The sequence below is a fragment of the Delphinapterus leucas genome, chromosome 2, assembly GCF_059928025.1.
Source record: "Delphinapterus leucas isolate spDelLeu-1000000601 "Yukka" chromosome 2, BTC_Dleu_Yukka2, whole genome shotgun sequence".
Taxonomy (NCBI): domain Eukaryota; kingdom Metazoa; phylum Chordata; class Mammalia; order Artiodactyla; family Monodontidae; genus Delphinapterus; species Delphinapterus leucas.
The window spans coordinates 171,938,189-172,082,367 of NC_143130.1; the positions used below are offsets into that span (position 1 = coordinate 171,938,189).

Genomic DNA, 144,179 nt, shown 5'->3' on the forward strand with positions numbered 1-144,179 from the left:
TAGACTGAGCACTGATACCTACACAGGCAAAGTGCGGGCAGGGACGGGGGTCTCCGGCGTGAAGCGAGTGACTGAGCTGGCCTGGAGTAGGAGAATGCACACTGGATAAGGACTCCATGGGGTCCTAGCCCCGGCTCTGCCCCCGATTCACCATGTTACCCTCCATAAGCCCCTTCCCCACCCTGGGCCTCAGTTTCACCATCTTCAAAGTGCCCTGACTTCTGAGGTCTTCTTCAGAGCTAAACATCTACCTGCCTCAGGGTTTCTCAATCTTCGCACTAAGGACATTTTGAGCCAGAACATTCTTTGTTGGGGGATGGGGGGAGAAATAGTGAGCCCTGGAGGATGTTTTAACAGGATCCCTGGCTTCTGCCCACTAGATCCCAAGAAATATGCCCCTCTCCCCTTACAGTGTGATGACCAAAAATGTCTCCAGACATTGTCAAATGTCCCCTGGGGGTAAAATCGTCCCTGATGGAGAACCACTGCCCTAGACTCACGGACACTCAAATCAAGGAGGATTGGAGAGTCCAGACCTGCCTGAGGGCGGAGCCTGTATACCTCCTCCATCGGGCCGTCTTCCTTCCATCTCGGCTCCGACATCCTCTGCTCTGGGCGTTCTGGAGCAAAGTCCTTCCCTCCAGGACAACACTCCCCAGTGAAAAGGGCTCTTTGAATTGAACTGTAGTGTCCATCACTGTTTAGGACCATCCGGAAGTGGCCCGTGCCAATCCCTTGTGTCCCAGGCCACTGTCTATTTGAAGAGAACCATAATTTCCCTTCTCTTGTCCAATGCCACACTTGGGAGAGGGCAGGCACATGCTGGTGGAAGGACTGATGTAGAGGGGAAGAGGTGACCCCCACTGGGCTCCGGGAAGGTGAGCCCGCCCCACTGCTCCAGAGCCTGACCACCAGCAATGGCACCTGCCTAATGTGATGGATCTGCTCCCTCACTGCTGGGTTAACGACCGACCTTGGAGGGTCACTAATAGCCTCCCTAGGTACAGTGTCCTTACCTGCCCTGCCCTCTACATGGGTCGATGTGAAGCCCTAGAAGCGAGTATAAACCAAAAACACTGTAGAAATGGGTGTGATTCTTTCAGGGCTTTCCTCTTTCCCCACAGACATTTTAGTGCATCTAAAATGCCCTGATCTGGGACAAGAAATAGTCACAAACTACCCAGGACGGATGACCCAAGAAATCCTTTATGTCAGCAGGAACAAAGCCTTATTAGAGAGGCTCTCCTTGAACACTCCCAGCCTGAACTCTATCCTCTCGCCCTGCTCCATCTTTCTCCTTGGCACTCACTGTCCCCTGGCAGGGAGTACACATCACATTTCTGTATCTCATTCCCCCCTTCAATGCCAGCTCCATGAGGTGGGGTCTTTGTCTTGTTCACGGCCGTCTCCCCAGTACCTGGAGTAGATGTGCAATACACTCTTTTTTTCGGTATTTATTTTCTTTATTCCCATCATGAGAATTAGTTTGTGTTTCCCTTGGTGAATTTTATTTTATTTTTTTAAAAAAATTTATTGGATTATAGTTGATTTAAAATGTTGTGTTAGTTTCTGCTGTACAGCAAAGTGAATCAGTTATACCCACTCTTTTTTAGATTCTTTTCCCGTATAGGTCATTACAGAGTATTGAGTAGAGTTCCCTGTGCTCTACAGTAGGTCCTTATTAGTTATCTATTTTATATATAATAGTGTGTATATGTCAATCCCAACCTCCCAGTTTATCCCTCCCCCCACTTCCCCCCTGGTAACCATAAGTTTGTTTTCTACGTCTGTGACTGTATTTTTGTTTTGTAAATAAGTTCATTTGTACCAGTTTTTTTAGAGTCCACATATAAGCGGTATCCTATGATATTTGTCTTTCTCTGACTTACTTCACTCAGTATGACAATCTCTAGGTCCATCCATGTTGCTGCAAATGGCATTATTTCATTCTTTTTTATGGCTGAGTAGTATTTCATTGTATATATGTACCACTCTTGTTACATGAATGCAGAGACACTGAGTGAGCTTTCATTGGGGAAATGGCCAGTGGAAGCCAGCCAAGTGAAGATGGAAGACCTAGCCTGAGCTGCCAATGAGCTGGGGTGGTGAGGCTTGGGGTGAATAGGGTGACATTTAGAACGTTGGTGCTGGGGGCTTGAGACACACAGGGACAGAAGAAGAAAACATAGAATGCTAGGCTTGACAGCAAACTTAGAGGCTCCAGCAGCCACCGTTACGCACACGGGATTATATATGTGTCAACTACTATGGCAACATACATTAGTACATGAATCAATATATAAATACAACTTTGAAAAGCATTTAATTTATTTTAACATATGTGAGTGTATGTAAACAAACCAGATGATATTAATTATAGTAGAAATGGCTCAGCAAATCATTCTAACAATTACTCAATGGACGGTTGATTCTTTTTAATGTTTTTATTGAAGTATAGTTGATTTACAATATTAATTTCTGCTGTACAACAAAGTGACTCAGTTGTACATATATATACATTCTTTTTTAAATATTCCTTTCCATTATGGTTTATTAGGAATGGACGGTTGATTTTTAACAATTGTTGAGCGATCCTTTGACCGGGCTGTTACTAACTAAATGACAGCCCTGTCCAAGGCATGGTTTGACATGGGGAACCTCCTGTCAAACTAAGGCCCTGACTAGGCCTGACTAGGGCCTTAGTCAGCCCTGGCTGCAATCATGAAATACCCCTGACTGGGTGGCTTAAATGACAGATATTTATTTCACACAGCTGCATGTCCAAGGTGCTGGTAGATTTGGTTCCTGGTGAGGCCTCTCTTCCTGGCTTGGGTGTCCGTGTACATTGTGTGTTCACAGGAGCTCTCTGTGTGTGAGGAGAGAGTGAGCTCTGGTGACTCTTCTTAAAAGGGCACTAATCCCATCATGCGGGCTCCACCCTCATGAGCACATCTAAACCTAATCACCCCTCAAAAGCCCCACCTCCTAACACCATCACATTGGGAATTAGGGCTTCAATATACCAATTTGGTGGGGGGACACAAACAGTCAGTTTATAGCACCCACAAACTCTCCCAGGGGCCTGCCATCGAGAAACATTAGGACCCTGGTGCCAAGCAGGTGGACAGTAGCACCATCTGTGTGACCGGACCACACACCCACCTGGACACCTGACCCCACGTGACCCCACCATGTCCCTGACCTCATCCCCATCACTGTCCCCTCACCCCACCCCTGCCTGCACCTGTCCCTTGACCTTTGCCTCCGCTGGTTCCCCTGCCAGGGGTCCTCTTCTCCCAAGTACATACATGTACTTTTACGTGGAAAACTAGGTGGGTTTTCACTCCAAGGTTAACTTCCCAGTTAAACCTGCCTTGGCCAACCTTCCTAATGCTTTAGCATCCCCACTGATGACAGCCCCTCTGCCTCGTTTTCTCCCTGCATGGGGTCCCAGCTGGCCTTCCATGCTTTGTGAGTTGGAAAGGAAGGAGCAGAGGGTGAGGCCCTCCTTTGGGGAGCCAAGTGGACGCCATAAAGTGGCCTACGGCCGCCACAAGAAGGCTGCTCTCCAAGGACTACCAGGTCCTCCCTAACGAAAATAGAACAGGATTTTAAAGGAAAGGGGAGGCCAAAGGAAAGGAACTTTCCCAAGGGCCCAGTGCCTTCTGTCTATTATCTCTTTCATTCCTCCCAAGAACCTATGAGACAGGTGTTTTCGCTCCCACATTCCAGAGGTGAAATCCCAGGCTCAGAGGGTTGAAGCTCAAAGTCACAGAATCATTAAGCAGAGTCAGGACCAACCCCAGGTCAGCCCAGCTCTGAAGCCCGGGTCCTCTCTCTGCACAGCCTCTGCATCTGTGAAGCAACCATCACAAAAGACAGAAACCAAGCCCTTTCGGCAAGGAAGCCTTCTTCTATTCATGTCCAGCCCGGGGAACCAAAAGGCCTGGATCTCAGAGTCTTCAGAGGGACGTTGGCGGCAAAGACCTGACACTTTGGAGGCACAAGCTTGCGTCCTCCCACCGAAAGGAACCCAGACCCTGTGCCCTGCTCTGTGTTCCTGCCCATCAAAGCTGTCTGCTCCCATCAGGACAGGGCCCCTGACGTACAAAACCCAGGCCCTGCCTCGGGCTGGTTTCAGGTTTCTACAACACAGTAAATCGGCATGTTTTTATTTCTCCATCTGTAAACATCTCTCCGTCTAATACAGTAACTGCTGTTTATACAGAGCTATAAAAACAGAGGTCAGAGCACAATAAGATTATAGTCTTACTTCAATACATCCAGCCCATAATAAAATAAAATCTTACAAACCGTCCAGAAGACCCGTCGAGGCATTCTTTAAGAATTACTGTCTGTCGTATGTAAGGATTCTAGCTGGGCATAATATTTTCCACAGCTGTCAGGACCTATTTAAAAGGCAAGATCCTTTTGCTGGCATTTGACTTGGACTCTGTTTATACCATGTGGAGGATTGTTAATTCTGCAACATCTGACTCAGGGGTGTTCTATTACACTGAGGCCACCGCCAAGGGGACGACGCATGATGTGGTGTGAGGTCGCGCGGCAGGACCGCGGCCCCGCTCTCGCCAGGCTCCCCCTTGCTGACAAGGTGCACCTGGGGGGATGGGACCCAGCAGCGGGGAAATGAGACGGTCTGCTTTCCAGGCAGCGTGGGCTGGTGGCTAGAGGAGATGTGGGGCGGGATAGGCAAGACGCAGTCCAGTCACATGCCGGTGACAAACCTTGGGTGAGGTCATTTGCCACTTGGAGGGTCAGTTTCCCAGTTCGTAAGTGGGGAACAAGACTGTACCTTACAAAGGGTTATGGGCTGAATTGTGTCCGCCCCAAATTCATATATGGAAGTCCTAACCCCCAGTGCTTCCAAATGTGACTGTGCTCAGAGATAGGGCCTTTAAAGAGGTGGCTGAGTTAAAATGAGGCCATATGGATGGGCCCTAAGCCAGTGTGACAGGTGTCTGAGAAGAAGAGGACGTAGGCACACATAGCAGAAAGGCCAGGTGAGGGCACAGGAAGAAGACAGCCATCTACAAGCCAACAAGAGAGGCCTCAGAGGAAACCAATCTAGGCGTGTGTTTCCTACTGCTGCTGTAATAACAAATGAGCACAAACATAGTGATTTAAAACAATACGCATTTATTCTCTTACAATTCTGGAAGTCAGAAGTCCAAGATGGGTCTTACAGGGTTCAAAGTGAGGTGTAAGCACGGATGGTTCGTGCTGGAGACTGTAGAGAGAATCCATTGTCTTGCCTCTTCCAGCTTCTAGGGGCCACCCACATTCCTTGGCTTGTGTCCCCTTCCCCACCCCCACCCCACCCCCCCACCCCCGTCTTCAAAGCCCAGAGTGGGGCAAGTTCTAACCTCACCCTCCCTCTGACTCTGCTTCCTTACGCCAGCGCGCCTGGCTTTCCACTGACTCTGCTTGCATCTTTGCCCCGCACAGTTTCTCTCCCACTAAGCAGCCCAAGTGACGCTTATGATATGTATTTGGATCCTGACACTGCACTCTCCAGGGCTTCACCTCCTGGGAGCTGAGCCGGCCTGGGGCGGCCCAACAGCCCCTCAGGCTCCAGCTCCCGATGCCTCTGGCCGCCTCTCCTGCCAGCCGCCCCTTGCTAATGCCGCTCCCCTCACGCTGGCCTCCTGCTTCTTTCTGGATCGTGCCAAGCAAGTTCCACCTCAGGGCCCACGCCCTCTGCACATGTCACCCAGAGACTCTCACTGCCTGTGGGCGTTTGCAGAAACGCCCCTTTATCAGAGAGCTCCTCCCTGACCCTACTACCTAAATAACACCCCAATCCCCCCAGCTCCCATCCCCTGGCAAATCTCTCCATCCTCCCCTGGCCGCGTGCTTCTGCAAAGCACTGATCACAGCCTGTCGCACATTCATTTGCTGACTGTCTTCCCCACGAGGGCGTAAGCTCTGTGGGAACAGGACGTATCCTGGCTACATCCCCACAGCTGGCCGGCCCAGGAGGCCAGGTACACACAGTCAGGGTTGAATAGACACCTTTGGGTGATCTGTGGTTGACATTGAAACATGAGGAAAATCATTAAGTGGTTCTTGAACCAGAGAATGTCTGAGCTGGAAGGCCCGTCAGGATCGCCCTGTCCTGCCTTGCCCCACCTCGCCCACCCAGAAATCCCCTCAGCGCTGTGTACGGCAGGTGGCCCACCTGGCCTCAGGTTGAAGAGCTGAATTTCCCCAACTATCCCTGGATTCCCTCAGTGGCAAGGACAACATAGTCATCTTTTGCATGTCAGGATTCCAATAAAGAGCTTGATATAGATTGGGCTCTCGGTGTACGTTTGAAGGACAGATAGGTGGATAGTTGGGTAGATGGAAAGGTAGATGAATGCAAGAAAGATAGTTTGGTGAATGGGTAGATGGATGTGTTAGATGGTTGGATGGATAGATGGGTGTGATGCAGAATATAGATGGGACCCAGGCTGAGAAGCAGAAATTTGTCCCCTGTGGACAGATCCTCCAAGATGAAGGGGAGGAGAAGCTGAGCCCTGCCCAGATAAAAGATAGAGACCATGTATTTCTCATTCTCGAGGTCAAGGAGACCTTCCTGACTATATGTGAACAGAAAGGCTCCTTGGACGTCAAAAACGGAGTGATGTCAACCTACCCGTAGACCTCTTCTCTGGAATCCATCTTGGCTAAGAGATGCGTGCACACACACGGAAGGACCCTGAGATAAACCAAATACAGACTCAGAACCAGACAAAGCAAGATGATTGGCCAAAGGAAATCTGGAAGAAATGTCCCACATAAGTGATTACAACTACCACGAGGGCGCGACTCTCTCCCTGAGCCCACCAGTGTGTCTATCTATACGTACTCTTCTTCCTCCTAATAAACACTTGGTTTCACTACTTCCGTTTCTTTGTGGAAATTCACTTTCTGCAAAGCTGACAGGCCAAGGGTATTGTCACTGGCCACCGGTCTAGTGGCTAGGATTCAGCACCCTCACTGCTGCAGCCTGACTTCAGTCTCTGACTGGAGAACCGAAATCCTGCTTCAAGCCACTGCAGGCCAAGGCCACCTGGGATCAGGTGGATGGATAAATGGTTGGTTAGATGGATGAATGGATAGACGGATGGATGGGTGGATGGAAGGATAGGTGGGTAGATACATGGATGCATGGACGGAAGGATGGATGTTTAGATGGATTGATGCATGGATAGGTAGCTGGGTAGATGGACGGAAGGATGAATGATGGATGGATTGATGCATGGATACATGGAGGGATAGGTGGGTTGATGGATGGATGGATGGATGGATAAAAAGATGGATGCTTGGATAGATGGATGCATGGATGGATAGGTGAGTGGATAGATGGAAGGATGGATGGATGGATGGTTGGATGGATGGATGGATGGGTAGAATGATGGCTGCTTGGGTGGATTGATGAATGCATGGATGGAGAGGTGGGTGGATGGATGGCAGGTTAGAGGTAACAGGCATGGTTGAATAAATGAATGAAAATCAGTGATGTAGAGCTCATCACCTCTGCGGCAACCCTTGTCCACTGGAGAGAAGTGATGGACACAAAGCCCTTCCCTGAGTTGCACTGGAGCCCATTTTCCTGTGTGCCACACTGCTGTTGTTCCAAGAGCTGTGTTCTTTTCATCTTCAATGGATTTTTGGGCAGAAAAAGAGAGTGGCAAAGTTTGTTATCCCTCGTCTGCCCCCAGCTAACACCTCTGGTAGAGCACCACCTACTGGGCTGTGGCCCGTTAGGTGCATTTCCCCCATGCACCATGGGCTCTCAAGGTCCAGCACAAAACTCAGGACATCATGCTGCAGTCACATAGGACAGCAAGATCCCACCCCACACCTGCCCTGCTCGTTCACCCTGTGGTGACTCCATTCTGAAGGAAGTGTCCCCCAAGAGCCATAGGGAGCCATGAGAAGATGCAGCTTGTGAGCCTATAAAAGGAAGGCAAGGGGCTTCCCTGGTGGCGCAGTGGTTGAGAGTCCGCCTGCCGATGCAGGGGACGCGGGTTCGTGCCCCGGTCCGGGAAGATCCCACATGCCGCGGAGCGGCTAGGTCCGTGAGCCATGGCCGCTGAGCCTGGGCGTCCGGAGCCTTTGCTCCGCAACGGGAGAGGCCACAACAGTGAGAGGCCCGCGTGCCGCAAAAAAAAAAAAAAAAAGGAAGGCAAGGTCAAATACTTCACATCTGCCCATTCCAGGAGATAAGCAAGAATCACTGGTGTGATTTTTTTACAAATATATAGTAAATACCAGACCCACATTCTCACCTACTTAACCTTCAGAACAAACCAGTGAGGTAGCATCACTGCTCCATCCTGTAGACTGGGGAAATGGATGCTGAGTTTAAACTGGTCTGCCCAAGGCCACACAGCTAGTGCAAGGTGGAGAAGGACCCGAACCCTACTCTTCTGCCAACTCTGTCTCCACAGCTCCACACTGTTGGGAGGGAGGGGCGGGTCACTGGCAGGCACCTGTAGAAGGAGCTGCAGGCAGGACAAGGCGGGCCTTTGTGGGGTCCCGATTTCTGCTCTGTTCCTCTGGAGACCTTTGAATATTCCAGACACGGAGATTCCCAAAGGCCACCTGTTACACAGGGAGACCAGCACAGATGGGGAAACTGAGGCATATAGCAGGAAAATGCCTTGGCTGTGGTCACAGAGCAAAAACGTGGCAGAGGTGGGCCCAATCTCGGGCGTTTTACCCTCTCCCTGCCCAGACACCACCCATTTTCCTGCTCTGGAACCTATTTCACCCCTCACAGCTCCCTGGCTTGACCCCCTTCCTGGGCCATGCAGTATGCCAAGAAGCCTCCATCTGAGTCCATTTCAGGTTGCCGAGTCCTAGACTGTTACTCCTATGGTGACTTCCACTCCCGAGAAGATGTCTTAGTCAGGGTTTTTCAGATAAACAGAACCGATAAGATATCGATATATAAATATGTATATATATGTGAATTAACTTGCACAGTTATGGAGACTGGAAAGCCCAACATCTGCAGGGTGGGCTGGCAGGCTGGAGAGCCAAAGAGGGTGTCGATGCTGCAGCTCAGGTCCAATGGCGCTCTGCTGCAGAATTCCCTCTTGCTGGGGGAGGTCAGTCTTTTGTTCTAGGCAGGCCTCCACATTAGGGAGGGCAATCTGCTTTACTCAAAGTTCACCAATTTAAACGTTAATCTCATCCCAAAACACCCTCACAGAAACATCTAGAATAACGTTTGGTCATGTATGTGGACACCGTGGCCCAGCCCAGCTGACACATAGAGTAACCGTCACAGAAGGTGGAATCACCCCTGCAGCAAGCAGCTGACCCTCACACAACCCAGCAGCTCGAGCTAAGGGGCCACCCGCAGCGCCACTCCTCACCGGCTGTGGGACCCTGGAGAAGTCATCTCGTGTGTCCACTGAAGATGGGAGTAAGAGTCCTGTACCTTGAGGCCGGGGCGGATTGCATGTGACAGTGTTGGTAAGAGCTCGGCAGGTGGCCAGCACACAGGGATGTCGAGGAGACGCTGTTTCTCTGCAGCAGCTGCATGGCCCCATTGGCTGCTGTGCCAAGGGCCTGCCCGCCACCGTCCACTCCCCTACTACTCTTCCGCTGGCCTCTTTGCGTCTGACACCTGCCCTTTGCTGAGCCTTTAGCTTGACCCCCTGCCCGCCTCCTTGGGGGCGGATCCGTCACTGCTGACCTTCTCCACTAAATTCTGGATGCTTCAGCCACTAGCTTCTGATTCAGCCAAGCCCTTTGGACCCCTCCCTGGCGTCTATGCATGTGGCCACCGACACAGCCCACCCTGGAGCTGATCCCCGTTCCCCCGTCACACACATACACACCCAACACATACACACGTGTGACACATACACAGAGGCACCTAAACACACACATGCGCACACGACCCAGCACACATACACATATGCACACACAGTCCAGAATTGGGCAGCTCTCCTCTCCTGATTTCTAAAAGAAAGCGTTTGGAGTATGAAATCCCCTTTCATCTCCAGGTTGACATGCGAGCCAGTCACATCCAGCCCTCTTAGAGGGCTGTCATTCTGAACTAAATGGTTCTAAATATTATACAGTTTTGTTCAAAAGCTGTTTACAGAGACCTCCTCTGTGCCTGGGCCAGCGCGGCATTCTGGGTGTATAGACCCAACAGTGAGAACGTGGGACGTAATCTTCTCAGTGTCATGATGTTACTTTCAGGGGTGATGTGGTCGAGGAGCAGACGGACGCTCAGCACAGAAAAGGGGCTGACGGCCAAGGCGCTTTCCTTCATCCCACGGTGACTGAGCCCCTACCCATGTCCTGGGGGCTTGACTGACCCCTCTGAAATTTCCCACCTGAGCATGTCATGGTCCCAGCCATGAGCTGCCCCTTGGACGGGTCCCATGGGCTGTCCTGCCCCCAGTGTTGCAGGAGCCCCAGCTCCAGGCATGGTCCGTGACCGCCTCCCTCCTCTGCCCTGGGAATGCTTCTCTGCAGAGCCGGAGGTGGGGCTCGATCGCTCAGAGAGCGGCAGGACCCTAACCCCACGTCATCTATGACCAAGCATCATGAGCGGCAAATCTGTACCAGGCCCAGAGACGCTGAGATGGATCACTGTGGCCCTGTCCCCAGGGAGGAGGATGGTAAACAAATCCCCTTGGATTATAGGAGCTGACCTTCAAGGCCACTCTGGCTCTATTAGTCCTATACACAGGCAATGTTCTACATTCTTTCTAGACTGGCAGCAAGCTGTAGCTTATGAAACTTTTACAGGTAACTTCATCTTAGAAAACTGCTAGAAACCATAGCGACACAAAAAATGTTGATAGAAGAACTCAGGGTTTGTCCCAGACATGAATTAGGGCCTCAGATGGGCACCAACAGTGTGTAAGAACCCAGCCTCTGAAGTCAGACAGACCTGGCTTCTAATCCTGGCTCTGCTCCTAGCAGGCTGTGTGACCTTAGGGAAGTCACTCGACCTCTCTGGGCCCCATTTCCTTCACCTGCAAAATGAAACTGATGGCAATCACACTGATCACAGAAAGAGAGGTGAGGGTGAAAACATCACACAGGTACTTACTGGCAAACTGCCAGACAAATAATAAGTGCTTCTTACATGTTTGTTATTATTATTATTGAAATGTGTTCCTGGACATATTTCACATATGAAACTCCATCCACCGCAGCCAGCCAGCCACAGGGCCGAGCAGCACACGGCAGCATTTCGCCTACAAAAACATTTTGGTGCAATTTTCTGACCCGCAAATATATTTTTACAGTGAAAACGCACGTCTGGCTTGGACTGCTTAGTCTCACCGGCTTGCGTAGCTTCTCAGGAAAATAAACAAAAGTGAATTTGCGGGCACCAGGGGATGGACTCAAGTCAAACAAACGTGGCCCCGGACAGCCCCCAGCGTGGCCCCTGCCTGACCCGGCCGAGCAGAGGAAATCTCAGACCAGGTCGCCCGACGCGGTCTCCTGAGAGGCCACAGGACGCAGAGCCTCACAGTCTGATGGCGGCTGGGACCCCAGACCAGAGCCCACCTCTGGCTTCTCAGAGGAGGTGACAAAGCCCAGAGCAGGAAGGGGACCTGCCCAAGATCACACAACAAGATTGAGTCTGCTCTTTTCTTCATTTGTTTGGAGATTTGATATGACTTATTGAAGACACAGTGATTTTTTAAATTAATTAATCAATTAATTTTTAATTGAAGTACAGCTGATTTATAAGTGTACAGCAAAGTGATTCAGTTATACATATATTTATATTCTTTTTCAGATTTTTTTCCTTTTAAGGTTATTACAAGATATTGACTATAGTTCCCTGTGCTATACAGTAGGTCCTTTTTGTTTATCTATTTTATATATAATCATATGTATCTGTTAATCCCCTACTCCCAATTTATCTCTCCCCACCCTTTTCCCCTTTGGTTAACCACAAGTTTGTTTTCTATGTCTGTGAGTCTGTTTCTGTTTTGTAAATAAGTTCATTGGTACTGTTTTTTTAGATTCCACATATAAGTGATATCACATGGTGTTTGTCTTTCTCTGTCTGACTTACTTCACTTAGTATGATAATCTCTACGTCCATCCACGTTGCTGCAAATGGCACGGTTTCATTCTTTTTTATGGCTCAGTAGTATTCCATTGTATATATATGTACCACATCTTCTTTATCCATTCATCTGTTGATGGGCATTTAGGTTGCTTCCATGCCTTAGCTATTGTGAATAACGCTGCTATGAACACAGAGGTGCATGTATCTTTTCGAATTAGAGTTTTCCGCACACCAGTTTTTTAAGGAGGCCATTCAGATCACTGTAGGGAAGGAAATGCAGTTTGGGGAGACGGCCTGATGTCCCCAAGGTCATCATGTCCAGGGTCCAAGCTTCCTTCCTTCTCTCTGCTCTTGGGAAGCCGCTGCCTTGCCCTGGATGACTGTTTCCCAATCAACCTACTTTGTCCAGAAAGACGGTGGGAAGGTAAGGAATAAGCACAAGTTTGGACAGAAAACAGTTTCCAGCATCACAGTTTATTAAATGTGTGACCACAGACATGCTAGTAAATGCCTCTACATTCCACCTTTGTCCTTTGTAAGATGCCAGGGACAGAGAAACAAGCAGTGACAGCTCTGTACAGTGGAATACTACACAGCAACGAAAAAGAACAAACTGCGCCCCCCACCCCGCAACACACACACACCCCCGACGTGCTGAATCTCCCAGACGTGGGTGGAGTGAAGGAGGCCAGGCAGAGAAGCCTGCTCCATTTTGTGAAACTCAAGAACAGACAAAACTCTGGGGGTGATAGGGGCCAGAACAGTGGTTGCCTCTGGGGTGGGGCAGGGGCTGAGAGGGCGCCCACGGGGGGAGGGCCTGAAATACCCCACATCTGGGTCTGGGTGCTGGTTCCCTGGCTGCTACATGTGTAACAATGCACCCAGCTCTACCCTGAAGTTTCCTGCACTTTAGTATTTGTAAACCAGGCCTCGACACAAACAATTAAAACAAAATGACAACGACAGAAGTGGCTGCTGTGCAGAGGTCGGCGGCACTGCCGACACGCTGTGGGGTATTTCATTCATTGCCTTGATCACTACTACCTCAAAATCGCACGTTTTTCTCCTGCGTAGATTCCTTCGTGACTCAACTGTTCATTCATCCACTCAGTGACCCTTGGGCTCCACGAGGGAATTTGGTGCAAGGCACCGCGCGATCGGGCTGGCACCTCAGCCAAACCACTCTGGCGCCAGTGGAGAGGGATTGCTGGAGGGGCCAGAGGGGAGGCTGCAGTGCTGACGGTGCCGGGCAGGGGATGCAGGAGACAGGCACACCTGGCCTCTGCCCTCCTGGCATACGCCAGTCTCCAGCAGGTGCACACGGCACTGCAATCAGCACCGTGACAAGTGCTGCAGGGGAAAAGCAGGGACGCAGGACGCGAAGGTCAGGAAGGCCTGGCCTTGTCTGGGGTACAGGAAGGCCTCCCGGAGGAGGTGGCATCTCAAGGATGAGATAGCAATTGACCAGAGGAAAAGGGGAGTGGGGGAAGGTACCCAGGTGGAGGCAACTGCATGGACAAATGCCCTGCACGGATAAGGGGTGCGCAGGGAGCTCTGGCGGATGAGAGGGCTGTGGTGCCTGCCAGCGGGGAGTGTGGGCAGAGCAGCACGAGATGAGGCGGGGCCAGCTCAGGCCAGGCCTTCAGGCCGCGGCGAGGATTTGGGTCCTTCTTTGAAGATGGGCCAAGGGGCTGGGGCTCTGAGAATTAAGCAGGAGCCTGACTTGGTGGAAACTAGAGTTTTTAGCATCATTCTGCCCGCCAGGTGGACAGTGGCTTAGAGGAGGTAGGTCTGCACAGGACAGGAGAACTTTAGGGGCTCTACGAGTCATCCAGGCAAGAAGGAGAGACTGACCACGGAGATGGAGAGAGAACAGACCTCCTTTACAATCCCCAGGGGTTGGTGACCAGGCTGGGTGGAGGGTCAAGAGAAGGAAGGATTCCGGGTGATGCCCAGGTTTCTGCTTGGAGCACCTGGGTGGAAGCAGTGGAGGAAGACAAGTTTGGAGCCCATGAAGACCAGAATGTTCTCCTCCCGACATCAGCCCTTGCAGACCCCAGTTTAGATCGGCCACCCCAATTCCTGTGGAAAACCCAACTGAGCTAGAGGCACTGGAGAAGCAAGTCCATCCATCCTGCTACCCTCCCCGTCCCAGGCCCGGAGCTTCTGCAACACCACATGCCTGCAAGTCACCAGACATCTTGGTAAAATGCAGGTTCTTGTTCGGTAGGTCTGGGATGAGCCCGAGGACCTGAGGTCAAAACAGCCACTGCTCTTGGTCGGCGACCACACCCAGTAGCGAGGCGTTTGCAAACTCTACCTGGGCTGAGTGGCAGGCCGGCCGGCCCCCGCCTGGGCCGACCAGGAGCACAGTTGCTGCCAAACAGTTTTCCTCTTGCCTGTCCCCACCCTCAGAGACAGCCGTTCCTCCTCTCTCCCTCCCAACCCCATCCTTGGCTGTCCCCGGGAGTCCCAGTAGGTTGGCAGTGACATGCTCAGGACCACGTCCTCTTGGCCACTAGGTGTGTGCTAATTTCCTGCTCACCTGCTCCAGGAGCCCGGGGCCGCCACAGGAGCGCAACCAGGTCCTGCTGCAGGGAAGCTGAGCTGCGGGGCCCGAGGAGCGTCCAGGTAGACACGGCCGAGTGGTACTAAGGTAGGTGTGCGTGGCGGGTGTGAGCCATGAAGGGACCCTAGCACAGGCCTGGAGGTGGACGTGTGAGTGTGTCCCAGGGCGGCCGTAACAAAGAACCCACACACTGGGAGGCTTAAAGCAGAAGAAGCGTATTCTCTCTCAGTTCTGGAGGCAGGAAGTTCAACATCGAGGTGTCGGCAGTGCCGTGCTTTCTCTGAGGGCTCTTGGGAAGAATCCTTCCTTGCTTTCTGCATCTTCTGGTGGCTCCTGGCAATCCGTGGTGGTCCTCGGCTTGTGACAGCCCAACGCTAATCCTCGTGCCTGTCTTCACATGGTCTCCTCCTCTCTGCGTCTCTGTGTTTTGGCCTGACCTTCTCATCAGAACACCAGGCATGGGACTCCGGGCCCATCCTACTCCGGCATGACCTTGTTCTAACTCAATGACATTTGCATAGATTCTATTTCCAAATAGGGTCACATTATCGCGTATCTGACGTTAGGACTTCAACACATTTTTGAAGGGACACATTCAACCCACATCAGTGGGAGGACCCCAGAGAGTGTGTCAAGCCAGGCAGGAGCCAGGGGCCTCCCTGAGACGCCCAGCCAGGCGGCCCCAAGCAGCAGGCACGTCCCTAAAGTGTGCGGACCGGCTAGAAGTCTGCTCTCTCCGCAGCCCCTCAGGGCCGCCGGGCAGTGAGGTCCTGGCCTGTCAACTCTGCTCCGTTGGCTGTAAACTGTTTGTAAGGTTTTAAATAAACAGCCACAGTCCCGAAGTCTGGTGGCTCGCCACTTCTCAGGGATCTGGCAGCTGTCAGCAAACTCCACAGTCCCAGAGCCTGAAAACTAACCAATGGGCAGAGCCACCCACAGAGGCCAGTGAGGGGTGCCCGCGGGGGCCGCCCAAACCGAGCACCTCCCACGGCCCTGCCGGGGCCAAACCAGCAGTGGGGATGCCACCAAGGAGACCGGGGACAGCGGGTTCCTCTCCAGTTCAGACGCTGCCTGCAGGGTGGCAACTCGGCACCCCCTTGCCCCGCCGGCCTCGGTTTCTCGGGCTGCACAGGGAGGTCCCGTTCAGCCCACATGGGGGTACCAGAAAAAGGCTCCATCCCTCGGGCGGCTGGTCCTTCTCCATGACAGAAGTCGGGGGGCCTCGGAAACATGGATGCCCGTTTACCCTTGTAGCCCCGGGGCTGGTGGCATGTCTCAACCAGGGTCACTCGCTGGTGGGCCCTGGGCAAAATTCAGCCCCCAGATGGGGTTATTTGGGCTACGAAATGGTGGATTTTAAGCATTTTTAGATAGTGGCCAATATTTTAAAGTGAGGAAATTTCATATAGAAATCTGGATTTCACGCTTTTCATAAAATATCCCATCTGGCCGAGTGGAGCCAGCATCACCTCCCAAAAGGCCACAAGCATCCGCCCTTGTGCTGGGGTTTCCTTCCAGCAAGTTGAAAAGACGGTGGTTCTCGTGCCCTGTGCCTGCATCAAATGGGAAAGGAAGACATCAGTTAAAAAGGCAATGTTTCCTCCTGGGTGTATATCCAGAAAAGAGGAAAGCTCTAATTAGAAAAGATACATGCACCCCAATGTTCATAGCAGCACTATTTACAATAGCCAAGACATGGAAGCAGCCTAAGTGTCCATCAACAGAGGAATGGATAAAGGAGATGTGGTACATATATGCAATGGAATATTACTCAGCCATACAAAAATGAATGAAATAATGCCATGTGCAGCAACATGGACGGACCTGGAGATCACCATACGTGAAATAAGTCAGACAAAGAAAGACAAGTATCATATGATATCGCTTATATGTGGAATCGAAAAAAAATGTTACAAATGAACTTATTTACAAAACAGAAACAGACTCACAGACATCGAAAACAAACTTATAGTTACCAAAGGGAAAGGGGGACTAGGGATAAATTGGGAGTATGGGATTAACAGATACACACTACTATATATAAAGTAAACAACAAGGACCTACTGTATAGTACAGGGAACTATATTCAATATCGTGTAATAACATATAACAGAAAAGAATCAAAAAAAGGATACAGGTACATACATATATATGTATAACCGAATCACTTTGCTGTACACCTGAAACTAACACAATATCGTAAATCAACTATACTTCAATTAAAAAAAAAAAGAAAGGCAGTGTTTCAAAAAGAGTAGTGGGATGGGAGGGACGGCCTGCAGAGCTTCTGGGCTCGTAGGACTCCTTTACAACAGCCGCGGGTGCGCCCCGCATCCACGTGGAGACTTCCTGGATTACAGCCCACCAGCGCTTTCCCCGGCAATGCGCTTCCCAGACGGTTCCACCAAGGGCACCAGCCAAAGTGGCTGTTTGCCTAGAGGTTGCAACGTGGGCTCTGACTCTGTAGGAGCTGGACTACCAGCTCCACTCTCACGGGCTGTGAGGCCTCGGGCAAGCGTGTGACCTAAACCTCAGTATCTTCATCTGTAAATAGTACCTCTGCAGGGAAACGAGAGCAAGGGAAGACGACGCACGGAAAATGGGAGCCGGCTAATCGGCGGCTACTTTTATTGCTGTTGCGGTGTTTTTCTTGCTCTTGCTGTTGGTAGGCATCCCAGGTCTTAGTTTCATTCTCCCAGAAGCCGACTCTGAGGTCAGGAGGCAGATGGTTGGTGGGAAGGAAGGATCCCAAGACACACCACGGTGGGGGGTGGCGAGAGGAGACAGGGAGGCCAAGGCAGCCAAGAAGGGGTGCATGATTAAGCCCTGTATCACTGTGGGCAACTGCCCCCCAATCCTGCTGGGGCCTCCGGGACCAATGCCTCAGTGTCCACACTTCCCTCCACCACCCGCGTGAGCCTGGGAGCTGTGGTATTGATACACCCATGCCCGCTGCTCATAGGTTGAGCCTACCCCCAGAGACTGCTCGTCTCCTGGCCTGCACGGGGCTGGGTGGTGTGGGCTTCTGCAGCCAGAGAAATGCCGGTGCCAACATTTGGGAGTTGGGTGGTCAGACCCGAAGGACTAAAGGTGAGGAGATCTGGGCAGGACACCAACCGTATCGACTAGAGCTCTTGTTACTCTTTTACGTGGATGCAAGATTTGTATTCAATTCCATAATAGGTCCGTGTTTATTTTAATATAAAAGTATTTAGAAAAATGTATATATTGGGCCCCAAGAATTGAGCAAATCTGGCATTATTAAAAAGTGCTTCATTTTACCCTGCAACTCTTTGGACTCCCTGGCACACTGATAAACACACACACACACACACACACACACACCCACACCAAGATATCCATGACCCAGTTTGTGAAAATAGGACCAATCTCACCTCGTGTGAACCTCACACCAATCTTGTGCATTAGGCATATTTTATCCCCACAGATGAGGAAATGGAGACCGAGGGCTTGCGGTGACTGACTTGCTTACACCTCAGCTAGAAAGTAGGTGAAAACCTCTGGAAGGTGGCCCTGCAGCTGCAAGACCATCTGTCACACAGGCTACAGAGGGGGGCTGCCGAGACAGGTGCCCCAGCTAGGCTCAGAAAGAGGACCACCAGCAAGAGCTCTAACAGAAGAAGTGGCGGGACCAGGGCTCGCTGGACGGGGGGAGGGGAGGAGGAGGGAGGGAAGGAGTCTGACTCCCAGGCTTCCAATTTGGAGCTCTGGATGGACAGACGTGCCCTCAGTTAAGACAGGAAGCACAGGAGGAGTGGCTTTGGAGGGACTGAGACGACGACGACGGTGCTTCATGAGCTGACGCTGAGGGCCATCCGAGGGGAGATTCCAGCAGATGGACGGATAGATGGGTCTGGAAGTGGGAAGACTGGTGGGACTGGGGATTCAGACCTGGGAAGCCCTTGCCACTGACAGTAATTATGACCATGAGGGTAGAAGACATCACCCAGTGAGGAGGAAAGGGCAGGGGAGAGCAGACCCCGGGGCAGAGGAGCTCCCACATTCAAGGTCAGGCAGAGGATAAGCCAGTATGATGACTAAGGGTGGTCACAGTGGCCAAGGGACAACCTGGATCACAAAGGACAAGGTGGTCGAGGGTAGAATGTTAGGGTCCCCAGAGCCTCCCTGGGGCTGGCACACAGTCTTGCTCTAAGATGACTTTTTTTTTTTTTATTGAATGAAAAATTCTTTAAATCCTGTAGTGCTTTACAATTTTCAAGAGTTTCACACACATGGTTTCATATAATCCCATAATTACCCTTTTCTCCCCCTACCCGTCTTGCCCCTCCCCCTTCCCTCTCCCCACTGACAACCACTAGTTTGTTCTCTGTATCTGTGAGTCTGCTTCTTTTTTGTTTTATTCACTAGTTTGTTGTATTTTTTAGATTCCCCATATAAGTGATATCATACAGTATTTGTCTTTCCCTGTAAGACGACTTTTTTGATTGAAAAAGTGCGCGAATGAATTGCATTTCCTTAGTGCTTTGCAGCTTGCAAAGTTCCGCCATAGCTCTGGGCCCATTTGACCCTTAGAGGGGGGCAAGCAAGACTGACCCCGGGCCTCCAAAAACTTCCTCAGTTGGTGGCGAACTGAACTTACAGGTGCTTCATGGGGTAATTTCTCCTGCCTTCAGCGGGGCAGGACACTTGGGCCCTTCCCTGGCTCCCCAAAGCTCTGTCTGGCCCTGAGGGCACCTGATTGGTGGCCCGGGCTTAAGCGCTTTCCCAGAGCCCCCGTCCACCCCATCTCACGCCCCTAAACCCTGGGCTGGGTACTTGCACTGAGTGGGGCTGTTTGGTGTGTGAGAGCTGATTGGTTTTTGACAAATCCAGCTTGGCCTCTTTTTAGCACCTACTCATCCCCCAGGGGCGGGAAACCTGATATTTTAATGATTTACTCCAGACCCTTGGGGGCCTGGGGCGGTGACGGCGGCGGCGTGAAGCCAAATTCCCTGCGGGGGCAGGCCTGGTAGATGTAATTAGCAGGCAGGACTCTCTGGGTTGGGAAATCAGGTGCTGTCAGCGCACAGTAGGCTGTGCGGTTGTTAACCCACTTCCATTCCAGCCGGAGCAACTCTTCATCTCCCAGAAGCACAGGGAAGGCCTGCCCAGTCCCGGAAGGAGAGAGGCTTTCAGGAGAGGGGGATCTTTTGCGTCACGACTGCACAAACGTTTCCTCTGTTTCTGTTTGTTTGGCCCCCACTTGCCTGTTTTCCCCCAACCCTTTTTCTTTCTTCCCTAAAATATTTTCATACATTTTGCTGATCCTTTCTTTGGATAACAGAATCTCAGAGGAAAAAAGAGGCAGAAGTTCAACCTCTTTGTTTTATACATGGAGAAACTGAAGCCCAGTGAGGATAAAGGACTTACCCAAGGTCCTACAGCGAGTTAATACGATCATTATCATCGCCACTACCACCATCACCATGGTCGCTACCATCGGCCTCACCATCGCCAGCATCACCATCACCGTCACTATCACCATCACCACCATTTATTTGTTTAAACCCAACATTGTTTCAAAAAGGATTTAGGGCACCTTAGCCACCATGATCTTGGGTCTACAGACTCCTTCTTGGGCGTCCTCCTTCCCCCATCTCATCCCCCCCTCTCTTTCTGCAGGTCTTACACTGCCTCTTCCTCCCCCACACCAGGAGATGCCTTCTGTCTGTCATCTAGGAACTTCCCTCCAGTTCTCCTACCCCCTTTCCAGTTATTTCCCATGTATGACCTTCTTTTCAAATCCCCTCTGTCTCTACTTCTTCCTTTTGCTTTGGGGATGCTAAAATAGAAGGATCCTGGAGAAGAAACATGTAAAACACAGAGGATGGGGGCTGGAGTGGAAATGAAGAAAGTAGCATGTGGTATAAAGTGAAAGGGTCCCAGGCAAGCTGCTGCTTCAGCTCCACGGCCAGGTAGGTGGGGACACAGACGAGCCACTTCCCATCTCTGCGCCTCAATCTCCTCATTCAGAAAATGGTCTGAGGAGAAGGAAGGAAGGACTTTGCTGGAAGATCTGAAAGCCCCATGCAGTTTTCACATTGCACGATTCCAAGAGCATGAGAAGGAGGGAGGAGGGAGGGGGGCCCCTAGTCTGGGCGTTCCTTGAAGAGGGCAGAGGAAACTGTCATCACAGCCCCCAGCCTCTAAAATCTGGGCTGCATCTCCACACCCCACTGGGGGATTAGGGTTTCAGCTCCCAGCTCTCCTGACAGGCCCTTCCTTTCTCTGGATGCCTCTCACTGGAGCCTCCTTATGTGGGGCCCAGCGGGCTCACTCATGGAGGCATCAGTGCCCTGATCTCTGCAGGAACAGCCACCCCGGCAGGGTCACCCTCCAGGCTGTGCCCTCCTGGGCCAGCTCCTGAGTGCAGAAATCTCCAGCCTGTATGCTTCCTGCCTCCACCCTCCCCACGTCCTCTTCCCTACACTCCACCCTCCCAGCCTTTGCTCTTTGCAGCCTGACACTTCAAAATGCAGGGTCCAACTTCAGCTGGATTTGGCCAGAAAATATGCATCCATCACAGCTGCGTCTTTGGAAGGAGAATGAAATTCACAAACTGTCCTCCAGGAGCCTCCCAGCCGGGAGGAAGGCGGCTCCACTCTCCTCCCCAGAGTGATGAGCGAAGGGACAGATGACTTCAATCTGCCTGGGGGGCCCCCTTGAGCCCAGGGCAAGGGGCCCAGCCAAGGCCTGAGTTATGCCCGGCAGAGCAAGTCTGACAGGCCGGCCGGGCCGCCTTCCCCGAGGCGGCCTAATGAGGCGCTTCCAGTGAACGGCTGCAAGGAGAGGAGGCCAAAGCGCTGAGGATATCGGGGGACCAGCTCAGTCCTGGAACAACGGACCTGGCCATGCCTCGTTGCAGCAATCCATCCCCAGCTCAGCCTGGCAGCTCTAGTCTTCTCGGATGTTCACGGCTCCCAAGGGCTGCGCCCTTTCGGAAAAAAGAATGCAAGGTGGCCCCAAAATAAATGGAGGTGCAGCCAAGAGCAGCGCCCTTCCCCTCGCTTGGGGATGATGGAAAGGGATGCATTGTCGTCTTCCAGACACAGATGAGACTTCAGTAAGGATAGGCACACTTACTGCACATGCACTGTGCCAGGCCCTGTGCTGGGCACTAGAACTTCTGCTACGGTGTGGTCACGGTCACTCTCGTGTGGTGAGGTCAGACAGCTGCTAAGAAGAACAATCTGGGTTCGAACCCAGCCCTGCCTGAGTCCAAAGCTGTGCTTCTCCCTGTTATGTCATGTCGACTCCATCTCCGACCATTCGCTCCAAACAACCTACTCATCACAGCGACGCAAAAACCGAAGTCGGGGGTTAAGTGGCTTCCACAGATCACCCAGCAAATGTATGGGGCCTAGTCCTGTGTGGCCCACGTGAAGGCGGGTGGATGGCGAGGAGGTGAAGGAGGAAGGCTGCAGCCAGGCAACGGCGGTGATGGGCCAGCTGAGGAGTGAGCCAGGAGGCCAGGGGGCGGGGTAGGTGGTGACGGCGCCGGACGAAGAGAGAGGAGGCGGAAGACGTTTGAGGAGGGCTGGACATGATCTGAGCTGCCAAAAATTCTGCCAGCTGCACGGGACAGGGATGGCAGGAGAGGAAGAATGAAGACGGGGCCGCGGCTTAGGAGCCATGAGGAGGGTCCGGTGGGCCCGAGGGGAGGGCAGAGCCTGGACATAGAGGGATGCTGAGGACAGGAGCAGGGCAAGGTGGCCTGATGTTTCTGGAGATGGAGAAAAGCAGGGCCATCAACCCAGCAAAGAAAAGCAGAGGAAAAATGGGTCATCTGGGCACAGGCTGGGTTTGGGGAAAGCTGGGGAGGTGCTGGGAAAATCAACCTGGGGCTTAAAGTCAGGGCTGGAATGTGGTTTTAGGAGCCACTCTGCACATTCAACATTCATTCCTTCATTCATTAAATATGCATTGAAAAACCTCCTGTTTCAGGCTCGGGACTAGACAATGAGGGAGACAAAGATGACTTTGCAATGGTCCTTGTGCTGCAGGAGCTCAGACTCCCCCATCCCCGCAGCAGGGGTGACAGCTCAGAGTCCTCACCTTCTCCTTCCTCTGAGACAAGACCCAGGATGCCCTCATCTCAACAACCCCCAGCTCGGTCCATCCCCCTCTCCATCACCCCATAGCCATAACCCCCATATCCTTAGCCCATCTCCATCATCGCCTTCTCCATCACTCCCATCTCCACCTATCCCCGTCTCTATTCACCTTCCATCTCCATCACCCCCACCTTCATCTGCCCCCCAACCTCCATCACCCCCTTCTCCATCCATCCCCATCTCCATCACCCCCATCTCTCACCACCCTCATCTCCATCCATCTCCTATCTAGACTCCCCCCTCCTATCTAGACTCCCCCATCTCCATCTACCCCTTTCCCCATCCATCCTCTTTTCCATTCACCTCCATCTCCCTCATCCCCATCTCCATCCATCCTCCATCTCTACCCATTCCCATCTCCATCCACCTCCATCTTCCCCCATCACCCTGTCTCCACCTATCTCCCATCTCCACCACCCCTGTCTCTATTCCTCCCCCATCGCCATCCACTTCCGTCTCCATCACCTGCATCTCCCTGGTCCAGGTACGGGTTTCGTTTCACTGCATCTATCTCTGGTTGCCTCTGTGCATCACCTCCCCAACTGGACTGGCGTCATCTCTGTGGCAGGAGCCACCCCCCCCCCCACACACAGGGCCCATCGCACAGTAGAAGCACAGCAACCAAATAAGATAACCTTGATTACTACGCTTCTTCGTTACCTAATAAAGTTCCCCACTGACAAATAATCATTGAACTGTTCCAAGTTTTGTTTTTTTTAAAAGCAATGTAACTTCCCAAATTTGTGGCTGAAGATAGCTCTTTGGGATCAGCTCCCCCATTTTGTTTTCACATTCATTCAGCCACAGACGTGGCCACCCTGAGTACAGATACAGAAATGAATCTGCCCCCAAGTGGCTCCCAGGGGGATCCAGGAATGCAAAGAGTAAGACTGATAACATGTGATAGGTGTGTGAGGCAGGCATACCCAAGGAATGGTTCTGCCAAGAGGAGGAATCCAGGAAGACTTCCTGGTGGTGGTGGTGGTGGTGGTGGTGTGGGGTGTGTGTGTGTGTGTGTGTGTGTGTGTGTGTGGTGGGGTTCCTTGAGAGCTGGGTAGGGCCAGCCAGGTGGAGAGAGAAAGTTGTTCTGCAGAGCAGAAGCCAGGAAGTTGAGGCCATGACTGTGGCGTGTGTGTGGAGGCTGAAGAGTATGGATTTGCTTGTTTGGGGGTGGGGGTGGGGGGATTGGGGCATCTGCCAATCTGTTCATAACATATGGACCAAGCTAGGCTATTAGCCTTATTGGATTCTGGAGTTTCCTAATCACATTGTCATTCCAAATCAGTTCTTCTGGGCAACATTCCCAGCCCTTAAACCGTCTGGCACGGATGCCCAATTGACTTCCGGAGTCTGAGCTTCCTGGAAAGCCCGCTCCTACCACTGCTCCAGGGTCCTGCCAGCATCCATGTCCCCTCCCAGGTGCCCCCGATTCCGCCTCCACCCACCTTCCCCACAATCCATCACTCCCTTCTAAATCTGGGACCCCTTTGGTACCTCCCTTGGGGTGCAAACTGCGTTCTGGCTGGTTAGTTGGATGTTCAACTACTTCCTTTTACCCCTTTGTAGGAGGCAGCACAGCATAGTGGATGCGAGTGCAGGCTCTGGAGTCAGAACGCTCCAGTGGGAGGGCAAGGGAGGAGCTGGAAAGCTTCCTGGAGGAGGTGACCAAACTATGTCTTGAAGGCTGAATAGGAGTTTGCAAGATGAAGAAGGAGGGAGGAGGGAAGAAAGTTCAGGCAGAGAAAGCTCCAAAAGCAAAGGGTAGAGGTATGAGAATATTTGGCATATTCAGATCCTGGTAAGAAGTTGGGTGAGGCGAAGTATAGGATGTTTGGCTGACTAGGACATGGAGTTCCTGGGGGCTGGATCAGATGAACTGCCCACAGAGTATCTAAGAAGGCAGCCACATCCGAGGCCCCCAGCAGATGCTGGCCGTGCAGCCACCTGGATGACACGATACCTTTAGTTGTCTCGACCCTCCAAAAAACCAAGTCATCTCCTGAAGAGTTTTCTAACTGACCCTACCAGTGAGGAGCATTCTGGCCGTACCCCGCTTAGCCCTCCTTCTCCCCTCCTTTCCCAGCGCTCCAAGTCTGCGATCCTATCAGTCATCTTTTCTTTTTTTTTTCATTCATTCACTCAGTGATCATTATCCTCCACCCTTCCGATGCTTCAGACAGGCCGTCCATTTAATTTTGTAAAACTAAACAGCATGCTGAGTTCTTTCAGGACGCACTCGGAGTGTGATATGTTCTGGGGAATGTTTTCCCGAGCAGTGAAAAATTTAATTTTTTACCCCAGCATCAAGATGTGTCAAACATAATTTATGCCTGGACATAATTCATCCCTAAAGATAAATATTGAAACCCAAGAGAGGAGAGACGGCTGCAGAATTTCCCGGGGCGGGGGGGTAGGAAAGGGGGTCTCCCTTCCCGATCCCACCACTGAAGGGGTGAAAAAAGTGTAAACTAAACGCAAGCAAGTAGCTAACTCCAGGTCTGGTCCCAGTCTCCTTCTACAACTGCTGCAGACTTTTTTTTTTTTTTTTACAAGCCTCTTTTGTGTCTGTTGAACTGTTGCTCTGTCTTGCATAAAATCTCTTGCCATAGAAGTCTTCAATTAAAGTCATCTGCTGGTCTTTGTCAGCTGAGCTTGATGCTGTCAAATCAGGCAGAGCTCCTTAAGCCAATACAAGTCATTAAGGAGGAGGTGAATCAGAGATCCGACATGGCGGACAGGAGCCATCCATAATCAATTGATATCTTCCTCTGCTGGAGGCGGGGTCTCGGTGAGCCCCCTCCCTCCCCATTCGCCTCATCCACCGGGGCCTCTACCCCTGGATCTAATTAGGCTGAGGCTCAGCAGGTCCGAGGCTGTGCTGAAAGGCCATCAGTAGGCGAGCCCATAAATAACTCGCCGGTGCCCTGCCTATTGTAATTGTCAGGCTGCAATTTACAGTAATCCTCGGATGCAAAAGCCGACATCGCCACAGCTGATTGGAAATTCATACACCCATTTGAAAGAGAAAAACACAAGATGCATGGGTTAAAAGGCCAAAGCATGCAAGTGTGTGTGTTGAGTGACAGACATTTTAGTACTAGCCTGGGACCATATTTTAAAAGGTCACTGAAAACTCTTGGCTTGGGCCCTCTGACAAACAATGAACGTTCCATATATTTATTTGCCATCTCTTTGTTTTTACAGCACGCAGAATAAATGAGTTAAATGACGTTGTGCGGGCCTGCATATTGTCAGCACAGGTTATAAGTCATTATTAAACTCCATCAAATCAAACCAACCCCGGTCAAGGCAATGAGACTAAAAGTTATTTGCATTCCTTCTGTCATAAAAAATCATATCCCCTTACTCAAGACTTTCGTTTCTTTATTAAATGCAGCCACAAGAGTATTTCAGGTCTGGCAATATAAGCTCAGGGAAAACCTTTTCAGTATAACTCAGTGTAACTGCTTAGACCCGATTCCACTAAAAAGTCCCAGTTGAGCGTATCTGGGCACTCAATCAAGACATACATATTACTTTTAAATAAGATTAGCCTTTATATTTTGCTGCTTAAGTTAAAACTTTTCATGTCATTCTCTACTTTCATGTAAACTCCAACATAATTCTGTTTTAGCAAAATACTTCAAACAAATTAAAAACCTCAAGTCGAGCGTGTCCTTAACAAAAACTTTCTTAATGGTATCACGGTGTGTTTGCTGACACTAAAACACTTTTAAATAAGATGGATTTTCCCTCCATTTCCCTGCATCTGTAATTACTGCTGTGCAGAGCCAGGCTGCAATGGCAAAAGCAGTTATCTGTACTGCAAGTATTATTTGACCAGTAACTTAACCAGTGACCCGCAGCAACTGTGTAAAAATTCGTCTGTCCCTATCTGTCTCCAATTGGGTTCTACATTAGCTGTGAAATGGAAAGTGATGGACGGGGACTATTTGGCGGAGGGCTACCAGGAAGCCAGAGGGTAGGTAGGTAGGTGGGCAGGAGGGGCAAATGCGTCCCACCGAATGGCCCTCATGTGGCAAATCACAGGGTTGTTGATCATGGTGTCTTTCTGAACCTGGGGAATGGCTGGGAGGAGATTAGGGAGTCAAAGTAAACGACTGGACACTGCAACCACTCCCAATCCAGAAAAGATGTCAGTGGTCGTTATTAAAAGTGTGAGGATTTGGAAAAGCAAGTGTTTTGAAAAATGAACCACAGGCAACTTCAGTGCCCATTCAGGTCACCGATCACATGAAGGGGACTGAAGATGTGTCCATGGTGTCTTCAGTTTTACACCCACTCAGTGTATTCAGTGGTACCTGCAGCCCCCAAGCAGGTAACACTCCCCACATCTTATACGTCCACTCAGGCACCTCTACCTGCCCGTGGCATGCAGCACACTGCCTGGGCACCGCACCAGGGGCTGCCCAGTTTACCCCCTGATTTCCTACACATTATCTCATTGAGGCTGCCAATGTCCCTCCAAGACAGGTAGGAATTACTCCCCATTTGACAGTACATCAGAAGGAAAGCTAAAGGGGTGAAGAGACTTGTGTAGGGTCACATGTGTGGTGTGGCAGGCAGAATTCTAAGGTGCCCCCAGGATTCCCACCCCTCGGCATACACACCTTCTATAACGCCTTTGTCTTGAGCGTGGGCGAGACCTGGGAATACGATGGGACGTCGCTGTCATGGTCAGGTCATGTGACGTGGCAAAGGTGCAAGGATTTTGCAGATGTAATTGAGGTCCTTAATCAGTTGACTGAGTCAGCTGATGTTATCCTAGGTGGGTCCGAGCCTTCCCCGAAAAGGAGGGCTGACGACGTGGGAGCGAAGTTCTCCTGCTGGCCTTGAAGCAGCAAGCTGCCAGGAGCTCTGCATCTGCAAGAAAATGAATTTTGCCAACAGCCATGTGAGCCTGGAAGCACCCCGAGCCCAGATAAGACCTCAGCCCAGCCAACACCTTGATTGCAGCCTCACGAGACCTGAGCGGAGGACCCAGCTAAGCTGGTGCCCAGACTCCTGACCCACAGAACCTGATAACGAATGCATGTTTTTAAAAAACAATTAATTAATTAGGTTGAGCTGGGTCTTGGTTGCTGCGGGCAGGCTCCTTAGTTGTGGCTCACGGGCTCCTCAGTTGAGGCATGTGTGTGGGATCTAGTTCCCTGACCAGGGATCGAACCTGGGCCCCCTGCATGGGGAGCGTGGAGTCTTACCCACTGCGCCACCAGGGAAGTCCCGAATGCATGTTGTTTTGACCCATCAAATGCATGGTTATTTGTAGCAGTAGAAAACAAACATGCATGACTAGTAATGAACTCAGGGCCTCCTGCCCACCAACCTGGTAGACTTGCCCCGACATCTACGCTGTGGCCGTATTTCCACCCCAGATGTGTACTCCTTTCTCATATTTACAGTCTACACATCAAATATAAACTTACTTTTAAGTTGCTCTTATTCAGCCATTTTCTTATCCTAAAATATACTCTGGAGTATACTAGAATCCACTTCTTGATTTGACTATTACTGTGAATATTACCAAAGAGCTTTCTTATAATTCAAAAAAAAACCCAAAAAACTACAATACCTTCTCTTTTTTCATTTCAAAGGCCCGCAAACAGCAGCCTTCTTGACACCAATACGAAATTTGCTTGTTAAAGCCCATAAAAATTAGTACCTTATGAGTAAAATCATACCTTTAAAAACATCTGACTAAATATTTCATAAATGCAACACACACCAAATTCCTACAGTAGATTCACTGGATTTACAACCATCAAACTATATTAAACTTACAATATCAAGATTTATCACCTATTAAATGGAGCCTCATTTTAGTAATATCTCACATTTGATCCCACAGGACCTCAAATACCTTTGACCCTTCACCAGGGCACTGTGCTGTAATTCACAACGAGGTAATCAAAACTCTCATTGTAATGCTGCCGCTGCCACCTTTGGGAATTAGCTCACCTATCAAGGCAAGGGAGCCAGATCTGGGAGAGAAGGCAGCTGCTTTACAAAGTGCAAAAATGGTACCAAGATCCAGCCCTCGGGGGAAAATCCCACAGAGAACCGCAGATGCAGAGTCAGAGGGTCCGAGCAGGCTTCTGGGCCAATGGTTGTCAAACATGAGTTTTGGCAGTAGGGCCCTTTCTTTCCACACAATGTCCTAAGAAAGCTCAATGAATAGAACAGAGCCAACTGGAATGGCTGTGGCCGAGGAAGGAAGCAGGGGCCTCGTCAGCGTTCCACAGCACACCGGGGAGACCCTGCTTCTGCTCCTGTGGCCCCTCACCTTGGTTACACATTAGGATCATCTGGGCAACTTTCTTTTAAATGCAGGTGCCCGGGCCTCACCCCAGACATTCTGATTTCGGTGTGATACTAACTCAGAATCACTGGTTTGGCTGAACTCCCCCCACCCCCAACCACCACCACCACCACCACCTTACCTCTGAGGAACCTGAGACCGTGAGATTTGCTAAAAGAAGTACAGGTTTAAAGCTCCCACCCAGAAAAATATAGCCTGCTCTCAGAATGTCTGCAGGGATGTAATTAGCCACATCGACATTATAAATCTGGGTTAAAATGTGCGAGTTAATTTTGAAGACTTATAGTGATCACTCCCTTTAAATAATTCCTCAAAAACATTCAGGGCTTTATGAAATGGCCATATAACATGACCCACGTCTCAGGAGCCTCCCTGGATCCATCATGCCAAAGAATTACGTGGTCTATTAAAGAGCCTGCAAATATCCACGGTGCCACGGACCAACAGCTCCCACAGGGAGACATTCTGTGAGAACTTCTACTCATCCCTCAAAACCCAGCTCGAGCATTGCCCCTTCCTTCCATAAAGGTTCCATTAATCCTCCAGCTTTGTTCCACTTTGCCCTGGTCAGTGCTTCATCGGAGAGGACACGGGATTGAAGTTATCTGGTTATACACAAGTGCCCCCACCATAAGTTGAGCCCTGAATGCAGCATCTTGTGTTTTACTCATTTTCAAGGACATCAGCAGCATCTCTGCATATCTTCGCTCATCTGCAAACTGGTGGTCGAACCTCCTCGCGTATGAACCACAGGGACAGCGCTCAGAACAGTAAGCACTCGATAAGTGTTATCTATCATTGTAATCCAACCCTGGCCGCACCACTCCACATGCCGCTCGCTTACACTACCTTGTTTCACTGTCTTCCAGGCAATTATTCTCCAAAACTATCAGATTTCTTTCGGATCTGTCTTCCCTCCCACCCCCACCCGACCAGAATGTGAGAGACCTGACTGACTGAATCCCATTGACTTCGGGGGCCCGGACAGGGCTTGACTGTCGTGGATGGTGAAGCGACACTCACGGATGATTGCATAGCTGATGACTCGAGCGAAAGAACAAGAACATGGTCTTGGCTTCCAGGAATTCATGATCTCGACCAGCCATGACTCAGACATCTATTACTTCTGCATTCACAAGTGCAAGTTTTGTGGCTTTATCAGCTGTTGGATCCCTTACTGTAGAGAGAGGAGGCAGAGGCCTTGGGAGGCTAATGACTTGGCCACAGTGCAGGCTCCCGAGCACCAGCTGACGGCTCCTTTCAGCATCCTTGGTACAGGAGGGTTAAAGCTGGATCACCCTGGGGGCGTGTCTGGGACTCAGGAATTCCCGATGCCTAGAAATGCTCAGACCACTAGCTGACAGTACCTCCCCTTTGTCAACAGAATTGGTTTTAGTGAGCTTTAGTTCTGGAAAGCTCTGATTTTCTATTTATAAACACAGCCTCAAGCTGGAATTCTGGCTTGTTAAGGACTGATTCAGCCCTTTATTCCAAAATAGGTAAATATAAGTAAAAATAACTAACCACCAAACAAAACCCAAAGTGGCCTTACGGCTCTTAAGAGAACTTAAAGCTCAAACACACGTTCCCATAAAATCAACTTGTGTCCCACTGTGTCTGCCCACATTTGAGCCTGGGCTTGGGAGCGGGGGGGAGGGGGGGGAACACCGAGAGCATGACACCCCCTGTCGTGGGAGAGCACGGCTGGCCGTCGCCTTGCTTGTCCTCACATAACAGCGCGTGGGCTGCGGCTGTACCCATTTAACAGGCCGGCCCACTGGGACGTCACAGCAAAACCAGAACAAAGTTCAAAGCTGTGACTCTACTGGGCTACCGGCCTTCTCAAGAACTACTAACTCATTTAGGTCAGCTTCCGGCCGAACACACATCGGTATGCTTGTTACAGCCCACCTCATTCCCAAGATCTGGGGCAACGACGGCAGAGATGCTGTAACAGGATAGGATGGAGACTTAGGGGGATGAGGGCAAAGGGAAATGAGAAACTAACACAAACACAGGGTTCTATTCCCAGAAAGCAACCACCCGTTGGTTTGGCCGTGGGATGTGACAGCCTGTGATGAGGACGAGGTCTTCGTGCCCCTCACAGCTCTGTCCTCAGTACCTGGAAGAGTGCCGCACACAGACGGTGCCCACAAATGTTTCAGTGAACAGGTGACCCGTAGGCCTGCTGCAAATCTGGCTCTGAGCTGCCGAGTAGTCAAAGCAAAAAGGGGAAAAAAGATCAGTTACAAGATCAGTGTCCATTCAAACCAGATCTTCAGGAAAAGCACAGGCTCTTCCAGACATTTCTCGACTGGGTTTTCAGCTCTGCATGAACCAACTGTGTCCGATGGACCAGAAGACCCACTCTTCACCCCAGACTATGACACAATAGTCAGGAGGACCCAGGTCCCTCTCCCCTCGGTGAAGACATTGTGCAAAGCAGGGATTCTCCCCACTCTCTTCTCTGCTGCCTCCACCCTCAACCCTCTCTTGACCCTGCCCTTGTCTCTTGAAGGATCATTAGTACCTGCAGACAGAGGGCACACGGCACTGGGCTGAGATCAGCACATACTGAGGTTCTCCTGTGGTCCAGTGGCATCTGGGACCCAGGACACACGGTGGTGGTTAGGACATGGTCCTTTCATTCTGGAGGCTCGCAGACGTGTGGAGAGGCGGGGCAGTGGTGCGAGATGTACTATGAGAAGGGTATGGGCTGGGTATGGGAAGATGTCCCAGGGGGCCAGGGGCCCAGCTCTGTCTGCGAGGAAGGGTCGCACTGGATGAATAAAAAAGGTGGGGAGAGGGCCAGGAGAGCTTTAGGCAGAGTCAGCAGCACACAGAAAGGCCTCCCTGAAAGCTGCAGACTTGGGATGGTACGGGAGACAGCATCCATCATCCTGAGATGACGAAGGGGCAGCCCTCAGCAGGAGGCAAATGTCCTGAAGTGTGTCCTGCTCTAGGGCTGTCAGGGACCAACCCCTGCACAAGCAAAACTCGCTTTAACAGAAAACACACCCAACAGGAGCATGACTTCGTGACTGCCAATTGCAAGTCACGTGTAGCCAGGACAACAGGGCTTGGACTCACCTATGCCTGGGGAGCCAAAGTGACACAGTGAATAACCCCTTAGGGCCCCTTCCAGTTCATCAGCCGCGAGGGCCGCTTGTCACCTTCATGTGCGACCTTGGGCCCACTGGCTGACCGAGCACAGGCTGCTGGGTTCCTGGGCACTGGCAGAGACATGGTTCCCCAAACGCCCGCATGCTTGGCAGGGCATGTCTTCAAGCGTGTTGCTCAGGATGCTGGTACCTAAGATCGACTGTGAAGGGGTCTGTGGTCTAGTAAGTTTGGGAAATGCAGCCCTCTCTCAGGCCCAAGGCACTTCAGCATAATAAAGGACCTGGGAAGCCCCGCAAAGAATCCTGTTCAACTATGTTTAACCCATAAATGCCCAAACTTAGCGAACCATGGAACCTTTTTTTTTTGCCATATCACATCTATGAACATCCCTGGAATCTACCCAAGTCTCCATCTCAAAGGCAGATTCAGGCACTGATCGGAAAGTGGGGGTGGGTAGGGAGTGTTACGAATGAGAGGCAATGTTCAGAACAAAAAACCCAGGCAACACTCAGCACTAGTAAGAGGCGCATCAAAAATTATTCCCTAAAAATGTTAGAAAAACATTTCAAGACACCAATAGCACTCGGGCGCTGCTTCATCACCTGGTAACTTCCTAGTTACAGATTCGAGGTTGTGCACACACCAACCACCACACCCGGTCCCACAACCACAGAAAACTGGGAGGAGGTCACCAAGATCAGGGAACATCCCCTTCACTTTGCACGGCATAAACGCCATCATGGGCCACACTTCTGCTGCAAGGCTGTGTGTGTGTGTGTGTGTGTGTGCGCGCGCGCGCGTGCGCGCATGCACGCGTGTGTGTACGCGTGCGCGCGAAGAACACACACTTTGGACTGCAGCCCAACTTCACTCACTCATTTTGGTCCTGTTATAATGGCACCTTGCAGCGTAACGGGAGTGGCTTTACTGAGGTAAAAGGGCTTTCCTTTCTTTTCAAAATACAGTGAATGCAAAAGCAGGAGGGAAAAAAGCAGAGAGGTTAAAATAAACGCTTATTTCTTGTTGGACCAGGAAGAGTGTTATTTAAAACGGGGAACCAATGGCTTCTCTTACCAAGACTACTGGCCTCATGCACAGCCCTTAAACAGCCGCTGGGCACATCCCTAGTTTTTCAGACTAATGTGAGTTGGGTAACAGTAATGGCAGGTTTTAACGCGGGCTCTCTAACAAAGACCGTGAATCTTCTCCTCAGGAGCTACTAGGGTTACATACAAAACAAAGAAACAAATCCCACAATTGCCGCCCATGTTCGTTATGAGTCACCATCTGGTTTTCTTCCCAACGTGAAAAATCTATGACACACACACACATACATTCACATGTTTTAATTTCACCTTTATCTTAAAGGAGCCCCATAAATTAGGGAATTGTTGAATGATGGTTAAACACTCCTTTTGATTTAGGCAGATGGGTGTTCAAGGGCCAGCCCTGACTTGCTGTGACCTCAGGCAAGTTACTTCCCTTCTCTATGCATTTTTCCCATCTGTAAAATGGGGATTATAGTAACAATGAGCGTTCGTTATGGGCTTAGGATGTGTGGGGCCCTGAGCCCAGCGTTTTACACGAACCCTCACTGAAGCCAAATGACTCTCCCTCATTGTAAAGGCAAGGACGTGGGGCTAAGGGTGGCTTAACAACTTGCCTGAAGTTGCACAGTGCCGGAAGCCAGACACTGTGACCCCAGTTCTCAGTGTGACGCGCTATGCTCTACTTCCCTCCAAAGGCTACCATTTCTGTAATCGTGGTGAGGAGTAAATGGCATAAAATGTGTAAAACATTGAGGACAGATCAGGCACCTCGTACCTGTTCAATAAATCTTAGTTATTATAGGTCCGAGAGCCCTCATTTGAAATCCTTGAGGCCAACGTGTCTTGCAATTCAGAATTCTTCAAGACAGAATTTTCAAGGGAGTAAAAAGGCAACCCAGAGAATGGAAAAATGTATTTGTAAATCACAAACCTGATAAAGGTTTAATATCCAAAATATATAAAGAACTCCTAAAAACTCAACAACAAAAAACAACCCAATTCAAAAATGGGCAAAGGACTTGAAGAGTTATTTCTACAAAGACGTACACATGGCCAATGAGCACAAAACTACAGTAAGATACCAGCTCACACCCACTGGGAGAGCTATTATCAAAAACAAAAATAAAGAGCTGGTGAGGATGTGAAGAGAAACTGGGATCCTTGTGCACTGGTGTGGCGAGAATGTAAAATGGTGCAACGCTGTGAAAACAGTACGGAAGCTTCTCAAAAAATCAAACAGAGAATTTACCGTGTGATCTAGCAATTCCATTCCTGGATACATACGCTAAAGAAATAAAAGCAGGGATTCAAACAGGTAAATGTACACCAACGTTCACGGCAGCACTATTCACAACAGCCAAAAAGTGGAAGCGTGAAAGCAACCCAACGCCCATCGGCAAATGAACGGATAAACAAAATGTGGTCTATATATTATATATACAACGGAATGTTACTCGGCCCTAGAGAGGAAGGAAATTCTGACACCTGTTACAACACGGCTGGACCCTAACAAACAAGCCAGACGCCAAGGGACAAATACTGTCTGATTCCACTCATCTGTAAGTAGCTAAAATAGTCAAATTCAGAGACAGAAAGCAGAATGGTGGATACCAGGACTGGGGGACGGAGCAGATGGGAGTTAGTGTTTAACGGGGACAGGGTTCCAGTTTGGGATGCAGAAAAGTTCTGGAACGAGGTGGTGGTGATGGTTGCAGAACAATGTGAATGTACTTAATGTCATTAAACTCTACAGTTAAAAATGGCTCTGTGGTGAGTTTTACGTATAATTTACCACAAAAAGAAAAAAGAGAAATAAAAAAGATCTACGAGTTGTTCCCACACTGCCTTGCACACAGGTCGGGAACGCTCCTGGCCGCGCGTCTACCGTGACGGCACTCCCTGGCCCCTGGTGTCTCTGCGGGGATCACAACTCAGTCCACGCCTAAGCGGGCTGCACCCAGCACCCACCATTCCATCCAATACCTACATTATACACTTACGGATCCACAAAAAGAAAAAAGCTCACTTCCATCTGGATTCTTTTCATGCACATCACAACCTGCAAGCTGATGTGCCTGGCCTGGCCCGGCTGTGTTCCCTGTTCCAGCCACAGGAAGGGAGGGCGAGGCGGCGGGAAAGGGCTGTGGCTCTCAGGCTTGGCCTGAACCATGCAGTGAATTCTGGGCAGCAACACCAACGAACGCAAGTACGTAGAACTCAACCAAATTCCTCAGGATTAAAATACGTATACTTTTTCCTCCTTCAGTTTCGAGAAGTCAGAGTGAGGGGAAAGGAAGAGATTAATTTAAACTCTTATAAAGGAAAACTGAATTTTTTTTCTCATTCTAAGAAACTTATACTTACCATCTTGTTCCTACGGCAAAGGCATTCCTTTTAGTGCTTGGTTTACTGAGTTACAGAAAGGTTAGGTCAAAAGCTTGAAATAACGGAATTCTTTCTTAACCAATACTATATTGGAAGTGGGTCCTAAAAACCTGGAAGCCGAACATTCTGTCCACTTGACTTCAGAATAACCAAATTCCCTTAAGGAATGTGTCAAATGTGTCACAGATAATCCAGGACCTGGAAAACATCAGTCAATGTGGCAGAATTTCAGGCAAACACACTGGTATTATTTAAATCAGAAAAAGAACAAGGCAGTTGTTAGGAGATAACTCCACCAGTAGACGGGAAGCATAGCTTGGTAAACAACGTTTTACCATATTAAAGTATGCGTTTTCAGATGACCATGGAAGTAAAACACTTTAAAAGACATTTCTGCTACAACTATTTAAACTTGACCTGAATCAAAACAAGAAAAGAAAAAGACAAAAGGACACAAAGTGAACCGACCATAACTTTATTGGAGATCTACTTGGCTACAATTATTACAAAAAAAAAAAAAAAAACGACTAAAGGTAATTGTGACCCGTAAGGTGCAGACGCGGATTTCTGCAGCATGACCGCCGTATGAATGAGTCACGTCGTGTTCCTTAGACACAGCTGCAGCGTGTGACGGTAAATACTTTTTTGTCAATCAAATTATATATGTGTTAGTTTTACTTGATTTTAGTCATTTTCCTTCACTCTATTTACAGCAGAAAAGCCAGAAATTTCACTTCCTGTTCACCTTTGCGTTTTTGCCATCTAACCTGCTGCTGCAGTGAATTCTGAGTGCATCTATAAAATTTAAATTGTGGGTGATGTCCAAATAAAAATGGACTAGAGAAAAAAAGCAATTAACGATTAAAATATATTTACAAGTTAGCTTCAAAAGATCATTTTCACTGCTAGTGGAAAATACAATAGTCTCAATGCAAATTCCCTAGATATTGCTACTGGCGAATCCAACAACTTTTAAAATCATTTCAATATTCTTGGTCTTAAACATATCTTAAAAACTTCTCATGTACAATATAAAATAAAGAAATTTATTTGGAAATAATTAAGTTCCTGAAAAGTAATCAGTGGTTGAAAAAATATACCTATTTAAATGTCATTAAAATAACCATATAGGTAATAAACAAGACACGAGTTTCAATTCCGCAGCTAACACAAACTGGTTCGGGGCACTAAAAGAACTTCAGATGCAGCTGAAATGAAGACATCAAGGTCTCCGTTTGGTGGCTTAAATTTTGTGTAAAAGGATTAGACACCCTAACAGAGGAAGACAGAAAGTTTTAAATCAACTGGGCCTTAAGACTGAACTGTGGTAGGTCTGGGTCTCGATTAGTCTCTGCACTCTGCAGTTACACAGGCTGATGTCAGGTAATGACTAAAAGAGCCGACTGCTGGGTGAATAATTGTATTTGTGAACTGAACCAACAGAACCAAAGCAGCCTCCAGTCTCTTACTATTCGGGCAGGGCAATTTGAATCTTTCTGAGGGCAAGCTATTATTAAGAGAGGAAAAATATTAGTATTTCAAAAGATAATTACAGGAGTGTTAGAGGTCATTCTAAATTTAATCACTTCACATAATGTAAAAGAGAAAAGAAAAAAAAAAGTAACAAACATCTTTAAAACATAATTAAGAGTTCAGTTAACAAATCTTCGTCATACTTTCACAAACAGTAAAAATGCCACAGACAAAAATGACCTATGTAAGTTGTGCAAGTATATGACACATTGCAGGCATTGTAATTATCTTTTTCAAATTCGGTAAATCAGAACAGCAGCGAGGCCAAACCACATTTTTTCCTCTCAGTTAAGCATATTTTCCTTGAAATGAGGTAAAGCATGGTACCAAGTGCAATGCTTATCTGTGCTACATGAACAGAACAGAGGGGAAAAAAGCTATCACAAAACGCAGCATAGTCAGGACTGCTGAAAGTGTATTATAAAAAAAAAAAAAAATCAAAAAACATTTACAATGAAGGTTCATGCCAACTAACCTCCACACAATCACCGTAAGGAATTTCTGCAGTTGCTTTTCAAAACGCGCCTGCCCAGTCCTTCCCGCACGTGCTGGCCGCACAGCCACACCAGGGGGGTTTCCAAATCACACTCGGTCTCACGTGGCAATCACAGGAACAAAAGGATGACAGACAAGGTGGTAAAGTGGAGCAACAAGAGTGATTTTTTTCCCTTAATTAATGGATGGGAAACATTTCAATAAACGAAACTAGGGGAAAGTTTACAGCATTAAAAATCAGCAGCACAAAAGCGTTCATAACCATTTCATACGTCTAACTCATAGTTTTTATTTTTTAACGTAGTAACCAGGGGATCACAGATTGCTTCCAAGCGTGAGTCACAATTAAAATCAGCTATTGTCCTCCAACCAAAAAAATAAAAAAAGCAATAGCTGAAGTTTGCTGTTGATAAAAACATTTTGAATGGCAGCAGGAAATTTGAACCCCTGAGACTGTGTGACCTAATCTCATCCAAGTCTGAACTTTTTAGTATTAACAAAAAATACTCGTCTTAAGGTTACAAAATATATTGAGGCATTTTTCTCCCCACGGGAACTGTAACTGTGAAACAATCTGATTTTGGTGCCAGGAGGCCAGTGAATCCCTTAACACTGGGATTAGTGCATTAGACACAACGCAAGGCCCTAAGCTCCCGGCATCAGGTAGTTTATAAATTATCAAGAGATTTGTGATACAACTTTATCACGAATCACCCTCAAAAGTGAAATTCACATCCAGCCTTACTTGTTAATTGTATACATTTACAGTTACATAATCCAACAATTGCTTGGTTTTAAATTGCCAGGAGATCTTACATGGAGGTTCCTTAAAAAAAAAAAACAAATAGAAATCTAAGGTTCCAAATCAGAATTAAATATTTTAAAAACATGTCCACCCAAACTGATTTGCTCTCAAGCTCATTTAATAATTTAGATCTCAACTGAAGTTTAAGATTGGAGACAACAAATCACACTGGAGAAGCTTAACGTCCCCTTCACTCAGGTCTCCTTAGAAAGCAGAGCTGACAGTTTTCTGTGTGCACACGCACAGAGGTGTTTCTCTGGGGGTAGGTGGTGCAGATAAAGCAAGAAGTACAGTATTCGACTGCAATTTAAAACATAAATGCAGCATTGCATGAGGCATCACGTTCACAATGATGTGCTGGAAATTATTTAGACACCTCTGCTCAGCTTCTTGAATTTCAAGCATAATTAATGGGGCAAATTGCAGCAAAACTCTACTGGTATGCTGGTGGGAGTGCAAGACTGACCCACAGCTTTTAAAAAGGTAAATTAAGAGGTATTATAGTTACAGTGCAAAAAAAAAAAAAAAAAATTAAAATTTCAAGCATAATACATAAACATAGCACCAAACAGGGGAAAAAATGCATGCAAAAGAACTGAGGTATTTAAATGAAGAGTGCCTACAAGTCTAATTAAAGAAACTTAGGCAAATGCCTAAAAATGCCTTTTTTTCTTCCTTTTCCAAAGATGGAAACAATGAGCTAGTTTATCTAAATTAATGGCCTAAATCACAGATGTATCAAAATTACGGCAGTTTATCGCAAACGTTAAACTTTCGTGGCATTGACAGCGCAGCTTTGGTAGGTGAAATACGCATGCAACACTCCGAAAAGTACAGTAAGAAATGTATGTGAGAAGACTAAGGGTAAGGTGCTCTGTTTTGCTTCTTTAAATAAGTAACCAATCCATTATAAAATCTGCAGCATATTTTAGGTGTGATATGTCTAAAGTTTATTTTGTTAGAGCAATAGCCTACAGGGCAAAATTATTTGCCACAAACAATTTCCATCAGCGGAACTACCTAGCAGGAGGTTTTCAGTAAAATTGGGTATTTAGCCAACGATTATTTTTATGATGGTATTTTAAAAACTCCACAGACTACCTATTCTGGTTTTGAAAATGTCTTCAGTACACATATGACAGAAATTCTCATATAATCCCGTCATAAGTTAGGTTACAACTATACTAGTGAGTTGTAAGTATCACGCTGTCTCAAGGTCTAATGCATAATAACACAATGAAGGGAATGTAAAACAGTTTGTTCCAAAAAGATCAGAAATGAAAGAATATCCGTGAGGGTTTTACTCTTAAGGCAAGAACCTCTTCTATGCAAGACAACATGGCATGAGAAAACTAAAATGTGATTTGCCAACATGCCAGCCAATGCTAATTAAAAATCTGTCCCTTACTATTAAGTGCAACAGCGACCAGGAAACATCATCTTACACGCTATAATGTGGAAAGGAAAGACAACACTGGCACACTTCTCTCGCAAACTGCATCGCTCTACTCAGCTTATCAACTATGCAGGACTGGCACTGCCACACACACCGTCGGGTGTCAAGAGCTCTCAACAGAACCCTGGGGGCTATTCCAGGTTTAAGCTCCTTGGCCTCCGAACTCTAAGCAAAGCTGACAGAATTAAACTAAAACGAAACAAAACAAAACAAAAACTCTCAATAATTTCTTTGAACACTTGCTAAATGTCATCAGTAAAGCACTCTTGTGATTTAAACAAAGCAGAAGTGAGGAAAGAAGACAAGATTGTGTTTGCGCAAAAAACTAAAACTACAGTTAGTTCCAAAATTTTTATACATGTGTTAAATGTTTTATTCTGTAACCTATCTTGTTATCAAACAAACTTTAAATTCTGCCTTCAATTCGTTCCACTATCAGTTTTAAATCATCCTTTTCAACTTAAATATTTTCCACCTTAATTCTGCTTTCTTTTGTTTTTTGTTTTTTGTTTTTAATTTTAAAAAGGGGTTTCAGCTGTTGGGAACCTGAGGTTGATTAGCTTTGAGGCTTCGTAGGGCTCTTCTTGCCGCTGCAGATTTGGCAATCCTGTAACTTCGGCCAACACCTTTGAATTTCCCCTTTCCTACTACTTCCACGGTGACTCTGACCTTGCCATCATAAGTTCTCTCAGCCGGGCTGTAACAAAGCCAAACAGCTTGAATTAGAAGTCAGAAGTATTTATTATTATAGTCAGTCAGCACCAAGTATGTACTCTCAGGCTGAGAGCCCCCGATACAAGCTGACACCACACGAAGGAAACATGCGTTATGGCCGCTGCATACTGCCAACAGACAGGGCTGCAGCTCCTTCCCTCACTCAGCGTTACTTTACAAAACAAAAAGAAGTCAATCGGGCTACAAACAGCAACTGCATAAGAGCGTGTCCCAGGGTAAACATTTTTCAAAATCATTCGTGTATGGCATCTTCGAGAACTCTTCCCCCTTGTTTTTCAGTTAACTTAACTGTTTTCCACGCCTATTTCTGCTTACCTAAATTTGGCGGTTTCTGGTTCCATTTCAAGCAATTCTCGCACAGGGGAACGGGGCACATTTGCAGAAAATTTTTCTGTAATCAAAATGAAAGAATAATGTGATCAGTACCCTTGAAGTTGTTTTTAACTGTGACTCCGCCTCTCTCGAAGGGGAGCAACTGTACCTATCAGCGGCCGCATCATGGGGTAGTACACCTGCCAAACCGTCTCCAGCGACATCCCGCTGTCCATGTAAATGGCACCAGCAAGCGACTCGAAAATGTCCCCCATGGCCTTTGGAACTTCAATATCCTCTTCCTTCTCTTCATCCTCCTCAGATCTCCTAAGCTATTACAGGGAGAAAAGTGAGTCGTAAGCAAAAAGGCCGCTTTGAGAGGCAGTCTACAGAGATGTGTTTCTTTTCTTGGATATGACTCTTACTATATCTTTAACAAGGGTAACAACATCAAACATTTATGACATGCCAATTACACCGTTAACAGGTTCTTCACAAACGTTACCTTACCTTAAAAAAAAAAAAAAGAAAAAGAAAAAAAGCCCTTCCCTATTTAGTATTCTATAGTCAACAAAGGAAAGAAGATTACTTCCAAATAAAAACAAAAACAACCCTAACACGAACTGGAAATAGGCAATAAATTGATGGAAAGAAGTTTCATATTTCACTCATAATCACAGAACTGCACACTGAAACAGGGCTAGCCCCTGGCGGCTTGGCAAGGAGCAGGCAGAACACTCGTCGGTGCAGCGCGAGCAAGGGTGTACACTGTCCTGGGGAGTGTAAACTGCCACTTTTTTGACAGGGGAATTCTATTTGGAAGATATTTTCCTCCAAGCTCCCCTTTTATTAAACCACTTAATAAATGTTCACTATGACAGAGAACCTGACACACAGTAGGTACTCAGATTAATAGAATAAAAACTCACATATGTATCAAACGCCTTTCAAAAGTTCATAATTCTTTGATGTGGCAATTCCGTCTCTAGGAATTCATCTTAAGGAGGTAACTGGATATTTAAGTATATTTACCGCATCCACGTTTATTACAAACCCTAACAAAAAATACCTTAACCACCCAGTCGCAAAGGATTGTTTAAACGCATTACATTATAGCCATATACTCACGAGCGTGCAGCTACTGAAAGTTGTAATCCCAATTATTAATGATCGGGGAAAGTCATCCACAATATATTAAGTGAAAAGAATAGGGTATGGTACACTGTGCATGCTATAACTTCATTTTATATCGTACATAACTTTATGTCTATGTACATTAGCAATAAAACATCACAAAATGTTAATTTCGGTTATCTGTATTTTCTAAAATACACACACATTACTTGTGAAAGAGAAATAAAAAGAAGAGGGGATAGTAATTTCTAAATGGATGGTTTAGCCACACAAAGTTCTATATAACAGATGCTGACTACCGGAAAACATAAGATACTTACTGTTGTAGACGGGAATTTTTAAACTTATCAAGTTTAATTCTCTCCTTTTACAAATGAGGAAACTGGGGCCCAGAGAGGTGGAGAGACTTTCTTAAGATCAAACAGTAAGTCAGAGAAGCCAGACCATGACATTCCCAATCAGTTTTTGTAACTTCTATACATATGTTTATATAAATGAAGGGAAGGAAAAGAATGAACAAAAACTAACAAAGCCAGTATGTCCAACTGTCATCAAAAGAGAACTTTGGGTTTAGCTAATTCCTCAACTTCTAAGCTTAAATATTTCTACAGAATGAGACTAGAAATAATATTGACTATATCTGAGATGGTTCTAATTCCTGGTCTCACCGCTAGCTGTGCTCCAACTCAGACCCTTAATCTTGGAAGAGTGTGCAAGGGTGAAAGGGGAGAGGAAGGGCACTGCCTACTGATTCCCCTTCAGCACATCCTCCATCCCGTTCAACATGCTTGACCCTTCTGCCCCGTGGCTACACCTCAAAACCCAGGCTCTTCATTTCTCTCACAGGAGGCCAAGGAAATGCACTACTCCCTAACGACGGTTTGTGCGATTAAAAAACAGGAAGGTACAAATTAAAGAAAGAGTAATTAAAATGGCTACCAGAGTTACGAATGGATTCCATGACTTACAAGAAATCTACAGAAAGAAGAACAAAGGAATCAGAATGAGGAGAAGAAGAAATGCAAGTGCTCTCCTGGGTAGCCAGGTACGTGGATGGATGTTAGTGAAGGATTAGAGGAGATTGGAAAGATCTCAGCAAAATCCTTTCCTACAAAATTTCAAAATAGTTCACAAACACATCAGAATTAGCTCCATCACCAAAGAACCTTTGGCTGAACTTACAGTAGAAACCTCTCAAATTCCAGTCCCTGAAAATTCACAAGTTTGGTTTTTAAATGAGATTTTCCCATTTCAAGTAGAAGCAGAATATACATTTGTGATGCTTACCTGAGATACTAGCAAATACTCCTGTCCTATTTTAAACAGAAAGAAAGACAGAACCAACCACGCCGAGCTCTCACTGAGGTTAAAGCTTCTCTGGGGGCAGGGGGAGGGCTGCACCTCTCTGGCGTGCCTAAACGCCTGGAGCCCGAATCAAGGACTGGGGGTGGTGAAGCAGCTGAAAGCCCCCTGGCTCCCTCTCCTCGCCAGAACGACCACAGTATGAGTGGTCAAGTTGAAAAGGCCTCCCTGAAGACTGAGACCCATTCACTTCTCCCTGGAAAACGCAGAGCGTGCTGGGGACCACAACCCCGGCCTTCGGCTGGCTCTCTAGACAGCTCTGTCGAGAACCCTAGTCGGAAGGCTTATTTTAAACACTGACTTCAACATATCTTAAAATGGCACTAACCTCAGAATCCATCCCTTGCATTTCATTCTTCTCGAGCTGAAACTGCACAAAATCATCGATGACGTGGAAGAGCTCAGGAGAAACTGCTTTAAAGTACTTGTGGTAGTCATACTTCACAGCCAACGATGCAAAGATGGTGTTGTTGACCAGAGCCGAGCGCAGGTCAGTCAGGACCCCTGGGGAGTGCTGCCGTGGGTCTTCATAAAGGTGCTTGGTTATGAGGTAGTCCAAAATTGCATCTCCCAGGAATTCTAAGCGCTGGTAACAATCTGAGGGAAGATCCAAAGTGAAGCCCTGAGCTCCGGCAAAAACGTTTACACAATTTTCAAATAATAACTCAGATAAAGAACTGATCCCCCAGACACACTGAAAAGACTTTTTTATTGGGATTCATTTTCATATATATTCTTCAGTGACAAAATTATTTGACATCATACGGAAGCCTCTGGAAATTAAGTTCTAATGACAAATTAAGCATATCTCTTACACAGAAATTGGGGTCATAAAATTTTTAAGTGGCCAAAAGACTAACGCTCGTTAAGAAAAGAGCATTTCCCAAGCGACATCATCATCACCCAACCCTTTTCCTCCGGCGCTGTGCTGGCCAGGCAGGTGCTGGGGCACCATTCTAAAGGCTCCACCGCACATCGTCACCTAGCAACGAACGCCAGACCCCGCACATAGTCCTGCCCCACACTCTGCTGTCACCCCTGCACACTGTCCGCTCACTCTGGAAAGTGCGGGAGTGATGCCACGCCTCGCCACTCCTGGGTTACATTTGCTACACGAGATGACAGTTAGTACAAGACAGTTTTCTTCTCAACTTGAATGAAAAATGTCGAATTTGACACAAACCAAGAGGCTGAGAAAGGAGAGTCGTGGAGGCGAGCAAAGACCTTAAGCAGAAATGATCGATGGCAAAATGTGAGAGGTTATCGACGCTGATCAACACCTCTAGCATCTCACAGTGATTAAAAAGAAGCTGTTCAGGTGGGATGAACTGGGAGATTGGGACTGACACATATACACTATTGATACTGCTATAAATGTAGATAACTAGTGAGAACACACTGCATAGCACAGGGAACTCTACTTAATGCACTGTGGTGACCTAAACGGGAAGGAAGTCCAAAAGAGAGGGGAGATACACACATTTGTGTGTGTGTGTGTGTGTGTGTGTGTATAGCTGATTCATTTTGCTGTACAGTAGAAAGTAATACAGCATCGTAAAGCAATAAAAATTAAAAAAAAAAAAAAGAAGTCGTTCAACCGTGGACGCTGAGGCGGGAACAGAGATAGTGAGCTGCCCCCGCACAGCCGATGAGCTCAGAAGCAGGGCCGGAGGCAGACTAGAACCCGGGGCTCCTGCCAGTACAGCGCGGTAGAAAAGGAGGCCTCGTTTCTTCTCCACAAAGAAAAACAGGTTTTAGTTTCACCAGCCTTTCTAGTCCAGAGTCAGATAATTTTTCACTTTTGGTTTTACATTTTTCTGATCATCTTAACCTACACTGTTTTTCTTATACAAACTTTATACTCGGCTTTGGTTTTCTGAATTCAAGCGCTTATTACTCTGACACAGAAAAAAAATACAGACTTTAGCTGTTTCGAAACCTGACGCCGATTTTGGTTTTAGGCGCCTATTCTCCCCCTTCTAATCGAATGGATTGGGAGCCTATTAAATAAAGGAGGAAAAAAAACACGGAGCACAGCGCAAAGCAGAAGGTGACAGCAGAGTCAGAGCAATGAAACCTTCCTGTGAAAGAGTTTCTTTTAATCGGTTCATCTTTAGATTTTACAAGACCTTAAAGGGAGGGGGCTTTTTGTTCAGGAAGAACAATAAAAAGATGTGGAAAGACATCCAGAATACACGAATAAATTATTCAAGAACCAAAAGCAGCAGTGACCGGGCATCAGAAGGACAAGGGCGGGGGAGCATAAAATGGCAAAAACACACCGAAATACTAAGGCCCGAACCTGTCTAATTATGCTGCATATCAAATGACAGAGACACGAGGAGCTAAGATAGCTCTGCTCCCAGCTGTCAAAGGTAAGGAACAGTGCATGCTCCCAAAAAGAAAGGCTTCTTTCACTTTCTTGTGCTTCCTCCCCCCACCGTGCACACTAAACTCTAATGTACATGCATAGGTTATTCTTTTTACATTATTCTACAGAACAACTCCATTAACACAAGGTCTCATTTTCAGAGCAGTGAGCTCTGGTCTGGGGGCTCCTTACCAGTGATAGTGTTGTAGTGGTAGGAGGCGTGTGTAAAAGCCTGTAGTAGGTAAGCCTTATTCTTGAATCTGTAGTTGATTTTCTTTTCGAAATTTTCAAACCCCGAGATAAGGTGACTCAGTGTCCTATCTGCATCTGGGTGATCAAACATGCACCTCGGTGGGATCTCCAAACACCCATACTCCACGTCTTTCAACACAGAGGAGCGGGGGCCAGCTCCAGAGGCGGCAGCGCGGCTCCCTGAAAGGTTCTTTTGTTGGCTGGTGAAATTCTCCCTGGTCGGGCACATGGCCTTTTCCCGATCAGTCCTCTTAATTACCGGGAGCACCTTCAGCCCCAGCGAACAGAGGAAAAGCTGAGCAGCCCTCTCGCCACAGCTGGTTAAATAGCAGCCCAGCAGGGCTTCCACACAGTCGGCTATGCTTTTGTCAGCAATGCACTGCTCGGTGTGCAGGTCGTAAGAAATGGACTGTTTCCCTGTGTCAACACCACAGTTTTCTTCTGATGGATTCCAGAACCCCACCACAAAGTCATCCTCTTCAACAGCTTTGCTAGGATCCAGATAGCACATTGCATCCCAAGAGCTATAGTCAAAATCCTCAAAATCTGATGAAAATGGTATACTACCTAAGGAGGATTTTTTGGGCATTTTCCATTCATAGGCGGAATCAGTGGCTGAAAAAGCAGAAAGCGAGATTTTCTTGACAAAAGCTCCGGATCCCATCAGCATGCTATCTATGAACTTGATGTGCTCCTGGTCGTACTCCAGGAAGTCCTCCTCGTCGTCGGCGTCCTCCTTCGGAGCCCCCCACGTCAGGCCCCCCCCCTCCTCCTCCTCTTCGAAGTCATCGTCCAGCTTGCCATTAGCCAACATGCAGTCTTTTGTCTGCAAGAGGGAGAATGGGGAAGGAGGGGAGACATAGCTGCTGTTTTTAAAAGGGCTTGAGACTCAATAAAAGCAAGGGTTATGGATAATTTCAAATGACAACCACAAATACTAAAAGGCAACTTTCAAATCATGGCCATTTGTTTTCAATTAACATAAAATAAGTTATTTAATCATATAAACAAAGTAAAACACGTTCTTTGAATGTTCATTTTCTGAGTTATAAAATGACCTTTATCCAGTATGAAGCTTTAAGTCAAGGATTTTATACATGGATATAAAGTTTAAAATTAAGCTCCACAAGGCAAAACTTCAGCTAAGAATTCTAACTGTAGCAGGAGACACAAGGAAAGCTCTCATATGCTGATCACAGAGAGCTTCAAGTTGGCTGACAAAGTTTTAAAATGTTTTTTAAAAGATTTTCCAATTAATAAAATTAAATTCCAGATGTAGAAAAAGCATTATCTTTGCAATTAAATAAGAGAATAATATGTAAACAGATAAAATTATTTTCTTTATAACATTAAAAATGTACAGTGGGGTTTCATAATAAAGTTTTGGTCCCTATTTCCACTTCAAAGCTCATTCGCTACAATGTAAAACTAAACTACTTTGCTTGGAAACTAAAAGTGATCACTGTGAACTAAGCTATGAATTTGAGAAATTATGCTTTTCCCTTTCGGTGAGCTAGAGTAATCAGGGTAACAGATTATAGCATAACTGACAAAAACAGAAGACAATTTAGACTAACATGAAACACAACAATCCAATTTCTGTCAGAAGATCTTTGCTAATTCCAATTTCTTTGCCAAAAGCTTATTTGTGAATGACAACCTTAATAATGGGCCAGGATTCAGTAATGATGTAACTTTTTTGCAATGCTAGAAAGATACCAAATTTCTGTTGTTCAATAAAAAAAATAAATAAATAAACAAGACTTTACTTGGGGGGGAAAGGCGGGAGGGAGTGCTTCAGTGAGGGTGTGCTTCAATTTCAATAGTGACAACTTTGCAGAGTATTCTGATAAAAAGGTTTTCAAACTTTGTCAACCATTTTTTTAAATGCTGCAAATATTCTCATTTTAAGCCAGACTCAAAAGAGATGCAAACAGTGCATTTGTCTGAAAAGAAATAAGTGCAATGAGCCAAGCCATCCATATACCTACAACTATCTGTCTGCATATTTTAATTAAAAAGTTTACAAATTTTTTTCAAGAATAAGGAAGAAAACCAAAAAAAAAAAAAACCTAAAACGGTGGACACCTCTAGGGACTATTACCTAATAAAAATTACACTTTCCCAAGGTAACGTGAGATGTTTTTGACTAGCTGGTCCTTAGGAAAAAAAAGGCCAAATTGCAACTAAAAAAAAAAAAATAAAGACTAAATAATATTTTTAATTTTAAAAAATCCTTATATATCTTTAGTAAGATGCTATCATAACCAGACACTGGCAAAACTCACAACAAAGGCTGGGTTTTATCAACAAATAAGCTGTGTGATCTTGGGCAAAGTTCATTAATGCCTTTGGGTTTTGGGTTTTTTTTATCTGCAAAATAGTGGGAGTCTACCTCACTAAATGGTTTCCAAGAGCATTTCAAGCTCTCAAAAAATAAAAACGAAAAAAAACAAACACAAACAAACAAAAAGAAGCAAAACCACCAGCATGAAACTCCTTTTACAGTTCAAGTTCACTTTCCACCTGCGTTATTCCCACCTTCGGCGTCTGTGTGCAAAGCTTTCACTTAAACCTATCTGCTGAGGAGCGAGGCAGGTAGAACAGGAATGGATCCAGCATATGCTTTCCAATATCATATAATGGTCCATTTCAAGAAGTAGAAATTAGTAAATGAAAGTATAAACGGTATTTAATGTATTCTAAGAACCAAAGTGCCAGGTCATTTGAAATGTTAAGGAAAATAACTTTATGTTGTATCTTAAAATAAAAAAATTTTTTTAAATTAAAAGGACATGCTAACATCACCTCTATGCTAATTTTTTTTTTTTTATTTAAAGAACCAATGATACTATGAAACAGGATTTATAAGGCAGGATATGTGTTACTGGAATGTTTTGCAAAGAAATGCAATATTTCCTCTAAAGTGCTCAAAATCTTACACATCTTCCTCTAAGGTTCTGTTTCTAAATTAATAACATATATAATTTTTCTAACCCAACTTGCATTAAAATATTCTCTTAATGCTTTTCCAGATAAGTTCAATTTCTGTAGTAAGTCGAATACTGCACGAGTTAAAAATATACTCAATGAATAAGTAAAAATCAAAACAGAGTCACAGAGCATGCTACCTGGAAATGAAGTAACAACGAGCCAGTTTATCATTAGTGCAAAATAAATGCCTGAAAAATGAAACTGCCCGCGAGATGGCCTCCCAGCCAACCACACTGGACAGGCTGCTTCCACAGCTCTCCGGCTCGCAAGGCCCTCCGAGGTGCCCTCTGGTGGCCTTCGAGACAGGACAAAATGAAGCAGCTGCAGCTAACGTTTGGAGACTTAAAGTCACTGGCAAGATTTTAAACTATTTCCAGAAAACTACCTTTATGTATTTTTTTTTAAGGTCACAAGAGGAGAAATAGTCCTGAAAAAGCCCTGAGCTGCAAAAGCAAGATTTTACTGAAATTACTGCACATACAGATTGGAGATCATAGGTCACTGAAAAGTCATTTCACTGAACAGAGCTAAGGATCTACAATAAATCGTAATATGTAATATTAAAGTGAAATGTTACAGAGCTTTGCTTTTTTTTTTTTTGGAGTCACAGCATCAGATACTCTTTTGCCTTTGGAAAAGGAAGATCACAGAAATTGTTCTCCATCAAAATTACAACACTGTTCTAAATTCATGAAAAGACATCTGTTTAAAGGAATTAATTCAATATATTGAATTTCTACTCTACTATAAACACACCAGGGAAAAGAAACAAAAAATTAATAGAACAAGACTCTGCCCCTCACCAGAAAATAAATCCATCCAGTTACCAAAAACTTACTATTTCATCTTTTTCCCATTTCTCTGTGTTACTTTTGTCTTGATTTACTACATAACCAGGAGGAAGCCAATTCACAGGGGGATCAAATATTGACACCACCATGCGGCTGGGCAGCCCCTTCTTTTTTCCAAGCCGATACAGATTACAGTTGCTGACCTTTAGCAGAAAAAATTTATAAGATACTTATCCATAAACAGTCACTGCTGAAATTCATATAAGGCATTAACATAATTTTTTAGCTAAATATTCTTCATATTCCATAACTGGTCATCAATTATTCAGACTGTATAGTTTCTCTACCTCTTCATGATAGGAAATATTAAATTCTCATGTAATCTGATGATATAAAATTCAAACTGTTAATTGGGACTATCAAAATAGAAAAGAATGCAATTCCACGTAAGTCCAAGATGTCACAATAGTCTCAATGAAATAAAAGGAGGAAATACCATAAACTCTAGCTATAAAGTGAAAATTGGCACTGAACTGAGCTAAAATAATTTTATGTTCCTAGAACCTAAGCTATAAATATGATTTCGACTGCAATGCTTTCTCAAGTATTATTCCTTAGTTTTGGATGGCATTTCAAGATATTTTGTTCAACCATTTTAAAATAGAGCAAAAGGCAATAAAGAAAAGCTCCATGTTTACTGTCATCAATAAAACAGCTTTACTGTCTACCCTCTAGTCTGTTTCTCCTAAGGCCTCCATCTCCTCCTTAATTCACTCAAATCCATGTTTCCATCTCATTTTTACTTGGAAACCAAGGTCTAGAACAGTCAATCTCATTTTCATTTTCTAAAAACTGGGTTCCTTTTTATTTAAGTACTTCATGAGCCCTTTTTCCACGTAACTCAATACCCCTGAACAAGCACCCACGTCGGAGAGGCGCTGGCGGGCAGCGAGGCAGAGGAGCGGTCCCTGGAGCCCGCAGGCTGGGCCGGGAGCCCCCCCATGACGCTCACTCTGGGCCGAAGCCCTTTCCCACGCCGCCTGCACGGCTTAAGTACACGCTGGTTTCCCTTTCCACACCATGGGAACACAGCATCACAGATGCCAACAAGAGGGTAAAGTACGACAGGGGCGTGAAAGGGACAGAAATCACATTCAAAGTCAGCAGAAATGGTCCGCCGGGTGGAAAAGGAAGAAGAGCTCAGTAAGGGCCCACGTGAGGCACAAGGTGGGGCAGGCAGAGCTCAGCCCGCAGAAACGGGGCGAGCAGCGGGGAAGGAACGACAGCAGGTGTGTGCGCAGGTCCCGCGAAGGACAGCCAGTGGCGGCAGCCCGGCCAGGACCCTTGGGGGCGGGGGGCACCCTGAAAGGGCCTTCACCACCATGCTGCGGGAGCGACAGTGATTTCTGCAGCATGTAAGGAGTCAGAGCTTTCTGAGAAGACGATGGATGAACTTTCAAAAAGGAAAATAATTCCCTTCTTACCTAAGAGTGTGCCGTTACTTTGTGCTCATCCTCAGCCTCTGATACTTTCTTCCTGCAGCCGCCCCTGGGAAATCTCGTGTGTTCTCAATTATCACTCGTACGAAGTCTGTTTCCCCAGACTGCACCTAAGTCCTAAATTCTTAATTACCTGAACATTCCCCTTCCTAGTCCATGAGGTCTAAAAACTCTAGCCCCAACTCTTACTCCTATACTTCTGTCTTCCTCAGCACCAGCCCCGTCAGCAGCCCCAGCCGCTATGGCCGTTAGTTCTGCGCCACCCTCTCTACCGGGAGGCAGCAGAGAAGAGTGGGTGAGGCTATGGGCTCTGGCCTCAGTCACGCTCCCGACCATCCCAGACTAGCTGGATGACCTGCACGAGCCAATGAAACTCCCTGGGCAAGAGTTTTCTCAACTGCAAAATGGGGACATGTCATCTACCGCTGAGGGGCACGCTGAGAAGACTGGAAAGGGCAGGTGTGTAGAACACTCAGTGCAGTGCCTAGTGTTACAGACAACTTCAGAGGGAGGTCAGTGTAGTGGTCAAGAGCAAGGTCTCTAAAGCCAGACTGTCTAGGCCGTGCCACGTACGTGCCATGTTAACTTGAACAAGGTAATCTCTCCTGCCTCAGTATCCTCAGCTATAAAATGGGGATGATTGAAATATACACAATTACAAAAAAAATAAAATAAATAGAAGTATACAGAATTAAATCAGGTAATTAATATATGTAAGGTGACGAGGGTAGTGTCTGGCTAGAGTAAGTACTCGTAGGTGTCGGCTAAGAATCTCATCGCCTCTGAAATCTCACTCCCCTCAGTGCTTTCCTTGCTGCCAGACTCCACATCTGTCTCATTTTCCACTTAAGCTTAGACTTCTTCAAAGGCCCAAATGATCACTCAGCTTGGTTAGGTTTTGCTTTTCAACTCATGCCGCATTCTGCTTCCAGCCTGACCATTTAAAACTACCGCTTTATTAATATTAATAGTCCCTTACACAAGAAGTACCCTCAACATGCACCTCATTCAAAACAGTGCCGACTCTTTAGCCTGGCACTGAAGATCCTCCATAATACAGCTTCAGCCCACCCGCCTTTTTAAGTCTTTTCTCGGATCTTTCCACGCTTTTCCCCCAGTTTATTCACCGAGTCCTGACACGCTCTGCCGTATGTTCCCTGTTTACACACCACAAACGCACCTCTTCTGTTAACGCCTCCCCTGATCACAAGTGATATTCCTTCCTTCTGAGCGCTTAGCAGTTTTGTGTGTTACTTGTCAAGCAGGTGCATGGCGCCTTGTGACATCTCTTTTATCATCATTTAAATATTTATCTTCGTTACTTTTCTTCCCTCAATCTTAATTCCACACTAAATTTAGTGTCACTCCCACGGGGGTACAGAGGAGGCTCCAGCTGCCCTGTCGGGTGTGGCAATCCCTGCGGTAACACTTTCCTCGTCCTCTGAAATTTATCCGATGCTTGAGACCACTCCTATGCACGCTGAATAATATAACTGCTCAAAAATCAAAGGACGCTTTCTTACCTTTTTGCTTCTCATATAGGAAAGGCGGCCCTCGTGAGCATCGGGATAAGTGCAAAAGAGATACGTGGTGATGGCATGCTTTAGAAAGGAGTCGCCAAGCATTTCGAGCCGCTCCAGGTTAAATCCATCACTAGCATTTGAAAGGGTCAAAGCCTGAAGAATAAGTCCAGGGTTTGGGCCAAGCGTTCTCGAGGAGTACCCGGGAGAAGGGCTCTGCTCAGAAGCCGTCCTGTCCGTGAGCGCCTTACCAGTCTCTGTAGTACCAGGCACGGCGGCCATCGTGGGACTTCCATCTGAGGTAGATTTGTTAGCATTTCCATCAAGGTATTTATTACTCAGTAGAGTACATTCATCGCTGGGCTTGGGCTGGTTCTCATAATTGTATAAATTCTGAATGGGATATGAGGTAGTTGGTTGTACAGGTATTTCCTGCTTGTAGTAATTCAGATGGTTTCCTTGGCAAAAGTCTCTGTTAGCTAAATCGTAACTGCCGTTGGCGAGATTTTTATTGTAAGAAAGACCATTAATTGCTGTCAGATCTGTTGAAACTTCGATTTGGAGCTTACCAGGTGACTCGAACAGCGTTCTGCAGTTCACAGGCACGTGGTCGTGACTTTCTAGACAGGAGGTTCTGTTAGCACCTTGGCGCGCAGCGTTTTCAAGGACGACGACTGGGCTGAGCTTACAGGGATTCTCATTTTCAGCTGAAGAGGAGTTAGCGACTGAGATGAAAGACTTGCTGTCAATAGATTTTTTCCACCCGAAGTCTAAGTTGGGGTATCTGCAAAGACATTTTTATAGCTTTTCATCAGATCCTTCAAAAAGGCTAGGCTTAGAGCAAGAGCAATTTGAGTAAAAATTAGATAAATGAAGATCCCTATAAATATACTCCTACCTTACAAGATAAGTAAGTTTCCAAGGCAGAAATCAACACACCTGGAACTCTGCACAGTGTAAACCATCAAGTGGGACATGGGTCTCTGCACGGTGTAGGGCTTAGCTCATGAAGCCTGGGGCCAGCCTACGGGACCTAGAGCCACCGATTGCGAGGGCTGGGACCCAAGGCCAGCCAGGTAACTAGCTGGGTAACCTGGGACAACTTACTTCATGTCTCTGTACCTCAGCTTCCACACCTGGAAGAGGAACTAACACCTCTTGCACCACAGGATCCTAACAATGAAATCATCTGACATGAGCTACAGCATTTAAGCCAGTGTCTGACGCTGTAGTAAGTACTCAATAAATGTAGGCGTGATCACTGCTATTATAAAGTTCCTCATTTCCTGAACCATCTTGGTCTTGCCAACTGGCTAATTTCTTTAGAATGCAGAGTCCTGACAGATGAGAAGAAAATAATGAAGACAAAGACCACACAGAGGCAGTTGCTCTTTCACGTACATTTGATTTTATAAAAAAAGGAAGCGTCTTAAAATGTCAGCAGTGGCAGACAACTGTTTTCATTTTCACTTTAACTGCCACCTCTGAAGGGGGAGTGACTGTTTTCGACCTCAGGCTCTCCTCTCCAGCTGTAACTTCCCAAGAATGTTAGACTCACTGACCCAATGTATAGATTTTCACTTATGAGTCAAGCGATGCGTTTATTTCACGTATTAGATAGGCATCCACGTTTTCTTTCTAATCTTTTAAAAATTATTCTACATACAATTAAAATGTGGACTTAATTCCGCTCCTCTGCCAGCAGGACCTCACGAGCCGAGCTCTTCCTGGCCCACAGCACAGGCGTACCTAAAATCCGCGGGCAGCGACCTCACTCCCACACCAGCGTCGCCGGCTGTCTGCGCTCTTAGCTCCTCTGCGGTCAAAAGGCAGTGAAGGCGATAAAGTATGCTGGGGAGACAAACCGCTTTTCTCCACAGTGATGCTGGAATTGGATGTATAGCACAGAGTTCTGGAACCAGTATCTTTGAGTAAGCAAAAATGTGGATAAATATAAATTGTGGATAGACAAATAGAAAGCAAACACACAAGAGAAGAAAAAATAAAACTTAAGGCCAATTTCACTAATGAAGAAAGACAAAAATCATAAACACTAGCAAAAAATCTTTAAAATATTCTTTAAAATAACCCTTTAAGGAAAATGGGATTTATCCTAGGATTTACATGGATGATTTCATGATATAATTGCTATCAGTGAGTGGACCAAGTATAAAAGCCAAACCTCTCACACTTACCAAAAAGACATTCAAATGGAAGTCAATACATCATATTAATTAAAGCCAAACAAAACCTAAGGGTTGGGCAACTTCCAGAAACCTCACGAATCACTCAATTCACTTGATAAAATAAAATTCAAACTTATCTTTCAAAACATTAAGTTATGCTAGTCACAATTAACTCACTACCTGTTTATTCTGCAGACTTTCCCATTTGGCTTTCCTCTTTTCAGCACTGCTTAGAGGAAGAGCTTTCCCCTTCTGATTCAAATGGCGAGGTGTCAGAAGATTCAGTCTATAGAAATTTCAAAATAATTTGATCAAACAGACAAAAACAAGTACACTCTCACAGTGGTTCTAAAACTTCAGTGTGTCTACAAGTCACCTGAAGAGCTCATTTAAACTGCAGACCGCTGGGCCACACTCTGGGCAACTCTGTGTGCAAAGGGCCTCCTGAGTTCAGAGCCCACATACAGGTGGGCTGTGTGGACTGTGAACCTCCACGTCTGCCTACTGACCTCTGGAAATAATGCCACAAGTAAAATCAAAACGTCATTTCTAGAGCTCCTTTACCTTGAAGATGTGTGGTCCACATCCAGCAGCGGCTGGTTGAGATTGGTCAGGTCAAGGTTATACTTTGTTTTATAGTATTCTGCAAAAGTTTCATATTCAGGGGAAGGAAATTTACTCAGGGGGGTAAGGTCAGTGTACACATCAGCTACATAAAATCGATGAGGCTGATCAAAATTGCGGTACCTAAAAAGGAAAAGCCATCAGTGACCTTCTGGCTTAAATCAACTGTTCTCAAACACAACTGCTTTTAATGTGCCGTTAATGCAAATTATTTGATCTTAAAGAGTTCAAAAAGGTTACAAATAAGTAACATTAAAGAAACTTCAATTCTAAATAATACATTTCAAGTGAATTTAAGACGAGAAGAACTACATTTATATCAAGTAAAAACTGACTCTCCCCCTTCCCCTATTTTACTACTGTCCTTGTTCTAAATATCTATACTTTGATAACACATGAAAGCTAAATGGCACCTTTAAGTATCTCTTAATTTCATCAGTATAAATAGTATAGAAAACTTTCAATATCTAAACAACCGAGTAAATACTGTGTATATTCCTAACGCTAAACATGAAAGACACTTGCCACATAAAATGTATTACTGCGGCATTTATGACATTGATAGGTTGGTGTTAGCTAACATTTAAAATATGGCTTTGAAGTACACAAAGAAAAAAGAAAACAAAAACAAAAACCAAAGACTGAATTGCAGCCAGTACTTTAATTCTTTAAAAAGTGCAATGTTTAATTTTATTGATTAAAAACTCCATCCCCTAAATTTTTACAAAATAAGAAACAAAGCATAGCAATTTACTGTTTTCACTGCACTTAATAACACTATGCATTTTAACAATTCTAATAAACTATTATTTACACCCAAATTCTTTAAGACTTTGGGGATTAAAAGGATGGAGGTTCTAAGAGGAAAGACTACCAACATCATTCAGAAGATCTGACCTTCACAAAGTCAAATCCCTTCATCAACAGTGTTTTGGGTTTTGTTTTTGTTTTTTAAGTAAGTTCTCTGAAGAGAACAGGCCCACCATGAAGAGACACCTATATTTTCTACTAGTAACACCAATGCCAAAGTCACAGGTCACTTACATTCCCCATATGAACAAGGGAATCTTCTGAAACGAAGTATCACCACCACTTAGCCTTCCTCTTAAAGTCTTACCTTGGAATGATAACTGCATCTTGGTAATCTTCTAATTTAAAAACAAAGGGAGCTTCTTTTGAATACTTTGTACTGGGAATGCCTATGCGAGCTTCAGATTTCTCGATATCTTCCATGAATTTAAAGTCAATGTCCAAAGTGCTGGAGTCATTAACTTAGGGAAGAAAAAGACCCTTTAGCTTGTTAAAATACAATAATACAGGTAAGATCTTTACTCAAGCTATATATTCATTACATGTGTCTAATTCAGAGTTATCAAAGATATTCCTGTAGTTTACACAATAAGCTCATTGTTAAGCAACAGTTTCATTTTTTAGCTAGTATACAGAAACACTTTAGAGTCTGGGTCCTTCTTACCAACATTAAGAGGTAGAACACAGTATGCTGAGTCAGCGTCTGTGGGTTTAAATTCTAGTGCAGGTTTTTCAAGCCGAAGAATATGTGAGAATATATACTGGTGAAGTCTTGTAATCAACTCAAGCATTTGTAGAGATAACGTGAAACCAGACTTCTTCAACTCAATAGATATGGTAACCTCTCCAGAGCGTGTGTACACAGGAAAGTGCGGAATCTTAACAAAAAGAAAAACAATGCACCCCCAAGGTTAGCAGATGTTTCAGTCCATTACAAACATTTAACTTCAGAAAAGGAATGGTGCTTTGTATCAGGGGAACAGAAGAGATGCCTTAATTTTAAAATATTAAACATTCTGAGGTAACAAAAGACAGTTAAAGTAGCTTTTCCTTTTGTAAAAAAGAACAAGACAGTTCAACATAAACAGTTATTATGAAATGTCTACCTGAGGTATGGGTTTGGCTGTCAGTATTCCAAAGCATCTTGTGGTATCCTCAGGGGGATAAAGCTTCCGCCTTCTAAAGTTGAGTTCATCAGGTAAAGGTGTCGTTAGAACCATTCCTATCACATACAGGTAACAAGGCTGATCGGGCTTGGGGTAGCTATCCCTCAAACATTCTGGAATCTGGGATTGGGAAGAAAAATTAAGCATCAAGTTCAAGTGTATTAACCTCTTTTCCAGATGTTGGCAAGGTAACAAATTTATTCCTGGCTTTACTAAAAGCTGATGAGAGAAAACTGAGAAAATATCCAAGGCAGGAGACCTCCTCATTTCTTAACCTCACTGGAGAGTCGGCACTTCTGGGTCTGCAAAAGTATATAAAACCGTCAAACACTGCAGGGTCTTTCAACACAATACTGTGCATTTGATCTATTCCTTTTGACTAGAGAACAAACTCTTTTCTTTCTTGGGTTTCTTAGTCTTTACTCACTTGTAGAATACCAGAAAATAAAGGTAGCCAAATTTTTAAAATCCCATGTAATCCTGAAACTCAAAGATAGCCTTTATTAACACTGTGATATACTGTATCATCTTCCAGACTTTTTCTGGCATAAATGTACACATTCCAGAATAAATGTATATAAACATATACACATACATATTTTTCACTACAAATGGAATCACAAAAAAAAGACTGTATCATAACCTGATTTTTATCTCCAGTTACTACAATGAGAACATCTTTCAGGGTCAATACAAATCAGTATCATTTTTAATGGCCATCTCATTGAAGGAGTAAACCATGACTTAAACTAAGATTGCTTCTGAACTTTCAATAATCATACAACCTCACCCAATAGTCTTGCAGTTTCTGAGGCTCAATAACATAAGTAATTATGCCCACAGTTAAAAGGTACAGAAATGCTGGCTATGGGATAGTTATAGTTAATAGAATATCAGATAATACAGAATGCACCTATTAATTAAACAGGATGCAAAGCAGTACTATGCTTCTCAAAACACTTATTGGTGATAACATACGATGTCATATGAAACCAGTCCAGTAATCCCTAGGATAAATGTTAGAGCAGGAAAACTGGTTATGAGGAAATAAGCATTTCAGAAAATCGGATAACTTAATTCATGATTTTTGAAAAACTGACATGATTTTGAATCTTGAAAATGCTTAGCTGGGTGCAAACTTTTTAAAAAAGTAAAAACTCAATAAAACTGCAAAAATAAAACAAAAAAAATCACACATTTAGGCCAAGATCAAAGCACACAGCAAATTTTTGCTTCTGTTTGGGGTTTTTATAAGGTAAAAATATTGACAAATATGTTTTAAATAAGTGTTTCAGCCCAGTATGGTTACAGCTAGAACTATGCCACAGATCCAGCTAGACACAATACATTGAAAAAACTAATTTTAACTCCAGTCTAGCCACATCCTAACTCCCGACAAGTAACTGTGCTTGCACCTGCTGGTGTGCCCCTCATCTGGATGGGCACTTGCCTGTTTTATCATACATACCCTCTATGTTTTAGCTCCAAACATAAGGTAAAGCAAGAACCTTGACACAAAAGTGAATGAAACAAAGAACGTCCCTTTAAATGAAATTAACACACTCCGGATAGAATCTGATAGATGAAATTGAGCTATCTGTAATGAGGTGGATAGACCCAGAGTCTGTCATACAGAGTGAAGTAAGTCAGAAAGAGGAAGACAAATACCGTATGCTAACACATATATATGGAATTTAAGAAAAAAAAAATGTCATGAAGAACCTAGGGGTAAGACAGGAATAAAGACACAGACCTACTGGAGAACGGACTTGAGGATACGGGGAGGGGGAAGGGTGAGCTGTGACAAAGCGAGAGAGAGGCATGGACATATATACACTACCAAACGTAAGGTACATAGCTAGTGGGAAGCAGCCGCATAGCACAGGGAGATCAGCTTGGTGCTTTGTGACCGCCTGGAGGGGTGGGATAGGGAGGGTGGGAGGGAGGAAGATGCAAGAGGGAGGAGATATGGGAACATATGTGTATGTATAACTGATTCACTCTGTTATAAAGCAGAAACTAACACACCATTGTAAAGCAATTATACCCCAATAAAGATGTTAAAAAAATAAATAAAAAGCCAATAAGAAAAAAGAATCTGATAGATGAGTCCAGGAATCCTTTTGAGAAGAAAAAAAGAAAAGCAATGTCTGAAATGAGAAAGAGTACACAGTGTCCACATGACAGCGAAGGGGCTGATCTGAGAGAAGCTGTGAACGAGGGAGGGAAACGAGCTGAGATCCAGAGTGGGCTAAATTACAAGGGTTTTGGAAGCCAAGCAAAGGAACCTGGACTTGATATAGCAAGAAATAAAGTCAGAAAGGCTAGATTTTTACTCGGTTCTAACCAATACTAACCGCTTTTGGGTAGCACTGTCTTCGTTTTGTGGAGCCTGGTCTTCCTGGAACACTGGTCTCTTCTTCGTCATGTAAATCAAGCTCTTCTTCGTATTTAACAGTCTCCTTCCCAACTGGCATCAAATGGTCATCCAGTTCGCCTAAGAAATGTAAAGAGAATTAACAAACAATCCTGATTTTGCCTCTCTGACTCATCAGTGAATAATCCAGAACAGCACTATGTTAGGAAGCAACTGGAAAAGTCATGAAAACTAAAGCATCTGTGCTTTTAATAATACGCAAGTTATCAGATGTGATACTTAAAGCAAAGTCTATTTCGACATTTGTATATTCAATATGGTCAGGATTATAAATTCTGTTCTAAGATTAAAAAACAAAAACATGAACAGAAAAATAGCACATGTCATCCATTTACAAATGCCACTGGAAAACGAGTCTTCCCATTAAAAAAAAAAGTTTTAATTTGTACACTAACATAGACTAATTTGAGACCGATACATTAAAACACAAAACACAAATATTCATGATTCAACAGTTACTAGAAGACCTTTAGGTATTTATATACTGAAAAGAGGTCAGGAAACGGGAGCAAATAAATTGTAGCTGTTAAGCTGTGGAAAACAGAGCTCCTCCACCTTACACAGGATCTTCAGTTACACCATACTTACACCTGTCTTCACCGAAGCACACCAAGAGCAACAGGCTCACAGCCCGCATAATCCTTAGGCACCTATGAAGCCCCTGATGTGCTTTTGTTCTACAGTGTTTTTAACTTTATTTTTATTTACACGTGCCTTTCAAACACTCTTACCAATTTTGTGCAGTTTTTCACAGCAAATGAGAGCTACGACTCTTTCAGCCAATCGTATACAGCTCATTGGGGGACCCTGAAAGTAACAAAAAATGTGCCCATTATATATGCAAGAAGCTGTATTATCATTAGTGCATAAAACATATATTAAACCTCTACCCCGAAATCTTTAAAGTTGAAATTTACCAGAACAAAGTTTCATTTTGAAAAACGTCAGCAAGTTTAAAAAAATCCTAATCTCCATAATTTGAAGAACCATCTTTAAAAATCCTGCCCAGGGCTTCCCAGGTGGCACAGTGGTTAAGAATCCACCTGCCAAGGCAGGGGACACAGGTTCGAGCCCTGGGCCAGGAAGATCCCACATGCTGCGGAGCAACTAAGCCCGTGCACCACAACTACTGAGCCTGTGCTCTACAGCCTGCGAGCCACAACTTCCAAGCCCGCACGCCACAACTACTGAAGCCCATGCGCCTAGAGCCCGTGCTCTGCGACAAGAGAAGCCCCCACTCGCGGCAACTAGAGAAAGCCCGTGCACAGCAACGAAGACCCAACACAGCCAAAAATTAATTAATTAATTAATTTAAAAAAAAAAAAGTCTGCTCAGTAAAACCTACATAGTTATAACTAAAATTTTACAATTTTGATGAATTTAAATTTTAGTAAGAATTTCATATCTCAGTATTGAGACAAAGGATAGCAGTTACACAAAGGCTGATTTTCAAGTCAACAACAAAATAACTAGAGCAACCCAGATGCATTTAATGAATTCTGTGTCACTGTAAGTATCTAAGCCACAGATCAATGATTCTGCCGGAAATGTTTACAGTAGTAAGATCTTAAAGGAGACTTCAGAGGTCATCTAATCTAATTCTGGGAGTCTACGAATTATACAGTCTATTGAAGATTGGAACATATAGTCGACTACAAAAGAGATTTACAAATTTACTTTTAAAAGTAGATTTAAAGCCAAATTTACCTGTAACTTGCATAGCCTTAGAGAAGCTGAAAACAAATCTATTAATGACATATTTTAAGGCACAATCATTTCTTTTTCTCAACTTACAACAATGGAGGCTCGAAGAGGTGAGTTAATTGGCAGATAAAGAGTTGAATAAAATGTACCGTCGGGCAACTCTCGGGTTGTGCATTTAGGAGCCAGGTGGGTAAACGGGTCACTCGGTAACCTAGCGCAGTACCTGTGAAGAAAAAGAAATTGTGATGCTGAGCCTACAACCGAGAAACAGCAAAAATTTTTTACTGGTATTCACATTCTAAAGTTTGATTTTTTTATGCCCCTCTTGCCCTCTACTGGATTGGTATTTATATGTGGAGTCTGAGCTTCACTGCTTCAAACTCTCAGTAAGATGGAACAGTACATTTATATCCATAATGGAACATTCTGCAATGATGTTCTTTCTGTATCTGTGCTGTCTGACGGGGAGGCCACCGAGCACGTGCAATGTGGCAAGGGCAGCGAAGGAACTAAATTGAAATTTGAATATAAACAGCCATACGCGTCCAGTGCTACGACTGGACTGTGCAGAAAGTACTGCTCAGAGCCCGTTAAGGGAATAAACTGGCAGTGTTTGGTCCTTAATGACCTTACATTTGCCCACAGCCGCTGGGGTCTATGCAAGGACGGCATCAGAAGCGGGCCCAGTGTTCACACAAAGGAGGGCAGCAGAACAAGACGGCCACCCAGCAGCAGCACAAGGAGAGCACTGCAAGCAGGGCAAGAAGCCAGCCTCGAGGGAGCTGGGGCCCAAGTCAGGAGGGTGCTGGGACAGGAAGCCAACCCAGTGGGGCCCAGGACACACGCAAGGGGGGCAGCGGGATGGGCAGCAACCCTGCAAGGTCAGGACCTGTGCAATGAGGGCACCTAAACGTGGTGGCAGCCCTGCAGGCTGCTACATATAGGGAGACTGAACAGTCAAGTAATTATTTTGAGGACAATGGGAATCAGATTCTTCACTATTAAAAAAGCCAGGAACAAAGATGGAAAAAAGGGAAGCTAGAATAAACCCTCTGGTGTCATGCTAAAACATGGAGTTAACAACAGACAGGCAGTCAGGTACAGAAATAACTACAAACGTGTATTTACATAAATGTTTATATACACGTGTATGTGAATAGGTATAAACATTTTCTAGCTCCATCTACTAAACAGCCTGGTAGCAGTAATACTCCAGAGGCAATGAACACACCTAGTGCACAGATCTTGGTTTCTAAACACAACTCATTCTCCACTAAAAGGAACCAGGACCTTTTGGAGAAATAGCCAATATCTAGGCTGGGGCAGGGAAATTATGAGTCTAGAACATCTTAGTGTGCCATAAAATACAGAAATGTTCAAAGAATAATGGTGACATGTTAAAAAGACATAGAAGCTAGAATGAAGGGGCCCCCACCAGCCAAATTTTACACAATTTTAACAACAAAATAAATGACAGCAAAAGACTATAAATGACTGAATAAAACAGAAGCCCATTAGTTCACATTGGATAAAAAAATAAAAGGAACAAATAAACGGAGAGAAGAGAAGGCTCTTCCTCACAGTAAAACGACAATAAATACCAGAAAGAATAATGCAGTCGGAAAATCACCATTTTGCAGACATCACAGAAATAATCAATTCAGGCAAGAAATATCAATTGAGTACTGACACTGATGGGTGAAACTGGGAAGAGGAATAAATTTCATATAATCTCAAAATATCTCCCCATGAAACAGTCACTAGTTATAAAGGGGGAAAAGGCAACTTTACAGTAGAGAAAGCTGGCAGACCTTACGTAAGTGATCAAAGTCACCACCATAATAAGAGGACAAATAAACACTGAGGGACCCCGTTAGAGAGAATGAAAGGAACGCAGCATCACTTCCATGATACGCTGGCCGAAAACACATAACCTGGGTCTAATCAGGAGAAAATATCAAATAAACCCAAATTGAGAAATGACTGGCCTGTCATCTTCCAAAGTTTCAAGGTCATTAAAGTCAAGGAAAGACTGAAGAATGGTTCCAGGTTGAAGGAGACCAGAGAGATGAGGAAAATGGGTACAACCCACGATCCTGGACTGGACCCTTTCACTCCAAGAACATTCTCGTGAAACTTGAATGGGTCTCTCTGGGTGAAGGGTATATGTGAGTTCTCTGTAGTACTCTTGCAATATTTTAAAGTCTAAAATTGTTTCAAAATAAAAAGTTAAGAAGAAAATCTTATGTTTTCTGCTCCTTTATTTTGCCTCTGCAGAAAATTTATCCTGATACATAATCTAGCTATGTATCTGCTTTTCTTAGTTCTTAGAAATGTTATCACCAACTCAGGACAAAGTAAAACAGAACATACTCCAAAAAAAAAAGGTTAATTTATCATAATCTTCCATTACTGCTAATGGAAAATTCAACATCCACCAACATTCATGACACAAAACAAGTTTCAAGATTTGTTTTCAAGAGTGAGTGTTGCAAAATTAATTTCAATCTAATTAAAATACGCATGCCTTCATTATGTCAGCCTTGTCAATGAGAACTAAACATTTATTACTATGCAACACTGGTTTTGCCTGCTGACAAAAAAGAACAATGAACCAAAAAAAGCAACTTCTTTTCCTTCTCTCATCAAAGTATCACAGGCCATAAGCAGAAAGACTGGTGATTGTCTGCAAAAGGTAAACAACACAATACTTATAGGTTTAGACTTAAATCTCGCAATTCTCACAGGCTTTCCATGCAAATGATTTGATGCCATACCTATTGATGTGGCCAATGGCCGTGTTGATTGTGACTCGTGGACCGCCATCATCGGGCCTCAACACATATGGTGGGAAAACATCATCATCATCCACAACAGGCTCAATGTCGGCCTCGCCGGTATCAACGGACTTGGAACATTTGTTTCTCAAGATCTGAACATTTTAAAAACAGAACTTAGGAGAACAAATGCTTTTTCTGCCATTAGTTGTCTGCTTCTGTACCTATAGGAAAAGCTCTCTTGACATGAAACATCTCTCCTAAATACACTGCAATACTCCATAGGTGCCTGCTGCTGAAAATTTCTCCTAATTAATCCCTTCCAGCTCCAATCATGTGGAGAAGTGCCCCATACAGGTAACAAGGCTTAAAAGGTACTGTACCTACCTACCTACCTACACACACACACACACACACACACACACACACACACACACGTGATCCCCGGTCTTTCATGAGTACAGGGGCTATGTCATCACTCTCAAATCACTCTGCATCTCAAGCAATCAGCTGTTACTACACTGTCCACATAAACAGTACACTTCCCAGGTCTTCTTCCCCAATACTCCATATGACCATTTTCACTGCTATTTTCCTGTAAAATACTGCTGGCTCTGTGTAATTAGTCTCAACTTTCTAATAGTGTACACACTGCACAGCTCTGTTGAGACTATTCTCTGAAGATAAAACTATTTCTAAACACATAAAAACAACTTAAAGATAACACATGAGTCTTACCTTTTCAATAGCTTTGTATGTTTTAAGGTCCTCTTCAAAACTTTTTATTTTGTCTGTATCTGCTAACATTACATAATTAGAGATCGGTGCCCTCGCTCTTCCCTTAGATTGAACATAGGATCGATACTCTGTGGGCAGATCAAAACGAACCACCAAGTTGCATTTCGGTATGTCAACACCCTCCTCCACAATACTTGTTGCAATAAGCAGGTTGGTTTCATGTGCTCGAAATTTCCTAAGTACCTGAAAAAAAATCCACCAAGGACAGCAATTCTAAGAAATTTTCCAAAGAAAACAAGGTAGTAGGCTTAAGGGACAAGTGTCATTTCTGACAATACTCTGAGCACGCTCAATCCAGGCCGGGCTGAGGACGATGGTAACGCCTCACAAAACTCGAGACGCGTGAACACATGACATTTGCCACTGAACGTGACTTGAAAAATCCAAGTGCCTTTCTATTTTACAGAAGCACCCACGGACAAATCACAGCCTTCAAGATGAAGGCGCTGGCTTCTTTAATAACCAAAGTGACCAAACGAATCCCCTCCTGGAGTCCTGTTGCCATTCTGAGCCTCCGTAATGGGATCTTATGGCTGTGAGTTTGTGCCAACATCCCTCCGAAGATGTCAAAACTCTTTCACTAAAATCCCTAAATCACTTGGAATTAAAAATTACAAGCAAAGCATTACTTATTTTCTGGCATCTTGGGACACATTTAAGGGATCAGAAATGATTTTTTTTTAAAGTGAAAAACTTTTTCATACTAGATTTAAGGTAACGTCATTTCCCAATCCAGAATAAGTTAAATACGAAAATAAGTTGGGTTTTAGACTGATCTGTCAGACTCTGGCTGTTAGACTCCCCAAACCTGGAATATTACCAAAGAGCTATCACAGAGAAATGACTTCAACGTGAATTATTCTGCTACTTTTAAGTTAAATAACAAATTTTAAATAAAAAGATTTTACTTGCGAGCTGGAACACTGTATTAAGTTTTAGCATCTTTACAACGCTATTTCCTATATCAAAATCTTACAAAGCATGAAAAAAATTAGGCCAAAATCTTTAAAATGTATTGTTATTTTTAAAGGATTCAACCAAGGCAGGACTTTAAGTAGAAAACAAAACACTTTCTAGGAAAACATTTCAGTTTGTTGCTTCAGAGTCGTATGGAGTCAACAGGAGTTAAGTTTACACAAGCTTTCTTTTTCTATAAAATGCAGTTGTGTGCCATCAGCCCAATAATGGAAAACAAAATGGGTGATGGCAATTAAGACACAGAACTGAATTTTCCAGATAGATTCTCAACGTATGAATCACTATACAGCTACCGCAAAGGAGACGGCTAGTTTCTGCATGAACAAGTACTCTATATTCCCAAAAAATGCAGAGGAACTATGAAGAAAGGAAGTTCCTATGGGCAAAGTTTGTGTATGTTCTGAAAATTGTTATTGTACAATTATTTGAACTTAGTTACCTCTTCCTGCTTTCTGAATTCCGCTTCCATCTGTTTGTTGCGAGGCTGATTCTTTCCAATGCCATGTCCAGTTATAAAATTGCTGCTGATGTAAGCCAGCTCTGGATCTTGTTTGCCAGCTTCCTTTATCAATCTAAGAAAATTATACACATTTGGAAGTTAAGCACTGCTGAGGGAAAAAAATTTAAACTTCTGTTTCTAAGGTCTCCCTTAAAATGGAAATACATATCCTTTTGCCAACATACCTAACAAAACAGTCGGTTTTTTTTTTTTTCAACTAGCTTAAAAAGAAATCACTGTCGCTCTTCTCTGAGTCGATCTGTGGACCAAATACTTATAACACCAAATACAGGGCTGATTTACACTGATGAATGAAATGGTCACAGTCCCTCAAACTTTCTAATTTGGCAGTGATGACCTTCATAGAAATGTGGCCCAGGAGGGGACAGCGCTAGGCAAAGAGGAACATGGATTCCTCATGTATTTTGGCTTTAGTCCAAGTCTTATAATGAAAAAACCACACACTCTTTCTCAGCGCACTTCCCTAAGCACACACACAGCTTGCAGCGATGGTCATGCCCTTGCGTCCACGGCCAAACTTACGCGAAGTACCAAATACCCCAAAGGAATACTTCATTCTCCTCTGCACATAGTAAGAGAGTTCCAGCTGTGCATGAAAAGAAGTGCGTTATTTCTTTCAGATTTACCCCAGCACTCTGTACCACTGGAAGCACGGCTCTAGGGAAAGCGATGCCTCCATCCACTGCTCAGCATCTCCATTCCCAACACTCATGTCCCTGGGCAGGCCGCTGACCACAGTTCTGCATAAAAGGCCACTGAGCTTCGGCACTGCAAGGCCAAGGGAGTTCCCACCCCATCCTGTCAGGAAAGAGCACATACTCCCGAGCTCATCTCCCTTTCTGCCTGCACCTCTGTATTAACCCAGAAAGCTTGTCCCCTCAGACGGGTCCTCCACTAAGAAACGGAAAAGAGCTACGGGACGGGCTCACATTACATGGGTGCAGAAGGTTAACAGTTAGTGTTGCCATTACAGCTATTTTGGAAATATCCACATTCAAAAACTCAGCACACAGGATAAATGGTTCCACACCTGACCTAAGCGATTCCATATGGTTCTTCTGAAGTCATACAACATAGTATAAATTCCTAATAGAAAATTGCATTTTTAAGTCAAACCATTCTTTTTTTTTTTTTTCCCCCAATAAGTACATGAAACAGGCTAATATCAAAGCCCTGGAAGAAACCTTGAAGGGCCATCTAGAATATCTTCCTGCCTCCAAATCAGTAAAACACTTGTGTGTCTAGGTTAGTTTGAGAGTCTGCTCTATAGTTCAAGTACTTAAAGAGTTCAAAATCAGAAACTTCTTTAATATGTTCCAAGATTCGTTTAGTTATTATAAACTTATGATGTCAGTAACAGAAAACAGTGCTACATGCAAACAGCATGCCCCAAAATCTAAAATATGAAATTAATTATCTTAGAAATAATATATACTTCCAAATTTTAGTTTATGTAAATTAGCATCAATTTGAACATAACAGAGGTTTAAAAAAATGCATTTCACGTTACTCCTAATTAGGTATACAATGTATTTTAATTTGCCTAAAAAAATAAATCTGGTAGACTTCAACTAGCTGGGAAACAGAAGCACTACAAGTACCTTTATTTCTCCTTAACCAGACTCTCACCAGGACTGCCGGGAAGAGAAGAAACAATGTGCACGTTAATTTAAAAAAAAAGGTCTCTTATAAGCAACAGCTGAATTCTATATACCTATGCTGACAACGTTTAAAGAGAAAAATTTCTCTATCAGATAAATTTAAGAAATCCCTGCAAAGTTATGGGCTTCCAGAGAAACAAAACAAGGTCTACTGTTGTCAGGGAGCTTGTTACTGAGTAACACACACTGCCTAGAGATTTCACAGTACCACAGAATTGCTGGGACAGAGTCTTATTTGTTTCTTTTAATTTTATACTGAGTTTATGTGAGTTGTTCCACAAGCAAGCTGTTTGATAAAGAATGCTGTTCTCTAGTGCACAGAGTTTCTCAAACAGTCTGTAGCAAAGAACTGGTTATTTTTTTCCTAATTTCAAACTCACCCGAAACCAAAGTTTTTGTAAAATTCCACGAAAATTAACTACTAAGAAAATGTAACTTTAAAAGCATTAAAATTCAACGGCCAATTGTATAACATTCAGCAGACATAAAAAACTAAGAGTTTATGAATATAACTGTATGACATTCAGAGGACATAACTTACTCTTAAAACTAAGAGTTTATGCTTACCCTCAATCTCTGTATCTCACTCAACGCGGCTGGCACAGACCCACAGGTCACAGTGCATGTGTGTGTGCATACCGCCTCCCCAAGTACAATGTCAGGTGGTAAGACTGCCATTTTTATATACAGTGTCTCTTATTAACAACCCAGTAAGAGAGGGAGGTATTATTACTATTTTATAGATGAAGATGCTGAGACTTTAAAAAGGTAAATAACTTGCACAAAACATACACCTATAAAGTGAGTAGAAATAAAAGGAACCAGGGCTCCTTGGAGAGATGGCTGATCCTATGCAAGAAAAATACAAGATGAGCCTGGAACATCTTGTAGTGCCAGAAAGTAAGGAAGTGTTCAAAAAACAAAAGGATGAGGGCATGTCAAAGGGACACAGGAGTTAACCTCAAACAGCCCCCAACGGCCCAGGGTGGAACAACTTATACAAAAAAAAAAAAAAAACTAGTATCAGATTATAACCGAAGTATAAAATAAACAAACACGAGTTCATAATGATAAAAGAACATGATTCAACAAATATAAACAGATAAATAGGATAAAAGAGACACACTTTCCTTACAGAAGAATTTCTGTAACATACATATATAAGCCCCTCTCCAGGAATGAAACTGAATCCCTCCCTCCCCAGAATAAACTAGATTTGGTGACTTGCTTCCAAAGAATTAAGAGAAAAACAATGACTTTACAGTGGAGAAAACTGGCAAACGCAATCATAATCACATGACGAAGTCTAGCAGCACCAGTGATGCTCTGTGTCAATACCATGAGCCCCTCTGAGACAGAGTGAGCAGAAGGGCACTTCACGTCTGTAGTATTCTTCCAAATCCTAAAACCCAGTCTAATCCTGAGAAAAACATCAGACAAATTCAAACTGAGAGGCCTTCTACAAAATATCTGACCAGTACTCCTCAAGAGTATCAAAGTCATCAAAAACAAGGAAAGAAGACGCTGTAACAGACCAAAGGAAATTAGGGAAATATAACAACTAAATGAACTCTGGTACACCTTGGATTAAAGAGAGGACATTAATAGGGATTTCCCTGGTGGTCCAGTGGGTAAGACTCTGCGCTCCCAATGCAGGGGCCTGGGATCAATCCCCGGTCAGGGAACTAGATCCCACATGCATGCCGCAACTAAAGATCCTGCATGCCGCAACAAAGATCCCGTGTGCCGCAGCTAGACCCAGTGCAGCCTAAATAAATAAATAAATATATATATTTTTTTTTTTTTTAAAAAAGAGGACATTAATGGAAAAACTGGTGGAAGTCACACAATACTAGTAAATTACACACTGAAAAGAGCTCTAGACTTGGAGAGTGGAAACCACTTTCTGCCACTTGATACTTGCATTACTTTAGGAGGTCACAAACTGAGTGTTATTTTCCTCATCTATGATATAGTAAAAACATCTACCTTCTTCCCTCATGGACTGTTCTGAAATTTTAAAAAATATATAAAGGTAAATTATAAATGATAAAGCCCTAAACACAAAAGGCAAAAGAAAAACTATAAACAGAAGACTGTACACATACTACATTATATATAGAAGTAGCTGTGATTTATTTTTTTAATTAGGAGAATAGAAAACTGCCTGTGTACTACAATAGCTTGTACTCCCATTAAACTGTTCACTGAAGAAGGGTTTTTCCTCCCATTAAACTGATGGAAGGAAAGAATCTGGATTGCAGGAAGTTTTTCTAAGCTTATTAAAAAGCTTACCGGGACAAGACCTCTATTGTATATTTAATTAGCTGCCCATAAAGCCAAGCCTCAAACCGCTCCTGATTCATCATCCAACACTGAATGCCAGCCACATTTTGTGCAAGCGGATCACAACTAATCTGACCCTCAAAGCCAACAGGAAGTCACACTGGCTCTGGTGGACCTTTTCAGGCTAATATTCCTGCAGTGAAAGTGAGTACATCTCTACGCTTAAAAACGCAGGCAGAAAAGCGGGCAAAGGAAGCAAATGAACCCCGACTTCTCTCCAAGCCCCAGAAAACGTATTTAATTCTTAAACCATCCTGTATAGGGGCAGGGAGTACGTCTATAACTCGGCTTACAACTGTGCCAACGCTAAACTTTTCCGACCCCCAAAATGCCTTTCCCCCGTTCTAAGAAACAACCCGAACAGATACGCACTCCCTGGACTGTCCCCTGGCAGCCTTCCCACTGGAAAGCACCGTCATACCCAAGGGCATTATGATTACACAAAGAACTGAAAACTAGGAGGCAGAATATCAGGATTCTAGAGCTGTCTCTGCCACTGACTGGCAATTTAGCTCAGAGCAAATCACTCTTCCTCCTGAGGCCCTTCTCTTTTTTATAAAAGTAAGTGGGTTGGATTAGACAGTCAGTGAAGTCCCTTTCCAACCTTAAACTTCTGATTCCAATGTAATTCACTACCTGAAGTTACTTTACCTCATATTCATCACAAGGATCAGGCCCAATGACTATGAAAATTACCAGACCGAAAACCGCCAGATGACTTCCCCAGAGTCCAATTTCTCGTTATTCAAGTAAGTTCTGGGGGCCCCCAAACAGTCAGAGCAGTTTGAAAAAAAAAAAAAAAAAATCCCAAATTACCTCAGGAAACAAAGCTTAATTTCTCCTCAGAGATCAATACTTGCAGAAAAGGCTCTTAGGGATCAACTTTGGCCAATTAATGGATCTTGTAGAAAAGTAGATTGAAGTGCAAAATAAGGACTCTTTTTGGCCCTTGTAAATAGTAGAGCATCCATCCACAAGTCAAAAGAACCATACAGTAAGTGACCATTTGACACACATCTGAAGTGTAGCTCCTCAGCTAGCTGGGTCTATATTCAGGAAAAATACACTTCTATTGAAGAAGGGGGTAGGGTGGGAATTCACAACCTAATTGGCATTCGCCGTCACCTCTGCCAATATCCTCTGAATTCCTCCCTAACATTTTTATTTTCCTCTGATTCAGAAAATTTTAATATGTAGTCTATGAACCAATCCAAATTTCAAATCCAGTTGTTGAAAACTTTTCACTGCAAACGTGCCAACTTGAATCGACATTTGGTAAGGAAAAAAGCTAACACAGAAAAATTAGCCGCAGTAACACCCTGATAAAATTTATCTTTAAGATTTACCTGAAGGAGAAAGCTTGGTGTGAAATGCTCAACACAATGCCTAACACATCATAGTCACAGGTTAGTAAATATCTAACTGAATCTAACAATTAATATAAAACAAGGAATGCTTTACTGTAATGTAACAATTTTTCTACACTTGCGCTCTATTTTAATGGATTAGAAAAGATTAGCACCCTTTAGGGGAAAAAACCTCAGTCATATCAAATCTAGCCTTCGGGGAAAGCTACTGTATATATAAACATCCTGTCAATCCCAGTATAGCGTAACACATGAGTTATGAGGATGGTGCCAAGTACAGGACACTTACATAAAAGCCTTCTGGTAGCTCTTAAAGCTATTACAACATATCACTTCACAAAACAAAAAGCTGCCTGTTCTACTATGGAAAAAATGTTAATCTTAGAGATTTACCTGTTTAAGACAACTGCTGTATACCTTCTTTCCACAAAAATAATTCCACACAAAATATTGGTAAATGGAGAAGGAAAATTTGTCTCTGGCTTTTCTTTTTCTTCAATTTCTTCATCCTCCTCATCATCCTCAGAATCACTCCAAGACACGTAATTATCCTGATTCCTGTTATTATACCACTCAACGCTTTCAAACTGCTGTCGCTCATACGGTTTATACTTGCGTAAGATTTCAAGCAGTTTTATTACTTTCGGAGTTACAAATTTCAGGTCAAGTGAGGCAGGTGAGAAGTGCTCTTCACATAGTGCATGGATTTTCCTTAGGAAAGTGTCTGTAAACAATAGAAATTTCCTGTGCAGCTCCTCTTGTTCGTGTTTGATATATTTCTGTAGTTCTCTTACCATCATTCCAGCTACTTTATCTGCACACCAGGGTCCCAGAACTACCAATACCGCACGACAGTCTGAGAGTATCTACAAAACAATGTAAAGGCCCAAATGCTAAACAATAATCATGCAGTTATTTTCATGTGGAGTTTAACTGGGATTTAAGTTGTCTTTAGTCTGCCCCTTCAAAATAAATTTACCCCTCTAATATAAACACTGAGGTTAATTCCCCAAGGCTAGGGGGAAAGGCCAATGGTCTTTTCAAGCTCTACTTTTTCATATATACGCCCAGAACCATCCTTTTGTTTTCCTCAGCGAAAATAATCAAATAAGAGAAATTAAAAGATGCAATTGTATACAGTTAATAAAGCAATTTTAGAACTGTGATTAGTTCGAAGTACAACTGAGTCATTTACTTCTAGGTAAATATGCAAAGAACTATGTAGCAGAATATACATATATATGTACATGCAAATGCAACAGAGTATGTAATTTTATTTTAGGTATCAAAGAAAAGCAAAACAATTTTCCTTGAACTTTATCTATGCCCAGAGTGCCACATCTTACAAGCCGAGCTCAGAGCAGAATGTAAATCCATATTAAAGCTAAAAACTGAGGGACTGCCAGTTCTGCAGGCAAGTAAAAGACACACTGGGTTGACCATGGACTTAATGAGAAGACAAGTGTTGAGCAGAGCCTGGGCACTGCTGCTCCAGAAGAAAACCAGCAGGAGAGAGTTAAGACTTAGATTCCGTACAGTGCTACCGTTCACAACTGGCCGCAAAGTCCTGGGACAATGGTTCTCAAGTTTTAATGGCATCGGGATAACTGAAGGGCTTGTCAAATCTCAGACTGCTGGACCCCACCCACAGAGCTTCAAATTCAGCAGGTCAAGGGTGGGGCCTGTCATCTGCATGTCTAAAAAGTTCCAGAGGGAAGCTGCTCATCTAGGGCCCACACTTTGAAGGCCACTGTCCTAAGGAATTGCTTCTCAAAGCTGCACTGTTCAGGGATGACGAGCTCATATCCAGTCACATACAAAGAAAGAGCCGAAGAATTCATTCAGCCCGGGGGTTTGATCAGGAACTAATTCATCTGACCAAGAAAAAAAAAAAAAAAAAAAACTGGACTCACTTCTTATACTTAAATAATCATGACATCTCCTTAAACCAGGGAGGTCTATATTTAATAATATAACTGTCTGTCGGGTAATAGTAAACTCAACCCAATGCAATACATTCAATGAAAAATGTCCAGAGATAAGAAGGTAAGGCCTTAAACTAAAATGTATATAAAACAGCCTCATTAGAAGAATATTCATTTCAACATTAAAAATAAATAGAAGCCTTTTATTATACCCCCCATACTTACTTTGTATATGCTTACCTGTTTAGAAATTAAAGTAGAATCTCTTTCTTTTGAATGTACAGATATGTTACAGTCATTGATAAAATTAAGTGCTTCTTCTAATTCCATCAGCAGTCTTTCATAAAGCCCACTTCTGTCAGTAAATGGTCCACAGTCTACCACAATCTCACATGGCTGAGAAGTATATCTTTAATATCAGAAACAAAAGTTGTCAATACACAATACACAAATTCACTACAGCATTACAATCCATTATATATCTAAACCAAAAAAGAAACTTCCTATTTTCATTTGGAATAACAAGCAGGCTCACAACAAGCATTCCTAAAGTGGTGCTCCTTCTATCCGTACTGTGTTTGCCTGTTAGGTCTCAATATGAATTTTGTTACTGCATTATTATCCCAGGTTTTTCATTTGGTTTTTTTAGGTTTAGCCTTTCATCTTTTGCCCCCTTAGGCATCATCCAGAATGAGAAACAATGTTAGTCAAAATACTCAAGAAACTCAATAATGATGATTTCTCAGAAGCAGAAACAGGGAAGGGGGAGGGGAGAAGATCATAGAGAGGAAGTGTTACCATTAAATTTATCCATTTCCACACTATTTGAAAACGTTTAGCATTTGCAAATGTCAATTTTATTTTTAACGTGTTTTTAACATATCTTCATAAGGAAACCTCCCCCAAATTTCAGTTAATTACATTATCATTCATGTAATTGGATCTTTCATGACTTTCATAATACAACAACCAGAACAACACACAAAATCCTAAAAGCACATATAATAATTAATTAAGGAAAAGAAACACAATAAAGACATATTTAAATACTACAGTTTTCATTATTCCCAAAGAGAATTTTTAAGAGTCACATTTTGAGAATTAGGTAATGCCAGACTCAACAGATTACTTACCAGTTTTACCCAAACACTCTAATACCACTGCTTCTCCTAAAGACTTCAAGTAGTACAGGCCTACCAATCTAATTCAGGTCAGATAAAAGCAAAAGTACAGCCTTTCACTTCTACATCACAGACTGTCTTAGCTCAGGAAAATCAGAAAACAGCATGTCCTTAAGGCCATGAGATTTGTATTTCACCTTACATTTGGATTCGTAAGTTTTATGAATCTACAAGTTACCTTTTCACCTCACTCCACAAAGAGAACTCTTTCCAAAATCCTACTAAATGACAGGTACACCACAAGGTGTTTTCCATGTCATCAAAGAATCCCTTGACACCACTAATGCCATTTTACAGGCTCAGGAACAATAAATGACTCACTTGAAGTCACATGGCTTACAATTAGTGGAGCCAGTACTCAAAACCCACGTGTGACTTAACTTCATAACCTGAGAAATAAGTCATCTCTATTATAACTGTTCTAAGAACCACCACTTGGTAATCTTTAACCTTGTTAAAGGCTATATCTAATAAGGGTATTTTAATATGAATTGGATTAGTTATATTTATTTAAAAACCTCATTTATATAGGCTCACTTCCACCAACTTAGATCAAAAAGGCTGTTTGTGTCTGCACGTTTTAATGAAACTCGAAATAGCAACCCCTTCGAAGAGACAAACCTCAAAGTCATAAACATCTTCTCAGAAATTCACACCCACTTTCAAAACTAGAGGGTGTTTCCTATTATTTTAAAGCAGGTTGTAAAATATTGAATCCTGTAAATAAATAAATGCTCTTTCAAAGCATCATGTGGGACACGTGGGTCAAAACAACAAAGTGTCCACACTTGCAGAAAAGGACGCCGATTTCCAGAGTTCCCCAGTCCTCGTCAACACCAGCAAATAGGATGGGCCCGCGCTTATGCAGCACTTCCTCTTAAGGCAGAAACACCTCCGTTACTCTCTGTGGAAATAACGTCAGATTCTTGCATTCGAAGATGACTGTCCTGATAAGGAATTCTTAGTCTTGCTCTTTCCTTTTAGTAGCCATTTGTTCCCTTAGAGACTACCTGCAAGGCACTGAGACTGAAGGCCTAAAACCGTCATAGCAGGTCTCACTAAAGCCAAGTCAATACGAAGTGCATACCTGTCTAAGACCACCAAGTCAGTTGCAGTTTCAGCATTACTCTTAAGAATTTTCTCCAGTTTCTGAATCTTTTCTTCCAATTCCTCTGGATCACATTTCCCATTTAAAATGGAAGCAGTTAGTCCCAAAATACGAGGACATGATGGACAATTTTCACAGAGCTAACAAAACAAAAGACACTGACAGTAAGGGATTCATTTTGCAAGGCCCTAACCAAAGAGACAGCATCCTAATAAAACATGTCAAGAAGACCTAACAAATACTAAAATTATCACTTACAGAATTACTGTAGCTTGTTTAAAAGATCAGTTTATCAAAAAGGAACATTTAAATATGCTATGATGGATTATGAATTCACTTATGATAGATCATATAATTTATTGATTTATATTATGTTTAAATTTTTATTATAGACTTAGAACTTGTTATAAATTTATTACAGTTTAATATTATAGGTTATAGATTTAAATGAACATTAATTTAATATTCATTCATTCATTCCTACACTGGAACCAAGTTCCCCAAACTGGTAACTAACACTGCTTTTGATCTATAAAAACATTGCTTATACTCAGTAATTTGACCTGCATTATTAAGACTGATAAAATCTAAAAACTTACCTTCATAATTTCTCGGTAGGGGTGGTCTAGGATTGCAAGGTGACACTCGTCGAACACCAGAAGGTTAATGTCTGATAGTGATAAGTAACCATTTTTCAGAACATTCAAGGCGACATAGCAAGTCATAACGAGAACCTAAAATAAAACTGCTATCAGTATACAACACATGCCATTCACCTGCCTGGACACACTTCTATGAAATCAGATTATGGAACCACTGTATTTTAGGTGAAGATTAAGACACTCATCCGTAAAAATTAAAACCCAAATCCTCAACGTATGGAAGCTCGTACTTGAGAACCAAGGTGTAAAATTAGGAAAACGCGGAAAGAGACAAGAAAGAAAATTTTGATAATGGAGACCATGTTTTTATGATAAATCTACTAAGTCTACTTCAGGTTTTTAGGTTCCTAGAGCCATAATTTTGACTGATAAGACCTATCAGTTTTATCAGTTTTTCCCCATCAAACTGACAAGGTTTTCTGGAAGCAGACAGGGGCTTATCATTCTGTGGATTTTAAGTGCTTTACTAGTGAGGGCTTTACCCCAATATGTAAGACATACTAGCAAACTGGGGACTGCTCAGCTTAGTTAGGAAGCATCCCTTAACCACTTCAGATCCAACGCACGAAAGGCCCTCAACACAAGCTGGCTACATAGAAACGTCTACGAGGAAGTCTTCCATCAAAGACGCTAAGACCTCAACCAAGAAATGTCTCCAGTTTCAAGACATTTAACTCAAGAATAAACTTTGTGAAAGCAAGTTATCTGCAAGATGGAAATAGGTCATAGGAATTTGTGTTTTTCAAGCAAGTAAATCATACTGTAAAAGCTGTTTCTTTTCTATCGCATAAGAGCAATAAATGTCAGTAATTTACCTGGCTTTAGGATGAGATTATAGTAAGAAAACGCATGAGGGCTAGCTTCTAGGCTGACAAAGTACAGAAAAGTAGAGTTTTCAAACCTAATTCAGACAACCAAGGCTACAGATCATCTCATAAACCAAGGACTTGTACAGATTTATTAAGTGAAAATTCTCTACAAGTCTTACCTGGTGCTTAGTAAACTCTTGGTTCCATTTCTCTTTTGTCCAAGACGCACTTACTTCCAGGTCTGAGTATTCCCCAACCTTGAGATCTGAGTGAGTTCTGACAGCTGACACTTGTTGAGCAACCTGGTTTGCTGATTACAAATATAATATGCCGTGTAAATACGAGAACTCCTCCCTAAACGGCTCTCTGGACTACTAACAGTTAAACAGTTCAGGAAATCCTTATTATTATACATTACACCTAACCACCAATTTAGATAGCCAATTTAAAATCATATTTTCACAGTAATCTCCAAAACACACTTAATAGACTCACCACCCCACCCTCTGTCATTCACTTCAGAGAGCCTTATACCACCTTCCTTCTTTAAAGGTGATTTTCCCCAATCTAAGAATATAATTTCTAGGTTGGAATGGCAACTACTCCAGATCCACCCTTCCTGTTTTCTTCAATAAAATTAGACTGTATCACCAAGAAATAAGACAGACTAATATGTATTTAAAGCACATGAGAACATCACATGCTGAGACAATCTAAAAAAAAAAAAAAAGAAGAGGAGTGACATGGTTATATTAGTACCCGAGCAGTTTATATTCACATTTTATACTCTTTAGTTTAATATCTAATCCCAAACACATAAAAACCAGTACTTTAAACTATTACTGAATATCTAACTTTTAAGTTAAGCATCTAACTTTCCTTCTACAACTGGTATAGCAAGATCATAAATCAAAGTTACCTATTTCATAATCAAGCACCTTTTGATACACTATGTGAAGCTAAAACATCAAAAACAAAAATAACTACTTAGATCAGATTATATTCCGAAAGTAATCCTTCAAAAAAAATGCAGAATCGGAATTAAATGCAATTACGTTTTAGAAAAAAGCTGAAGTTTAACACCTATGAAGTAAGATGACTAACATTTAAGAGAAATACTATAAAGTTAAGAAATAAGACAGAATGATATTTCTGCTTCAACAAACACATTATTCATCAACCACTCTATACTTTCAAGAGTTTAACTTAATACCCACAGAAAAAATCTCCTTAACCATAAAATCTCATCCAGTTTTCCTCCACACAATTTGATAAAATAATTTTTTATTACCAGAGTTGACCAAGAACACCGTCCTTTTGCCATTTCTGTTGAAGTCTCCCCTGATCTGATAGGACAGCTCTTTAGTGAGTAGTACTGCAATAAACGTCTTCCCTGAGCCAGTGTTTAAACAGACTATGGTATTATGATCCAGAGCTGCTTCAAGCAGTTCAACCTAGAAATACAGTGGGGAAAAAAAGATTATACACTTCTTATCTAAGTACAGAATTTAGAAAATTGGATTTGTTTTAATTCAGAAAATTTCACTGTTTTCTAAAATCTTCCTCCAACAAATCTGCCCCTTCAAAAAGCATACGTTCTACATCTTTATATAAGAATAATAATCAGAGACATTAAAATACCGGTTACACATAGCTGTGCTGTGTAAATGTGTTGAAATGGCATTTACAATTTCTTTAAGAATTATTTTCACAGGGACAGAAAACTTCTCTAGAATAATATGAACTGAAATGACTATAACCATGGTTCTTCTCCCAGTCCAAGGTTGCTCAAACCAATCTCAATTCCTACCCAGATCATGAGGACAGACACACCCAAATAGATACTAAGGAACAGTGAAGTTTTCACAGGGGGAAAAAAAAAAAGAAAAAGAAATTTCACCAATAAAACTATCAAATCAATTACCCAGCAGATGTTAGAAAAGAAAAGGACTATTAAGAAAAAAAGTATCTGGAATGAGAAAATTAATCAGAAGAGGAAAGCTTGAAAAGGTAAAGGAGTTTTATATAAGTTGTGTCAACTGTATGCTAATTTATTCCATTTTAGTGAAAATGCTCCAGTATTAGTGTTCTCATTAGTACCTGATATTTTCTTGGCGTATAAATGTTATCATGAATTGCTTCTTGTTGCCATGGCAGTCCAAAGAAAGGACCCATTGGTGAGGAAGCAGGGGTCATGAGCTGCAGGCCTGCCATGCTGAGGGGTTGCAAAGCAGGGCTTTTCATTCATCCAGTGTTTCTTTCATTGCATTTTTGTTCTAGCACAGCTTACTACAAAAGGGAAAAAGAATACCATTACACAACCATGCAGGGTTAAAAACAAAAGAAAGCACGGAAACAAGAGGAACATCAGAATATCATTCCTATGGGCCTTTTCAAACTCTTCATAATTGTTTTAGCTTTTTCATGATCTAAGAGGATCGTTTTAAAAGTCAAGCATTCTGTACTCGCCAACCCAGCAATTCTACACCTAGAAACCTGTCTAAAAGAATTAGGCGGCTGCACAAAGAGGTAAACACATGAGTATTTATTGCTGCATTATTACTTAAGAACAAGAAATAACCTTAAAATGAATTAATCAAAAATTAGCTAAGTAAATTATGGTCTAGTCTTAAAATAGAATACTATAAATCCATAAGACAGATCTGTATTTACTGACACAGAACTGTGTCCATAATATACCTTTAAGAGAAAATATGTACAGTATCGATGCCCTTTAAAAACATGTAAATACATATGTAAATATATTTCAAACATTCTTTGTAAATTCTATGATGCTACTATTGATAAAATAATGAGAAAACTGTATGGAAGGCACTTCGCACTGTGCCTGCACACAGGAAGGATTCAAATGCCTGCCAACATTTGGTCATTTTATCAAAGGACCATAAACACAGAAGGTCATTCTTCTCAATTGACAACCTATCACAACTGCACAGCTGCTCAACTATTTACATATGTATCTTTAAAATTATTCATATCCTAGATAAATTAAAACAAGGCAACACCATTCTGTGAAATAAAAGTTATTTCATGGTATCTAAGCACTCTTCTATATTGCATATATTCTTCCCCAAAGATAAAAATGATTATGTAAAATGAGAAAATAATAATTCAGTCTTTTTAAAATTCCTAACCTGCAGATAGAGGGTTAGGGTTTCAAATCTCTACGTGAAAGTCCATCAGCAGCAGAATTTACCTGCCTTGTAGAAGGGAATTTTCTCCCTTGTACTGCTTTGCAGTGTTCATTGTTATTACTCTATGACACTGGAAAGAAAGAATCCCCACTCTTTGTTCCTTGACAACAAAAACTCTGAATCTCTTGACATGTTAAATTTATAACCATTGTACAACACAGTGACTTAAATTGTTGCAGCTAATCCAACAAGAAGTCTCAAGAGTAGAGTCTCTTTTATGCATAGGTATAATACCAAATTCTGATTTCAGAGCTCAATTCAGTTGACAAGAATTCAACATCCAGCTAATACAAGTAGGATCTCAAGTAAATGGTAAAGGGGCAAATGGCTGCAGGGCCAAGGACCTCAGCAAGGCAGGCGTGTCCGTGGACCAGACAGCACAACCATTCTCATTATCCCTCTCAGAGGAAGATGGCAAGCACAGCATTCCAGAGCACATTATGAAAAACTATCAAGTCATTATTTTGCCTGGGTCAAGCAGAACTATGTCTTTCATGAGAAATAACGTGCTCACTCTCTACTGAATCAAAGTCCCAACAGCCTTTCCTTTTACCCCTTTTACACTCAGCATTCACTTCTCACAACTGTACAGGCCCACAGGATAAACACCCTCAGGTTGACCATTCAAGCTTCTTAACACCGCTGCAGAGAACCTGAGGCGGAAGGCTATTTTTCCTAACTTCCTAAGATCCAGCAGGTTACGCTGAAGGCCCAAGAGATTTGCAGGCACTTCCCACCTGCCTACCATTCTTGGGATATCTCTATGGTCCTCCTTATCCACGGGTTCCACACCCGCAGGTCGAATCTATCCTTGGTTGGATGAATCCAAAGATACGGAGGGCCAACTGTACTATGCAAGGGACGTGAGCATCCATGGATTTTGGCATCTGCAGGGGACCTGGACCAATTCCCGTGGGCACTGAAGGACAACTGCACTTGTCCTTCAGGACTCCAGGCTGCTTACTGGTAGGACGATTTATCATTGTTAGGCCTGACACCTCACTTTTCACCCAACCCAAATGTTAATCCAAGACCAAACAAAGACATGGTGGAAGGGATCGGGAAAGAAGCCTAAATCCTGGTGGTGGATGGAAATTTTCAAAGGAGAAAAGAGGGCAGCAGTGTAAATCCCCAAACACACTTCTTCCACCTCCAGAAACCATGTACAGCAGGAACCCTCCTTCCTATCACTGTCATCATTTCTTTTCATGTACACAACATTAATAATAATGACAGTGCCAGAAAATAGTCTAAAAAGTAAATGAATGTTCTATTTTTAGAACAGTCTAAAAAATAGTCTATTTATAAATATTTAAATATTTAGTTAAAAATTTATTATAGACTATATAAAGTAGTTTAAAAGTAAAGTCTATTTTTAGAATAATCTAAAAAATAGAAGAATGTTCCTTTTTTATTGTTGTTGTTCCATTTCCTTAAGGGGGAACTATATTCTTCAAAATTATCAGTATCAGTACAAAGAAAAACTATGAAAATGTTCCCGATTAAAGAAGACTCTAGAGACATGACAACTAAACGCAGTAACTGACCTCAGACGGGATCCTTTCCTGAGAGCAATGCCATAAAGACCATTACAGAGTCCACTGATAAGGCTGTAGATACAGCAGTGTTACATTCGCTGAGTTGATAACCGCACCATGACTATGTAGGGGAGCATCCTTATTCTTGACAAATATATAGTGAAATATTTAGGAGTAAAAGGGTCATGTTGTATGCAACTTATTCTCAAATGGTTCAGAAGAAGAAACTACACGTAGATATACAGAGAGAGAATGGGTGCAACTGATAAAGCAAATGGGGCAAAATAGGTAAAGCACGTATCCTTTGTCCTAATCTTATTTTCTGTCCATTTGAAATTACTTCCAAATAAAGAGTTTTAAAAAGTAAATAAATAAATATTACCCATTAGACTAGGATCTCCTTGAGTACAAGAGCTGTATGTCTCACACATATTCCTACCACCTACCGAACCAAATCACACCCCAGACATGGCAAACAAAAAATACAGGTTCGTAAAATGCAAATACTGTCCATGTGCGTGACATAAAAACCTTCAAACAGTTTCTATTTGCCTTTTATAACTTACATCACATTGCATATATTCACAGAGACACATACATACACGACTTATTCTTTTACTGGCACACTGGCAAACATGCTCCACGAGAACTAGATGTGTGTCTCCTTCTTTACAGCTCTTATTACCTGGTATAATGTACCATATGTACATTTAGATAAATATCTGATGAACTGAATCAGAGATTCATGAATGTCCACACAATACCATACAGAACAGAATCATAGTTCCAAAGTTATTTCTACAGTATTTGGTTTGGAAATCCATGCCCGCACCACTCCTACTCACCCTGAAGGGTGGATACAAGACAGAGAATTTGCAGGGAAGTGGAGGACGGCAATTGAACCCTCCCCGTTACATTTCCAGAAGGTCACAATATTTAAATTAATTTTCATTCATTTAGTACACAGTGACTGGCCCCAGCGATACACTATCTATTTGAAGAAAGCAAATCCAACATTTAAAAAGTCAACAAGTAATCCAATAATGTGAAAACTGAAAAACCTATAATTTTGCCAATTTTTACTTTCTTTGGCGTGTTTAAATAGATTTTTTTTTCTTAACTTGGTCTTAATGAAAAGCTCTGAATCCCTGCTGGTAAGTGAAAGTTCTATAGTTTCACAGATTAACTGACTATGGTTAACTGCTTCAGCAGAGCCAACAGAGTAATCCACATGACTATTATCCAATCACAGATTTCAAATTTCTGGTCAAACAATTAACACTCACGAAAGCTGTGAGGTTGTTTCATAGCTTTTATATATGGTTCATTTAGAAATAACTTAGTAAAACACATGAATAAAAACTCTCTTCCTCTTTCCACATACGATAAAGCCCCGATTTACCGTCTTAATGTTTGAGATCTCTGTGTTGCTGTTGTCTGAACTGCATTTTGACATTGTGATAGCAGTTTATTGGAAAATCACAGCATACCCAAGCTTCTGCTCTAAAAATAAATGCAAAAATAGCCAAGTTTAAGACTCCTGTACTTAAACTAAGTATAAACGCATCTACAAGAAAGCCTTATGGATATGAAAAGCTGAATAAAAGGCCATTACTTTGGATTAAAATTTAAACAAAAGACATCTGGGTTATTTTAGGATACTAAGTCTTATTCTAAAACAAAGAACAAGAGAATGAGCTATAACAATAGCATGCCTAATTCCCAGAGACTGGGGTGGGGCGTGGGCTGTCTTGAGAAAAGTTAGAGGAAAGATTTAAAAATGAATGCAAGGAAATCAAACAAAGTACATAAATTCTAAAGACAGTGATTAGGGAAATGGAAAAAATAAATAAATAAAAGGACAGAGATGTGTCATTTCCTAAGTTCATATATACAAAAGAAGTAAAGAAGATCACCAGAAGAGTACTTGGCTGAGTAATCCAAATCACCCGGTAGCAAGTTTTCACTACAAGTATGAAATCCATCAGCAATTTCAATTTCTCAAAGGAAATTAAAAATACGAACTCAAAGAACAATTTAATCTAATGATAAACTCTTTTATAAAATTCATTTATGAATAAAAATTTAAGAACTCAGTTCAACAATGTCAATACTGTGGAGAAATTTAAATTTACGGGTGGTCCTAAATAATCCTAAGAGATTATAAATCAAAATCAAAATTATAAGTCAAAAAATAAGGAAGCGTAGGGCTTCCCTGGTGGCGCAGTGGTTGAGACTCTGCCTGCTAATGCAGGGGACACGGGTTCGAGCCCTGGTCTGGGAAGACCCCACGTGCCGCGGAGCAACTAGGCCCGTGAGCCACAACTACTGAGCCTGCACGTCTGGAGCCTGTGCTCCGCAACAAGAGAGGCCGCGACAGTGAGAGGCCCGCGCACCGTGATGAAGAGTGGCCCCCGCTTGCCACAACGAGAGAAAGCCCTCGCACAGAAATGAAGACCCAACACAGCCAAAAATAAATAAATTAATTAATAAAAAAAATAAATGAGGAAGCATAAAGTACTGAGGTGAAAAGCTTGATTTAATCAACAAATGTTGCTTTTTTTAGATTTGATACTGGATTTCATTTATGCTCCTTAACTGCAATGCTTCTACTACCACAAGCTCAGGAAAAACAAATTGGCAGTGGTTTCTTTTCACTTATTTGTGTCTAGTCTAGTCTAGTCTAATCTATAGGTCGTGCATGGAGGTTAAACTTTCTCATTTCATACACAAATTGGTTTCGCTAATAAGGTAACAAAGCAGAATGGGGAAACCTTAACACTACTTTAGTATGTACATATTTACCTCAAAATGCTGATTCTAAGTTCTTTCAGTTTCCAAGTCTGTATTAATTCATACCCTAGGTAACCTAAAAGCAATCAGAGAGAATATTTTAGAACATACAACTCATTTTTAAAAAACAACTTTAAGAAATTTCCTACTTGACAAACTTTTCTGATATTTATCTTATCAGAATAAGATCTCTGATAAAAACAATTTTTGTATTTATCTATTGGGAATCAAGAAAACAGTATATGTATGAAAGGGCTGCCCTTTAAAAATCAGTATTTATTATGTTCTATTACAATTGGGAATTTTTAAGCGTTGTTAGTACAATTCAATTAGATATAAGGAGAATTCCTGGAAGTAAATTACATTTCCCCCCCCCAGTAAAATCTGGCTTTAAAAATACTAAAAGAGGGCTTCCCTGGTGGCGCAGTGGTTGAGAGTCCGCCTGCCGATGCAGGGGACACGGGTTCGTGCCCCGGTCCGGAAAGATCCCACATGCCACGGAGCGGCTGGGCCCGTGAGCCATGGCCGCTGAGCCTGCGCGTCCGGAGCCTGCGCTCCGCAACGGGAGAGGCCACAACAGTGAGAGGCCCGCGTACCGGGCCTTTTTTAATACTAAAAGACTACAGTAAGTCAGTACCATGCTTTACATGAACTTATAACCCCTTACTCTCCTAATGAGTAAGTTCGTGTTTTCAAAAACTACCTCATGCTTTGACTTTTAATTCCGTTCTGTACTGCCACCTAGTATGATGTAAATGCAATACACCAACTTGGCCTGATGTGTCACACTTGACTTCTTTCCAATTCATATTCACCTCTTTTCTAGAAACACCGTAGCCAAAATAATAAGCTGATAATCCTTTAAAACTTGATGCAACTCCACTATCACAAAATTATTGCTGAGTTATCCAACTTACTTCCCTAGACAATTCTGTATAGAGATAAATTAGAAAGTTAACATGCCAAGTACAATGACAACTTATGTTCATACTACGGAGCCAATAGGTCAAGTTTTCTAATTTTAATTGATGACTACGATTTAAATTACATACATGACTCATGTTTGATAGGTCCCTTTAAGATAACTCTGAAAAAGACATGCCACATACCAGATGCTCAGTCAAGTTCTAGTATAAACCAACAAACTTAACCTAATTAGCATCTAGATCCCATATATGGCTGTACTCTTTCAGACAAAGGCTTGTAACAACAGACAGCTAACCCTCCTAGTTTGAAGTCTAAAGGCATCTAGAGCTTCCTGGTGCATATTTTCAAAATTGGTAACAGAAAACTTCCAACTCATTCATTTTATTATGTGTCACAGATTCTGATACTACTAACTTTACAAATATTACTGTCCAGATTTCATTCCTGCTCTCATGAAGCCCAAAATGCGCAACTACCATGAAGTTCCATAGTGAACAAAAGAACACACCCACACAACATCAATATTGTGACATTAAAACACTGTCAAAAATACCCCTGGAAGCTAACAGATAAAACTAAAAAACGTCTGAAGAGCTTTTAGTCTGTAATACAGTAACAAATATGCTATGGAGATCCAAGACATTAATTTTAACTCCAACCAAAGCCTAAATGCTAAGAGCATCCTTGGCTATGGATATAAAATAACAGGTTTATAATACAGGTTGCTGACGTAAGGGCAAATTAAAAATAAGTGGTTCAATTCTCCCACTTGAAAATAAAGGAAAGAGACTCTTTCCCCTCCTTTTTTTTTTTCAGAACTTCTTTTTCAGTCCTTTTGTGCTGTACTTGAATCTTTATAAAAGCCAAATAAGCCTCTAGCCAGTCTCACTTCTCAGGAATGTTTTTCCTTAAGATATGTCATCACCAAGAAAGATAATGCCCAATCTCCCAGTTTCCTAGGATGGCCTAATTTGGCAACTGACTCCAAATTGCAAAACCTACCACCAGTCATAAAGATATGAGAAAATTAGCAATTTTATCTTGAAAACATGGGTGTAAAGTGTTGTAACCACTTAGCTATACAAAAGAATAAGGTTTCTGTCTTTGCAATCTCTTCAGTGGATAGCCTGAGATACACATCACATTCTAGTTTAATGCTTAATCAATAAAAATTCTTCCTTCCCTTCTACATTTTTGGAGAGATTTTCTGGGTTGGGAGGAGATTTTGTTTTTAATTATATTTCCCCAACATTAGCTGTAAAGAAAAAAAAATAGTCCAATTCTCAAAAAGTATTCACGCCAAATAACAAAATCCACTTCTTGAAACTTAAAACAGTAGAAAAATCCTAAAATATACTGCTCAGCTGCACTAGAGAGAGCAGTTTTAAAAATGAAAATAGAACTTAAGTGCGCAAACACCTCCTCTTGTTCCTAAAAAGGAATCTGCACACAAGAAGGATCCAAGGTATTTACAAATAACTCCAAACAACCTCCCTTTTCTAAATTAAAGTTAGAGGAGAAAGAGAGGAGGCTGTTTTAAGTTAATTCCTAAGTCAAGCCAATGCTCTCACTTCTTAATATTTTGGAATATAGTCATTCCCTCCTCAGTGAGGCCCTCTGATGTGGGAGGGACACTGGGTAAGGCCACTGCGGATGCAGAAAGCAGTCTTTTCTCTTTCTTTCTTTTTAAGTATCTTTCATTTAAAATAATCTGAATGCTAGCAGAGTCCAGTGTCAGGAAGACCAAGGTTTATCAGACTCTACTACCTCTCTCTAAGGTTGTTTCCTTGCCTATAAAATAGAGCACCTATTATGACGATTAAGTAATTAAACGCATAATAACCTTGGTAGAGCAAAAGTCCTTGCCCAGAAAATGTTCAAAAAAAGAAAGTTTTAAAGAAACCACACTACCATCTCTATCTACAACCACTGTTGTCATACAATTCTTAAGACTTTAAGGAACTCCTTAAAGAACCTAAAATGTTGTATCAATCCTAAGATTCAATATAAAAAAATTAGTCTCATACAAAGTTAAAGTACTATACAAGATTTTATACAGTATTTTTAATCAGATGAACCTGAAAAACCACAAACTCCAAAATACCTAGTCATTATGAATTTAGAGTACAATGAAAATCAAACAAATTTAAATCACAAAACATGGTATACAATGTAAAATAAAATTAAACACCTCTGTGTCCACTAGTCCTCTTTAAAAGCAAAAACCAAGAAGTACTACGTGCTACTTCTGTTTGGCTCCCCAGACATCACTGCAAACATGACTGAACTGTTTCTTAGGCAACGAAATGGTACACAGCTGGGCAAGTAACCGTCGTCATCATCACCATCAGACAAGTTTTGAAAATATTAAAATGCAAGAAAAGAGAAAACAAAAAGATAGGAAACATCCAAAATACCCACTGTACATAAAATAAATATTTCAAGGATTTATCAACTATTATTTGGGGAATATAGATTATGAAATGACTAAGGTCAAACCAAAGAGTGACAGACCAAAGAGAAAAGGGATAATAATTTCAAAAATTTAAACACTGGAATTTTTAGTCTTAGGTAGTTAAATACACAGCACAAGAGAAATATTTCCTTTTCACTTTTGTCATATCTGTCATTATTAATTAGAAATCCTTGCATATAAATCTAGCTTACAACATTAACACAAACCACATTCAGATATGCACCCTTCAGCATTACCATTTATAAGAGCAAAAAATGTCCCTCCCACCTCCCCCAAAAACTCTAAATGTCTAACAATGAGTGAGGGAATGGTTTGGTAAACCATGGATGGCTCACTTTATATGAACTACAGTTCAACTGAGCTATTAAAATGATGACAGTTTATAATAAACAAAAATGCTTATGTTATGGGATTCAATGAAAAAACTTTTATTTACAGGAAGATCTGATTGTGTCCTCAAGTTAAAAACTAAAGAAAAGAAGAAAGGGAGGAATGGAGGGAAAGAAAATTGCATCCAAAATTGAGGCTGGGATTACTACCATAAGTAATTTCTTTCTCCTTAAAACTTTTCTGCATTTTAAAATCCCCTACAATTTGAACACTTTATTACTTTCAGAATTAAACACACTCTTAAACTGAGGATGAAGACAATAAAGATATATGACTCTGTCTTAAGTATTGGGGGAAAAAACTCCCTTCTTAAGCCACTGAATGTGGTAAAATTTACCCCAGTTTCTATACTTAAACCACAAATTCACCAGCCTTCTTTTCCTGCACTACTCTATGAGCCAAACAAATTTCTGCACTTCTCTAAAATCTGTAGCATAAACATATTATATTTACATTTCCATGTAATTATGCCTAAAATGGGATTTGTCCAAAACTGAAGTTGAATACAGGTCAAATAGCATTTTAACAAATTCCATCCACCAAAATCTCCATATAGAAAGTAACTCTAGGCTGCCAGCCAATGGCCCACTTACTTGGAATACTTCTTCAAAAGACCACCTTCCAACACATCGAAATGGCACAGATACCCGCCCCTGCCCTTCAAGTCACCTATAATGACCTTACTTTGCAATTTTGTTTTCAGAAAGGTAAATATTTAATACATCACTAGCTTTCAAGGTGAGTTTTAAGGTTAATGTTTGATTCCAAGTTTCTGTACTTTACTCAAAAATATTGTTCAACAAGTGCTAGAATGTTACTCAATTCTACCTTTTACAACACATAAGAACATCCATGAGGGAAAAGGGTCCACAACTCTCTATGTCAAGCTGCTTTAAGATGCTACAATGTGAACGTTTCACTACTAAAGAGAGGTCAGTTCTGAGACAAAATGAGCCTAACAAACATATGATTATGGATGGACGCTTAGTCAATGTTGAGTCAGGAAGCAAACACATCAAAGTTCCAGGTGAGAGGCAGAGCCTACACCACAGCCACGTGCAGCCACTCATGCTCTCTGCTTTCCCTGTAACTCCACGACGAGTGTATCACAGCCTCCACAGATGAGCAGTACAAAAAGTGATATTTAAAGTGGTTTTCCCCACTTAAAAAACTCTCATTGCACCTCCTGCCCCTCAAATTATTTGTTCATTCATTCAACACGTATTTATTAAGCAAGACATCCCTAATGCAAACTTGTATTCTGGAGAGTGTGAGAACTTGAGTTCAGTTTTGAAGAATGTGTAGTAATAGCACTAGTTAGGGAGAAGATAATACAGGACATCGTGGGGATGAGGAGACAGCAAGTGAAGCAGCATTTAAACAGAAACCAGGCAAGTCGAGTTGAGGGAATTACAAGCTGTGTGCTGCAGCGCCGTGTCCCACAGGAGAACAGCAAGACCATGAAAGTGGTAAGATAAGCAGGGGCGAGACCATAAAGGGCCTTATACACAGCTCTAAAGGGATTAGAATCTCGTCCTGTGGGCCTTTTTAGTCTCAGCATACACCAAGGGTTGTCACCTACTTAATCTCAGCCTAAGAATGACTCTCTATCAAGGCCCATATACAAGAACATCTGAATACAACAAAGTAAGAGACGCCTGAACTTTACTCTTTCCTTTACAGGGGACATTCCTTTTCCTGGTTACAATCATTGCCTCTACGAATACAGGTTTGGCTGGAGCTGTCCCTGTTGGTGCACTGAAATCCCTTGTCCCAGGAACCACCCACCCACCCAGTCCAACCACGGAAGAACCAAGATGGTTGGTCACCCCACCTCTAGCTCCAATTCACTATCCCTGACTGCCTACAGTACATTTCCACTTGGAGATCAAAGGAACTTCTCCAAAAATTCCAAAAATTCAATTAATCTAAAAAGAAAGATGAAGATCTGCTACTGCTAAATACAATTAAAAAAACACCCCCTCACACAACCATTCTTACAGGAATTCCAGAGATGCTTCAAGAAAGAAAAGCAGCATCAAAATAAATGCAGTCTCCTAAGGTAACAACTCTTATTTCACTCAATTATGTTACAATTAAACCCAATATACATATATTATAGAAAGAATCCAGGTAAGAGAGGAAAGGAAGTAGGCTCCAAAGTCAGAGTGGTGAATGAGCCCGTTAGCTCTAAGACTTGCGGGCAAACGACCTCATTTCTACAATGGCACCTACACAGATGGCAGCCCCTTGGCTCCTCCTTCTCCCTACATAATCCACAACACACACATTTAACTCTAGCGTAAGTCAACTACGCAAATCACTAAAAAAATAGGTAAGATGTTTGTTGTGGAAAAAGGAATTGCACACATTGGAGAGAAGAGGTGAGAGACTGCGGGAGCCATGCTCAAAAAGACTCTCAGAGCCTCTCCTTGAGAGTCAATTAAGAGTATGCTACATGGTTCACAAATCTGGGGACCACTGAGAATGGGAAGAAGAGCAAGAACCAAAACTATAACTGGTCCCACCTTTCAGAATTGTTATAGTCCTCTTTAAAAAAACAGGCAAGTGCCCACATTGGACCAAAGGACAAAACTGGCGGCTACCGTATCCTGCAAGGATACCGTATCCTAGTGCTTTTAATCCTACATTGTTTGAACATGAGCAAAGCCACGAGGATACCCCATATGTATCTGCTTACACATGATTGCAAAGATAAAGTCTGGCACCTCTAAGGGACCTACTCAGTAAGTAAACTGTCTGAATGGCAAATAGACAATGTGACTGAGACACAGTATCCAACACTAAGAGCAGAAGAAGTAGCTGTCATTTGCCAAACTCAACCTCTCGCCAAGGACTACCAACAAGCATCAGTCCCAGAAAAAAAACAAAGGGATTAAAATCAAAAGTAGAGTACTCATGGAGCGTAAAGCTCCAGGTGACTCTGGGTACGAGAAACGTGATGAATCAAACCAGGACAGCAAGACAGCTCAAAACCTTCAATGAATTCCCTTTGCACTTAGGATAAAATCTAAAATCCTTACTATGTGTGACCCTGCCTCTCCCTCTCCCTGACTGGGGCTGGGTAACTCCCCCGTCTCCCACTAGTCACAGGGCCTTAGGCCCTCCACCGAGCTCTTTCCTACCTCAGAGCCTTTACACACACCATCCCCTGGCCATCTGCTCCTCAATCTTCAAGTCTCACCTCCAGTGTCACATTTTCACAAAGTTAACAATATCAGTTAAAAGACAGTAATGTAATATATATAATCCATATGTCCAGAACCAATCCGAGTACCAGGCACAAGCAGGATCTATCTGAATACATGAAGAAAGGCTGACAACTCTCACCACTAATAGGCAACTCTTAGGTAGAGGCCATTTGAATATTGACTGCCCCCCACCTCCCGGAAGGTTTTTAAAATACTACTGTTTCATACCTTAACTACTTATTTTTATTTACTATCACTTAGAAACAATCCTTCCAAGAACAACAAAGAATATGTTAAATTATAATTCATTAGTCAAATTTATCCAGAGTGAACTTTGGCCAAAGATTAAAAATTTAGCTTCCAATCTAATTAAAGATGTCACATACTGACAGCTTTTGAATATCATTTTCATGAAACTAACTCTATTAGTTTTCAGGGAATTAAATTTGTCCATATAAATCATACTTGTGCCTAAATTCTAAGGACATAAAAAACCTAATTTCAGTGACATTAAACACTTCTATTCTTCCATACACCACAACAAAGAGTATTTTTTTATATTAAATCATTAAATGACTCTCTTAAAAAGTTGTAATTTTTTCCACATAGAGCAAAGTTTTATCTGGTTATGTTTTGTTTTTTGTTTTTGTTTTTTTTGCGGTACGCGGGCCTCTCACTGCTATGGCCTCTCCCATTGCGAGGTACAGGCTCCGGACGCACAGGCCCAGCGGCCATGGATCACGGGCCCAGCCGCTCCACAGCATGTGGGATCTTCCCGGACCGGGGCACGAACCCGTGTCCCCTGCATCGGCAGGCGGACTCTCAGCCACTGCACCACCAGGGAAGCCCTGGTTATGTTTTAATATCAATTATATCTTACTCTGGAGAACACTTTGGATGATATGGACAAATTTCTTGAAAAATACAATTTACCAAAATTAACATCTAAGAAAGAGAAAATGTGAAGAAGCCTATAGCTTTTAAAGAAATTTAACTAGAAACTACTTATGGGGCTTCCCTGGTGGCGCAGTGGTTGAGAGTCCGCCTGCCGATGCAGGGGACACTGGTTTGTGCCCCGGTCGTGAAGATCCCACATGCCGCGGAGCGGCTGGGCCCGTGAGCCATGGCCGCTGGGCCTGCGCGTCTGGAGCCTGTGCTCCGCAACGGGAGAGGCCACAGCAGTGAGAGGCCCGCGTACCGCCAAAAAAAAAAAAAACCTGATTATGAAATACTCCAAGCCCAGATGTCTTCACTAGTAAATTCTTCAAAACATTTAAAGAGTAACCCCGATCTCAAAGACAAACTCTTCAGGAGGTCAGAAATAAGAAGAAATACTTCCCAACTCTTTACATGAGACCAGCATAAACTTGACACCAAAACCTGAGTACATTACAGGAAAGTAAAATTATAGACCTGTCTCTCAAACAAAAAATGTAAAAACACTAAATAAAATATTAACAAATTGAATTCAGAAATATATACAAAGGATAATGCATCGTGAACAGCCGTAGTTTATCAGAGGAATGCAAGGATGGTTTAATATTCAAAAATCAATCAGTTTATTAAAACAGCATGGAGGTACTGGCTCAAGAACAGACAATGCAACAGAACAGAATGTAAAAACAGACCCACACCCATAAGGTTACTTAATTAATGGCAAAAACAATACTGTAGCACAGTAGGGAAAAAAGATGATCTTTTCAAATGAAAGCTAGGCTAATTATGTATCTAGGTGGAAAAAGTGTATCTTGACTCCTGCCTCACATGATACACAAAATCAATGCCAGCTGGATATCTAAATGTATAAAGTAAAACAATAAAGTTATTAGAAAAAAATAGAAGAATACTTTCCTGTTCTTGGGGTGAGCAAAAATTTATTATACGGAAAGAAATTAACAAGCTGGACTACATTAAAATTAAGAACTTCCGTTTACAAAGTGAACTGATTAAGAGAGTGAAAAGCCAAGCCAGAACAGGAGATATATAATCAACTGCTACAAAGCAATAAGAAAAAGGCAGACAAGCAAATAGCAGGCAACGGTCTTCAAAGCACAGGATACCAAAATGGTCAATAAACTTCATCAGCAATTAGAGTAATACAAATTAAACCACCAGAGCTACTACCACACACCCATCAGAAGAGCTAAAATGAAGAGAGACAGCATTAAATGACGGGGAGAACGTGGAGCTTAGAGAACTTTCACACACTACTGGCAACACTGTACACTGGAAGTATCTGCTATGGCTGAATATACACGTACCCCCCAGTAACTCCATTCCTAAGTGTATGCCCAACTGAAATATGTACAAATATTCTCCAAAAGACATGCACGAGAATGTTCAGAACTGCACTATTCATAATAGCCAAAGCTGAAAACAAGCCAAATCTCCATCAACAATATAACAGATAAGTAAATGCTGACATATCACATAACTAAGTGCTATAACTCAATGATGCAACACAGAATGAATCTCACACACTTAAAATATTAAGTGAAAAAAACCACACAAAACCTTACCATATAATTTCACTACATAAAATTAAAAATAAGGAAAAATAATTAAGTCAGAATGGTGTTTACTCTTTTTGGTGGGGGCTGGAGGGGGGAGAGGGAAGTGCCTGGGAGGGGGCATTGAGAAGACCTTATAAAACATAGGCCATACCTGTTCCTTGATCTGGGCACTGGTTACCGGTATGTTCAATGTGTGCCCCTGTGATATATGTACTTTCCTGTATATCAACTGAAACTGATTTCACTTGAAGTTTATTTTAAAAGAAAAGTAAACAAGGGCTTCCCTGGTGGCGCAGTGGTTGAGGGTCTGCCTGCCAATGCAAGGGGATACGGGTTCGTGCCCCGGTCCGGGAGGATCCCACATGTCGCGGAGCGGCTGGGCCCGTGAGCCATGGCCGCTGACCCTGCGCGTCCGGAGCCTGTGCTCCGCAACGGCAGCGGTGAGAGGCCCGTGTACCGCAAAAAATAATAATAAATAAAATTAAAAATAAATAAAAAATAAAAGAGAAGTAAACAATCCTTAATACAATGTGTAAAAATTCTTCATATACCATGGCAAGTATGAAATATCAAAAGCTCCCAGAGTAAAGAAGGAAAGGGAGAAAATTTACCTTTATTGAGCACTTATATTCTATTATCTGGTTTAATCCACAAAGCAACACTAAGACAAGTTATCATCTCCATTTTAAAGGGATTTGAAATAACTTGCCCAAGGCCATGTGGCTAATGAATGGGAGAAGTAGAATTCTGCTTAAAATTTTGTCTGATTCCTATTTTTATTTTCACAATATACAAAACACTATGGTCTCAAAGGAAGTGCCCATTTACACTGATCTGCCGGTCAAAATATGTATCTGGATATGTTCCTTTTGATCTCCTCAGGGGGCTGAAAAAGAATGTATCCATTTTAAGGTTAACAGATGCCCACTGAATATTTTACTTTTAACTGAATCTGCATAAACACATATAAGTAAATATTGCTTTAATTATAAAGCCTTAGCAACTGAAATCAGCCCTGACTATGGATATTTCTCTTGGCCTTTCTAGTTTAGATGCTCAATAAATACACAATAACAGACTATATATCTCACCATTTTTTTCAATACCTTTATTACATTTAGCTGAAGACTAAACGTGATTTACTGCTTGACACAGAAACTACATAATGACTTCTTTCTCTAGTGAAATGAATTAAGTGCTACCTTAAGACAGATTATTATAAAGGGGGTTCAGACATAGTGAAATAAACTAGATTAATTAATATTATAGAAACTACAATGTACCATGTAACTTTTTCTTCACTCAATATAGACAACACAGGTAAGCATTTTGCCAGAGCATTTGCTGCTGAGGCAAGACACAGATTTCATACATGTATATATGTAGGTATAAGTGTGTGTTGCATGTGTACATGTATGTGTGGGTACATGCGTGCATGTGCACATGTATAAGCGTGTGCATGCTAAAGAGGCCTTAGGAAAATTATTTTTTTCCCTACTCCTGGCCAAAATATGGACCCAATTCATATGTAAAAAAACTTCCTGGGGACTTCCCTGGTGGCGCAGTGGTTAAGAATCCGCCTGCCAATGCAGGGGACACGGGTTCGAACCCTGGTCCAGGAAGATCCCACATGCCGCAGAGCAACTAAGCCCATGCACCACAACTACTGAGCCTACGCTCTAGACCCCGCAAGCCACAACTACTGAGTCCACGTGCCACAACTACTGAAGCCCACATGCCTAGAGCCCATGCTCCACAAGAGAAGCCACCACAATGAGAAGCCTGCGCACCACAACGAAGAGTAGCCCCTGCTCTCCACAACTAGAGAAAGCCTGTACGCAGAAACGAAGACCCAACACAGCCAAAAATAAATAAATAAATCTAAAAAAAAAAAACTTCCCTGAATTCTCCTAATGTTCAGCAACAGAAAAGCTAGAGATGCACAAAGACTGATTTAAATAACAACAATAAATATTCTCCTTCAGGATTCTGTCATATGTCAACAAAAACTTTTTTTTACAAATTATCCCCAAAAGAAAGCACCCTTCGACAATGCTTCATTTCACATATTTTATTGAAGAAGGGTTGGAAACTGAAGTCCATGTGTTATGTAAGCAATAAAGAATTACTCTTTTTAAGCACTAATAGCATTTGGAAATTACAGCTTGCCTTAACGCCAGTAGAATTTACACACTACATTTAAATGCCTAATTTAGATTGTTCTATTATTTGTTTGTATGTTTTTAATCAACAAAATTATGCATTTTCCTCTGAACACCAAAATTATGTTTGGTCTAAGATAAATAAATTACTTGAGTTTATTATATGTAACAGGTACATATAAAGATTAAACATATAAAGATTAAACATATAAACATTAACATATAAACATAAACATATAACATAAACATATAAACACATATATATAAACATAAACATATACATATAAACATAAACATATAAACATTAAAAAGTTTTTTCTTTTTAATGTTTAGCTATACAATATACAAGACCCTTGGAAAAGGTAGGTAATCCCGGTAGTGTTATATACAAAATATAATAAGCAATTTTTTAAGATTTTTTTTTTTTAATGTGGACCACTTTTAAAGTCTTTATTGAATTTGTTACAATATTGCTTCTGTTTTATGTTCTGGCCTTTTGGACACGAGGCATGTGGGATCTTAGCTCTCCGACCAGGGATGGGACCCGCACCCCCTGCACTGGAACGCATAATCCTAACCACTGAAACCCCAGGGAAGTCCCGTACAAAAATATAATAAGCTTTTAAAATTAAAATACGAAGGTGCCTATCAAATACTTTCTTCCTCTTTAATAGTACCAGAGGCCTCTCAGTGGGTTACTTGCTCTTCATCATATTGATCAGATCAAGAGCTTAAACAGTTCCTATCAGACTCTCATTCATTCACAATCATTCACTAAGCTGTACTAGATGCAGAGAAAAAAGATGAAAAGACTCAACTGTCTCTGAAAGATTTGGCCGTCAATCCAACTTGACCTACTTTCCAAGCCTTACTTCCCATGGTTTTCACCTTACCTTTCCTGCTCCGAACAGCTCACAATTCCATCACCTACTTTCTTATAGTCACTACATACAAACCTCAATGCTCAGTAAATGCAGCCTCTCTTTTCCAAGTCTCACATGCAGTTTATATTCAGCTTGAAATGGAGAAGTCCCTGAATTATACAGCTGCTTCAAAGATTACCGACTATAAGATAGCCTGGAGCCTTACAAATGTTCTCATTTTAAAAGTGAGAAAACCAAAACTAAGTCTAGAAAGGCCAGGGTGACCTGCCCTTAACATACCTAGTTATTTAGAAGCAAAGCCAAACTAGAACACAGGTTTCCTAACCACTCGTTATTTTACATTGTTCATTCATTCCACCAATCATGTCTGCCTCAATTATCTGAAATTTTTTTATCCTTGGTTAACCTATTACTTGTCTTTGTGTTCATATAGCCTACATCAGCATGTACGGATGGGGTGCAGCAGGCGTCCCTGCACCTCCTATAACTGTATATAAAATTCTCAATATGCACATGCACATTTTTCTGGGGATAAGATTCATATCTTTTGTCAAATCAGGAGTCTCCAAAGAATAAGAATCACTGGACTATATCAAGTATACATGATATATATATATAAAGTTTATGCTGCTTCAAAATACAGATTCAAGGACGATGCATTTATTCATACATAATAGAAGAATGATAGTTATATAGGGAAATTTAGCAATACTTAAGGCACTATTATGCTTGGTCACTATTATAGAGACCCAACTAAGGTAGCTGAACCATTTGACCCAATACAGACAATCCTCATATAGAATACCTGCCTGTGAAATACGGCACTGAAGCCCTCTTTTCTTTTTCATCTTCCATTATAAAGCTAAGCATAACATCTCAATATTCATAATTCTGGGGGAAATCACAGTACCATCAAATCACATTAAGAATATACTCTTGAGCAAAATTTCCTCTAATGTACGTATCTGAAGCAAAACAACATCAGCTAAAGTTTATGAAATGGTGGTTATGTGACAGAACTGGGTTAAGAGTTTAAGAAACTCACTTTTTCCTCACAACCTCAAGAAGCAGGTACTATTAGTATGAGCGGATTTCAGATGAGGGAGCTGACTCAGAAAGGCTGCCAGGCACCCTGTGCTCCTCAGCTATAAACTGGAGGAATCAGAATTTGAACCCTGGTCTCTCTGACACCAAAGACTTGCTCTTAAACATCCTTATAATGCTTTGATAAAATACTAATATTTAATTCCGCACAATGGAAAAAGCTAAAAACACCACTCACCAGAGCTACCCATGAGTGACGGCAGTGTAGCAGGACGGGCGAGAGGAGAGGCCACGCGAAGCTCTGGGCTCCGCATGTTAAATTCGCCCTCTCAAAAAAAAAATCTCAAAATATCTCAAAGTCTACTGCCTTTCTCTTTCCCTTCAAACAGGGTTACTGATCTAACTCCTTAATCAAAGGACCTTTCTACATCATGTCAAAGATCAGTTCTTAAACTGAGATCCTTCTCTCATTAGCTGAGTTCTTTAAGCACATTATTTTTAAAATTCTGAACTGGTGTGCTGACATATTCTAATCAAAAAAGAATTTCCAAATGTGTTTTCTAAATTCTTACTTTATTGCACACATTGAGCCATCACCTGAGAAAGAACCACCACAGCAGCTAGCAGGGTTAGCCAGCTTCGGCAATGAGAAAGCCTACAATACCAGGAAAACTCCCAATTTCACAGCAATTTTCTTCTATGAAATCCTTCTCTCCATCCACAATGTCTCTGTGTACATAATAAGTCCTCACTAATGAAGAATGAGGCAGCATGATCTGTCCAAAATCCGAATAGTAATGATCTTTTTAAAAGCCTTAATATACAAGCAATATTATTTGCCATAAAACTGTTAACTTCTAAGTCCTTTAAAAACTAATATAAGAATAATTTATTCACTCAACAAAGATGAGCACCCTCTTTACGCCAGCACTGCTCTATTCTACCCTTACTATCCTTACCATTCCATAAACCTTAACACAGCACATTTAGTGTCACTATGAGCTTCAAACATCAGAACAGCAAGGCCAAAATTCAAGTCTTTCGTGTCTTATTTCTAGTAAGTCTTACTGACAGCCTCAGACAATGTTTTCTTGTGGCATCTTCTTAGCCACCTACTTAAAATGTATAGCAAATTTGCATATTAAAGGAGAACCAACAATTCACTGACAATTCCAGGAAAATAGGAAAGCCATTTTGTACTCAAAATTTATTTTAACAAAGGCCTTCTTACATGAATGAAAATTTCAATTTCATCAGCTGGACCTCAAAAATAAGGTTATACCACTATACAAGCAATCCTACTTTTTAGACCAACACACAATTCCTAAAGACTGGCAGAGAGAATCTGGAAAATCCTGACTGCCTATACTATCCAGAAAAGAGTACATTGTGAATGGATTATTACTCAGCGTCTGTCAAAAGCCTGAATGAGACAACTGATATATGATGGACATCGTCTGAAAGAGAAATTAACTAAACTAATGAATCAAATCACCAGAACGTGTATACCTACATTACTAACGCTTTTCCATTATGTCTGAGGCCTTTATCCAGTTTCTCTAAAATGGCATGTGAAAACTATTTCTCCATCATTTATAAAATGTAAAACGTTTTCTCCATATATTGTTAATGTCATTTTACATAAGAATTCAAATGCTTATTCATCATACAAGAGAAAAGTCTGCTTCTCCTGATTAACTGCTATACTTCCTTTCACCAATCAATACCAACTATAATTAGTCCTGTATCCTCTTTTGCTTTGACTAATATTAAAAAAAAAAAACTTTAGTGACATGCGGATGCTAATTATCCTTGCGCTGAGCTCCTCATCTAATTCCCTCCACACTCTACCCCTCAACCTTCACCACTATTTTCACTGTCCTCTCAAACATCTGTCTATCATAAGGCCATCTCAAATCCTTTCTCAAAGGAGACAAATAATAAAACACATACATCCATCGGGCTTTGAGAATGAGCTGAACTCTTGAATGTCCAAAATGCAGAGCACAAGGATAAATCACTTAGCTCCAACTTAACTATTTACACAAGTTAAACAGGGACCTGACCAGTACCTTCCTCTGACATCCAACAGAGCAGAACATGGCTCCATGATGGATCAACTGAATGAATTCAGTTACTTGCCAAACACTGGTGGGAACCGAGATCATAAAAACAAGTAAATCCTGGGCCTCAAGAAGATTAAAGTCTTCTATTAATAAAAAGTTCCTATTTGTAGGGAAGTATAACCACCTGGAAAAACCCTGAGAAAACTCATACTGCAATAAGTTCTGAGTCTAGTGTTCTGATGATCTAGAAACAATCCGACCACTTCCGGGTATACCCAAAAGAAGCAGAAGCTGGGGCTCAAGCAAGTATTTGTATACCTATGTTCATAACAACATCACTCACAAGGCCAAAAAAGGACAAGCAACCCAAGTGTCCATCAAGGGATTAATGGAATAGCAAAATGTGGTGCATACATATAGAATGAAATAGTATTCAGCCTTAAAAAGGAAGGCTATTCTGACACATGCTACAACATGAATGGATCTGGAAGAAGCTATGCTAAGTGAAACAAGCCAGTCACAAAAGGACAAATGTTGTACGATTCTGCTTCAATTAGGTTCCAAGAGTAGCAGATTCATAGAGACAGAAAACAGAATGGTGGTTGCCTGGGCCTGGGAGGAGGGTGGAATGGGGAGTTAGTGATTAATGGGTACAGAGTTTCAGTTGAGAAAGATGAAAAGGTTCTGGAGATGGATGGTGGTGATGGCAGGCAAACAATGTGAACGTAATTAATGCCACAAAACTGTACACTTAAAAATGGTTAAAGTGGTACATTTTGTTATATTTTACCACAAAAAAAGTTAAAAATCTTAATTATTCAGATAACCAAAGGTCACCTGAACATTTAAGACACAGTTCCATTCATTAAACAAGTATTAACTAAAAACTCACCTGCAAGTTACACAGGTTTTTTCCCTAAAATCCACTTGGAACAGCAATGCAACGTAAGGAAGACAGCCCACATGCAAAGATTTTTAAATCAAACCATGATTCAATCCTGGCTCTGCCACTTCTAGATTCATAACTCTCTGAGTCTTAGCTTCCTTGCATGTAAAATAAGACAATACCAAGTCTGTCTCAGGGTCACGGTGAGGATTAAATAAGAACACACATAAAAGCACCTGAAACATCTTGGCACACAGTTAAGGAGGAACTTCTTATGAATAAATGTTTTCCCTTCTCTCCTTTGCCACAAGTAATGACCACAGGATGTTAGGGTCACAAGGGAGAGAATGTTGATGAAATACCTATTTTCTCAAACGAAACAAGCATCTCACACATCAGACAGTGGCAGGGAATAAATCTCTCAATGCCATAAAAGTCATCCTCCTTTGAAGACAGCACTACACTGAAAGTACTACCCACTATATACTACCACAAAATCACTATCAAATAAGAATCATGAGCCACATCAAAATAAAATGTCTTCTAAATCAAGACAATAAAATTCAGCAATGGCAAAACCACCTCACTTTACAACACATACACAGTGCCACAGATATAATACAGTAGACAGAACTTAACCTTTAATCATGAGATGACAGCAAAGAAAGTAAAACAAGCCCTTATTGAAATAACTACAGGAAAAGAAGGTCTTTTCTCCCCAAATTAAATGTGCTCATCTTCTTAAAACAGCATTTTGATGCCTTGAGTAAGTCCATTATCCAACACTGCCATTTAAATGTTCATAAAGATCATATTAAAAGCAATCTTTGTAGTGTTTCTAATCTTTAAAGTTTTATAAACTATGTCCTAAAATAAAATTTTGAAATAATTATATATGTAAGTATATACAGCATATATTACATATAATATACATATGCCACAGATAGCTACTAGCTAGCTTTAAAGACAACACTTTGCAAAATAAGCTGATTACGGCCACCTAGTTCCCAAAGATATTAATACTAAAATTACTATTCACTAGCAGCCTCATTCAGCATCTTGTACCATCATCCACCCTCTAATAAATTATTGCAGCTCTGGGTTAAGATAGGCATTTTTATTTCAAAAATTTAATGTTTGCAATCGAGTTAACCTTTTATTGAAGCACATTTTTTTAAAGTATTTTCCGAGTGACTCCTAATTTGTACCCTTTTCCATTCACTGAGTGTGCTGCATTTGAAAAAGAAGCAACACGAAGACAACTGAAAATCAGAATTGTGAAGATTCAGAAAAGTTAAAGACCAAAGCACGTCAAGAAGCAAAGACTTCAAAGTAATATTCTTTAATCAGATGAATATTTTTTAAACCGTGACAGTCACAACAATAGACTTATCATCTGGGTTAAGTAACGTGTCCCATAAGCATGACTTTCTTCACAAAAGCACTGACTAAACACTCTACAGCAAGGAGCCCCACTCATCTCTGTCTTTGCAAATCTTCAGGCCATTAAAGATACATTAAGTGGTCTGTTAGTTCTGTACTGCGGGCAAAGCTATGGGGCAGCTCAGCTTTTCTGGAAAATCTACAAAAAATCTGCCGTGCCAACTTAAAACATACACTGATTTCCCCAAAGACTGAAAACCCTCAAGAAAGCCTCCTTTGCAGAGTCCAGGCGTGCTGGCACAAAAACACCGGAGAGGAGGGGCTTAAAGATGGCCTCGGCCACCCGTCCCTGGGGACCCAGATCTGGTCACCTGCCAATAAACACGAACAATCCTCGCCGGGCGCGCCCCGAAGTCTCGCGCTTTCCCGCCAGCGCGGACGGCCCGGCTTCTTTTCCTCCCGCCCCCTCGAAGGTGTCCACCCAGGAGGCCCAACGCGGCCACCGCCACCAAGCAGGCTCCCGAGGATGCTCCCGAGACGCGGCGGTTGACTCCGTACCACCGTCGTGTGCGTAACCGGACCTGTCAAACCCCCACTCTCCGCGGGCCGGGAGCGACCTGCGAGGACCCGCTCCACTCCGGGAGCGGAGGCGCCCGCGTCCCCGTCCCCGTCCGGTGCCAGGGCGACCGCACAAAGTCCCTGGGAAGCACCGAATCAGGATGGGCGCTGGGGTCGGGGAGGCGCAAAGCCCGGCGGCGTGGACGTCCGGCCCACAGGCCGCGTCGCCCGGGACCAGGCGAGGCCGCGCCATCTGTCCGCGCGAGTCTCGCCACCGTAGGCCCCGGGCCGGGCGCCCACGCGGGCCTCGAAGCCCAGGCAGGCGCGGGGCCAGGCGGGGCCGCTCCCCGCCCCGGACACAAAGCGGCTCCGCGGGATCCCGCCTCACCTGCAGCACGGGGCGCCGCGGGCCTTCGAGAACCATCGGACCCCGCTCCGGCGCGCGCGTCACAGCCCAGGCCTCCCGGTGCCGCCCGGCGCCGCCACCGCCGCCGCCATTTCCTCCCGCTCGCCGTCGCCTCGTCCCCGCTGTCAGGTTACTCCATTCACCTGGGCCTGAAGCAGCCTGCGCCGCGCTGCGCCGCGCCTCCGCCGCGACCCCTCCCGCCGGCGCTTGCGGAGACTGCGCAGCGCCCTGCTCGCCCGCAGCCCGCGCACGGCCTGCGGCAACTGCGCACAGCGGCTTGCAGAATCCGACCGGCGTCCGCACCGCCCCCTCCGCGCCCCCACGCTCCACTCGCCCCGCGCCGGCATGAGAGCGAGCCTGTGATTGGACAGAGCGCGGCGGTGAAAGGTTAATCCCGGCCCCCCAGCCACTCAGGAGCCGGGAGACAGTGGACGCGAGCGGCGGAGGACCAGGCGGTGTTTGCGGCCCAGAGCCGGGACGGTACCCGGACGTTCCACTGCCGGCCGCTCGGCACCTTCGTCACCATTCCGGGCCCGCGCGCCGGGGTTGCGGACGCTCGCTTGAGTCGGCAGAATCTGCTGGCTCTCGGAATTCGTCCGCTTGCATTCTTGCCCCTTCTGGCACCCACGGCCCCCTAAACGAGGCCCTTCCCCATGGTCGTAATTGTTGTGCGCAGGGCTCGGATTTCCTTTCGCCGCCCCCGCACCTTTTATAAAGGACCGACCCCCTCGCCTGCTTTTCCCCTGCGTTAGTGGTCCAGGGCCCTCCGCATGTGGGGAGACAACTAATCCCACCCCCCCCAGCTCCACCCCGGAACAGGGATAACCAGAAAATGAGATGGGGGCAGCGGCCCCATTTATGTAAATTGTTCATTTGCATAGGTCAGAACAGTGTATTTTATCTTGCAGCTGTGAATTAAAATACAGAGATCCAGTAAGTGACTGGCTAAAAGAAAATTCTATTAATTTATCCCCAAATGTAGGCCTGTCTTCGGATGACTCACCTGATAGATTGCTTTACTCCAGGCGAGGTATGGTAACAGCAACCATGCTTCTGCTAAGAGTTAGCCCTTAGCACATACTACGTGCTAGACATGTCTAGAGCGGCGCTGGTCCATACAGCAGCCACCCGTTCCGTGTGGTTATTGAGCACTTCAAATATGGCTAGTCCTAGTCGAGATACGATAGCTGGAAATCAGATATATGTGTTCTTTACCACAAAAGAATGTAAACCATCTCACTAATATTTATCATATTGATTACGTTTTGAAGTGATAGTATTTTTGACATATTAGGTTACATATGGGTTTCATTTTTTTTTTCAGTGTAAATACTAGAAAGTTTTTAATGTCTTTTGTGGCTCGTGTATATTGCTATTGGACAGGCTGTTCTAAGCTTTGATTGATATGTGGACCCTGTGAGTAGATGCTGTGATTGCCCCCCATTTTAACAGATGAAGACAATTCATAACCTCCAGCAAGTAAGCTGCTAATAAGTGAACAACTGAAATTTGAACCCAGGCGGTCTGGCTTCAGGGCTGGTATATTCAGTCACTACAACGCCCACATTTTGGTCATATATTTACTGTGAATTGGCAAGACGTTTCACATAAACAGAATGTTCATGGGCAAAATTAGGAAGTAGTCAGAATGCACTTGGCGGACCTCCATAAAAATAACTTTTCTTATGTATATACAGCACTTATATTGCACTGTAGGCAGAAGACCTCCCCAGTAATATAAATAAAGCCTTTTTGGAGATAATCCTTTATGAGAAGGATGGCCTCTTAGGGTGGGAATAGGCACTGGGGTTCACTCCAGTGGAAGTTTGTGGGCAGGTAAAATTTCCATCCCCTCCTACAGTCGTCTCAATCTGTCAAGACTAGCTGAGCTTCTCCACCAACAGGTTTGTCTGATTTTCAACCATTTTTTGAATTTTTAAAAAGAGAAGTACATATGTATGGTTCATTAATTAGAAAGCATAAAAAGGTATACAGTAAAAAGAATTCTCCCCACACCTGTCCCCGTGCTCCAAACAGGTAACCACTGTTTCTTGCTCCTTCTCCTAGAGAATTTTTTTATGCAGTACAAGCCAAGACATTCCTCATTTACAAAAGTGGTAGTGTGCCATACACATTTACTATACCTTGCTTTTTTTTTTAACTTAGTATATCAAGAATATATGTCTATAGCAATTTATACAGAACTCCTCGCTATTTTTTTCAGTCCGCATAACATTTAATGGCAGGGATATGCCCGTAGTTTATTTAACCAGTTCTCTACTGAAAGATGTTTTGACTTCCAGTCTTCTGCAATTAAACATTGATCCTCTTGGACCTGATTCAGTATATGGTGTGAGGTATGAATCCAATTTTTTTTTTCCAGATGGCTACATAGTTTGCCGTTTATTGGCCATTTGTTGAAGAGTTCACTTCTAGATTCTGTGTTTTCTTCCAGTGGTCTATCTATTCATGCTCCAGTTGCTGGTTTGTTTAAATCTGTAGACGTAAAACCTTGTAAGGGATAGTGTTTCACACTTCGTTTGGATCACAAGAAACCTTAGAGCTAATATTTCAGCACATGTTAAGCAACAGTACAGTACCATGTGGTATGCGTTTTCTGTGGGCTAATTTTTTATTTTCCCTTTTCCCTGATTATTTCCACAATTTGTTTTATTTTTTGTAGAACAAGCCAGGATATAAATATACCTTCGTTTAAGACTCTATTTGCATGTAGCAGAAACCAACCTGAAGTAGCTTAACCAAAAGGGAAGAATTTATCATAAGGATGTAGGAGCTTCTCACAAAAGCTGCGAGCAGGCATACAGCTGCACCTTAGCAAAAGGCTAGAACCAGGAGTTGGAAAGCTTCCAGGAACCCAGAAGGTACTCTCTGTGTCCTTCTTCTGTGATTATTTTCTGTGTGCCTGTCTCATCTGTGCATCCCTCTCTAGTGACTGGTTCTCTCTACTCTTCTATCTACACAGGAGAATATAGGCACCCCCATATTCAGCTAGAAAGTCAGCTCAGTGTGGGCGTCAGAGCCCAGACAAGGGGGGGAGTCGGTCAAGCAAAGTCAGGTGACTTATCATGTACAGGGAGACTTCACAAAGAAAAACTATGTTAAGAATAAGGTGAGCCAGATTTCTCACTGTTGAAGAAGGGGGTTAAAATGCAGAAAGGGGAACAGCAAGAAGGCTTGAGTGATTGGATCAGAATTGGAAGTATTGATGTGAATTCAAAGTTTTCAATATATATAGATATAAAAATAAATATACATGTGAAAGCATCATATATAAATAAGCCTGGAACACCTTATTGTGCTAGAAAGTCTGAAAATGCTCAAGGAATGATGGAGAATTTCAAAAGGACAAAGCAGTCAGCTTGAAGGGGCTCCCAATGGCCAAATATGGGACAATTTTAGCATCAAAATTAATTATGATAGTAAGAGATTCTATCCCACGGAATAAAATAGAAGCCGTGAGTCCACGCTGATGTTTTTTAAATGAATAATATAATAGGGGGAAAAGATAACTCTTGCTTAAAGTAGATCGCAACTAATAAATTTAGCAGGAATAATGGAATTAGAAAATCATCATTTGACAATCATCAGACAAGAAGTATCGCTGTTTGCTAAATCTAGTGGGTAAAAGTTGAACAAAGAATGAGATATTTACATAGGTTCAAAGCATCTCCCCATAAAATGCTTATTTAAAAAATGAGAACTTTACAAAAGAGAATCTAGCAGATACCACCTTACTCAAGTATTCAAAGTTAACTGACATACAAGGAGTCTCAGACACACACACCCCTAGTGCCATGTGGTGTAGCTATAACAGGGGGCTTACTGAGGGAAACTTACATGCAGACAAGTGGCAGGATGCACACAATCCCCTGAACTTTCCTTATGACACAGCATAGTCCAGGCATAGCTGTTGTGTGTGTACCATGGTCAAGTTTCCAGGACACAGTTCCAGCAGGACGAGGCCTGCCTTAGCCAGCAGCCAGATGGACAGACAGAGCCAGAGCCCAAGACAGAAAGCGTGCCCCACGCCCACACTGCATTAATATTTATATGTTAGCCTAACTGGGGTTAGGGAATTCCTAGTTTCTCTAGCAAGGAATACATCAAGGGAAACCCCGTGTCCAGTGCAATAAGCATACCAAGGGCAAAGGTCTGCTCAGAGGGTCCTAGGAACAGCTTTGCCTACCCAGCCCAATGTCTTGTCTCCCCACAGCCCTGCTCAGTGCAGCTCAGCCAGCTCTCACCTCTGCTATGAAAAGAGGGAAGGAAACGAGTCTCCAGAGACATGCAGATTTGTCTCTGAGCATTAATGTCACAAGGGTTGGGACAAATCGACACCTGGTGCTATAGCATCACTTCTGCAGTATTTCTGCCAAAAATGCATATCTTGAATCTTAATAGGAAACATCAAACCCAAATTGAGAGATATTTTACAAAATGACTGGCCTATAATCTTCAAAAATTTTAGATTATGAAGGTCAAAAAAGGACTAAAAACAGTTTCAGAATGAAGGAAACTGAAGATACATGACAAGTACAAAGTGTAATCCTGGTTTGGCACTTTTTGCACTAAAAGATATTATTGGCATCACCGGTGAAAGGTGAATGGAGTCTCTGGGTGAAGGGCATATGAGAGTTCTTTGTTCTTATGTATTAGTCAGGGTTCCCCAGAGAAACAGAACCAATAGGATATAGAATAATAGATGGATGGATGGATGGATAGATCAATTGATCGATTGACAGACAGATAGACAGACATAAGAGGAGATTTATTGTAGGAACTGGCTCCATAATGCAGTTATGGAGATGGAAAACTCCCACAATCTGCTGTCTGAAGCTGGAGAATCAACAAAGCTAGGGGTATAATTCAGCCTGAGTCCAAAGGCCTGAGAACCAGGGGGCTGTTTTTGTAAGTCCCAGAGTCCAAAGGCTCAAGAACTAGGAGCTCCAGTGTCTAGGGCAGGAGAAGGTAGGCATCCCAGCTCAAGAAAATAGAGGGAATTTGCCTTTCCTTTGCCTTTTTGTTCCTTCCGGGCCCTCAACAGATTGGATAATGTCTACGCACACTGGTAAAGGTGAGGGGTCTCTTTACTCAGTCTACTGAATCAAGTGCTAATCTCTTCCAGAAACACCCTCACAGACACACCCAGAAACATTGTTTTATCAGCTCTCCAGGCATCCCTTAGGCCAGTCTAGTTGACACATAAAATTAAACATCACAAATTTTTTGCATCTTTTATGTTTGGAATTATTTTCAAATAAAAAGTGAAAATTAAAAGCAAGGAAAACTGTAGAAAGTTCTAAATAATTTGCAAAAGACCTTCTAGACCTAATACATGAGTTCACCAAGATCACTGGATACAAGGTTAATATGCAAAAATCACTTGTATTTCTATATAGCATCAGTAAAGAATTGGAAATTGAAATTTTAAAATATCACAGTGATCAAACACATGAAGTATTTGGGGATCAATCTAACAAAACATGCACAAGTTTTATATTGAAAAATACAAAACATTGATGAGAGAAAATAATGAAGGCCTAAATAATTAGAGATACCATGTTCATGGACTCAGTACTATGAAAATGTCAGTTCTACCCAAATTGATCTATAGATTCCAATCAAAATCCCATCAGGCTTTTTTCGGGTAGAAGTTTACAAGTTGACAAGTTGGAATATGCAACTACCAGATTTCAAGACTTACTATGAAGCTGCGGTAATCAAGATAGTATGGTACTGATGTAAGGACAAACATCTGGATCAATGGAAAATAACAGAACATCACACACACACACACACACACACACACACACACACACAAAAGACCCATAGTCAATTGATTTTTCCCAAAGATGGATAGGCAACTCAATGGAGAAAGGATAGTCCTTTCAACAAATAGTGCGGGGACAATTAGATATTTAAAGACAAAGAAGAAGGAGAGGGAAGAGTAGAGGGATTGGAGAGGGTAAAGAGGAGGAGGAGGAACTCAAATGGATCATTGGCTTAAACGTAAAACCTAAAAGGGTAAGACTTCTAGAACAAACCATGGGAGAAAATCTTTGTAACCTTGGGTTAGACAAAGGTTTCTTTGATACGAAAAAACTGTAAACCAGAAAAGTTTTTCAATTGATAAATCCGACTTCTCAAAATTTTAAACTTCTGCTCTTTGGAAGATGCTGCTAAGAAAATGAAAGGCAAGCACAGACTGGGAAAGATAATTCTGAAATATGTACCTGATAAATTATTTGTATCCAGAATATATAAAGAATTCTTACAACTCAATAATAAAAAAGACAACCCAACTAAAATAAATGGGCAAACTATTTGAACAGAAGCATTATCTGTGAAAATATACAAACAGCAAAAACATAAAAAGTTCCTCAACATCATTAGTCATTAGAAAAATGTAAGTTAAAACTACATCGCGGGGCTTCCCTGGCGGCGCAGTGGTTGAGAGTCCGCCTGCCGATGCAGGGGACACGGGTTCGTGCCCCGGTCCGGGAGGGTCCCACGTGCCGCGGAGCGGCTGGGCCTGTGAGCCATGGCCGCTGAGCCTGCGCGTCCGGAGCCTGTGCTCCGCAACAGGAGAGGCCACAGCAGTGAGAGGCCCGCGTACCGTTAAAAAAAAAAAAAAAATTACATCGCGTACCTACTAGAATGGCTAAAATAACTAACCTATGGCTAAAAGGACTGACTGGAATATAGAACAATTAGAACTCTCATACTCTGATGCGAATGCAAATAACCCCTTTGGAAGACAGCTTGGCAATTTCTCATAAATTTAAATATATACCTTCCATATAACCTAGCAATCTCACTCCTAGATGTTTACCTTAAAGAAATAAAAACAAATGTCCACGTAAAGACCTGTATGTGAATGTTATTGCAACCTTATTCACAGTAGCTGAAAACTGGCAACAACCCAAATGTCTATCAGTTGGCAAATAGAGAAACAGATTGTGGTTCAGCCGGAGAATGAAAGACGATGCAACAGTAAAAAAAGGAACGAGCTATTGATATAGGCAATGACACTTGAATCACAAAAGTATTATGCCAAGTGAAAGAAGCCAGACACAAAAGGTTACATCCTGTAGAATTCCATTTATATGACATTCTGGAAAAGGCAAAACTATAGGGAAAGAAATCACATCTGTGGTTGCCGGGAGCAAAAGGTGAGAAGGAGAGGTTTGACTACAAAAGGGCTCCAGGGAACTGAAGTACTAGTAGCCAGGTAAAGGATAGGAAGCAGTCCAGGTAGAAGGAACAGGATGCCCAAACCCCCAAAACAAGGAGTTATGGCTCATTCAAGGAATTGAAAAGTCCAGTATTGACCCAAACAGAGAGCAAGAGATGAGAGATAGGAAAATGGCACCAGAACGCAAAGGGACGTGTGTATCATGTTAAAGATTTACTGTTTCATAGAAACCATAGAAAAGTTCTTAAGCCAAAGGTGATGTGATCAGATGTACATTTGAAAAAGTTAACTTCATTCAGCCAGTGTAGAAAATGCAGAAGAGCAAAACTGAAGTGTTTGCAATAGTGTGAAAGATGTGGTGGCTTTGATGAGGTTAGGCTTAATGGGAGAGAGATGTAGCTGAATTAGACATATTTGGGAGGTAAAAATGTAAGTGTTTTACTCTCCTTTTTTATAGTTGTGGTTTCAAGGCCACCAAGGCTCTATTTTCTAGAAAGTTGAAGGTGCAGTTAGGACACTGCCAGGCAGTAGAGCTTTTCCGCCTGACCAAAAAGCCTTGCTAACTGTGATTAATTAGCAGCCTTTGTCACAGGATTAAAATTTTGTTGTTATTTTGCTCTGTTTTTAACAAAATACTTAAAACAGTTAAACATGAAACTTAATCTACTCAAATAGCATCTTCAGTTAGAATAAAATGTGGGGAAAAAATATACCAGTTGGGGCACATTCAGTGTCTTTTTCCTTGCCCCAGGTCATAATTATATCATGCCTCTCTTTAGACTTAAGTGAACTTAACTCATCTCCTTTTTCAAGTTGACTTTTACTTCAATGATGTCTTTTGCCTTCACATCAGTACTGAATCCCTGAGGCTTGTTTAATTTAGAACTAAAGAACCTTGACCTCCAGAGTATGCAATCTTTTACCAGGAAGTTATCTAAAACTACTTTCTGCTTTTCCCAGTACCTTGAATAGCTCTCCTACAGAGTTTCAGTATCTTTTCACTCCTACAGGGGAAAATAAAACAACAGAAAAATTACAGCCATGTGGTACTCACATCAGTGTCACAGCATTTGATTGACTTTTCCCACCAACTGGAATAAAACAATTTTCCTCTACCTTAGCATCAGCTCTTTTTCATTTGGAAAACACGTAATCTTAATTTATATTGCATTTTACATAGTAAACAACATTCACGCGGTGTTAGTACTTCTGATAAATGATTTTCTAAAGGAGCTAAGAATTACAAAATCAAGTTTGCCCAGATTTTTTTTAATGTGGTTAAACCAAACTACAGACTTTAAAATTGATTTTAAATAACTTTATCATTCTTTCTCTCTTCACTACCCCTCACCAACCTATTTTCTTAGACAAATTAAATTTATTATGGTTTTTCCTCTTAGTTCTCACCCTCACAGATTTTCTTCCATGCAATTCTCTTACATCTTCCCCGTGTGACATGAGCCAAGCAAATCAGAATAAAAATACTACCAGGGTAGTTCCCTGCTGTGATCTGAATGTTTGTGTCCCCCAAAATTTATATGTTGAAATCCCAAGTTGATGGGTTTTAAGAGGTGGGCCTATACAGGTGATTAGGTCATGAGGGTGGAGCCCTCATGAATGAGATGAGTGTCCTTATAAAAGGAGCCACAGAGAGCTTGCTTTCACCTTCTACCATGTGAGGACACAGCAAGAAATCAGCAGTCTACAACCTAGAAGAGGGCTTTCACCAGAACCTGGCCATGCTAACACCATGATTTTGGATTTCCAGCCTCCAGAACTGTGAGGAATAACTTTCTCGTCATTCATACGAGCCTGTGGTATTTTGTTATAGTAGTCCAAACAGACTAAGACTCTCCTATGTACATCCAGTATCTGGGAGAATTCTGACATACTGTATTAGCTTGCTAGGGCTGCCATAACAAAATACTACAAACTGGGAGGCTTAAACAACAGAAACTTATTTCCCAAAGTTTTGGAGGCTGGAAGTCCAAGATCAAGATGTTAGGAGGTTTCGTTTCTTCTGAGGCCTCTCTCCTTGGCTTGGAGGTGGTCACCTTCTCCCTCTGTCTTCACATGGTCTTTCCGCCGTGTACTGCACCCTTGGTGTCTCTTTTTGTATGTCTACTTTCCTCTTCTTGTGATGACACCGCTCATTGAATTAGGGCCCACCATTATTTACCCATTTTACCTTAGTCACCTCCTTAAAGGCCCTATCTTCAATACAGTCACATTCTGAAGTACTGAGGGTTAGGGTTTCAACATACGAATTTTGTGGGGACACAGTCCAGCCCATAACACTATACAATGCTTCTGCCATCAATAAGGTCTCGGGATGCACATAACTGACCCCCGGAATGCCATCCCGACCTGAACACTGGTGGCAGCCACCTCCTTTGCTTGTTCAGTGTCCTATTATAAACTTCTCTCTTACTTAATAATTCAGAGGAGAAAGAGAGGCTATTAGGTGTGAATTCCCTGAACTCTCTAGCACCTAAAAACTCATTTCTTTTCAGATCTAGGGGCACCTCTCTCTATGTCATATACCACATTGCTTCTAGGCCAGTTATTTTCTGGCACAGAGATCTGATTAGCTCGTCCCACTGCTCAAACTCTTCAGTTGCACCCCATCCGAACTTTTGAGCGTGGCACTCAAGCCCCCCATGACCCAGCTTCGATCTGGGTTTCTGGCCTCCCATCCTGCTCCCTGGTCTCCTTGTTGCCTAGGTTCCAGCAACACTGACCTCTTCGTGCTGCTGGGAAAACACTCTCCTTTCGAAAGGCAGGGTGTTTGGGTCCCTGTGTTTTGGCTTATTAACGGAGTTATTCTCTAGGTACTTGCTGGAAAACCTTCTCCCCTTGTCTCTGTCTGCAGAGCTCCTTGTTCTTCAAAACTTTACTTGATTATGACCTCATCACGTCACTTCCCTGACTCCTTTCCCCCAAAGTGAGTTCATGCTTCCTCCTTGGTCCCCCAGCCCACTTCCCCGCTAAGCCGAGCTCCTCAAGGACACAAATAGTGGTGCTTGTGTCTTACTCATCCCTGTATCTCCAAAGTCCACACACAGGAAAAGTAAAAAGAAAGAAAGAGAGTGGGGGAGCGGGGAGGGAGAGAGAGAGAAGAGAATTCAAGTCTTTGCATGAGTGGCACTCACCACTCCCTTGGCGCTGTGTCTCCCCACATGAGCTGGCAGCCCCTTGGGAGCAGGAAATGTGCCACATTCCTCTTTGTACCTCATGCACGTTGCATCATTCCAGGCACAAAGCAACAGCTCAGTAAAATCCTGCTGAACGAATGAACCCTGAAGGTAAAGACATCTGTCCTTTCGAAGTGAGCGTCACTGAACCGGCTTTTGAACAGATACCAAAGAACATAGACTAGGCTGGAAGCAGAAACAAACGCATTTCCACAGGCTTCATCTGTGGCCGCCTCTCGTGGAGCCCCAGGTTTCGGCTGCAGGCTTCTTTCCTGAAGTAGACCCGCTTTGAAGAGCTCTACGGCGTGCTCTGTGGAGCCGTGAGTTTTTAAGTTGGTGAAACTATCCACGTCTTGTCTTTCCTGTGAGGTTTGGCGACTGGGCAGTGCAGATGTTTCTCCAATTTCCCACCCATGGTCGCTCAGCAAAAATCCAGTAGCGCCTCAAGAATGTGCATCTTGACTCAAATTGACATTTCCTTGAGGCCTCCCCCCAAAATGAGCTGCGCCAGGCCCCCTTTGACTGTGCCAGGCCAAGGTGAGCTATTTCCTCAGCAGTCTAGCATTGTTAGGAGTTTTGCTTTGGGAATGGCATTGCAGCTCAGATGTGCTGCAGAGCATCTTCTGGCGGGAGCCATTGCTGTCTGCTTTAAAGCCACAGAAGCCTGAACTGGTGCTGCCAGAAAGGCTGCAGCCAGTGATCTGTTGCAGACATGCTGTTTTCTTAGTTGATTGTTCATTACAGCTTGTCTGTATCAATCAATTTTGAGAGGTGGCAACTAATAAAAACCAAAACTTGCTACCTTAATTGACAAAGGGATTTTGTTGGAAGGATGCTGTTAAATCCCACAATATATCCCTGTTGTATCCGAAGGATTGCTGAATAATCTGGGGGAGGGCAGGAAGCAGGAGAGGTATGAGAACCTTGGCCGCAGAAGTTCGCACACCATCTCTCTGGCATTCTGCCATGTATGTGACTTAACACCCACAAGTCCCAGCTCAAAATTCCACAAACCTGGGAGAAAGAATCTGACTGGCCCAGCTTAAGTCATGTGTCCACTCTTAGACCAAGTGAAAGAACCAAGGCTGTTGAGTCTCCCACTATAGGTGGTGTCTTAGTTTCCTATCGCTGCTGTAACAGGTTACTGCAAATTCAGTGGCTTCAAACAGCAGAAATGTATTCTTTTACAAGTCTGGAGGTCGGAAGTCTGAAATCAATTTCATTGGACTAAAGCCAATGTGTTGGCAGGGCTGGTTCCTTCTGGAACCTCTGAGGGGAGAATCCATCTCCTTGCCTTTTTCCACTTCTAGTGGCCACCTGTATTCTTTGGTTCATGGCCCCTTCATTTATCTTCAAAGTGCATCATTCTGCTCCCAACATTACATAGCCTTCTCCTCTTCTGTAGTCAAATCTCTTTCTGTCTCCCTCTTGTAAGGACACTTATAATTACCTTTAGCATTGACCCAGATAATCCAGGATAATCTTTCCATCTCAGGATCCTTAACTTAAACTCATCGGCAAAGTGCCTTTTGCCACCTAAGGTAACATTCATAGGTTCCAGGGATTCAGACTTGAACATCTTTGGAGGTCATTATTCAGTCTACCGCAGTGAGATAGGTTTTCAGAGAATGACAGGTGGACAAACCATCCCAAAGATACCCACTCCTGTGGTATCAACTGATGAAATCAAGGGATGGCTATGCCCCAAGCATTATGCTGAATACCTTACATGCATTAATTTATTTGACCTTCGCTGCTGCTTTAAGAGTGGCTGTTATTGTTATCCCAATTTTGCAAATAAATTGGCTCATAGACAAGGACATAGATTATCAATAGAAGATTTGTTAATTAAGGACATAGTCAGACACCAGGTAGTAGTGGACTTGGGATTTAAACCCAAGACTGACTTCAAGGGCTGAGTCACTAGACTTTTTATCCCTAGGCTATGCTCTCCCAAAGCCAATCCATAATGTTTCCAGGTTCATTGACATATGGGAGACACTGGGAGATTTGTAAGGACAAATTCTAAAGTGGACAAAGTTGTCTTCAACACTCTTTACGGCATTTTTTCCTCTCCAACAACCTTTTCCCAATACTTCATGCTGCTCCTTGGTAAATTCAATCCTTCCTCCAGATTTCCCTTCCCCAAATAAAACACATGCTCCTGACTCATCCCACTTCGTTAAGGTGACTATTTAATTATTGTCAAAACCTGGGCAATAGTGAAATAGGACACTATTAAAAATAACATCAGAACAATACTTGTAAACTGGCACTGTCCTAGACAAGCTGGGTGTATAGTCAACACACACTTGTATGTTCTGTGATCTATCTCCTCAGGGCCCCATTTGCAGGCAGCTCATTGAAAGCAAGAAGGAAATAGGACACTGCAAAGTTTTAACGGATAATGATGGGTTATTATCCCTCTCAGGCGTATGTATTAGTATTCTGAAAGAGATTTCTGGAATCACAATGATTTTCACTCCAAAAGGGAAAATCACAAATGATAGTATTTCCAGTATTGAGAGAGCCTGTGGGCTAGGTATGTGTTTGGGGTGGAGGAATGATGACACAAGGGAACAGCAGAAGGAAAGAATATTTTAGGTGGAGGTATTTCTATACATCTCATTAAAAACCACAACAGTAGAAACTCCTCTGCATTCCCTAAGGCTAGTCTTAGTCTTAGATCTTCCCACCTTTGCTGTTGGCTATCTGATGCCTTTAATGGCAAGTCATCATGGGTCTCAGCAGTGGACCAACGAGAAAAGGCAGAGTAGGAACTGGATGGGGGTCGGGGTTTGTGAGAGTAGGGCACCTGTAAACTAGAGTCAGCGAGGTTCCCAGGATGCAAAAGATGTTGACAGGTCTGGGCTTGGTCCAAGAGGACTTAAATCTGTTGCATGGGGCCCAGTAGCAGATAAGATTCTCAGACAGCGTCAAGACTTCACATAATTTTCTAGTTTGTGATTAGATTCCAACTGGTAAGTGAGGATACTTAGATAATAGTGTGGGGCTCCAAGGAATGAGATAGAAAAGGCTGAGCAAAGTATCCAAGTTCTAGCCTAGTTGGCAGGATCCAGGGTTGCTTTTGTTTGTTTGTTTGTCTTTTGCGGTACACGGGCCCCTCTCACTGTTGTGGCCTCTCCCGTTGCGGAGCACAGGCTCCGGACGCACAGGCTCAGCGGCCATGGCTCACGGGCCCAGCCACTCTGCGGCATGTGGGATCTTCCCAGACCGGGGCACGAACCCACGTCCCCTGCATCGGCAGGCGGACTCTCAACCACTGTGCCACCAGGGAAGCCCCCAGGGCTGTTTTTGAACCTTTGCTTAAAGAACCAGGAGACAAACCAAGAACTTGGGCAGAAGCCCAGAACCATAGATTGGGGCCAAACAAGGCTGGAACATGGAGCAAATTTTCAAATTGGTGATCAAACAAGGACTATTGACAAGCCATCCAGCTTAAAGCATTACCAGTTACAGCAAAGCAGGCAGGTCCCCCAGCTCCCAGCTCTCCCAGTGCCCAGGCTGGCAGCTGTAGGGGAGGAAAAATAATTTTCTTTCTACCTTCTGAGTTCTTGGCTGAGACTCTTGTACTTAAAAGGCAGATTAACAAGAGAAAGCAAATAGTTTGTTAAAACATGCAGCACACATCACGTGGGAGAAACCTAAACCAAAAGTAACTCAAAGTGGTGATTTAGAATTCCAAAGATATGGCAGCTTCAATAAAAAATAATAAATTTGGGCTTCCCTGGTGGCACAGTGGTTGCGAGTCCGCCTGCCGATGCAGGGGACACGGATTCGTGCTCCGGTCCGGGAAGATCCCACATGCAGCGGAGCGGCTGGGCCCGTGAGCCATGGCCGCTGAGCCTGCACGTCCGGAGCCTGTGCTCTGCAACGGGAGAGGCCACAGCAGCGAGAGGCCTGCGTACCGCAAAAAAAAAAATAATAATAATAATAATAATAAATTTGTAGAGAAATGACAGGACAAAGGAAAGCAGTTTCAGGCTCCCAAGGAAGGCAAACTTGGAAGGTGGGAGGGTAAATACATGGGAGGAAATGAATAGACTGATGTTCATTTGCAGATTCCTCTGGTGCTACCTCTGCACTGATAAGAATGTCTTCTTTCCTCCTCATCCAGGGAGGGTACCTTTCACATAGGAGTTTTATCTCCTGCTTTTAGGAAGAAAAAAGGAGGATCAGAGTGTCCTTATACTTGCTGTTTCTTGAATGCTTGTAATTCAAAATAATCCATATGCCAAAGTGGCATATTTTGGGGAGACACGTTCTGGTTTCCTTCACAGTGTAAGTAGCTTCCCCAGAGCGTGGCTTCTGCAGGACACAGTGGTCAGCAGCACCTAGCACCTAGCACCCAGCACCTTCCACTGGTGGTTTCATAGTGCCTCCATGAGGTACCTCTCCAAGAACAGCTTTCCCAAGCACCTAAAAGATGGATTTCCAGCAAGTTCTGCCAGTGTGACACCACAGCAGCTACTCTGACATCCAGTAAGCCTGCCTGCCCTCTGACAATTTCCAGATATCAGCTCTCACCCCTTTTTATACCTGCAATTCCTCAATCCTTTAGCGTTCTCTTCTTAATAGTCAATCCCTCGTGACACCAATCCCTGTTATAGTTAATAATTCTTTATATTAAAATTTCCCTTTCAGGGACTTCCCTGGTCCACCTGCCAATGCAGGGGACACAGGTTCGATCCCTGGTCCGGGAAGATCCCACATGTTGTAGAGCAACTGAACCTGTGTGCCACGACTACTGAGCCCGTGCTCTAGAGCCCGCGAGCCACAACTACTGAGCCCGTGCTCTAGAGCCCGCGTGCCACAAGTACTAAAGTCTGCACGCCTAGAGTCCTTGCTCTGCAACAAAGAGAAGTCACCGCAATGAGAAGGCAGCGCACCACAATGAAGAGTAGCCCCCATTCGCCACAGCTAGAGAAAGCCCGTGCTCAGCAATGAAAACCCAACGCAGCCCAAAATAAATAAACAGATAAATAAATTTACAAAACTAAAAAAAAAAAATTTTTTTTTAAATTTCTCTTTCAAATTCCTCTGTGGTTCCTGTCACCTCACTGAACCCTCATTAATACAGAGAGTCTGATCACAGAGCCCGGGCATGTACTGAAATGGGGCTTGTGGCACACTCTGTTAATGCCACCCAGTCTCCATTCTCTTATTCTATTAGTGAGGGTCCTTAGACTAGGTTCACAGACCCCAAAAAGACTTTGAGTAGAATTCAGGGTGTCCATGTACCAGGCTGAGAAAAAAATCACATCTTTGTTTTGACTACCCTCTAACTGAAATTTAGCATTTCCTTCAGTTGTGAATGTAGGTGATGGTCACAGTAAGATTAATACCACCTGTGACTTTGTCACCAGAAGGAATCACAGATATTTTTATATCACATTATGATCGCAGATACCTTGAAGCTTTGTTTATGCTCATCATGACTTTGAAGTTATAGTAGTGATTAAACCTGCTGCTAGGGCTCCCCTGGTGGCGCAGTGGTTGAGAGTCCGCCTGCCGATGCAGGGGACACGGGTTCGTGCCCCGGCCCGGGAAGATCCCACATGCCGTGGAGCGGCTGGGCCCGTGAGCCATGGCCGCTGAACCTGCACGTCCGGAGCTTGTGCTCCGCAACGGGAGAGGCCACAGCAGTGAGAGGCCCGCGTACCGCAAGAAAAAAAAAAAACCTGCTGCCATATTTGTTATCAATGCAATAATAAGAAGCACGGTTGCAACTATTTTCACATTATTTTTAATGCAACTATTTTAAACGTTTTTTAATTAAAAATTTTGTTTGAGAATTCTGTGAAGCAGTTTCATCAGACTGACAAAGGGGTCCATGGCATAAGAAAGGCTAACAACCCCTGCTCTAGAATGATAGAAGTTTTAGGGAGGCATATGGATAGCCAACTAAATGCTTCATTTCCCAGCATCCCTGGTAGCTAGTTGTGGCCATGTGACCAAGTTTTGGTTAAAGAGATGTGAACAGAAATAATGTGTGCAACTTCTGTGTCAAACCTTTAGGTATGACCTCCTCTCTTCTCCCTTTTTTGGGACTAGAATAGGGTGGGCATACAGTGGTAGGGAACCAGATCTGTTGTTTTAGACAAGATGATAGAAGCTGCATGTTGAAGATGACAGAGCTTCAAGATGGAAAGAATTTGTAATCCCAGTATCTTGGAGCCACCGTTGAGTCTGAACTTCGGTGATAAACATAATCTTGTACCTTGTTTAGATCACTGGCATTTGGGGTTTTATTCTGGTAGAGGTATCAATAACCCAATACAAAAATTCTGTGAAGTCTGCAGAAAAATCTGAACAATATTAGAAACTGAATCTAAATTATTTGGGCAAAAACCTGCCCTCTTTGATGAATCTTGCTAGCTGAGAAAACTGCTCTGGAGATGGGGGATGTAGGTGGCTTTACTTCAGCTGCTCCTGGGTGGGCAGCTGACTGGTCCTTGTTCACTGTGGGTTCCAGTGTGTCTGGCAAGGATTCATTCCACTCATCCCTTGGCTGAATCATCTGACCAATTTCAAGTATGGCACACATTATATTTAATCCAAAAGAAGGGATTTTTTTCAAGGATTTAATTTTTTTATTGTTCCGTCCATCCATCCCACCACCCACCCATCCATCCATCCATCCATCCATTTATTTATTCATTCATTCTTCAACAAAAGTCTTTGGAGCGCTGGCCATATTCTAATATTCCCCTAAACACTGGGGACACAATGGCAAATAAGTCCTACTGTCTGACTTTGGGAAGCTCTCGGTCCAGTGTGAGGGCAGGAGATGAAGGTAAACTAGGTGTAGTATTACCCTAATCCTTTGCAGTTGCTTTATGGGACAACATTGAATAGACTAAGTTACCAAGGCTCTGATTTAAGGTTTAATGATCTTGTATGCAATAAAACAGGTTTTCTAGAGATCTCTGTGATTCTAGTGATTGTATTTTGCTTAATATAAAGAAAGCCGATTATATAACTTTCCTACAAAGTATCTATGAAAATGAGTATCTGAAAAAATCAACAAAAGATGACGTAGTTTTTGAGATAAGTAAGAATAATAATAATAGCGGTAATAATAGTAGATTACATGGATAGAACACTTTTTATGTGCCATTTACTGTGCCGGCAGGTGGATCAAAATCAGATGCCTGACCACTCCTTCTCCGAACATCCTGTCCTGTTTAAGATGTCACCCAAGTCCACTTAGTGGCCTAGTGCCATCCATTGCAGAGGCGAATTTGAACTCCTTCTGAGATTCTGTTTTGTCCTCTTTGTACTGTCACTGCCCTGGTTCCGATCCTCTATTTCTCTTCTGAACTCGTTATAATAGCTTCCCAACCAGTCTCTCTGATCTCTAGTCTTAACCCGCTACAATCTACCTCCGCTTTGCTTCCAGATGACTGTTCTCGTCTCTGCCCTGCTGCGAAGTTCTCAGTGCTTCCCAGTGTTTGCAAACTTATCACCCTGGAGTTCAAGGTCCTGCAGAAGCTGGTCCGTGCTTATGTATCTTCTTGCCCCACCATCCTACTAAACTTCAGCCAAGCAGCCTGCCGTTTCCTAAACGCATGATGAAATTTCACACCTCTGTGCAGTACTTCATGCTGTTCCTCTTGCCTGAAATGCCCTTCCTCTCTTCCTGTGCCCTTACAAAGCCTCCTGAGGTCACCCCATTCTGAGACCTGATGCCTCTCTGCTCCGGCCCCTACTCCCTGCGGCAGAACAAAGTGTTCCTTCTGTCTCCTTTCAAGGCACATCGCGTATACTTTTATTCTAGCACTTATTGCAAGGTATGGTCACCTGGCCCTGCGTGGAACCATCACTTCTGACCATGTCCTTTTGTTACCCTGAAATGCTGGTCAGCTGAGGGTAACTGAGAGCACCATGGCCCCGCCTTACGCCCACCCCTAGATTTCCATTTCCCTCTCACCTCTCCAACACTTTCCAAAAGTCCTTTCCCCTCTCGAGGGTCATTTAATTTCATCCCATCCCAATGACTGTGGCTTTAGGGAAAGCAAAGTAATTCCTTTTATATCTTCAAAGCTCAGCCCTTCTTGGGCAACACAGGATCGGCAGATCACCAAATGTCAGCCTGGGCTAGAGGCTGCCTTAAAACTGTTCAACTGTTCAGAGCTCCTGAGGGCAGCATCCTCGTGTTAATTACATGTATATCTCCCAGAGTCTTGCAAAATGCTCAGAGCATGAAATCACTTACAAAACTCCTAAATTCAATTCACCGTGAAAGCAAACTAAGATCCATAAAGTACAAAACCCAGAGATATCCAATTCAAAGTATTTACAGTAGATGGAGCTCTATATTTCCACTGTGATCTACTCTGTACTTCATCTATCATGTGGAATTATTAACGTTTCGGCAGTTACTGATCAGTTCTTTTTGCTTAAATAAATTAAAAGCCATGGGACTCGCTTACCCTGTTTATCCTTGTTAGCTATAAATTGTTAGAAGACGTTATTGAAGAGGTTCCCTAAAAACTGCACTCTGATTAAAAGCATTTGGAACACGTCATAGACATTATTAAAAGCCAGAGATAAACCCTAATGTAAACTAAGGACTTTGGGTGATCACGACGTGCCATCACTTGTAACAAAATGTCTCTCTCTGGTGTAGGATGTTGATAACAGGAAAGGCTGAAGGTAGCTGCAAGGAAGGCTGGGAAGTTGTCTTTACTAAGAGGCGACGTGCTGAGCTAAATACCTACAACAGATAGCAAGGTACTGCTAGTAGTATGCCACAATAGGATGTTTTAAAACTTTTTATTATGGAAATTTTCAAGCACATAAAAGATGTATAATGGGGCTTCCCTGGTGGCGCAGTGGTGGAGAGTCCGCCTGCCGATGCAGGGGACGCGGGTTCGTGCCCCGGTCCGGGAGGATCCCACATGCCGCGGAGCGGCTGGGCCCGTGAGCCATGGCCGCTGAGCCTGTGCGTCCCGAGCCTGTGCTCCGCAACGGGAGGGGCCACAACAGCGAGAGGCGGCCCAGATACCGCAAAAAAAAAAAAAAAAAAAAGATGTATAAGGAATTTCAAGGTACCCATCATAAATCTTCAACTGTTAGCCAACCTTGCTTTATCCTGCTCACTTCCCCACCCCCTACAGGTTTTTTTCTGGATTTAAAAAACAATTGTGGTAAAATACAGTCCCGTGGTATCCACTGGGGATTGGTTCCAGGATCCCCATGGATACAAAACTTCACAGGTGCTCAAGTCCCTTGTATAAAATAGCGTAGTTCAGTGGTCCTTTGTATCCGTGGATTCTGCATCTGTGGATACAACCAACCGCAGATGGAATTCAGTCTGCAGCTGGTTGAATCTGCAGATACAGAAGGCCAACTGTGTATGTACATAAAAGCTGGATTATCTTTAGCATGCCATCTTACCCATAAATACTTCACAATGCCTCTCTGGTAATGATTTTTAAAAACATAATATCTGCCATTTTTATGCATTACAATGTTAATAATTTGTTAATATCATCTAATTTCCAGTCCATATTAAAGTTACCCCAGATACCCAAAACGAACAAACAAAAAAACCCCGCCAGGCTTTTTATAGTTGTTCATTCAAATCAGTCCAGACAAAGTCCATACACTGCATTTTATTGTTATAAGTCTCCTTTATGCTGTAACATCTCCCCAACACCTGCTTTTTAAAATGTCATCAATTTATTAGAGAGACAAGGCCATTTTTCCTGAGTATAATATCCCACAATAAGCTGATAACTTCTGTTGAATTAGGTCCTCAGGAAACATTCTTTAGAATAAACCTCTAGAATTTTCTGGTCCAAGGGCGTGAACGTCTGTGTGGCTGTTGCTCACGACACTTACAAGCAGAAGTGTTTCTTCAGTACCTACCTAACTGCCACTGGTTAGGTATTATTAACCTGTCACATTCCTCACAGCTTGGTGAACACCAGGGCGCATTTGAAATTGTATGCTAAGTTTAGCAAGTGTAAAATAATAGCTTTATTTACATTTTATAAATGTAACATGCTTAAAGTAGCACTTGTTACGTTTCTTTGGTTGCCCTTTCCACCCGCGCATTTATTTACAATTCATGCTCTCTCTTACGTGACTTGATTGTTCGGATCCTCTAATCCTCTAAATGCTGCACCCCTCTAACCCCTCTAGGTAATTCTGTAGTAACTCCCTGTTATAATCATGGCTGTTCCTCATCTTTTTTTTTTAATTAAATTTTTTAAAAAGTTAGTAAACTTTATTTTGTAGAGCAGTTCTTGGGTTAGGGAAAAATTGAGGAGAAAGTACAGAGGTTCCCATATACTCTACTCCCCCTTCCAGTTTCCCCTAGCATTGACATCTTGCATCCATTTGTTACAACTGATGAACCATAGTTTACACTAGGTTCACTCTTTGTGTTGTATAGTTCAATGGGTCTTGACAAATGTATAATGTCAGATATTCACCATTAGAGTATTGTACAGAAAATCCCCTGTGTTTCCTCTATTAACCCCTCCTACCCTTCCCTGTGAACCTTGGCAACTATTGTTCTTTTTACTGTCTCCATAATTTTGCCTTTTTCAGAATGTCAGGTAGTTGGAATCATACAGTATGTAGCCTTTTCATTCTGGCTTCTTTCACTTTGCAATATGCATTTAAGAATCCTCCCTATATTTTCATGACTTCGTAGCTCATTTCTTCATAGCTCATTTTTTTTTTTTTTTGGTTGTGCCCCATGGCTTGTGGGATCTTAGTTCCTCGACCAGGGATTGAACCCGGGCCCTCAGCAGTGAAATCATGAAATCACTGGACCACCAGGGAATTCCTGCTCATTTCTTTATACTGCTGAATAATATTTCACTGTCTGGATGTAGCACAGTTTCTTCATCCATTCACCTCTTGAAGGATATCTTGGTTGCTTCCAAGTTTTGGCAGTTATGAATAAAGCTGCTATAAACATTCATGTACAGGTTTTTTTTGTGGACATAAGTTTTCAACTCACTTGGGTAAGTACCAAGGAGCATGATTTTTGGATCTTATGGTAAGACTATGTTTAATTTTGTAAGAAACTGCCACTGTGTCTTCCAAAGTGGCTGTACCATTTGCATTCCCACCAGCAACATATGAGAGTTCCTGTTGCTCCATAGCCTGGCCAGCATTTGGTGACGTCAGTGTTCTGGATGTCAGCCATTCTAATAGGTATGTGGTGGTATCTCATGTTGTTTTAATTGGCAGCTCCCTAATGACATATGATGCTGAGCATCTTCTCATGTGCTTATTTACTACCTGTATATCTTCACTGGTGGGTGCCTATTCAGATCTTTTTCTCAGTTTCAGTTGAGTTGTTTTCTTATTGAGTTTTAAGAGTTCTTTGTATATTTTGAATACAAATCCTTTAACAGATATGTTTTTCAAATATTTTCTTCCAGTTTGTGGCCTGTCTTTTCATTCTCTTAATGCCATTTACAGTTAAACTTTTATTTTCAGATAATTGTAGGTTCACACAGAGTTGTAAGATGTAATACAGAGAGCTCCTCTGTACCCTCAACTCAGTTTTTCCCAGTCGTAACATCTTGCACAACTATGGCACAATATCACAACCAGGATACTAACATTGATACAGTCAAGATACAGAACATTTCCATCACTGCAAGGATCCCTCGTGTTACCCGTCCCCCATCTTTTGAATGGTCTTTCTACACCTAGAGAAATTCCTGCCTATGGAGTCCTGCTCCCAATATAAGAACGAGAACTCTTATGAGAATTGAAGCTAGCGTATGGCATGGACACACCCATGTAAAACTGATTTGGAAGTGGGCAAAGGGAGAAAACAGGCTCTTGTATTGCTGCTGGTGTGGTGGTGATGGGGGCATCTGGCTTTGGGGGAGGCAACCATGGTGGGGACCTGCAAGGTTGAGCTCTTCATGTTGAATGGGCAGCGGGGGGGGGGGGGGGGGGGTAGGGGCTGGTGCCTTTCCTGAGGGCTCAGTGGGGCAGGACCCCTGCAGAGATTTTCTCAACAAATTGGGTATTGTTCTCCAAGCTTTAGCCTCAAACCTGGTTCTCTACCCCTCCCAACAATTCTATGAACAAGCCCATATCCTTTTATTTACTTATTTAATTTTGGAGGAATTTATGGCTAATTATACAAATGGAATAAACAAACAACACACTTCCCAGCCCCTCCCCAGCATTATTCCTACTCCATCCCTATCATCTTAATTTACTTCTTTCTGCTTAATCATCCAGAATAAATTTCTTTTGCTTGGAACTAAGACTTCTCACTGATCAATTTCCTTAAGACTCAGGTTCCACTGGACTCCAAGAGAGGAGTGAACTTTCAAGCACTTGTGTTTACAGGAGTTTTGCTACAAAAATATCTGTGGAAACCAAAATAAAGCAGATGGCCATCTGAGACTGCGTACCAGATTGTTTACATCAGTGAGTTAACCCATGAGACAGGCAGCAAAGGAACATAGCCAGGATACAAAAGATGCTGAATTTCAAAGAATAATCTTCCACGTGAAAATCTCTCAGCCCCAGCCCGTCCTCTGAGGCAATCATCAAGATGTATGTTCAGCTGCAGTGGAAAGTTAGATTTTAGCGACAGAGACATCAGGGTTAAAAATTAGATATTGTCAATTGCCTGTGTGCCACCTTGGACGAGGCACTTGACATTTCTCAGTCTCCATTTATTTCTTCATCTATAAAATGGGGAGGATAATAATCTACCTTCGGGGTTATTATTGTGAAGGTTGAAGGAGAACATGAACACGAAGTGCCTGACAACCTTTCTGGTTTGTAATAGATACTTAATTAGTGGTCATTATCATCAGTTGTTCCATTGGGAAAATAATGAGCTAAATCCATTTCCCAAGATGGACACGAGGAGGCTGGAGCAGACAGGATCAGCTGCCTCCCAGGGATTTGTTCTTCCTTTCTTTATTAACAGATTTTTCTTTCTCACGGGGCAGCAAAAGTCCTAGCTACAGAACTACATTTCCCAACCTCCCTTGCAGCCCAGGGCTGGCCATATTTCACAGTGTCGGCTAATGGGTTTTACATGAGAGTCTGTGGGGTCTGTTTTATTTTCTGCTTGTAGTTTCCTTTTACTTTCTTGGCACAGAGATGTGAGGCTGGGGCTGCAGAGGCCATCTTGTGACCAGAAGAGACCATGACGGGGAAGCCACATGTTATGATGGCAGAATAGAAGACGGAAGAAACCTGAGCCCTTGATGACATCATGGAGCCACTGCACCTCAGGACCAACTGCTTCAATGTCCTGTGTGAGAAATTAACCCTGTGTGGTGAAAGCCTCATAGCCAGATTTCCATTAACATGCAGCTTAATTTAGTCCCTAAATGATGTGGAGACCACATCTACCATAGACCCAGGGATGAATTAGTTTTTTTTCTTTTAATTAATTACTTTATTTATTTTTGGCTGCATTGGGTCTTCGTTGCTGCGTGCCAGCTTTCTCTAGTTGCAGCGAGCGGGGGGCTACTCCTTGTTGTGGTGCGCGGGCTTCTCATTGCGGTGGCTTCTCTTGTTGCAGGGCAGGGGCTCTAGGCGTGCGGGCTTCAGTAGTTGTGGCACGTGGGCTCAGTAGTTGTGGCTCGCAGGTTCTAGAGCACAGGCTCAGTAGTTGAGGCGCACGGGCTTAGTTCCTCCGCGGCATGTGGGATCTTCCCAGACCAGGGCTGGAACCCGTGTCCCCTGCACTGGCAGGCGGATTCTCAACCACTGCGCCACCAGGGAAGTCCATGAATTAGTTCTTAATAATGACTTTGAAACATGAGTTATAGAATGTGCTAGAGAAGGGGAGGGCAGCCTAGACTTATATCCCACTTATCACACAGTTGGTAAAAGTGAAAGCTTACTGCTTTTTGACAGATTTAGGAAAACTAAACATTTTCCCATAGCATCTATGAAATGGGGTGTCCATCTCTGGTTACAGGTCTCATTGGTCCCTGGAGTGCAACACCAGCTACTATTTCACATGATGTACATAGGAGGACATTTCAGGATTTGACCCCCTCCCCAGTTTGTGTCCAGGCCTCCCTGAGTGTTTAAAAGGTGGGGAGAAGTCTGGTTTGGTTCAGTCCTGTCTGGTGCCTTGATGATCCTGGAGGATGCAGGCTTACTGAAGCCAGGCATTCACCTGTGTCTGCAGGGTGACAGTTGGACAAAATCTCCTACATCTCTGGTAGCCACAGGCCCAAGACAGTGCCTTGCCCCGGCAGGATGTAATTCTTCTAGTGGCGGGCCGGCCTACTTGCCAGAGCTGTGTTCGGTGAGGGAGGCTCATGGCTGGACCGGTCCAGGCTGGCTGGGACAAAACTCCTATGACTCCTTCATCAGCCACTTCCCAGGGCACTTGCGCAGCCCTGGTGGGATGGGCTTGTGTGGTGTCGGCTACCTCAAGTGGGTGCTGCGGTGGGGCTGCCCCTCGTCCCTCTTCTTCATCAAATCAAATGACCTTTCTCAGTCCAGCTATACCATCGGTCAAATAAGAAATACCACAGGCCTTTATGAAACTTAGGGGGATACCATCAAAACAAAATTAGACCCCATGTCTTCAAGTGCCTTGTACTCTTTGCAAGCAAACTGAAAATTATTAGAAAATAAACCAGTCAGCTGTGACCTAGTTTAGATAAGTAGTGACTATTCATGAAAAACTATGTGCTTGCATTGAGACAAAAACAAAGATGATAATTTCCCTTTAGAAGATAGGAGGTACAGGTGGTTTCAGGCAGTGCTACTCAAGGGCATTGTCTCTGACTTCCTGCAGGTACCTGGGCCTCTACAAGGTAAATTCATCTTCCAGGGATGCAACAGGATAATTTTTTGTCTATTGAATCTAATAATAAAAAATTAGGCCTTGTATTCTTTATGTCATTTTTAATATCATTTTTGGGGTATTTAATTTGTATTGTATTTTACAAAAGTTGGTCTATGATAGACTGGAAATAAATACATTTAAAAAATGTCCTTTACCACATAGCTTGGGAAGGCCTAGATTTTGATTTTAGGGAACTCTGTGCTCAGATGGGCAGGGCTCCAGTCCACGGTGCTCACCAGGCTCCATCTTTGGGGGTACATTCTTGCAAGGGGTGTCGTCTGGGACCCTCCAGGGTCTCCAGGGACTGAGCTAATGTTGGTATTTCTTAGCGAGTAATTTCACATAAAATGGCACCTATGTGATTTGAAAGCTAACTGTACCCACCCCCGCCCCCAAACAGACAATCAACTTACAAGATGAAAGACGACACTCAGCCTTTGGTTTCTTTTCGTGGTCACTACAGACCTGCCAACATAACCCAGTAGGGCTGACTTAACACAAGGGCTCTCAAACTGTCGGCAGTGGTGGAGCTCTCTACGTGAGTGAATTCTGCCCCTTCATGCCAAATCTCAGTAGCTGGGACATCGCTGCCCAGGGCCAGAGAGAACTGTAGGGTAGAAATGCTGCTGTCTAGCTAGAACACTGAAGCTGTCAGGACATTTCGAGGGTTATGGCAGTGGCACAAAAGAGTCTGCCAATGATGAATATTGGGTAGGAGGGGGTTGAGTTATAAGACAAAAATAATTGGAACTTTAGGACTCTGTTGCTTAAGGGAGAAAGAAAGAAGGATGCTCTTCTAATATCATGAACATTTGTCTTTGGGTTATTTCGTGGATACTTTCACAGACAGTATCTCATTTCAGGCCTTGCCTTGGGGCTGTTATTGCTATTTCACATTTGAAGGAACTGAGGCCTGGGAACGCTGAGACTTACCTGGGGTCCCTAGGAGAGCTGACCCTGATACAGGGTGGCCAGGGAAGCTCCCCTGTCCAGTTTTCCGCCCCATGGCAGGATGTGGGCCTCAGACCGGAACTGGCAGCTGCTCTGTCCCTCGGGGCCTCTGTGAGCCCCATCGCAGAGCAGCCGTGGACCCCGTGCCTCAGTTCACGTTCTCTCGGGGGCCATTTCTTGGGAGGCACAGAAGGCAGGCTGACGTGATGGGAAAGTCTGGTGGCCCCATGTTCTTATTCTCACTCAGCTGGGCAGCATGTGAATGAAATCATTTTTCCCACCCTCATTTGTCCTGCCCCCCTTTTCCCCCACCTTCATTTTTTTCCTGCCCCTTCTCGTGGGCAGGATGTGGCCACCACCCCACGGGATGTTTTGAAAGATTTATGATCGTGCAATGAATTTCTAGTCCAGCATCTGGGAAAGCGCTCCAGAAATGGTAGCAGTGCCCATTTGGCAATGCTAATCATGATTTTTTAGTGATACCATCTATCCAGTTGTGTGAGTTTTCTCCCTGCTTTCCAATGCAATTAAATGTTCATGCTTATTATTTAAAAAAAAAAAGAAAGAAAGGAAGAAACGGTAGCTGCCCTCCATAGGCATCACTTTCCTCTCTGGCTCCACAGAGAGCTCCTTCCAAGGATGGACTTGATCTCATTCCTCTCCTTTTTTTTTTTTTTTTTTGCGGTACGTGGGCCTCTCACTGTTGTGGCCTCTCCCGTTGCGGAGCACAGGCTCCGGACGCGCAGGCTCAGCGGCCATGGCTCACGGGCCCAGCCGCTCCGCGGCACGAGGGATCCTCCCGGACCGGGGCACGAACCCACGTCCCCTGCATCGGCAGGCGGACTCTCAACCACTGTGCCACCGGGGAAGCCCTCATTCCTGTCTTTACCACTGACACCTAGCCCCGTGGACCCAGAAGGCCTTCCATACAAGACTGTGTAAGGAAGGAACTGCCCACATCTGGCCCAACCTGACAGGCAGGACTGAGCCCAGCGTCACCAAAGCTGCTAGCTGTCCTACAGCCCTCTTCCTGTTAGCAATTCACTGAGCAGAGTGTTTGGTCAAAGGACCCACTTCCTGCCTCTCTGGCAGCTGTGACCGGGAACTCAGCTTAGGCAATGGGATGAAAGCCGATGTGTGGTTCTTCTGGGAAGTCTTACAGGCGGGGTGGCCCACTTCTGCCTCTCCTTCCATTCCACAGCACAGGACACGGATGTGTGGTCTGGATGGACAGACGCCATCTTGGACCACGAGGACAAAGATGGTGGTCTAGGGAGGATGCAGCTAGAACACTGGGGGCCGCGGGAAGGACGAGAAGCTGTCCAGCCAACCTGGATCGATGGCCTCTCTCTCAGAGAGGCAAGAGTAAAACTTCCATTGGGTTTAAGCCACTGCTTTTGTGGGTTTTCTGTCAGAGGCAGCTAAAACTAACCCTATGTGTTAAGACAATTAATGGAAATTAAAACATCACCCCATCTTCATTTGAGCTTTCTGTAGTATCGCCACCCTGTCCAAATTAAGACTCAAGCCCCCAAGTTCAAACATGATTATGCACAGCTGGTTACAGGATTCAGCGATCCAAGTGCGGGGTCTCTCTTCCTATGTTACCCTCCCGCCCCCTTTTTAATATGATCAGATAGTTCGATGTGTTTTCACCCTACACTTTCTCCATTCAAGCACGGACCAGCTTCTGCACGTCAAGGGAGGTTTATGACGGGCCTTCTGGCATCTGTGTTCGAAAGATTAAAAGACAGCAGGGGGAGAGGAGGGAAGGCCCGCCTTGGGGTGGGGTGCAGAGCTGGGGGCAGTGAGAGAGCACCCAGTCCGGGGGCTCCTCGGGAATGGCCTCCTGGTACACCGGGGACCTGGGCTTCCAAAACCCATCAGGGATTCCCAAGCCTCAAACGTGACATAGCAGCAGAGCAGCTAGGGGCCATCGGGGCTGGGCCATCCCGGGGTTGGCAGGTGATCAGTCACCCCCGGGGCATTCCCCACACTGTAGGACCGTGTACACTTGGGAAAGGAGACATCTACCAGTCATCTCAATTTAGCGTGGCAAGTTCAGACTCGAAACCTGTTCTTCCCATGTCTCCCCCGTCTCAGCCCAGAGCACCTCCACACTTCCTGCTGCTCAAGCCAAACTTTGGAGCCTTTCTCGACCCTTTCTGTCACACCCCACACCCAATCCATTAGCAAATCCAGAGGGTCTGCTCTCGTAGTATCAATATATCCAGATTTAATCACTGCTCATCACCACCACGGTTCCCATCTTGGTCTGTACCATCGTCACCTCTCCCCTGCACTGTTGCAGTGGCCTCCTAGCTGGCCTCCATGCCCTGCCTTTGTTCCCCAGTCTATTCTCATCATGGCAGCCAGGGTGAGCCTGCTACAATGTTAAGTCAACATGTGCTCAAAACCCTCCAGGGGATCCAGCTCACTCAGGGTGAAGGCCAAAGTCCTTATAACATCCAACACAGCCCTACGTGACCTGCCCCAGTAAACTCCTCACCTACTTCTCTCCCCTCTCACTCACTGTACTTTAGCCACACCAGGCTCTTTGGCGTCCCCTACAAACAGCGCCATGATCCCACCACAGTGCCTTTGCACCTGCTCATCCCTTTGCTTAGACAGCTCTTCTCCAGTTATTCGAGTGACTTGTCCTGGCATCTCCTTCAGGTCTTCAGTCAAATGTCTCCCTCTCAAAGAGGCCTCTCTTGATTATTACCACTATATCACCTCCCCATCCACCCCCAAACTGGCGCTCCTGTCCTGATCATTCTTACAGCACTTATTGATAGGTATCTGACATACTGTGTATGTTACCTATTTTGTTTACGTCTCTCTCCGCCACTAGAATGTAAGCTCTCCGAGTACAAGGACTTTGGTTTCGTTTATTACTCTATTCTCAGCAACCAGAACAGTGCCGGATGCCTAGTAGGTACACGACAAATACCTGTTGCACCACTTCTGGTTTGCTTTCCCTCCTTCCTTGCCTCACTCTTGCTGCCCTGGGATTGTACCCGCGCCCCCATCCCCCCGGCACTGATGTGTAAGCACATAAGGTTTGACTCAGGCTCTGTTTTCTGGAAGACCCAGGCTACTATAGTACCTTGTTACAAATCACACAGTCGGTAAGAGACAGACCCAGGATTCAAACCCAAGCAGGCAGCGTAACTCCACGGCCATAGAGCCACCATCACTACCATTATTGTTCCTTCTTGGAGGTTCACCTGCAAAGGCTCAAAACAAGTTAATAGTTAAAAAGGGTAGATTCCCTACAGTCTCTACAATTCTACAGCCAATTGGTGTCACTTTTACCTGGCAATAGTACTCTTTGTTGGGACAAAGGAAAGATAGAGTCATCTCTGGTTGGCAAAGGCGTGAACATACATGGAAATAAGAATTATCAATGAGCTGGTCAATTCATGAAATTTATACTCAAAATTTTTCTTAAGGTTACATGTAATTTTACAAGACCATTCATCATAGCACCACGCCTAATAGTCCTTAATAGAAAACAGTCAAATAACAAATACTCCAGTTAATTTCCCACAGGTATAAATTATGCAAATAGTCATTTATATCTTCATTTACAATAGTCAATAAATAAGAGTGCATGTTCATACAATTTTTTTTACAAAGATACCTTTTTTTACAAAGCTACAGCTATGTATGTGCTAAATAGACAAAATAATTCTCGTACTACAAAATAACATTTTGCTTTTTTTTCAATAGTTCTCTTAGAGCTCTCAGTAAAAATATTCAGACATTATCAATGAAGTCCTGCCATGACATTACAAGAAACTGTAGCATTAAATCTGTTAAACGTATTACAGACCTTGAAAAAATAAATACCTACCATCATCCAATACAATACACTTTGAACAAACTCCTGCTTCCAGGTTTAATAATTGGTCCTGACCATGTACGGTAGGGAACAACCATCCTTCCTCTTTTACTCTTTGTCTTTGGCTGATGTTACCAACACCAACGCAAGTGATGCAGGTAGCTAACTCAGGGTGCAATTTCAAGGAGACAGGGTCTCTGCTTCATGGCACCCCTTCCCCCGGTCCCACTCCCACCCCAGGGACATTCTGTGCAAACATACCAGTCTTTGGCTTCAGGGACCCAGTGCTAGAGTGCAAGCAGTCTCTGATTCGAGTGGAATTTCTGTGCCTATCTATTTCGAGTCTACCAGGGGACGGGGAAAAAGATGGGAAGGATAGGAAGGTCCAGTCGTTTACATCTATATATGCCTGCAGCTGAACTTGTGAATTTCAAAGTATCCAAGAAAATTGCCTCGGATGCTTGACTTAATTTAAGGAGACCAGTTTGGTTCTGGGAGTCCTAGGAAGCAGCTCTCCCACGTTCTACTCCAAACTTTCACCCCACACTTTCAACAGACTACCTTTTATTTTACCAAACCCTTTCCAAAGGGACCTTTCTCAGATACTAAAGCCGGGAGCCATGCTCTAAGCTTTGGAATTCACTTACAAATGCAGAGGTGCATTTATTCTAAGCAAACAGGCCACTTACTGAGATTAAAATAAAAACAAACCTAATTTGCTAACCTTTGGATTTTTGTTTGTTTGTTTTGCGGTACGCGGCCTCCCGTTGCGGAGCACAGGCTCCGGACACGCAGGCTCAGCGGCCGTGGCTCACGGGCCCAGCCGCTCCGCGGCATGTGGGATCTTCCCGGACCGGGGCACGAACCCGTGTCCCCTGCATCGGCAGGCAGACTCTCAACCACTGCGCCACCAGGGGAGCCCTAACCTTTGGATTTTTAAACCTAGGAAAGACTTTTAAAAAGAGGTCTCCCACCTTTCCACCCAGAGAAGTAAATGAATTATTCAAGGTGTCACAGCAGGTGGGCCGGAGCTAGGACCTGGGGTCCTGATGACCAGGCCAGTGCTATCCGACTTTGGAATAATGTCAACTCTCTAGGTTACAGACACTTTGTTTCCTTTTTTTTAAAAAAAAATTTTTTTGGCCATACTGTGCAGCATGTGGGATCTTAGTTCCCCGACCAGGGATCGAACCCGCACCACCTGCATTGGAAAGCGGAGTCTTAACCACTGGACAGTCAGGGAAGTCCCCAGAGTTTCCTTTTAAAAAGTGTCTCAATCCTTGTGTGACATTTAGGAATACAGGCATGTTGTGTCTGTCCTCATAGGAAAGTCTTACAGAGAAGAGGCTATTACTGACTTCTGGTGGGTCTAAAAGAAGTCTGAACTTTTGCAAATGGAAGAGAGACCTATTAGGAGACATTTTTCTATTCCTTTCTGCAACAATGCAAAAATCACAACTTTTCAATTCAAAACAAAGGAAAAGTAATGATTCCTATCTCACAGGCCAACCAGTTCTAACTTCCTCCAAGTAATCCATGGTCTCATCCCTATTTAACTTGTGCTCTGCCCAGCACAGTGAGATTTGCTTTTTGAAGGAGGAAGCCTCACTTCTACTCTGAAAAGCATGTGTGAGAAGAAGTGAAGAGTGACTACCTGGGGGCATTAATTAAAGTCATTCAATCTTGGATGTTAAGACACTGAGGTTATGCTGCTAATGGGCCTTTAGACGCAGTCATTTTGGTTGTCAATTTGCAACCTTAGGTTAAAACCTGAACTTGAGGTGTCCTCAGTCATTTACACATTTTTTAATTTATTTTTTAATTGAAGTATAGTTGATGTACAATATTAATCATTTTTACCAAATGAGGATGAAAGAGATATTTAAGCAGTGTTGATATGGGGCGGGGGTCAGAGTATGCAGAAACTTGGGAAGGGGAAGGACGCCAGGTGAGGGTTGCAATGCAACTGCTAAACCCGCCCGACTCTGAGATCTCCACCCACGCTTGCCAACTAGGCCAAATTCACCAACAATGAGAATCACATTAAGGCATGACTTATTTTCTAAGCAGCAAAGTCTAGGGTGGAAATCAGCATCTGGAAGGAAGAGTCCTATGATCATGGTTCTGCCACTTGCCAGCTCTATGACCTTGTCATCTTTCCTTCTTGTGTTTTAGCTTCCTCTCTGAAAGAACCACCTCCCGTGATTGTTGTTAAGGGTCCAGTGAGTCTGTGGGTACACGCTGGCTTCGGCTTCCTCTTGTAAAAGGCATGAGCTAGGTTTGAGAGAGCAGCTGGCAAGATGGAGGCAGATTGGAGAGAGGCTAGAAGAAGCCATGGTAAACTGAACGAACTGAAAGGAGGTCTAGTCAAAGCTTGGCGAGGAGGGACATGCAGACAGGGAGCTACTGAGCATTTTACGACACTGTAACAAGCTCACAAGGGAGCTATTGTTCACTCAGCAAATACGTACTGAGTGTCGATTCTGCACAGAAGATGCTCAGAGAGGTAATTTGCCCAGTCATCCAGATATCTGGAGACACAGCGGGGACTTGAACCTAGATCTGGCTGATTCCTGAACCTGCCCTCTTCCCTATTCCATAAATCCTCCTGGAGAAGGGAGAAGGGAGTGATAAAAAAGGAGGGCAGGGGGAGTTTCAGTTAAAGAGATTCCTGCTAGATGAAAGCTGGCCTTGACATCTAAGTGTCAGGGATCTTGAAGTTAGCAGTGGGATCAGGGCGGTAGATTATTGAGTGGTGTGTGTATTTAAAACCACGTGGTCCAACAGCGTAAAATACTGGCTGTCTTCTTCCCATAAACGAGGACATTTTTCTGGCTTGTTGGTGCTACAGCCCAGGGCTGGGTTTTCATCAAGGTTCTCAGATGAATTATAAGCACCTAAGTCGGTCTTCCCGCCGCTGAGGGGTCCAGCAATTCCAGAAGGGTCAGAGGGGCCCCGGAACTCTGATGGCCTCTGCTGACCCTAGGGAAGTAGGGGCTCAGAGCCTCCAGGCCTTTGCCCCTTCCCAAGCTGGTCGCGCCCACGGGGGTGGAGGACTTTGACGGCTTGCAGGTCACTGTGGTGCTGTCACACGTCAGAGCCAGGAGGGCCAGGGCTCACCTGGAGCCTGACGCCACGGGGTCTGCGTGAGATGGGAATGGAAGATTCTGGGCGCAATGCATGCAGGGTCCACGCTTCACGGGTATTGGGCTCACTTCCCTGCGTGACTATTGCTCCTCAACAAGGTGCCTGACAAGAGGCAGAGCCGAGAAGATCTACGGGACTCAACGTCCAGCAAAGAACCCACGTCTCATTTCCTGGCTCCCTGACACTGGCTAACCGTTAAGGCAAACTCCGCAGCTATTTCCAGCAAATAAGCGAGTTATCACTCACGCCAGCTCTCAGGCTTCAGCTGCTCAGCCCAGGCCAAGGCCTTCATCCCAGGAGCAGCTGGACGGGCCGGAGGAAGAGCCTGCTGTTCAGTGGGGACTCCAGCCAGCAGCTGCAGCCCCAAGACGTTCAGTCTCTCCCCAAAGGCGGTTTCAGCAGAGATGATGCAATGTCAGGGCAAGAGAAATAACACATGCGGACCCGGAGGGTTTCGTGGGCTCTTGTTTCCTGGCCAGAATATCACTGGGAAGGTTCTGAGGAACCACGTTGATTTGAAACTCCCACACAGACCACCTCGGGGACTTGAGGACGTGAACAGAAATGGCTGGGAAGGTCTCCAAGCCAAAGGAAAGAGAGGTCGTGGCTCCAAACAGCAGTGGGTCTACTGGAGAGTTAAGAAAATCCGAGCTTGCATGAAAGAGTGTGTCACAGGAGTGCTCTCCAATGACACGACCGCGGAAAGAGAACAATTCTTAACAAAGAAGCCACCATGAATTCTGAGATTCAGAGATACCTTCTTTCCTTGTTTACTCGGGCTTGTGTTTGAGAGATCAGCTCTGTGATGTCCTGAGTCCTTGGTGACGAGGGAGGTGCATTTGAGCTGCAGCGGCTGGAGGCTGGAGTTCTGTAGAGAACGTGGCGTCCGGACGTCCCTCCCGAGGGCACTAACTAGCAATGTGACTAGTCATCTCTCCTTCCTGAGCGTCAGTTTTCTCATTTCTTAAATGAAGCACTAGACCCTTATGTGATCCCTAAGGCTATGAAATGAGCTATAATCTATGAAGAGCGACTACCCAGGCAGGCAGGCTCCAAATCTTCTGCCTTCTACGAGTTCGACCCTCACAAAGAGCAGGCTCGCACTGCATGGGGACGGGAAGAGAGAGCTGAACCCCAGAAAGGGAGAAGCAGCCTGTGCCCAGGGTGGCTTCTAGGGGGCACAGAGTGGGGTACTCCCTGGTTCCCAGTCCTGGTGGGAGCCCCACTCCCTACAGAGGCCGGGCTTGACCGGGAGGAATTGCTCACAAAGTTCCAAACAGCCATCCAACAGAGGGAGCAGCCAGTTTGCTCGCTGGCCGACACCAGTGCGGACTACCTGTTTCCCAGTGAAGGGACGGTGGCAAAGAAAACCTAGAAAGTGCGTAACTCCAAGAAGCGGGAGTCTGGCGGGGAACGGAGCTCTAAGATAGTTTCGTCGGGGTAGGAGGTGGAAAGGAGGGAAGGAAGGAGAGTCCTATCTGTACCGGGGCATCCAGGGGAGCTCCAGGTGCCCTCTCGCCTCTCCTCACTTGGCCCAGCGTTATATGAAGGCACTCACAGACCATGCCTCAGCAGGACTCAGGGCACGTTCACAAGCGCGCCCACAGAGCAGCGAGCCACCTAACAAGCAGGGAGAGAGCAAACGTGGGACCTGCGATTCAAGAGGGTGTCTTCCCTGGTGAAACCCCAGGGAAATAAGAACCAAGGAATGGAAGGGATGGAATCATAAAGACAAAGGGATGAAGAGGAGATGACAGCAGGCGCGAGATGCCGACCCATGTATGGCAGGGGCAGAACTGAGGGAGACGGGAGCAGGGCCGAGGAATCCCAACACCACGCACTGCCTGTGCAGAGGGGAGGCACCAGCACCCAGCAGCGCCAGCAGCCTACTCCTCGGGGGGGAAGCGGAGGGGCTCTAACCCAGGGACACCAGGCACAGCGAGGCGGGAGCAATTCAGTGAGTGTACACACTGACTGTGATGAGATGCCCGCTCAGAAGCAGGATGCGGGCGCTCAGGTGTGTGCCGGCATCTCTGGGTACGGCCCTCCAGTCCGTGCACGGCACAAAGGTGCCTGGCTAAGGGGGCAATTGCGAGTTAACATCTAGCCCTTACTCTGCTCCTCAGGCCTTTCCCTGGAGAAAGAGGCAAAGATGGCTTCTGCCAGTGTGGCCAAGTGCCCACGGGTGGCTTCTGCTCAGAGGGGCACCTATATCTAAGTCATCCATCCACTCAGAGGGAATGCCCTTTTTGAAACTGCATGAGGGCCCTGCATAGGCTAGTAGCAGCTCTGCGTATGTCCCTTTATCTCAGGCAGGAGAGAAGTGGAAACACCTCTAAAGAAACACAGTGAGAAAAGACCTGCAAATATTGATATGTGTGGTCCTCCCGTGAAGAGTCCAGGTGCCCACCTGGTGACCCTACAGAAAAATCCACCAGTTGACACACAGAACTTCCTATCCATTTTGCGATGTATCATTCTTACACACGAACCGATCCACAGGATCACTAGATATCCGAAGAAAACTTGTAATGTGAAAGACAGAGAGTGCGACTAAGAGAAAGAGAACTTAGAAGAAATAAAGGCAAAACAGAGTGCAGAAAAGAACTTCCCCCAAACCCCATTATCATGAACATCCACAGAGAAATAAGTTCTGCACCCATGAAACAAGAACAGGACACTATAAAACGTTTTGGAAATTAAAAATTAATAAAACATTCATCAGGTATATTGAGAAGATAAAGCTAAACAACTACCTTTGAAAGCAGATCAAAAAAATAAATTAAGAGACGAGAAATAGAAAAGATAAAAAAATATTAAAGGTCTAGCCTGGGAGGTCCAACATTGGAACAACAGGTGGTACAGAAAGAAAGAATGTGAACAATTACAAGAAAATTTAAGAAGTTTCTCATGAGAACCCAGCACGAGGTACACCATCAAGGGTACAACACCATCAGGACAGTTCAGAACACTAAGAATGAAGGGATCTTCAATGTTTTCTGGGAGGGTGGAGAAACCCAAGTCGCAGCTAAAGGCCTGGGAATCAGAATGGCATCAGGAATCTCAACAACCACGATGGGTGGTATTATTTCCCACCCACAATTCTATATCCAGCTACACCTGGATAAGGGCAGAATAAGGATATTTTAAGTTATGCAAAATCTCAAAATATTTACAATAATATTTACTTCCCATGTTCTTTTCTAAGAAAGTTACTAAGGAATGCGCCACACCAAAATCATCATCAATCATCATCAAGGAGGGAGAAGAAATTTGACGAGGAAGGACGTGTAGCTATAGCACACTACTTGGCTCACGGGTAAACAGTCCTCATATGCCCACAATGAAGAGAGAGGTACCAAATAACACATCTAACTATACTGGAAAAACAAAGCACGGTACGGGTAAGAGCAAGATCCTTCTCTACCACGGTAGCAAGCCAGTAGATGTTTCTAGATTAATTTTAAAAATAAAAGAAGTATAAGCATGTTATGTAGAAATGCAAAGGTAAACATTAGAAGAAGCAGCTAAAAGAGGTGAAAGTGTTACTTCTAGAGAGCAACCCACAGGGGTTGCTAGTTTTCATTAAGTCTTACAGTATTTGTTTCTTTTTAAACTATGAACATGTATTACTTGGATAAGAATTAAAAATTCTTAAATGGAAGCCATGGAGTGGTTTGTCCTTCAGGCTTCTCACCCACCTTCTATATCTGACTTCTTTCACACACGCCTGTAATCAAGTGAGATTTGTTTTTTCTTTTAAAAAGAAATCAGTTTGCTGCCACCCTGAACCAAATGACTTTCAGGCATCTTGCCAGTAGATGGTTTTAAACAACATCACACTTTGTAATGGGTGAGAGGAGAAACCCGCAGAGACTTCTCTGAACAAGGTCTAGACCCGTAAAGTGAAATGATTAACGTCCGGGTCAGCCCCTCCCTGGCTTTTCAAGCATCTAATTTAGGTGAGGGCTGTCTGGTGTCCAGGGTTATAAAGTATCACACACATAATCTTTATTATCTGTACCTTTCAGCTTGCAGTGATGCCAGGGAGCTCGCTAATTAGCTCATTTTCCATGGGACACTAGGCCTTCGAGATGGAATCGCTCCAAACTCCCAACAGCTTTCAGCTGGGAAGGCTTAGATTCGTTCGTGGAGAGAAAGCAGCTTATAGCCAGAGTGGGTTAGAGGCCAGGCTTTGGCTGTCATCGACTCAAATGCGCTACGTCAATTCTTTTGGCCATGCTGGAATTCTGTAAACTTGAGACCCCCTGCTTGAAATAAGCAAATCCCTGCCTTGCTGAGAGAGAAGCATGATTCCTGGAGTAACAGCAAAGCTGGTGTGTCAGCTGACAAGCTGTTAGAGCTGTCGAGGGCATTCTAGAAGGAACAGGCAATGAGCCTGAAAGCGAACAAAACTTCCTCATGGGAAGAACACAAGAAAAAACAAAGGTGGGTGGTTGACCTAAAAATTTTGGTTTTGTTTAAATGAGGACATTCTTATCTATTCATTTTATTATTTTTTTTTTTCAGGACATTCACGGGCCCAGTGGAATTTCCCTAAAAGAGGGGACAGCTCTGGATGGGGCATCAGGTGGCCTCCATTCCTGGTTGGCTGTGTGATCTTGGCCAACCAGCTCTGCCTCTCTGGGTTCAGCAGAGGAGATGCCGTCTAACTGCCCCTCCTGACCTAATAGGCTGTGGTTTTATAAGTCTCACCCACATACACGCTTTCTGAGGGGGAGGACAACGGGATGAGGAAGTAATACACAGGGACGCATGGCCTGCATCTTGACAGGAAGCAGGAAGCGGAGGGAGCCCAGGGCAGAAGGAAGACGGAAGGGCAGGTGGATGCCTCTGTCCTCTCACCACCTGCCCGTTCTGGTTACTTCTCAGGGTGCTTTCCAGGAACCCTTTTCCTTTTCAAGAAACCCATCATAACTGACCACGAAAGATGCCCGTGCTGAGACTCACACTGTGAGGCAGGTGTGCACAAAAGCTCTCTCGAAGCAGGAACGTGCTGGACCACTTCCTGCTCTAACATCAGTCAGAGCTCATTCTCAGCCAGGCCACTTCTGCATTCCTCCTCGGGGCTTTCGGGGGCTTTTTTTTTGACAGTGCCCTGCCGGGCCTTGGGTACCAGCACAGATGCCTCAGGAGGCACGAGTGGAAGCTGGGAGCTGCCCGGGCAAAGCGAGAGGGATCCCAGGCCTTGCCCTGTGTCAGTCAAAGCTCTGCTTTTCATGTATCAACTAGACTGGCCCCTGAGAATCCACTTGAAAGGAGGATTCCACAGGTGGGAAAGGTTTGAAAATCACAGCTTTACCTCAGTTCAATCAATGCAAAAGCAAAATTAAAATGCATGCCCCCCACAAAAAAGAAAACGAGGGTGAACAAGTGTGCACTGCAGCTCACGAGCTAGCCTTCGCTTTCCTCGAACTTTGCCGTTCACGGACGCCCTTTGCTGGACCCGGCAGCTTTGTGCTGCTCTGACATCCCCCCAAAGAAAACGACCAATCACCAGACCACAGCAGGTGCGCAGACCCCCAGCACCTTCACTCAGACTCCCCTCTCAGAGGAAAGTAGGGCAGTTTTCTTCCCAGCGGGGGTCTCCCTGAGGCATCCATCCTATTTCTCATCGGGAGGCGAGAAACTCAGGTCCATCTGGGACCTTAAAAACCAGCGCGTGGGGCAAGCTAAGACCCAGTTATGAGTATTAGTAACAAAGCTTAATGCCTGACAGCAAGGCACACAAACAAACCCACCCAAGGATCTGGCCACACACCTGAGTGTTGAGTCCATAGCCTAAGAGAAAAGCGTGCTTAGGACTTACAGGAGAGAAAGGAAACATGAAAAAGAAAAGTGGAGAGAGGGAGTCTAAGTTTCCTCGGAGGTCCTCCACCATCTGCAGAAGTGTCCCATCCAGAACAGGCAATAAAAGGAAGTAAGGAGACTGCCCACCCCTGGCCAGGATCCTGTCTTTTTATTATGCAGACGCACACATCAGAGTCCGTTGAGGTCCAGCTGGGGGAAGACCAGCAGGCAATAAACCAGGAGCCAGAGGAAGAGGATAAAGTACATCACGTCTGGCTGCTGGACGAACTGCATCAGCGAGTCGCTCTGTGGGCTGTGGATCTCTTGCGGCCTGGCTTCGCCTGAGTTGGTGGCCTTCCTGCAGGAGAGGAGACACACCAAGGCAGTCACAAGCGGGTCCCCAGCCCAGTGGAGCCCCCTCCCTCCCTGTACTCCAGCCTCACTGCCCAACTGGAGAGCTGAGGGCTTCCCAGTGAGGTGCAGACCCTGGCGGAGGGCTGGGTCCCGGGATGCTTTGAGCTTTTAACCGCACTCAGTTCATCTTCACAGCGCCAAGAGGGAGGAGCTGTTAGCCCCATTCTGCAGACGGGCGTGGAGAGGGGGTGGGAGGGGGGCTTGCTCAAGGCCATACAATGACTTCGTGATACAGCTGGGACCTGGACCAGGTCTACACCCTTCCAGGATGCTTTCCCTTACACCGCAGTGCCCTTAACACAGAGTTAGAAGCTG

General features: G+C 43.6%; 1 protein-coding gene across 10 annotated transcripts; it reads right to left on the reverse strand.

Moving 5' to 3' along the window:
- Positions 1–15,900: 15,900 nt before the first annotated feature.
- DICER1 (dicer 1, ribonuclease III) lies at positions 15,901–104,717 on the reverse strand. Of its 10 annotated transcripts, none has more exons than XM_089908166.1 (29): positions 104,586–104,717; positions 85,548–85,611; positions 84,145–84,245; positions 80,090–80,278; positions 79,281–79,443; positions 78,169–78,299; positions 77,118–77,252; positions 76,498–76,658; positions 74,470–74,638; positions 72,698–73,170; positions 66,850–66,982; positions 65,373–65,615; positions 64,635–64,789; positions 61,948–62,080; positions 60,885–60,960; positions 60,074–60,213; positions 57,657–57,836; positions 57,215–57,428; positions 56,858–57,011; positions 55,681–55,863; positions 55,297–55,402; positions 54,680–54,855; positions 52,934–53,714; positions 49,959–50,114; positions 46,067–46,952; positions 43,832–44,100; positions 41,177–41,339; positions 41,011–41,086; positions 36,131–40,657 (listed from the first exon to the last, which is right to left on the reverse strand). In XM_089908166.1, the coding sequence occupies exons 4-29, from the start codon at positions 80,231–80,233 to the stop codon at positions 40,492–40,494; spliced, it is 5,766 nt and encodes a 1,921-aa protein (XP_089764292.1). In that variant the 5' UTR covers positions 80,234–80,278; positions 84,145–84,245; positions 85,548–85,611; positions 104,586–104,717; the 3' UTR covers positions 36,131–40,491. The 10 variants fall into 10 exon arrangements, 8 of the variants coding, with proteins under 8 accessions (XP_089764292.1, XP_022431885.2, XP_022431887.2 ...); XM_022576177.3 differs by lacking the exon at positions 104,586–104,717 and adding an exon at positions 104,425–104,549; XR_016392262.1 differs by lacking the exons at positions 84,145–84,245; positions 85,548–85,611; positions 104,586–104,717 and adding exons at positions 15,901–16,192; positions 27,406–27,658 and having other exon boundaries at positions 37,680–40,657; positions 80,090–80,221.
- Between the last annotated feature and the right edge of the window lie 39,462 nt (positions 104,718–144,179).

Coding starts and splice junctions, on each gene's coding strand:
- DICER1 (XM_089908167.1), bottom strand. CDS start 80,233: ATGAAAAGCCCTGCTTTGCAACCCCTCAGCATGGCAGGCCTGCAGCTC. Junction 73,171..74,469: donor CTACTTTAATTTCTAAACAG/GTAAGCATATAC, acceptor ATTGTTTTGTAG/ATACTCTCAGACTGTCGTGC. Junction 57,012..57,214: donor TGTTCTACCTCTTAATGTTG/GTAAGAAGGACC, acceptor TTCTTCCCTAAG/TTAATGACTCCAGCACTTTG.